Source organism: Polypterus senegalus, chromosome 8, assembly GCF_016835505.1.
Source record: "Polypterus senegalus isolate Bchr_013 chromosome 8, ASM1683550v1, whole genome shotgun sequence".
In the NCBI taxonomy this organism is placed as follows: Eukaryota; Metazoa; Chordata; class Cladistia; order Polypteriformes; family Polypteridae; genus Polypterus; species Polypterus senegalus.
In genome coordinates this window covers 158,866,384-158,973,883 of record NC_053161.1, presented here as the reverse complement: position 1 = coordinate 158,973,883, position 107,500 = coordinate 158,866,384, and the positions used below count along the sequence as shown (strand labels likewise).

The following is a 107,500-nucleotide window of genomic DNA, read 5'->3' as shown; positions in this document are numbered from 1 at the left end:
CTTCGGAAGACGGCGTTAGCTGCAGAGCTCAGCTCAGAGTGAAATGGGATGAATGGGGGGAGATGATGACGTGATTCCCCCACCCGCCTTAACTGTCAATCCCCCACAAACACAGTCTCTCGGAATTTGCATAAGCACACCCTTCACCTACAATTTTAACTTAGTTACAAAGTGATCAAAACTCTCGTTTATATCCTGCGTCCTCTCATTAAACTTGTATCCTGCATTACCTGTGGGCATGTGAAACGCCAGCGGTAGCCTGTCTATGAACTTAATTTAAAGTTTAGGTTTTCACCTTGCTTTCTTTCCGAGGTAGCAGCACTCATGAATATGGTAGTATATGCCACTCGCTCGCTTCTTATTGTTTCGCTGCCATCTCAATTATATAATGCATGTTTTCTTAAGCGCTTTTTGGAGGTCTTCCTGGTTTTCTACGCACTGCGTTGACAGTCAGTTCACGTGATTATGTGGGAGGCGTGATGATGTCACACGAAACTCCGCCCCGTCATTGCAGCTCAACTCCATTACAGTTAATGGAGAAAAATACCTTCCAGTTATGACCATTAGGCATAGAATTTCGAAATGAAACCTGCCCAACTTTTGTAAGCAAGCTGTAAGGAATGAGCCTGCCAAATTTCAGCCTTCTACCTACACGGGAAGTTGGAGAATTAGTGATGAGTGAGTGAGTGAGTGAGGGCTTTGCCTTTTATTAGTATAATATATATATAATATAAAAGCTTGCACTTGCTTCTTGACTATCGGACAGGGCCATTCAAGGATGTCTTTGATTTTTGAACACTGCGGTTTCACCAGCCACCCCTCCCACCAGGTAGCCTAAATACTTCAATCCAAAAAAACATTTCTGGTGATTGATACGTAGCCTGGTTTTCGCTAGTGTCAGGAGGATAGCATAAACCTGCAGCACATGTTCCTCCCAGGTGCCGGAAAAGATGACCACGTCATCGAGGTAGGTGGCACAGTAGGTGAGGTGGGGCCTTAGCACTCTGTCTACCAGACGCTGAAATGTCGCTGGTGCCCCGTGCAGCCCAAATGTAAGGACCTTGTATTGCCAGTGTCCATTAAAGGAATTTGCCAGTATCTCTTAGTCATGTCAAGAGTAGTCATGGAGTCAGGAGTTCATCCACATTGGGCATGGGGTAGGCATCAAACTTGGAAACTTGATTAAGACATTGAAAGTTTATACAAAATCTCCACAAACTATTGGGCTTAGGAACGAGGACAATGGGACTGGAAAATGGACTGTGACTCTCTTCAATGATGTCCATGTCCAACATCTGTTGAACTTCTAGCTCCACCTCAGCACTTTTCACCTCTGGGAGGCAATAGGGTCGTTCCCTGACTACCACCCCCGGGTCTGCCACTATGTCATGCTGAATCAGTGAGGTGCAGCCCAGTGCTTCACTGACCACTTCTGGGACAGACAGGATCGCACTTTCGAGCTCTTGTCACTGGTGGGGAGTCAGATTGTGACTGAGGTTAAGTTCTGCTTTTTTCAAGAAAAGGGAGAGGGTTTGGCTGGCAAGAGGGCAGTCTTCCCTGTCCTTCCAGGGCTTCAGTAAATTTATATGATATACCTACTCACTCAGCCAACGATTTGGTTAACTCACTAAATAGTTAACGAGCCCTTTTCTCTCTTTAATCTCATAAGGGCCCTGCCAATGAACCAGCAGTTTTGAATGGGAAGTGGACACAAGCACCATCACCTGGTCTCCTGGCTGAAACTCTCACAGGGAGGTGTTTCTATTATAGTTCCACACCTGCGCTTCTTGAGCCTTCGACATGTGTTCCTTTATTAGAGGTCGGATTTTAGCCAATCTATTGCGTAATTGCACAAAATATTCTAATGCCTCCCCTTCCCAACCTTCTTTTAGAATGTCCAAAATACCCCGGGGTTGGCGTCTATACAAAAGTTCAAAAGGGGAAAACCCCATGGGGACTTGTGGCACCTTCCGATAGGCGAAAAGTACCAGGGGTAAAAGCTGGTCCCAGTTCCTACCATCTGCATTGACTACCTTGCTGAGCATCTGTTTGAGGGTCTGGTTGAACCTTTCCACCATCCCATCTGTCTGAGGATGATAGACTGATGTTTTTAGATGCTTAATACGGAGTAACTTGGCAACCTTCCTGAACGTATCCGAAGTGAAGGGTGTACCCTGGTCCATAAGGACTTCTTTGGGTATGCCCACTGGGGAAGTCCTACTAATTCCCGTGTGATATTTTTTGTATTAGCGGCTCACAGGGGAAGCGCCTCTGGGTACCGAGTTGTGTAATCAACCATAACTAATATGTATTTATGGCCTTGAACCAAAGGCTCTGGTGACCTACCAGATCGACACCAATCAACAGGTATCTGATGTAGTTGGCAGACCAGGCAAGACTGAGAGAAACGTCAGACCTTCTCGTTGATCCCGGGCCAATAGAAATGGAGTTTCACTTGCTCAAGGGTTTTCTCAGCCCCTAGATGGGTGCCTAAGAGGTGGGCATGAGCTAGTTTGCAGACTTCCTGCTGGTAGGTCCACAGAACTAACAACAACTTCTGCACCTCACCTTCATGTTCTGCTACTCAATACAACAGATCATTTTCCAAAACAAAGTAGGGTCCCGGTGGCGGGGAATCTTCCGGCGACGTGCCGTCAACGGAAATGATGGCATTCCGGGCAAACTTCAGGGAATCATCGTTCCACTGTTCTCTTTTAAAAGAAGCTGGCATAGAGTGGAACTGATAGTCTATGCCGGCGAGCAGATCTTTTGGAATGACCGGGTTTGTGACCATCCAACCCAGATCCTCACCCGTTTGTACTTCCTGGTTGAGGTCCATTACCAAAGAGAGCTCCCCCAGGTCATCCACATCATCTATGGTTGCCAAAGAGCACGGCTTGGGAGCAACTGGGAGGGCCCCTTTTCCATCCATAATCAGGCCCAACCTAGGTTTAGGAGTGGTCCCTGAGCTACCGTGTTTACTTTCTGACCAGTCTTGTCCCAGTAAAACTGGAAAGGGGGGCTCAGGCAATACAGCAAAAAGCAGTTGTTTTGGATTCTCCTTCCAGGTTATGAAGCACTCTGCGGACCTATACGATCTGGTCTCCCCGTGTACACAAGTCACACTCGTTTTTTGAGCTACCCACTGTTACAGTAGGACATAACAGCGACCAACAATGGTGATGTTACTCCGGAAGTCGAATAATGCCACAACCGAGTGTCCATTCACCAACAACACTCCTTTAGTGGAGATATCCAGGAAATTCAACAGAGCACACAGTACCTTTCTCCTGTGGCCCAGGTGCAGTCCATCGGCTCTATACTTAGGGGGCAAGCGGTGAGGATATGCCCCACCTTGCTGCACTTGAAACAGCATGGCAGGGCAGGCACCCTCTCATTCGGTTTCACTGGAGCCTCTGCAGCACGACGGGTGGGCTCAGGGGTTGCGACACGTCCCTGTCGGACCCCGCGAGCTAGCCTCTCCAACCCCCCCGATTTGGGTCACTGCCAGCTAGGACTCCATAATAAATTAATAATAAAAAAAAAAGTTATTTTGGTGAGTGAAAGATCTGATGAGCTGTGCTAATCTAAACAGCCTGTTCTCATCAAAAATACTTTAATCCAATTAAAGGACACTCTTCAGAAAGACCATATCACTGTTTAAAAAGCAAATCACGTTTCCTCTCATTTATCTCTAATTAGCTGCTCTTTTTCTTCTCTTATTCTACATTCAAAAAACCACAGTAGTGTGTCTTTTACATAAAAAAATATGAAATATGCATGGCTTTACAAACTTAACTGTCTCTTGCTATTTTCCTATTATTATATCTTTTGTTACTGTGGAGTTTGTTCCCTAGGTGTGGAGTGGACACAACGGCAGACAACACTGAATGGCATAGTGGTTAAGGTTTTGGACCCTGAGGATGTGCTGCTACTGCCAATGTGTGACCATAAACGAGTTGATTCACCTGCTTGTGCCGGAATTGTAATCAATCATATCTCAAGTGTTGTAAATTGCTGTTCAAAAAAGGCATCACCCAAGTAATACAGAAAATAATAATAATAGTGTTACTTCAGTCTCATACCTACTTGCAAACAACAGCGTAAGTATCTAGAAATGTGTAATGAAAATAATGATGATGACGAGAATGATGAAATTCTAAACCAAAAGAAAGATCCAAATTGTATTAAACACCATGTAACGTACTTCAATACATGCCAACACAAATTTGCAAACCTGATATTATAATTTACTGTTTCTTTGTTTTTTGTTTTTTTTTTTCTATTTGGAAAAAAACAAAAGAAATGCAACCAAACATCTCAAATGTTGTAAGTCGTCGTTGGATAAAGGTGTCAGCCAAGTAATAAGTAAAAAATAATAGTGTTACTTCCGTCTTATAACCACTAGCAAACAACAACGTAAACATCTGGAAATGTGTAATGAAAATCATAATGATGATGACGGGACGCTGGCGCACGCATGTTGTTGCTGCTCCTCCCTGTTAACAACACTTTTCACAAAATTCGCCTTAATTCTACACTTTCTTACGCTTGTTTTATTTCATTTATTGTACGTAGAGTTCGTGGATACAGCTATTTACAGATTTTATGGACTCTACTTTGACTGGGAACAGCTGAGTCTGTGGATCACGGGACGAGACCTACGATGATAAAATCGTAAAAAATAAATTAAAAAGATAAAATTGTATTAACCTCCATGTAACCTATTTAATACATACCAATAAAGTTTAGCAATGCCAGTTGTGTAGTTTAACGCAGATCCTGTGTGAGAACATCTCACTTTAATTAGGGAGGATTTCAACGAAAAGGAAAACCTGCAGCCACGGCGCGGCTCTTCAGATTGAACTGAACTTGAGATTCACTGCTCTCAGCGTGAGTTGCATCATTTCATCCTCCATGCTCGAGATGGCAGTAATGAGCCATCAGGAACAGCAACATGACAGACGCCCTCTCTCGCACAAGACCGAAGAGGAGCGTCGAGCAGCTGCTGTGCAGTGTATTTATTGGAGCTTGTGTTAGGTTCTTGTGTCCGCTAGTTTAGGGGGTGTGTTGTGAACTTGAAACGGGGTCGTCGCGTTACACGAGCGGCTTGAATGGAAACAAGCGAGAGGTACGTGCTCAGACGTTGAGGTCTTGGATTTTATGAATGTGATTTGTCCCGCGAACTGCTTTGAGGCTGATCACACAAGTACAGTGGGCACTAATTTAAATTTCAAGCTTTTACGAAATGTTATATAAAATGTGAAAGTCCACTAATAATGTACACATTATTAAATATCTCCACCATTAAACAAAATAATACAAACAGCAGAAAGGCCAGCCACATAAAAATGTCTAATTAAATGCTTGTCCCTGAGTATATTACGTAGGAAAGTGAAAACGTTGGAGGAAGAGTTTACCAGGCTGCTGGTCCGTCAATGATGAAAGTGTCTTACAATTTTGAAGACATACTTTCAAGAGTTAATCATATGGCGAATACTCAACAAAAGACCAGCATTGATGTTGCTATGATGGAGTGGCGTTCTGTTGCTCCTGCCTTGTGCACCTTGCTGGCTGGGATAGGCTCCATCACCCCCTTGTGACCCTGTTCAAGACTAAACCGGTTACAGATTGCCTGGCTGTTATTAACAGCCCTCGTTTTTTTTTTTTTTTGGGGATTAATTTTTGTTTGGCTTTGCAGATTGAATGTGATGGCTTTGAGTTATTTCACATAGAATGCATTATAGGATTTATTTAGAATCATTCTTGTCACATGTACAGAGTACAGTGACCTTACATGCATGTGGCAATCAAGTACGACACAGTACAAACTTATTGTCTGTGCTTTGCAATAATTTTTTTTATTTTTCCTAATTTTTACTGACCTATAAAAATACAAGTGGAACAAACAAGAGGCATATGGCACATTGCCAGTACCTTCAGTGTCATTTGTGCACAACTCATTTGGTCCCAATAAGTGCAGTTGTTAAATTCTTTTAATCCAGAGAGACAGAGAAAATGTTTGATTGTTTTTTTTTTTGCGTGTTTAATGCAGCAGACGTACATGTGTCGTCATTTTCTAATCTGCTTAATCCAGATCTGGGTTATAGGGGTGCTGGGACCTATCCCAGCTGCATAGGCCACATGGCAGGAACAAACCCTAGACAGGGCACCAGTCTATCGCAGGGTGAACACACACACTCTAATCAATTTAGTGTCACCAGTTTATTTAACCAGCATGTTTTTGGACTGTGGGAGGAAACAGGAGAAACCCACTCAGACACGGGGAGAACATGCAAACTCCATGCAGCAGGATTCGAGACACAAACCCTGGTCTTCTTACTGTGAGGCACTTCTTACAGTGTACCACTGTGCCACTATGCCACCCAATTATGTATGTATTCATTAGATATCTGTTTCAAGTCATTTCACTGGAAAAAAAAATGCTTTATATGGCAGCTGCTTCAAGGGCTATAAAAGACATATTTTCTTTTTTCCAGTATGGTGATCAGCATGTTCTGAAATGCGAGGAAACATGAAAGACAGGGAAAATTTCCCCATATGCCAGCCTGAAGTCAAAAGTGACTGTCTGACTTTCTTTTTATTTCAAAATCAAATGTCTATCCAATAGAATTGTTATAAAACTAATGCATAGCAAGTTTACACTAATTGGTTTAAATTGAATCCTGTTTAAATACACTGATGATTCGGTGTATTATGGGTCTTGGTACGCCTTAACTGGATAGAATAGATCTCCAGTGGTGTACTGTTCTCCTTCACTAGAAGTTCAGTGATAGCACAGTGCTTGATTTTTACATCCATTTCGACCTGGGTCTGAAACAAAAATTCTTGCTCTGTAAACCAAATAAGCCACACACAGGAATTTGTCATTTACAGAATCAGTTCAGTTCAAGCTTTTGTTTGTCACATACACAGTTATACACTTACAAAATGCCATGAAATGTCAACCTGATCAACTTCTCAGATATTGCAAATATCTACTCAACTATATATATGTTCCGGGAATGTATGAAAGGCAGGCATTGTATAGAATGCCTGGCATTTTTGGGCAAAGTATGAAATATCCTATTTTAATATTATATACTGTATACTTTCCCTAGGCATTGCATGTAATACCTAGGCATTATATAGAATGACAAATGGTATTTAGGCAAAGTATTAAAGAGAGTCATGAAAAGGCTTTTTATTGAGCGTATTTCGTCACTTCCGAACAAAGGCTGAAATATAAATTGGGAATTCTCCATCTGAGGAGAGCGTCGAAAGTCACGTGCCTTGCCACGTGACATTAGAAACGTTATTAGCGGGAGTATTTTATACTTTGCTGGTTTGTCTTTTGGCATTGCATAGAATACCTAGGATATGTGTGACATATTAATCGTTTCATATTTTGACGTCCACTTTCTATACAATGCCTGCCTTTCATACATTGCCGGTAACATGTGTAAAATCCTAAGCCCAAAAGTGCAACGATTTTATGTGACGTTTTTATGTCACATTTTTTGTCACGCTTTAAATCGGGCTTATTTTAAAACCTACATATATATGTTTGGTATCATTCTGTACAGAACAGAACTTAGCGAACTTTAATGTTATGTTGTTAGATTTTCAGACTCTTATTTCGTTTTTAAATTCTAAACTAAAATATCAAGAAAGTCGTGGTTTTTAATATCAAGAAAGTTGTGCTTTTTAATATCAAGAAAGTCGTGGTTTTGCAGCCTACATACATATATATATATATATATATATATATATATATATATACATATATATATATATATATATATACACACATATATACATATATATATATATATATATACAGATGTATACATTATATATACACATACATACATATATATATAACTAGCAAAATACCCGCACTTCACAGCGGAGAAGCAGTGTTAAAGAAGTTATGAAAAAGAAAAGGAAACATTTTAAAAATAACGTTGTCAATGTAATTGTTTTGTCGCTGTCATCAAGAATTTGATTATCATTATTTCTTTCAATCAGGTTTGTATTTGGAGGATGTGTTGTGTTCAAGTTACATTCCGTGTTTGTCAACCGTTGTAAAGATAACAGGTTTCATTCATCGAAGTGTTCACTACTCAAATCTCTACTTGTGAATCTAAGATGTTTAACAGGCATTCCCGGTATTAAGTTGTGGATTTGCCTGCGAATGTTTAGCGACAGCGTGTCTATGAACTTAATTTAAACTTAAGCTTTACACCTTGCTTTCCTATTGATATGTCTACAAAGGCTTGTTCAGATTCAGAGGGTTGTTCCTTTCTTACTGCATCAATAAACAGCTCGTCTTCCTCTTTATCTGAGACCTCACACACTGCATGCACGGGTTTACCTTTCCCAGTCCTGCAAACTTTAACAAAGTGGTTCATTTTACCACATTTTTTACACTGTCTTCCTTTAGCTGGACATTGACTTTTTCCACCGTGTGCTGACTCACACTCAGTCCACGTGAGTCGCTCAAAGTACATGCATCGAAGGTTCTCATCTGTGCTTGTGCTATCTCATGTGATCATGCGATGTCCACGGCTTTATTTAATGTTAGCTCAAACCCGGCACTTAAAAGTTTCTCTCGCACTTTCGTTGAGTTTGTGCCAAACACTAGTCTGTCCCTGACCATCCTCGTTTGCATAAGCACAGTCCTTCACCAGCAATTTTAACTCCATTACTAAGTGATCAAAAGTCTCATTTATACCCTGCGTCTTCTCACTAAACTTGTATCTCGCGAATATCTCGTGCGATGTCCATGGCTTTATTTAATGTTAGCTCACACCTGGCACTTAAAAGTTTCTCTCGCACTTTCGCTGAGTTTGTGCCAAACACTTTTCTATCGCTGACCATCTCATCTTCATTTACACTGTCTTCCTTTAGCTGGACATTGACTTTTTCCACCGTGTGCTCTGTTTCCGTAGTAGCTGCACTTATGAATATGCTTGTATGCGACACTGGCTTCATATTCTTTTGCTGCCTTCTCAATTGCGTTTTTTGTTCAGCGCTCTTTGGAGCTTTTGCTTGTTGTCTGCGTACTGCGTTCACAGTCAGTTCACGTGAGTCATTCTCTTGTGCGATCTTGCGATGTCCACGGCTTTACCTGACCATCTCATCTTCTTTTGCATAGGCACAGTCCTTCACCCGCGAATATTTAGCGGCAGTGTGTCTATTGGATAGCTGCTGACGGACGGCCTTATATGGGCAGGCACTCAATTACGTGGGAGGCGTGACGATGAGCGACCAAGCTGCAGGCTATGGCTGTATATATGTACATAAGTAGGTTCCAGTTATGACCGTTACGTGTAGAATTTCGAAATGAAACCTGCCTAACTTTTGTAAGCAAGCTGTAAGGAATGAGCCTGCCAAATTTCAGCCTTCTACCTACACGGGACATTGGAGAATTAGTGATGAGTCAGTGAGTCAGTCAGTCAGTGAGGGCTTTGCCTTTTATTAGTATAGATATATATACTTATTCATATTTTATATATATATATATATATATATATATATATATATATATATATATATATATATATATATTTTATATACACATACATATATATAAACACATACATATATATACACATACATATATATATATACTGTACAGGCCAAAAGTTTGGACACACCTCCTCATTCAATGTGTTTTCTTTATTTTCATGACCATTTACAGCACTCCATTGCACTCCTTCTTGGTCAAATAGCCCTTACACAGCCTGGAGGTGTGTTTGGGGTCATTGTCCTGTTGAAAAATAAATGATCGTCCAACTAACCTGACTTCTGCACAACACAACTGCTGGTCCCAACCCCACTGATAAAGCAAGAAGTTCCACTAAATAACCCTGATAAGGCACACCTGTGAAGTGAAAACCATTTCAGGTGACTACCAGTTGAAGCTCATCGAGAGAATGCCATGAGTGTGCAAAGCAGTAATCGGAGCAAAGGGTGGCTATTTTGAAGAAACTAGAATATAAAACATGTTTTCAGTTATTTCACCTTTTTTTGTTAAGTACATAACTCCACATGTGTTCATTCATAGTTTTGATGCCTTCAGTCATGAAAATAAAGAAAACACATTGAATGAGAAGGTGTGTCCAAACATTTGGCCTGTACTGTATATACATATACATATATATACACATATACGAATATACACAGTGGTACCTCGGTATACATCCTTAATCCGTTCCAGATCCTTTGCCTTTTACCAAACAGGACATATACCAAACATAAGAAATAAAGGGAAAATGATTAATCCGTTCCTTGAAAAAAAGTACTTTTGTTATTGGCATATTATACATTGATGGGGTTGTATAAAATAATTTAAACACTGCTTAATACTAAAATACATAAATACAAAAGCAATTAGTTTAATAAATGAAAATTTAACCTGAATTTACTTTTTAATAATGTCTTTGTTTTTCACAATCGTAGATACCGTTGTTCTCGGCATATGGTATGCAGCAGCCAAGTCCCAGATACACATGCCACCTTCATACTTTTTAACAATCAATTCAAATTTACGTGAAAAAACACAAAATCATGTGAAAATTCACATAGAGTTATAGTGCAGGCTGTTCATTGAATGCTAGCAACTTGCATACTGACGCTCGTGGGCAGTCGTGGCTTTATTTAGAGAGAGATAAACAAGGGTAGAGCGCGGTGTTCTAGCACGCAAGTCATATTCCAAACAGGACGTATACCAAGTTGAACTTATTCCAAAGCAGACGTATACCGAGGTACCACTGTGTGTGTGTGTATAATATATATATATATATATATATATATATATATATATATATATATATATTAGTACACGGTAGCTAATCTTTCGCCGCTTACAAACTTTGCCTCATAGAATACCCATTTCAGGTTCAGGCTCAAAATATTTAGATTTTCTTCATTTTTTTTTTTTCCGCTCACTTACATTTAATATAAATTTTGGAGCCAGACTTGTAACACTTTATTGTAAATGATCAAGTCAGTGCCCATTGATGATTGCTAGTAAAATATTTTTAAGAGATATTCGCCAAGCCTTTTATCGTATGTGCTCTTAAAGTAGTGTTTAATGCCTAGTCATTTAATGTGAAGAATGGTTGCGTACTGAGATTGTGCTTTATGGTTGCCTAAATTGTTTGCTACTTTTTCTTTTTTTTTTATAGAAGAGCTATTTGAAAGTGTGAGTAAAATGTGTTCTGTTTGAAAAGTAGTCTTTTCTTTCTATACAATGGAATGCGCCATTTTCAGTAGTGCTTTGATGGATTTGATGGAAAGGACATGGCACACAGTCTTGGGGCTAAAAGAGGTGGGATATAAATGTGAAGAAGGGCTGACTGAAGAGAGTACAAATGACAAGGAAGAAGAGATTCCCACAATTGCAGAGGGCTTCCTCTGCTTGCATACAGTTGAGGGAAAAACTGTACACATTAAAGAAGAGGACTGTGAATGGGAATGAAATACCACACTCTTCCACCACTCCTCTTTGTCTTGTCTGGATCCCCTTATGGCAAGAAAAGAGATCCCTTGCCGTCTGCACCCCGATAGATGCCTGCGAGACCGACACCGGCAGTCGGGGCAAGGTTGTTTGGCAGCCAGCATTTAACAGCTGCCTCCCTGCACACCCTTCTGATGCGCAATCAGTCATCACAGCTGCGTCGCTTGTAGAAGGTGCATCTTTTCAGCAAGTTGAACTGACGTATACCGATTCCTTTTCGCACTGCCCTCCTATTACTTGCTTTACGGTACAGGCATCACTTACCTGTACTGCCACATCTGTCTGGCCAGAAAATCCAGCGTCGCCCCACTTCAGCCCATAGACATATATAGATAGACGTCGTGTTCACTGTGTTGCCCAGTCGACACGATATGTCAGCGTGTCCGCCATATTGCGAGTGGCAAAAGTGTCATTTAAACTAATATAGGTAGACGTGGAAACCAGGTTTTCTGATGAAAAAACAATAACGTTTTAAACAGTATCGTTTACATACAACAGATTTTGGTGAATCATTTAAATGCAATTATTTATATCCATTTATACACTAATAATGGCAATTGTTAAATAATAATAATAATTATTATTATTAAATAATTCCTTCCATATAAGTAACATTTCTTGGACTGCCTTCTTCCATCACCAAAACATTTCTAGACTTCATCCTGTTCTTACGCAACACAGTACTGAAGTATCAGTTAATGCCCGAGTCACCTCACTTATAGATTACTGTAATGCTATTCTATCTGGCATCCCACAAAAACTTATCGAGCTGACGTATATGAGAGGGAAGAGAATTTCCGAGTTGAGGAGCACTATGAGAGACGCTCGAGCTCCCATAGCACAGAGTTTGATGTGTGGTACAGAAAGTAGAGCTGCAGATGAGGATCTCAGTGAGCGAGAGGAGTGCAAGTCTGTAGGAGATCAGTGAGGTTATGGAGAGCTTTAAATGTTCAGAGCGGTATTTAGTATTGTATTCTGTAGTGAACAAGGAGCCAGTGAAGTTTAGAGAGAATCGGTGTAATATGTTCAGTGGATTTAGAACAGCTGGTTATTATCCTGGCAGCAGAATTTTTAAGAAGTTGTAAGCAATGGATAAGTTTTTGTGGGATGCCAGATAGAATAGCATTACAGTAATCTATACGTGAGGTGACTCGGGCATTAACCGATACTTTAGTACTGTGTTGGGTAAGAAAAGGACAAAGTCTAGAAATGTTTTGGAGATGGAAGAAAGCAGCCCGAGAAATGTTACTTACATGGGAGGAATTATTTAATAATAATTTATTATTATTATTATTATTATTATTTAATAATTGTCACTATTAGTGTATAAATGGATATAAATAATTGCATTTAAACGATTTGCCAAAATCTGTTGTATGTAAACGATACTGTTTTAAACGTTATTGTTTTTTCATCAGAAAACCCGGTTTCCAGGACTACCAGTATACATTTAAATGGCAGCTTTGTCACTTGCAATATGGCGGACGCGCAGATGTATCGTGTTGACTGGGCAACACAATGAATGCGGGGTCTATCTATATATGTCTATGGTCCTCCCGCCGTTGTTTCTCTGCGAGCAGCGGGCCGAGGTCGAAGTCACTCTTGCTCAAGCTCGCCCCGCCATCATCCCAAGGATCGGCGTGCTTAGGTCAGCAATGCAGAAACAATATTTCGACATCTAAGAAGTAGGCATACAGAATGGGTGAAAACCACTCCCAGGGCAAATCATCCCTGGGGCCAGTGCCTACCTCTTTACGGACTCTGTCTCCCAGAGTTTCTGCCTTCCAGATGGCCTCTGTCCATAGCACGTCGATCCGGGCTTAGATCGCGATGGCGGGCATGTTGGTGCCCACTGCCTTAGGAGCCCTCCTGGATCTCTTCTTCCCCACTGATTAGGAGCGGTGTCTTAGTGAGCCTCTTTTGTTTTCCGCAGCTTCCCGACCTTGTGTTTGCACTTGCCTGAGTCTGTGCTGCTGCAAATGTGCGTGTACCTGTTGCACCGGGTCGTTACACGATTTGAAATACAGGTCCCTGCCTTACAGACGGCCAGGAATCAGGGTGTAACAGAATGGCGCTATATTGGCGCCTGAGCCAACACAGACAGACGTGGGAGGCACACTGATAAAACAAATACAGTGGAACCTCGGTTCACAAACGTCTCTGAACACGTATAAATCGGGCTACGACCAAAACGTTCAGCAAACTTTTGCATCTGTTCACGACCATCCCCCTGTAGTTACTACAGTCCTGCACATCCCCCTTATTCTTAAATATCGGCACCAGTACACTTTTTCTAGACATTCTTTCCGACATCCTCTCACTTTCCAAGATTCCATTAAACAATCTGGTTTAAAAACTCCACTGCCATCTCTCCTAAACACCTCCATGCTTCCACAGGTATGTCATCTGGACTAATGGGTTTTCCATTCTTCGTCCTCTTCATAGCTGTCCTTACTTCCTCCTTGCTAATCCGTTGCACTTCGTTGTTCACTATCTCTACATCATCCAACCTCTTCTCTCTCTCATTCTCTTCATTCATCAGCCTCTCAAGGTACGCTTTCCATCTGCTCGACACACTCTTCTCACTTGTTAGTACGATTCCATCTTTACCCTTTATTATCCTAGCCTGCTGCGCAATTTTCCCAGCTCGGTCCCTCTGTCTAGCCAATCAGTACAGGTCTTTTTCTCCCTCCTTGGTGTCCAACCTCTCATACAACTCATCATACACCTTTTCTTTACCCTTCGCCACCTCTCTCTTCACCTTGTACTTTATCTCCTTGTACTCTTGTGTATTTTCTGCATCTCTCTGACTACCCACTTCTTCGCCATCCTCTTCCTCTCCTATATTTCCTCATTCCTCCACCAGGTTTCCTTTTCCTCATTCCTCTGTCCAGATGTCACGCCAAGCACCCTTCTTGCTGTCACTCTTGCTACTTCTGCTGCAGTTGCCCAGCTATTTGGTAACTCTTCACTGCCACCCAGTGCCTGTCTCACCTTCTCCCTAAACTCAACCTTGCAGTCTTCCTTTTTCAACTTCCACCATTTAATCCTTTGCTCAGCCTTCACTCTCTTCCTCTTCTTGATCTCCATCGTCATCCTACAGACCACCATCCTATGCTGCTTAACTACACTTTCCCCTGCCACCACTTTGTAGTCTTCAATCTCCTTCAGATTGACTCTTCTGCATAGGATATAATCCACCTGTGTGCATCTTCCTCCACTCTTGTACGTAACCCTGTGTTCCTCCCTCTTCTTAAAATACATATTCACCACAGCAATGTCCATCATTTTTGCAAAATCCACTGCCCTCTGACTTTCTTCATTTCTGTCCTTGACATCATACCTACCCATCACGTCCTCATCTCCTCTGTTCCCTTCACCAACATATCCATTGAAATCGTCTGCAATCATCACTCTCTGTCCTTTGGGTACACTGTCCATCACCTCATTCAACTCACTTCAGAAATCTTTCTCATCCATCGAACACCCAACTTGTGGGGCATATGCACTAACAACATTCATCATCACACCTTCAGTTTCCAGCTTCATAATCATTACTCTGTGTGACAGACACTCTTTTCAGCTCTAAAACATTCTTGACATACTTCTCCTTTAGAATAATCTCTACCATTTTTCTACTACCATTAACACCATGATAGAACAATTTGAATCCACCTCCGATCCACCTGGCTTTACTCCCCTTCCATTTAGTCTCTTGCACACACAATATATCAACCTTCCTTCTCTCCATCATATCGGCTGACTCTCTTACCTTACCATTCATGCTGCCAACATTCAAAGTTCCTACCCTCAGTTCCACTCTCTTTACTTTCCTCCTCTCCTCCTGCCTTCGGACATGTCTCCCCCCTCTTCTTCTCCTTCTTCTTCTTTGGCCAACAGTAGCCCAGTTTTCTACCAGCAACCTGTTGGCTAAGGGCTCGTTTATACTTCACACTAAGAATGCATACGCGCACGCATCATGGCTTCCACTCATTCCCAGCGTTCATTTGATGCATCATCTTAGCAGGTCCTCAGAAATTAATGCAGCGCATGTGTGACTTGCAGTACCAGGAAAAGTCGGGGGAGTAAAAGTTGGAATGTGACGTCAGACTCTCTTCTTACTATCTACATGTGACAGAAAGCTGCTTTGGGGATCCTACAAGATTGATGTGCGCGCTTCGATCTTTGATAAATGGTTCGATGTGGTGAAGCAAGATGCCAACATACAGATGCATTCGTGGTGCTTTTATATCTAAGCGTCGCATATTCCCGATCGTAATGACATGATTCATTTTAAAAGTCTCACATACCATCTTTTGTGCCGTTTTTTTTTCTTTGACTTCCTCCTGACCTGACAGCAGAGGCAAACAGCAATAAATCGCCACACAGAACACATTAAATGTACGATAATCCAACTCTTTGCACATTTAGAAACCTTAGATGTATACTTGATATCACTTTCATGATGAAATGCATTAAAGTATGTATGTTACTTTTTACAGATAAATCGTTAATTTCGTTTATATAATGAATACTAATAATTAATAATTACACACATGGGGGTGACACGGTGACGGTAGCACTTCTGTCTCACAGGGAGTCACGTCACTGGTGTTCCTTGCCTGGAGTTTGCATGTTTTCCTGATGGGTTTCCACAGAGTGCTCCGGTTTCCTTCCAAAGATATGCAGATTTGGTGACACTAAAATGACACTAGTGCATGCGAGTGCTTGTATTCACCTTGTAATGAGCTGATGCCCTGTTAGGGATTGTTTCTGCCTCATGCCAAATGCTAGCTGGAATGGACACATCCCTGTATTGATGGATTTAAGCATTAAACATCCTTTTCAGACATATTATGGTAAAGTGTCATCTGAATTTAATGGGCGTTCCAAGCAATTCACAACACAGAAAAGCCAAACCTGTTCTCACCACGATATCTCACACTGCCACCTGCTGAATTTCTCCAGATTTATGTAAATTACACGTGCAAGTATAAACAGTAAAATGCTTGCATAGCAGGAGCATCCACTGGAGCATGCGTTGCGTAGCTTGAAGTATAAACCTGACCTAACAGTACTGATGGTGGTTGTTGTTAATTAGGGGCTCGACTGGTCCAGTATGGAAATTTGTATCAATGTGCACAAAATTACTATGACAAAATCCATTACATATGTATTACCTAATAGATATATGAGCTTATTTAGTAAAACATGTTTTCAGAGGAGGCCATTTGCAATATGTCACCCATGATGGTGGCATGGGCGAGCAGCTGGAAACAAAATATGGAAACTCTTGTTTTGAGCACAATTATCATATCCATTTCTGTTCTTAGAAATCTTTGGACACAAAATAGCCAGAATTGGTGAGAGAAAGATGTGGAGGGCTTTGTATGACAATTTCAAAAACATTCAAGTAATAATTTCAGCATTTGTCTGTGCTTGTGGTCTACCTCTTTCGTCCCAAAGCATTTCACTACTGAGCTATACTAGCAATAGGTGTAGAGCAGGGGTTTCCAACCTTTTCCTCCCTGGGAGGTACTTTTACAAAATGAAAATGGCTGAGAGCTACCCATGTGTTCTATCATTTATTCTCATAGTTTATTTCAACCCAAACAAACTGAATACGCTTGTTTTGCTTGAACATTTACAAAATGTTGGTGTCCACAACTCATATTTTGCATTAAAACATCACAAAAAAATATTTAGTTCACCTTCAAGTGCATTTTGCATGTCAATACGCTTAGCAAGCAAATGAGAAAACAATTGAATTCAACTTTGTTTGATATTTAAAATAAAGTGTTACTTATATCTTGATGAGTTTGAGTCTGGATATTCTCTTAAATGTATGCCACATTGAAAAGACAGATTGCAATTCAGATTGTGGATCGCGATATGATTTTTTGGAAAGATCGCACACCCCTAATTTGACTAATCAAATTTTCAAATTTAAGTAGGATTCATTAACCCTTTGGTGAGATACTTGGAAAGGGTTTGTGAGCTACATGTTGGAGACCTCTGGTGTAGTATTACCAAACAATACTGATTCAAGCATTCACACACATGATCACATTCAAGTCACATGTGTTTGTATTGGATTTAGTACTATGTAGGAAAGAAATCTAAATCATGGTGAATCCTATAGTGTGATTCTGACTCAATGTACCTGATATTGCATCATTTTATTACACCAAGTATCTTTTTAAATATGTTTTAACAGTCTGGATTTGCCAGGGGCATTAGGGTCACAATAAATCAAATCCCTGTCACCTCTCTGTAAAGTCACTACCATATTGTGAGCTGGAGCCCAGTGATCTGTCTTTCTCTCTCTGTCTGCCTCTCAACTGATTCACAATATGCATAATGTTTGATTTTTTACCACAAATGTCTGCTTACTTCAAGAAAGCTACTTCCAAATCTTTTCTGCCAAAGTTTAAATTCTCTATTTTAAAAGTGCTTGTGTGCATGCCCATCAGTTGCAAATAGGTCTCCATAATTTCTCAACCATTCTGTTTAATTTTCAACATGCTTGCATACACCCTCAAGCCCACAGACTCCAATTCAGTGTATTCCGGTAGTGCTGGGTGCAAGGCAAAAACTAACCCAGCACCAAGATGTTATGGGAGATAGGTGGAAATGTGACCCGGATTCATGGTGAAACTGCAAACTCCACACAAATAAAAAGAAGCATGGCAATTGAATCCAGTATGCTGGCTTCTGTTAAGCGGGGGTCCTCAATCACGGTCCTGGAGGGCCGCAGTGGCAGCAGGTTTTTGCTCCAACCCAGTTGCTTAATAAGAAGCACTAATTGTTCAAGTAACACTTCTGCTTCACTTTAGTTGTCTTACTCGTTAAGATTTTGAACCCTTATTGCTTATTTTAATCTTAAACAGCCGTATTCTTGGTTTTTATTTGCTCCTAATTAGAAATAACATGCAAATGACAAAAGAGACCAGCATTTCTCCATTTAGCTTGTTACCATTTACACCTCTGTGTCCATTTATCGTGCACTTTTGGGTTTACTTAAATACTTGGAAGGAAAGTGAAGAGAAAAAAGTGAAGGACTGAGAATTACTCATCCATTTTAGCCTTTAAATCATTTGGATGATATCCTTAGAAAGGGGAAGAAAATCCAGGATATGAGAATGACCTGACAAAGCAGAGTTAAACCACCAACAAGCCATGAAATTAAATTATTGGCAAGAATTGCTTTCTAATTAAGCAACCGGGTTAAAACAAAAAACCTGCAGCCACTGCGGCCCTCCAAGACTGTGATTGAGGACCCCTGTGTTAGAGTTAAGACGCTCACCACTGGATTTAGTACAAATCATTTTATTTTAAATGAATGCAAAGTACAATACAGATGATGTAGCCACCAAATTATAAGGCGAGTTCAAGCACAGGTAAAACATGTGCTGAAAGAGATCTCTCATTCCAAAAGTTTATTTTAAAAATATTTAGTGAAAATTAAAAGTAGATAATCCACACAAGAATAAAGAAAGAACTTGTTACACATGTAGAATAAGATGCAAAAAAAGAAAAAATGTATCTTCTCTAAACTTAGCTTTTCTTGAGAAACTTTAGTTACTTCTGTACTTAAAAGGTCTTAACTTCTTCTGTACACTTTAAGCATATGGCGCAGCACTTAAATTAAGTGCTTTGTCTCACATGTTACATAACACACACAAACAGCATGAGAAGCACGGTTTAAAACCATGTGCCCTCTACACCTTACACATGGCAAGGCTGATCATTAACTGAGAGTAATGTTTAGTCAGAGCTGTTAGAAATGGCTAGAATATAACAATTCAATTCTACTTATGGGGGTTATAGGAACCTCCCATAGGTTATGTTTGGTCATTTAGTAAAATATTTATAAATCTTATGTAACTATAAAATGGCTCTTACAGATGTAATTTTGTGAACATTTGCATACAGACACTTTGTGGTTGATGGACAGGAGTCTGTAGAATGAGATAGATTCACAAAGTAGCCACACATTAATTTTGTGTATTATTAAGGAACGCGATTCGTTTTCTGTGACGTGTGATACACTGGAGATTTCTGCTGTAAATCAGCACTGCTTGTCAGTAGCAAACATCCTACAGTTGACTGAAGACCCCAAAAAAATCTAGCTAATTAGAAAAAAATGTCAAGCTAGCATTAGATATGTGAACCTTTAGATTTACATTTTCAAAGTTTTCAAGATCTGTTTATTGTTTTCCTGGTTTTAAACCTTGCCTGTCTCTTACAATTTTTTCTGTTACTTTTAGAGTCTTCATCATCTGATATTTTTCCCCTCCAAAATAATCATTAGGTGCATTTTCTCATGCATGCCATCATAATGAGCGTATACTGGCTAATGAATGTTCCCCTATTTTGAGTTTAAAGGGAATAATTCATCTAGCAGGACTGTAAGGGTAAAGGGATTGGACCATGAAATTAAGTCATGATGACTGAGGCAAAAGAATAGTGAGCGAATAGGCTAAAAAGTTAGATAGCATGTGTCATGATCAGGGCTGAATTCTGCGATGTTATAGCCTTTTCCTGTAGTGGAAGCCGTTTTACCTACCATTGTTAGGGTTGTGTCCTGCATTTTTAGAGTAATGGCCACAAGTTCATTAGCAGATGGGATGAAAGGTCTGTGGTTGGACTAAATTTTATCCAATCTGTGGATAAATCCTTCCAAATCCTTCCAGTAATTCTCTTTGTGAATGATTTTCATGTCTTGCCTGGTTTTCAACTTCTTGCTTGAATTTTGACTGTGATTCTTGCCTCTCATCTGCATTTAGGTCACTTCATTTTATTTTATTTTTTTAGTTTTGCCTACTCAAAAGGAAATGATTCTAAAAAAGTTAGTTACCTGTTTCCTGCTGAGTCCGGACAGCATGATCATCAAATTCCAATGCACATTATTCCAGAGTGGACAATAATGGGATCAGTAAGGACGGGAAGATGAACCTAAACTTTATGGAGCGTGAAGTGAGCAAAGCTTTGCTGCTGGTAGAGATAAATAAATAAAAAAACAACTTTGGTGATCAAATCAACTTATCTGTAGTGACCCCTAACTGTTAACTGTCTGAAGTTGACATTTGGAAGTCACCTTGGGTTTTATTTTTGTCAAACAATCTAATATAAGAATGTATTTTGTATTTGAAAAAGAAAAGAATTGTTATTTGTGGAGAATAATTTGGAAATATTTGTGGTGTCTCAGATTATTACATACAGAAATTGATTAGATTAGATAAACTTTATTAATCCCAAGGTAAATTTCAGAAGCATGCAGCTGCAGAAACATAAAAACCAAGGATGCAGACTCACAGGACAAATAATACAGTCAACCAATCAGTCAATAAATAAATGTATATTGTGCAGGTATTTCAAAGTAAACTTAACAAGTATATTGGGAGGAAGAGACCCCAGATGCACTTCTTAGCTCACTGTGATAGAATAAGCCTGTGGCTGAAAGTAATCCATAAGAGCGCCTCCTGGAGGGAATGGAGGGGATTTTTCTTGTTGTCTCCCAATTTTGCCACCATCCTCTTTTCTCCAACAGCTTCCAGTGTTAACCGCATGGTGGAGTAGACTTTCCTGTTAAGTTTGTTGAGAAATCGTGTGTCTTTTGAGCTCAGGTTGCTTCACCAGGAGACTGTGGTGTTGAACACCACACTGGCTACTATGGAATGACAGAACATTTCCATCAGATTCCTGCACAAAAGACCTGAGTCTCCTTAGGAAGTACAGTCTGCTCTGGCCCTTCTTGTTCAGTGCCACCACATTGTCAGACCAGTCCATCTTGTTGTTCATGTGAACCTCCAGGTAGTGCTACACCACTTCCATGTCCTCCTTCTGAATAATGACTGGTCTCAGAGGCTTTTTGGCATGTGAGAAGTCCACTACCAGCTCTTTTGTCTTGCTGATGTTGAGTTGCAGATGGTTCTTCCTGCACCACAAGACAAAGTCCTCCACAAGTCTCCTGTACTCTGACTCATCTCCATTATTAATTCAGCCTATGCTGAAGGAGTCATCTGAAAATGTATGTAGGTAGCAAGAGCTGGTATTGCGCTGGAAGTCCATTGTGCAGAGGGTGAACAGGAAGGAAGAAGGGACAATTCCCTGAGGCGCTCCAGTATTACACACCACCATTTGTGACAGACAGTCCCTCATCCTCACAAACTGCTGTTTGTTGGTCAGGTAGTCCATGATCCAGGAGATTGTGGGGACATTCACATGCATAACCTTCAGCTTTTCCCATTTGAATAGGCAGAATGATGTGAAAAGCACTGAAAAAGTCAAAAACATGATCCTTATTGTGGTGTCAGCTTTGTCCAAGTGGGAGTAGGCTTTGTGGAACATGCAGATGAGAGCCTCCTCCACATCTATAGGTGTCTGATAGACAAACTGCAGATGTTCTGAAACCAGGTATTTTATGAAAACCTCGCAAAATTGTTCAGGATGTATGAAGTAAGAGCAACTGCTCTGAAATCCTTGGGATCACTGGAATTAATTGATGGTTTCAATATTCTTATTTGTTTAACTTTACATGTTCTTTAATATTTATATGTTCTTCATGGTGTAATAGTTTATTTAATTAAAATATATTAAATGTTTCACTTAACTGTCCATCATGTCACTGTAGTTGGTGCTTAGTCAGGGCCAGAATTGAAAAACAAAATGATTGCTAGAAAATAACAGCAGTGTACTAATAGGTCCTTATAGTAAACACAAATTTGACTATGGAAACTTTGATGCAGTACATTATAAAGACATTAAAAGTGCCCTGGGAGTACTTGCTGCAGGCACAGTTGTTGGAGCATGGCAGTGGAAGGTAATTATTTAATTGAACTCCCCTACATGTTTTTGTTTCTTTTTTGCATTTCGTTGTCCTCACACAATAAAAGGGATGATCCAGTTGGCACCCCAAAATTTCCTTGCTATTTCCTGAACTGTCATTCCAGCACCCAGCCACGGACACATGAACTTGTGTTCTAAAGTGAAAACACCGATTTTTCTAAATTTTAAAAAAATTCCTAGCTTGCTCATTGTTCAGCCTGTAAATAATGCATTGCATAAATTTCACTTCCTAGATTCTGCATGTTAAGAATGCATACTGTATTAGCTTTCCTGCATTTTTACATAGAGCGGTAATGTGAGAACAGAAGGCCAGGATGGTGTGAAAGATAGCATCTTAAATATCTAGTGATTCAGCAACACTTCTAATTCAAAGAACTTCCTACTTTTGTGTACATTCTATCCTGTAGTAAAATAATGCTATGTTTAGTTGTGCTAGAATGCAGTCAAACAACTGAAAAACTGCCAGACTGGTTTCAGGACCACTCCTCCATGGGTTTGCTGAAGGCAGAAAAGAAAATGGCAGTTTTATGTTGACCTGCTGTTTCCTGAATCCAGGTAAGGTTTCTTGTCTTTTATTTCATAGTGTGTGTGGTTTTCTTCATGGTATTCTCCCTTAATAGTTATTGCTGCTTGTGCTATGATCCATGGCAGTGGGCTTGAACATGGACACGGAGACTGATAAAAAGAAAAATTTTCAGTCCTTATGATATATGGATAGATTTTGTTTCTGTTTTAATGTGAAGTCAAGCAAAATGACACCTTTTATTGGTTAACTAAAAATATTACAATATATAAGCTTTCGAGGTAACTTAGGCCCCTTCTTCAGGCAAGAGGTAATCTAACAAATATTACATTTTCACAGTAACATTATGAGTTTGGCATGTTCTAAGTATTAAGTATTCCTAATTATTGAATGTTAAAGTGGGCTTTTAAGTGAAAGTGTGCTCTGTAAAAAATAAAAGCAATTCATTTTAATAACAGTGATAGTTAAACAATCGTCCTAAGAATAAACAATGGAGACCCTGAAGTTTTATGTGGAAACAGCAACACTGAAGTAGAGTGCATGATATTTTTTCATTAAATTATTATTATTGTTTTTTTTTGGCAGAACAAAGAGTACACTTTTATTAAGTGCAGTGCTTTTTCTAAATGTCACTTTAATAATACAGCACTATTAAACAATTTACACACATTCTCTATATACTGTATATTATAATAAAAACATGGGCAGGACCCTCGTGACCCTATAGTTGGGATATAGCGGGTTGAATAATGGATGGATGGATATATGTTTAAATCTCGCGGTTCTCTAAAGCCGCTTTTCCACTGCATAGTACGGCACGACACGGTTCAGTACAGCTCACCTTGGTTCGCTCAGTTCAGCTCGGTTTGCGTTTGACTGCAGTTTAGTACCGCTTTAGAGTGGGCGGATTATTCACGTGTCGTTATAGTTGCGCCGCCTCTACTGCTCGCTCTTCATTTTTTTTAACTTGTCCCTACAGTGTTTGTAAGTCCTATGGTAGCCGTGTGCAGCCAAGAGCTGAGTGACCTCCTGGAAAATTTTTTCATTCCGAATCGCCCCATCCAGCTCTCGCTGGATCCGCTCCTCGGCTACCAACGAGAGGAACGTCTGTACTTCCTCAACAGACCACGGAACAGCCATTTTTGGTTAAAACCAGTTTGAACCTTCGCGGGTCTGTTGTGTCTCTTGTCGCAAGTTCAGTGACGCAGTAATGAGGATTTTCTCCGGCCAATCAGTGACCAGCAGAGTTTACACGTCACATTTTGGTAACGGTTCGGCACGCTTGGAACCTCGGCTGAGGTGGTACTAAAAAATGGACCAGGTACTGTTCCCAGTGGAAAGCCCCGCAAAAGTGAGCTGTACTGAACTGTGTCGTGCCGTACTATGCAGTGGAAAAGCGGCTAAACTTTCATAAATCCCCCCCTTTTCTACCTGGAATAATTCTGCACCCCCTGCATAATATAAGATAGATGAGAATAACCCATGATATAACTAACAAAGGTATGATACTCGTGCGGTCTCGCGGTATCCCATTATTTTTACTTCCATAAGATTTGCATGTGTTCGGCTAACTTCAATGAAATATTTGCAATTTATTTTTTTAAAGTGCTTTAATAACTGTTAAAATGCCTTGTGTGGTTTTTAGTAGTAATTCTAATCTATTATTATTATTTTTTATATATATTTAAATAAAGAGACGATTAAATATATTTTCATTTTTAAAAATCTCGTACACGAGGACACCGATGAAGTCAATCTGCGCGAGACGAACGTATTTTCGTCCGACAAATATTATACAGCTGTTAGTTGTATCATGAAAATAACCCAATACGCAGTAAATTATTTAACTTAATTTGGCAATATTGGCTACGCTGCCAATATGGTGCAGTCGCGCCGCATTATCACCTGATCTACTCTTACTCGAATGTTCGCGACAGATACCGATACGTCTCGAACTTTCTGGATTGAAAATATGCGACTATAAAAGCAGCAGCAGTGGCGCCACTCGTCATAGAAACAAACTTCAAATAGAAAAGGAGCTCAGAGTGTCCATCACGAATATCAAACCAAACCTGGACAGGCTGTGTACTTTAAAGCAGGCACATATTAGTCATTAGATCTATGCCTTAGTAATATTTTATTTTAATTTTAGTTATAATGCATTTGTTGTGATTATATGCTTGAAAATTTAAATGTGAAATAAAAATGTAAAACATTAATTTTGAGGTCTTGTTCATTTATTCGACAACACCCCAACCCCAAACCCCCATTGTACAGCTTCAGTGCGGCCCATAGTTGGAGCACCGTTGGTGTAAATGATATATTTATACATTTTATAAACTTGCATGATTGATTTATCAGTTACTTGTACAATTCAAATTTGTCTTGTTTATGAAACTTATTCACTAAACTGCATGCCTCCCTTAAAGTTCTGAGTTGCAGATAGACTTCATTACTAGTTTGACTGTTTCATTGTTATATGAATTTGCAGGTGTTTTTTTTTCTGTCAAGTCTACACCCGAAAATGCAACATTTGTCTATTCCACAATGATATGAACAAAATGCACATAAATACAATAAGAAAATTTCAGGTTCAAATTTAACTTTATTGCCACATTTTCAGAGTACAGTGGGATGAAACAGAGATTGATGAGTATTCATGTATTCCATGTGAGCTATTTGTAAGGAGAAATGTTTTCTAACTCACACACTGAACTGGCTAACCTCTCACATAAAAAAGCATATGCCTAAATTACCAGTACCAGATCTACTTTATTCTTACTAGAATGGTTTATTTATTGTGATCATTAGGGAGACGCTTCATTCACCAAGCCCCAATCACAGCTAACAACAACTGAGGTTGTAGTCCAAACAGATTTAATTATTTATTTTTTATTCAGCTCATTACCTTATTTACAGCCCACAGGATTCCAAATACTGATGAATACTAACAGACAGCACACCAGTAATAACCCGCAACTCCTTTTAGTTCTCCTCCAATCCCAAGTACAGGCATTGTTCTATCTATCTATCTATCTATCTATCTATCTATCTATCTATCTATCTATCTATCTATCTATCTATCTATCTATCTATCTATCTATCTATCTATCTATCTATCTATCTATCTATCTATCTATCTATCTATCTATCTATCTATCTATCTATCTATCTATCTATCTATCTATCTATCTATCTATCTAAATGGTCCACTAGCAGGTTCCTGTCAATCCAGTGACCTTCAGGTTACAAATACTCACAAGCTTCACATCACACTGAACAACAGCAGAAATCTCCAATTTCCTGAAGACGGGACAGCTTGTAAGTGCGTTTCTATGTGTATATTATCAGGTTGGGCGTTCTTCCAGACTCCTGCTCCATTATGTGCTGCCAGATGGTTCAATTCCTCCTTCCAACTGACGAAATTTAGGTCACACCACCATTAGTTTCAGTCTAAGGATTATCTCTGGATGTCACTCATTTTCGTCCCAGTTCTGACACTGAGATAGACAGATAGATAGATACTTTATTAATCCCAAGGGGAAATTCACATAATCCAGCAGCAGTATACTGATACAAAGAAACAATATTAAATTAAATAGTGATAAAAATGAAAAGAATTAAAATAAAATGAATGTTCGCATTTACTCCCCCGGGTGGAATTGAAGAGTCGCATAGTGTGGGGGAGGAACGATCTCCTCAGTCTGTCAGTGGAGCAGGACAGTGACAAAAGTCTGTCACTGAAGCTACTCCTCTGTCTGGAGATGACACTGTTCAGTGGATGCAGTGGATTATTCATCATTGACAGGAGTTTGCTTAGTGCCCGTCGCTCTGCCACCGATGTTAAACTGTCCAACTTTACTCCTACAATGGAGCCTGCCTTCTTAACAAGTTTGTCCAGGCGTGAGGCGTCTTTCATCTTTATGCTGCCACCCCAGCACACCACCGCGTAGAAGAGGGCACTCGCCACAACTGTCTGGTAGAACATCTGCAGCATCTTACTGCAGATGTTGAAGGATGCCAACCTTCTCAGAAAGTATATTCTGCTCTGAGCTTTCTTACATAGAGCATCAGTATTGGCAGTCCAGTCCACTGTTGGTGATTCTTGGAGACAAATGTGTATATGACCGCTTGATGACTGCATGCCCACACTGCATATTCTTCTAAAAATGAGCTATACAAGATTTGTCTAATGTTGCCTATTTTTTCTTTCCCTATTTTTCCTTTCATTGCTTTGCTTTGACTCCATGGGTCAAGTATTTTGTATCACAGACACACCATAGCTGAACAGTAACTCAAAAATACCAAATTAAGCCACAAAATACTGGCCATTAGCTTAACATTTAACACTGATTTAACTTCTTTGAAGCCAGTACATCATCTCAACAAAAATCTTGGTTACAGCAATATCATGGGTAAGGTCCCTGTCTACAGCACAAGACTTGGCTCTTCTGCTGTGTCCAATAGGCTTAGTAAGGAGAAAAGGCTCAAAGTCTGAACAGTCAGTGAGTTCTAGCCAAAGAGAAATGAGTTGTTAGCCAATGTGACAGACAGATAACTAGCATTTCATTTACCAGTTTATTCAAATATTTTAATGTCAAATAAATTATAACGTTTTATATATGCCTTGTCTCCTCTCTGTATCCAAATTGTTCAAGCAAGTTCTTTGTTATACATGAGCTTTGCTCTGTATTGAAATTGGCCACTTCAAGTTTACAATTCTTTATTAGAAAACTCTTACAGTATCAGATAGTCCTAGTACAAACTGTTTTTTATATGTATGTTTGTATAAATATAGGTTAAATATGTGAAACTAGGTAAGGACAAAAAAAAAAAAAATGATAAAATTCAAACCATTTGCTGCTGCATGAGCCTCTGTCCCTCAGCTATGTCACTGTACCAGTTCTCTCTCACATGTATTTTCTTTCCACAGTCCTTGCCTTATGTAAAATACATTTTGATGAAAAGGAACTTGGGGATATTGAAGCCTTGAGTGCCACTCAGGACAGACGTCTAGTTCTTTCTACATGGCTCAAGATATCCATTCGACAAAAAAGAAACCTGGAGCAGCATCCTCATACAGAAGACGACCTGATAAAGAAGTCGCTGCTCTGTCAGGTGAGAAAAGCTTTAAAATAATCTGAATCTGCTTTTAAAGTACACACTATATAAAATGAGGCACTTAACATTATCTGATCCTAAATTGTCCCTAGTGTGTGCTTGGTGTGTGGGTGTGGGTGAGTGTGTGCGTGCCATGCGGTGGGCTGGTGCCCTGCCCGGGGTTTGTTTCCTGCCTTGCGCACTGTGTTGGCTGGGTTTGGCTCCAGCAGACCCCTGTGACCCTGTAGTTAGGATATAGCAGGTTGGATAATGGATGGATGGATGGATAATGTAGTGTATCCGCTGTATATTTCTATATAATACACTACCATGGCTGCTCGTTTGTCTTTCCAGGATTTTAAATCACCTGTAGCTCGCAAACCGTTTCACCTATTGACCTGAAATTTGGTACACATATACTATGTGATGTCTACTATCCGCTTTCAGGGTAATGATTGACCTCCAATTTTTATTTTATTTTACTGTAGAATCAAATCCCGGCAGCAGTCAACTGTACAGCCGTGTTGTGCATGCATATGGGCGCCATTCTCATTCCTACCACCATCTCCATCACTTCGCCCACCTCTTCATTTCTTAAATCATTCTTGATTCAGATTCAAGACTTAAGTGCCAACTTAAATGAACAATTAAAGAAAACGTACTAAGTAATTGCAACACAAACACTGACTTAATCAGTATAAACGCGACAATATGCCGACAAAAGATCTGCTTTCGGGTGATGATTGACCTCCAAGGTTATTCCTATTCTTATTTTATTTTATTGTAGAATAAACTCTCTGCAGCGGCCAACAAGGCAGACATGCGGCATATGTGTACGGACACCGTTCTCATTCTTACCACCATCGCCATCACTTCCTCTACCTCTTCATATCTTTAGTCATTCTTGAGGCAGATTGAAGACTTAAGTGCCAGCTTAAGGGAACAATTAAAGAAAACGTACTAAGTAATTGCAACACAAACACTGACATGATCAGTTTAAACGTGAAAAGATTCTGACAAAAAAAGAGAAGAAGCAGGCTGCTAGAGTGGAGAAAAGAAGAGCTGCTCAGAAAGCAGCAAGTGCATCAACCTCTGAGTAAACGAATGAGTATGAAAACTATGAAGTGCGCACTCAACATTAATGACAGGCAGAGAGAAAGAGAATTGCTTGAGGAAATGAGAGCAAAGAACAGACCATATAATGAAGATGGGCCAACACTGAGCAAAAGAGAATTGCAAAAACAAATGAGACTGAGGAAGAGGCTAATTGATGTTGGCGATTAGTTGTCAAATGTACCAGAATTGCAAAGGCAAATGAGACAGAGCACGGCGTCATCCAGAGATGACAAAGAGATGCTGACCACATGAGAATAGCTAGAATAAATGAGAGCTATGACCAGGGAGTATATCGTTTAAGACAAAACGTGGCAAGTAGGCACAGCTTACAACAAAATGAGACCGTAATGGATTCTCAAGAAAGATGCCAGAGTAAAAGAATTCTTGAAAATATTAACCGAATGCGTTCAATTCAACAATTTGCTCAATCTGCAGTAGGCAACGAAAATGAGATACTTGAACATTCCTGTGGTGCAATGAATAAAGTTTGTAGTAAATGCGATGCCTTATATTTTCAGACTGAGGCATCTAACTGAAAGGAGTTCTCTACGTGTTGCAAAAAGGGAAAGATTTCGATAGAACACATTGATTTTGGAATTCATGAAATGAGTGAGCAAAAAGTATATGAAAATGTGAGTATTAGTGAACATGCTAAAATATGCTATCCAAAAAAATTGTGTGATCTGATGACAGGAAAAGAAAGAAGTTGTAAAAGTTTTATGGAAAACTAGCAGAATACCCTGTTGTAATTATTGTGCACATTTTATACAAGTAGCCTATGCCTGTCTGTCCCGTTTTGTTTCGTAAGCCCTCTTGGTTGGGGGTCCTTGATTTCAAAGCACTTTTTTTCCTTTCATTATTTAAAACACTCGCGCAGATACCCGCCTCTTCGCCTCGCTCCGTCCCGCCCCGGCTCATTGTACCCGCCTCACTCGCTTCCTCTTTTACCACCCATGACAGATTCTTCGCAAAAGCAGAGTTACCAGAAAGCATTAATCGCAACCACAGTCCCTCCCATTTTTACACCTCATCAGACGCTGGTTTATCATTGGTGGAAAGCCGCCCGGTGATATCTGTTATTCCGTATTGGCAGCATTTTATTAAAGGGCGATCTGCTTCAGCAAGGAACTTAGTCCTGTTTGCTGAAAGGATGTTATGGAGGAAAACACTGGAGTTGCTCTGTGTTGATCAGAGATCAAAATGACCAGAATATTCCCGCATCACAAATAACTGATGTTTAACTGTTTTATAGTAAAACTAACAAAACCACACACAAGCACGTACACGCTCACACACACACTCACACTCACAAATCGTGGGTCGCACGTACTACTGATTAAGCGTATCTGTCAAGGGCAATTCTTTTTTCACCCCATAAAACAGATTCTTCTCAAAAGCCGAGTTACCAGGAAGCATTGATAGCAACCGCAGTACCTCCCATTTTTTCACCTCAACAGACGCTGGTTTATCATTGACCGAAAGCCGCCCGGTGATTTCTGTTATTCCGTATTGGCAGCATTTCATTAAAGGGCGATCTGTTTCAGCAAGGAACTTAGTCCTGTTTGCTGAAATGATGTTATGGAGGAAAACACTGGAATAGCGCTGTTTCTTCTTAATGTTTATCAGTGATCAGGGACCAGAATGATCAGAATATTCCTGCTTCACAAATAACTGATGTCTGTTTTTATTGTAAAACTGAAAAAACCACACACACGTGTACACAACGCAAACACTCAAACTCACAAACCGTGGGTCGCACACACTACTGATTAAGTGTATCTGTCACGGACGATCATTTTTTTCACCCAATAAAACTTTAGTTCGTCAAAGTTAGAAAGCAGCGCGGTGATTTCTATTATTCCTTATTGGCAGCATTTCATTTAAAGATGATTCACGTCAACAAGGTGAAAGAGTCTCTTATTTTGACAGGGCGATCTTTTTTTAGGCTTAAGCATTTTTGATTGACTTACAAAAGAAAATAGTTATTACTTACCCTCTTTGCTTCAAATTGGCTTTTTAAAAAACCTTTTTGATATAATTTATGACAGTATAAAATAAAAAAAAAGTAGTGCTCAAAATTATAATGCGCCTATCTAACAGGAAGAGGTGGTGGTAGGAGTAAGATTGCTGACTCGCAGTTTAATGATCACTGTTTTGTGTCCAGGGGGCTTCCTTTCTCTTATTTTATTTATTTATTTATTTATTTACTTTTACTAATTGCTTTGAGTAGTAAGAAAGGCGCTATAAAAACGTAAGGAATTAATAACATTATTATTATTATTATTATTATTATTATTATTATTATTAAACGTTTGAATGCATGATAAAATTCAGCCGCTGCGTAGTGGGGTATGAATAGCGACAATACCACGAGTTCATTTAAATAATCACACAGCAAGGTGCGCACGTAATACAAACATAATGTGTATATTATTGAAGTAAAGGTTATTATAAATTAATTATATACAACTTTTTAACAAGTTGAGAGATGTCAGCTGGTTAAAATGCACGAAATTATACATGTATTGCCTTACAATCCACACATAGTGTATGTATATTATTAAAATAATGATATAAAATCATATAAAATGGTAAAGAATCTGCGTCGTAGACGTATTTTGTGTCATATTTCTTCAAAGCAATTTATAATTAGATTGGTTTTAAAAAATCTTACGGCAAACATGTGAACCGTTGAAAATCGCTGATCTTAATCGATCTGTTTTAACTCGTGCTCCGTGCAAAATGCTGTCATATCTGTTAGTAAACACGCACGCGCAGCGATGTCCTGATGTCTGCGTTCTAAGGCTGCAGGTTTATTAAACGCTATTGACGTTTTAGCGGGGTGCTCTGTGATTGAGGGCGGACAGTAAACTTTGTTAAAATGATATCGAAAAATACCAGTCGTCAGTTGTGTTTTCAGTCGTCTTGGCGTGTTTACTGTTCTGTTACCAAAAAATTCTTCAACGGGGCTCATCAACAAAGAAACGTGGATAGTAAGATTTAGTAAAATATCAGTAATAATAATACATTGCTCGACACCCAGTAACACTTTACAAAGACATTTAAAAGACAGCTCGTTAAAATAAATGTAGCAATCCATTGTCATGCTATAAGTGACAGCTTGCTTTTAAACATTTACACAGGTGGTTTTTCCTGAGAATAAAAAAGTGGAAAAAAAATCTACGGGAAATGTTTTGTTGTTGAACTCAAATTTTACCTCCGCCATGTGAGTCATTAAAACTATTGGAATGAAATATAGTTCTATATAAATAATTAAATACATTTCCTACCACACCCACCCTTTCACCCCTGTACATTGGACAGGAATCTCATTTTCACAGCAGGTGCAATTATCCTATAAAACACACAGGAGTTCTGTGCACCGTTTTTTATGGGAGATTAAAACTCATCAAATGTATTTTAAAAACTTTTAGTAGCCTGTGGCATTCCTCATCTGCAGTGGTCCATTATAAAATGAACACCAGGCAGTTAAAATTGTGCACAGTTTCTTTAATAAGCCTATCAGACAGTCTTTTATAGTACTTTCATATCGAGTGTGTCTCTTAATCCCTTCTAGCAGAGGAGACACTTATTTCCACAGCTTGGTCTATGCTGTAGAAATGTTTACTAACAGATATGACAGCATTTTGCACGGAGCATGCGTTAAAACAAATCATTAAGATCAGCGATTTTCAACGGTTCACATGTTTGCCGTAAGATTTTTTAAAACCAATCTAATTATAAATTGCTTTGAAGAAATATGACACAAAATACGTCTACGACGCAGATTGTATACCATTTTATATGATTTTTATATCATTATTTTAATAATACACGTACACTATATGTGGACTATAAAGCAATACATGTATAATTTCGTGTATTTTAACCAGTTGACATCTCTCAACTTGTTAAAAATTTGTATATAATCAATTTATATGAACCTTTACTTCAATAATATACACATTGTGTTTGTATTGCATGTGCACCTTGCTGTGTAATTATTTCAATGAACTCGTGGTATTGTCGAGCACATAGTGTCACTATTCATACCCCACTACGCAGCGGCTGAATTTGATCACGCATTCACACGTATAATAATAATAATAATAATAATAATAATAATAATAATAATGTTATTAATTCCTTACGTTTTAATAGCGCCTTTCTTACTACTCAAAGCAATTGTAAAAATAAATAAATAAAATAACAGAAAGGAAGCGCCCCGGACACAAACCAGTGATCATTTAACTGCGAGTCAATAATCTCACTCTTACCACCACCTCTTCCTGGTAGATAGGCGCATTATAATTTTGAGCACTACCTTTATTTTATACTGTCATAAATTATATCAAAAAGGTTTTTTAAAAAGCCAATTTGAAGCAAAGAGGGTAAGTAATAACTATTTTCTTTTGTAAGTCAATCAAAAATGCTTAAGCCTAAAAAAAAGATCGCCCTGTCAAAATAAGAGACCCTTTCACTTTGTTGACGTGAATCATCTTTAAATTAAATGCTGCCAATAAGGAATAATAGAAATCACCGCGCTGCTTTCTAACTTTGACGAACTAAAGTTTTATTGGGTGAAAAAAATGATCGTCCGTGACAGATACACTTAATCAGTAGTGTGTGCGACCCACGGTTTGTGAGTTTGAGTGTTTGTGTTGTGTACGCGCGTGTATGTGGTTTTCTCAAGTTTTACAATAAAAACAGACATCAGTTATTTGTGAAGCAGGAATATTCTGATCATTCTGGTCCCTGATCACTGATAAACATTCAGAAGAAACAGCGCTATTCCAGTGTTTACCTCCATAACATCATTTCAGCAAACAGGACTAAGTTCCTTGCTGAAACAGATCGCCCTTTAATGAAATGCTGCCAATACGGAATAACAGAAATCACCGGGCGGCTTTCGGTCAATAATAAACCAGCATCTGTTGAGGTGAAAAAATGGGAGGTACTGCGGTTGCTATCAATGCTTCCTGGTAACTCAGCTTTTGAGAAGAATCTGTTTTATGGGGTGAAAAAATAATCGTCCTTGACAGATACGCTTAATCAGTAGTACGTGCGACCCACGATTTGTGAGTTTGAGTGTGTGTGTGAGCGTGTACGTGCTTGTGTGTGGTTTTGTTAGTTTTACTATAAAAATAGTTAAACATCAGTTATTTGTGATGCGGGAATATTCTGGTCATTTTGATCTCTGATCAACATTTAAAGAAACAGAGCAACTCCAGTGTTTTCCTCCATAACATCCTTTCAGCAAACAGGACTAAGTTCCTTGCTGAAGCAAATCGCCCTTTAATGAAGTGCTGCCAATACGGAATAACAGATATCACCGGGCGGCTTTCCACCAATGATAAACCAGCGTCTGATGAGGTGAAACAAATGGGACGTACTGTGGTTGCGATTAATGCTTTCTGGTAACTCTGCTTTTGAGAAGAATCTGTCATGGGTGGTAAAAGAGGGAGCGAGTGAGGCGGGTACAATGAGCAGGCGGACGGAGCTTAAGAGGCGGTATCTGCGAGTGTTTTAAATAATGAAAGGAAAAAAAGTGCTTTGAAATCAAGGACCCCCAACCAAGAGGGCTTACGAAACAAAACGGGACAGACAGGCATAGGCTACTTGTATAAAATGTGCACAATAATTACAACAGTGTTGAAGCAATGATGAAGCGAAAGGGAGATGCTAAACATGGGTGGCCATGTTGTGCCTGCCCATAAATCCCAACCAATGTATATATCTGAACGGATCTATTTGAACCAATATATATATCAGAACAGATGTATCTGAACCGATGTATATATCTAAACCAATCTATTTTAACCAATATATATATTTAAACCAATGTATATCAACCAATATATATATATATATATATATATATATATATATATATATATTGTGATGGTTATTCTTCTTTAAAAGAATCTTACACAACACAAAACAAAGTTTTGGGGACCGTCCCCATATATTGTCGTCCAGACAATTAAAGAAAATAACGATTCAAAGTCTCAGAGTAAAACAATGAACAGATTTCTTCAGTCAAAATGGCGACTTTATACAGAGAAGGATTATGGGACAGGAAATGGTTGGCAAGAAGTGACGTTGAAAACAGGAACCGGAAACAACGTCATAATGGTGGGCCGGAAGTGACGTCATCGCCGCCATTTTGTAATCCTGGAAGTGGAGGAATTATTTTTCTTCAAGTTTTCTGTTGAGCAAAAGAGATTCAGGTAAGTACCACGTGACAACCCTCTATCTCGCGATGTTTCACTCACCTTTAGGCTCTTTGACTGCCTCCTAATCGCACATGTGTGACATGACCCCCCTCAGCCCAGACCCCTCGGGTCGGGCGACCTGCACCGAGAGGTCGTGGACACGAGAGAGAGCATCTGCATTGGCCTGCAAGGAACCTTTACGATAAATGACACTGAAACGATAAGGCTGAAGATTCAAAAACCACCTAGTGATGCGAGGGTTAGACTCCCGATGAAGGGACATCCACTGTAAGGCAGCATGATCCGTCACCAGAGTAAACTCACGCCCCAGTAGGTAGTACCTCAAAGACGTGACAGCCCACTTAATCGCCAAGGCTTCTCGCCCACTGCAGCATACTTGGTCTCCGGTCCAGCAGTTTCCGCTTAGGTACATAACAGGGTGTTCAGCACCATCAACGCATTGGCTCAGCACGGCACCCAAACCTGTGGCTGATGCGTCGGTCTGGAGGATGAAAGGAACAGAAAAATCAGGAGATCTTAAAACAGGTGCTGAAGTAAGGGCCAATTTAAGTCACTGAATGCTTTCTCAACCGAAATATCCCATACCACTTTTAAAGGTGCTCGTTTCCTTGTTAAATTAGATAAGGGCGCAGCAACTTCTGAGAAATGCGGTACAAAACGACGATAGTAACCTGCCAATCCCAAAAATGCTTGTACCTGCCGCTTATTCATCGGACAGGGCCAATTAAGAATGGCATCAATTTTGGAACATTGTGGTTTAACAACACCCCCTCCTACTAGGTAGCCCAAATATTTGGCTTCTCTTAATCCAAAAAAACATTTCTTGGATTAATTCAAGACCAGCAGATGCTAGCTTGGAGAGTATTGTTTTAACCTGCCATACATGATCCTTCCACGTGCTGGAATAAATGACCACATCATCTAAGTAGGCAGCACTATATGAATTGTGGGGCCTTAGCAGTGTGTCTACCAGACGTTGGAAGGTAGCTGGTGCCCGTGCAAGCCAAAAGGAAGGACCTGTATTGCCAATGTCCACTGGGTGTACTAAAAGCGTTTTTTTCTTTGGCGGAGTCCGCTAAGGGAATTTGCCAATACCCTTTGTCATGTCAAGAGTAGTTAGGAATTGAGCGTTCCCCAACCGATCAAGTAAATCATCCACCCGCGGCATGGGATACGCATCAAATTTAGAGACCTGGTTGAGTCGAAAGTCATTACAAAACCTCCACGACCCATCAGGTTTAGAAACTAAGACAATTGGACTAGACCAAGGGCTATGACTCTCCTCAATAACCCCTAATTCTAGCATTCGTCCTAATTTCCAACTCTACTTCCGCTTTCTTTGCCTCCGGAGCCTATAAGGTCTCTCTCTGACAATCACTCCAGGGTTAGTAATAATATCGTGAACAATCAACGCAGTACGTCCCGGTATCTCGTCCACAACTTTAGGGACAGACAAGATAGCCGCCTCGAGATCTTGTCGTTGTTTGATGTCAAATCGGGCCAAAATTAAGATGGGCACATGACATAAAAAGAGAACGAGGCTGATTGGACGAGGGATCAAGTTCCCTGTCCTTCCATGGTTTCAGCAAATTAATATGATATACTCGTTCAGTAGGTCGCCGATTAGGTTGTTTAACCAAATAATCAACGAGACCTTTTCTTTCTTTAATTTCATAAGGGCCTTGCCAATGTGCTAACAACTTTGAATGAGAAGTTGGGACGAGTACCATTACACGATCACCGGGACAAATTCCGAATGGTGGTGTTTCGTTATAATAACGGACTGCGCTGCTTGTGCCTTTTCCAAATTTTCTTTTAGAATAGGTTTGATTTTCTCTAATCTATCGCGTAATTGCGATATATTCAAGAATATTTGAAGTTGGGAGGACCTCCTCTTCCCATCCTTCTTTTAACATATCCAAAAGCCCTCTGGGTTGTCTTCCATATAATAATTCAAAGGGAGAGAAACCAGTAGAGGTCTGAGGGACTTCCCGATAAGCAAACAAAACGAGAGGAAGCAACTGATCCCAGTTTCTTCCATCCTCGTTAACTACCTTGCGTAACATCTGTTTCAAAGTTTGATTGAAACGCTCTACCAATCCGTCAGTTTGGGGATGATAGACAGACGTTTTCAGATGTTTTATTCGGAGTAATTTGGCTACTTCCTGAACGTCTCCGATGTGAAAGGAGTCCCTTGGTCCGTTAAAACCTCTTTGGGAATCCCAACACGGCGAATATCCCTACTAATTCCCGTGCGATGTTTTTCGTATTAGCTGAGCGCAATGGAACAGCTTCCGGAAAGCGAGTGGCATAATCTACTAGCACCAAAATATATTTAAATCCTTTTAACGAGGGTTCCAATGGTCCTACGAGATCGATACCGACTCGTTCAAAAGGGATATCAATAAGGGGAAGGGGAACGAGAGGAGCTCGCGTCCTTCTAGGAATCTGGCGAAGTTGACACTCAGGACAGGAAGAGCAAAATCGCCGGACCTCCTCGTTAATTCCCGGCCAATAGAATCGGAGCTTTATTCTCTCTAATGTTTTTTCGGAGCCTAAGTGGGCTCCAAGAAGGTGAGCGTGTGCTAATTCACACACCTTTCGCCGAAAAGTGCGTGGAATTAACAACAACGTTCGCACTTCTCCCTCGTGTTCTGCCACTCTATATAATAATTCGTTTTTAAGTACAAAGAACGGCATCGGTGGCATGGGATCCAGGGTTGTATAACCCTCGGTAGATACTACTGCATTCCTAATATTTTTTAAGGAATCATCGTTCCATTGTTCCCTTTTAAAAGACGATGGTGTTAATAGAAATTGGGCAGTTAAATCTTGTATAGGGTCTTGTGCGACCTTAAGGGTGTGGTTTCTGTCTCCACGCCATCTGCTTAACTGCACTAGTTCCCGAGAGGTCGATGGGACATCAAATTCTTCACATTGGGTACCCGTATGGGTCCGTGTTACTGTGGGACATGGCGTGGAGGCAGTCAGAGCAGTATTCTCCATTACTAAGCCTAAATGTTTCTTAGGTACAGTTACGTTATTACCGCTGGTAATTTTATTCCAGTCTCTACCCAATATAACTGGAAAAGGGGGATCCGGTAATACAGCCATGGCCATGCTCGTTAGGTGATGATTTACTGATACGACACATCTGGCCGTTTTATAATACCGGATATCCCCATGAATACATTTTAGACTAGTTTTTATCCTAGTCCACTGTTGCGGTAAAACGAAACGGGTGGCAACAATGGAAATGTTACTCTTGGAATCAAACATTGCTCTTACCTTCCTGCCATTTATAATAACTGCACCTGTATATGGAAGAGATAAAGGATTAGTCACAGTGGCACAATACCTTTCTCCCTTAATTAATGAGCAATCCATGGGCTCGATGGTACAGTTAGGGGACAGATGTCCAATCTCCCCACACTTGAAACAGCGGGGAAGACTGGCACCTCTGTCCCGTCTACGGACGGCAGGTTCGGGAGTTTGTCGGGTGGGCTCAGGAGTTGCCCCACGTGCCTGTTGGGTTCGGCGGGAGAACCGTTCTGATTTCCCTGATTTGCAAGCCGCTCAGTGATCTGGATTAAGGAGTCCATGTCCTCAAAATTATGCTTCCGTACTTGCTGGGCGATATGGTCAGGGAGGGCATGCACAAAAGTTTCACATGCTAGAAGCTCGGCCATTTTATGTGAATTATTAATGTCGGGCCGTAGACAGCGACATACTTTCCCCCAAGCTTCAAAGCCCTGGGTTCTTATCGGTCTTTCTGGATCGAACTGCCACTCCCTCCATTCTCTCGCCTGCTGTTCCGAGATCGCCGTAGCGCTTGAAGACCTCCTTTTTTAGAGCGTCATAATCAGCTGCCTGCTCCTCAGTTAGATCATAATAGGCTCTCTGCGCCGTTCCCTTCAGGTAGGGAGCCAGTATGTACGCCCATTCCGACCTTGGCCATGCGTTCGCTTAGCGCACGCTCAAAATCAAGTATGTCTCGATGTCGTCCGATTCTGTTAGTGTAGCAATAGCAATAGGTGGTGGCCGAGCGACCTCCGTCCGTACACCTGCAGCAGCAGCAGCAGCACGAGCATTGGCTTCTGCTACCTGGGTCCTTGTCTCACCCATCTGTATCTTCAGGGTTTGCAGATCGCCCATGATGGTGCTCAGAACGGTGTTCAGGTCCTGTTCTTCCGACATCTTTAAATAAACAAAGAACAATCCTGTCGAAGCTACGCCAATTGTGATGGTTATTCTTCTTTAAAAGAATCTTACACAACACAAAACAAAGTTTTGGGGACCGTCCCCATATATTGTCGTCCAGACAATTAAAGAAAATAACGATTCAAAGTCTCAGAGTAAAACAATGAACAGATTTCTTCAGTCAAAATGGCGACTTTATACAGAGAAGGATTATGGGACAGGAAATGGTTGGCAAGAAGTGACGTTGAAAACAGGAACCGGAAACAACGTCATCATGATGGGACGGAAGTGAGGTGGATTGATGGAGCGGAAGTGACGTCATAATGGTGGGCCGGAAGTGACGTCATCGCGGCCATTTTGTAATCCTGGAAGTGGAGGAATTATTTTTCTTCAAGTTTTCTGTTGAGCAAAGAGATTCAGGTAAGTACCACGTGACAACCCTCTATCTCGCGATGTTTCACTCACCTTTAGGCTCTTTGACTGCCTCCTAATCGCACATGTGTGACAATATATATATATATATATATATATCCATCCATCCATTTTCTAACCCGCTGAATCCGAATAGGGTCACGGGGGTCTGCTGGAGCCAATCCCAGCCAACACAGGGCACAAGGCAGGAACCAATCCTGGGCAGGGTGCCAACCCACCGCAGGACACACACAAACACACCCACACACCAAGCACACACTAGGGCCAATTTAGAATCGCCAATCCACCTAACCTGCATGTCTTTGGATTGTGGGAGGAAACCGGAGTGCCGGAGGAAACCCACGCAGACACGGGAGAACATGCAAACTCCACGCAGGGAGGACCCAGGAAGCGAACCCGGTCTCCTAACTGCGAGGCAGCAGCGCTACCACTGCGCCACCGTGCAGCCATATATATATATATATATATATATATATATATATATATATATATATATATATATATATATATATATATATATATATATATATATATATATATATATATATATATATATATATATATATATATATATATATATATATATATATATATATTTCAACCAATGTATATATCTGAATAGATGAATTCAAACCAATGTATATATCTGAATGGATGTATCTCAACCAATGTATATATATCAGAATGGATCTATGCAAACCAATTTATATATATCTCAACCAATGTATCTAAACCAATGTGTATTTCTGACCGGATGTATTCAAACCGATGTATATATCTCAACCAATATATCCTAACCAATGTATATATCTGAACCGAAATATATATCTGAACTTATGTATTAAAACCAATGTATATATTCAAACCAATGTATCTGAACCGATATATATATCTGAACCAATGTATATATTTATGAACCAATCTTTTTTTCCCAATATATATATATTGTCACGCTTGGGTCACAGATTTGCACAGAGACACTCGGGATCGTGGAAATAAGAAGGAATTTTATTCAAACACTGCAAACAAACATTTGTCACTTCAAACTTGCTCCTTGACAAAGATGACAGTTTCGTCTTTCAATTAAGGGTCTCGTAAGTTTCTTCTTCTTCGAATGTAAACGTGTCAGGAGCAGAGGCAGTCTGAGAGAGAGAAAAAGCAAAAGAAATCAATACCAAATCTGACAGGCGCTGCATACGGCTTTTTAAGTCTGCGGAGTACCGCGCGAGGCTTGTATTGCGCGTTATAGTGCAAGGATAAGGAGCAATGTGAGGGTAGTCAGTGTTTCAGGCTTTGTGGTTTTCCCAGGGGCGTCTGTGTCTTTTTGGGGTGCGATCAGCCCTCCAGCTCACAATATATAAAGTCGGCGTCAGAATATATAAAGTTAAAACTTGAATATATAAAGTCATTCCCGAATATATAAAGTCAAAACTTGATTATATAAAGTCAAAAGTTGAATATATAAAGTCAGCGCTGGAATATATAAAGTCATTCCCGAATATATAAAGTGAAAACTTGAATATATAAAGTCAGCGTCGGAATCTATAAAGTCATTCCTGATTATATAAAGTCAACATCGGAGTATATAAACTCATTCCTGAATATATAAAGTCAAAGTCAAAATATATTGATTGAAACAACTCTGAACTGAACTAAGTTAACAAAAACGTATTCAGAAAAATAAATTAAAAAACACTGTTCGGTTAATGTTTTGAAAATGATGCATGTGCCCTGCCCAGGATTGGTTCCTGCCTTGCGCCCAGTGTTGGCTGGGATTGGCTCCAGCAGACCCCCGTGACCCTGTGGTCGGATTCAACAGGTTGGGAAATGGATGGATATTCCAGCGCTTACTTTATATATTCAAGTTTTGACTTTATATATTCCAGCGCTGACTTTATATATTGCAACGCTGACTTTATATATTCCGACGCTGACTTTATATACTCAGGTTTTGACTTTATATATTTGGGAATGACTTTATATATACCGACGCTGACTTTATATATTCAAGTTTTGACTTTATTTATTCCGACAGTAACTTTATATAATCAAGTTTTGACTTTATATATTCAGGAATGACTTTATATATACAAGTTTTGACTTTATATAGTTAAATTTAGTCATCATTGCATACATTTTTCTTCACCATGTAAATATAAAGAGTAAATTCGCCTTACTTTCCAACCAAAGATATTTATTTTTGTTGACTAAATAGAACTTGAAAAGATATATTTTTTCGAATGTGGTTGCGCAATTCAGATCGAGTTGACGCGCACTACATCGAGCCCGCATGCTATTGTGGTTTCGCCAGCGTGCCTCAATAAGTCATCCTCCCCTCACTCTTACTTTTTTACCGTTCATCTAATGAATACACTGAGTATGGCTTTACCAAAACAATCATTGATGGTGAATAAAGTATCCATTATTCATAAAGCTTCAACTGGTGATCTGTCTTTCTGCGTTAACCGCATATTTTTTCATATGTCTCAAACCAAGGGGATGCGAGGGTAAAATGAATCGGGTAGCGTGCGTACATACTCAGTGCACCCCCTCTCGGGAATTGAACCTCGGACGTCGGCGCTAGACCTCTACCATTGCGCCACGGCGTGTGGTTTGTCTATTTGAGAGTATATAGATGGGGTATATATGTACATATATATATATATATATACCCGCGTTTCGCAGCAGAGAAGTAGTGTGTTAAAGAAGTTATGAAAAAGAAAAGGGAACATTTTAATAATAACGTAACATGATTGTCAATATACAGTAATTGTTTTACACTGTCTTCCTTTAGCGGGACATTGACTTTTTCCACCGTGTGCTTTGTTTCCGCAGTAGCTGCACTTATGAATATGCTTGTATGTATCAGACGCTTCATATTTTTTTGCTGCCTTTTCAATTGTGTAATTCGGTTTTTGTTCAGCGCTCTTTGGAACTGTTGCTTTTGTCTGTGCACTCGTCAGTTCACGTGAGCCGCTCGGTGTACATGCATCGAAGTTTCCCAGCTGTGCTGGTGCCATCTCGTGTGATGTCCACGGCTGTATTTAATGTTAGCCCGGCACTTAAAAGTTTCTCTCGCAGTTTCGCCGAGTTTGTGCCAAACACCACCCTGACCATCTCATCTTCCTCTGCATAAGCACAGTCCTTCACCCGTGAATATTTAGCGGCAGTGTTTCTATTGGATTGCTGCTGACGGATGGCCTTATATGGGCAGGCACTAAATTACGTGGGAGGCGTAACTCCGCCTCCCACAGGCATCGAGCAGAAGTCTTTTATAGTCTATAGACGAAAAAATAGGTTCCAGTTATGACCATTACATGTAGAATTTCGAAATGAAATCTGCCTAACTTTTGTAAGGAAGCTGTAAGAAATGAGCCTGCCAAATTTCAGCCTTCTACCTACACGGGAAGTTGGAGAATTAGTGATGAGTGAGTGAGTGAGTGAGTGAGTGAGTGAGTGAGTGAGTGAGTGAGGGCTTTGCTTTTTATTAGTATAGATATACGATCCATTAATAGTTCATCTGCGTTTGTGTCCATGGGTGCCAATATTGCAAAACCATCAGAAATTGGTCCATACTGCTTTAGAATCCATGAACAAATTTATCACAGAACTGGACTATTGCATCCTGCTGAGGGTGAACCAAGGACATATGCACAATTATATATACTGGACACAGAGGAAGCATTAAAACAATGGTTATTGTCATCTGAAAACCTGAACTGTGTTGAAACTGTGATGACTAAATTGGCTAAGATTATGTTGAAAATCCCTATGCAGAGACATATAAAAGGCTCTATGAGGTTAAAAGAGAAGCCAATCGACAGTTCCAAAGAACAGGACAATCCCTGACAAATGTTGTAATTGCAATTAGACAGGGTTGATAGAAAGATCCTCGAAGATATAACAATGCTGCTGCTAATGAAATTGCCATAATATTTGCTAATGAAGGCGGAGAACCGCCATTTGAAAGAGATTTACTGATCTATACTGAGCAACCAAAAATGATCACACTGCAACTTAAAGAATAAATATCCTCAACCCAAATTTAGATCCAATGACCTACCCTTTGCTATTTACAAATGGGGAAGAGGAATGGGGAACAGAGTTAAAGAAGCAAAATCATATGGACAAGAGACAACTCATCACACAAAGAGAATTTTATTGTTACCGGCTTGCTGTAAGAGCTGAAAGGTTTAACCCTATGCTGGAAAACTGACACAGCAATATATAGTGGATGCTTCTGTAAAGACCAAAGCAAATAGCCTGAATTATATCAAAGAATCAGCCAAAATTAAAAGTTCACCAATACAATGTACTTCAAGATTATCTGGCAACCAGAAGAGAAAATGAAAGCTTATTACCAGGTAAGACTTCTATACTTTCTTCAAGTTTTCAAGGTAGTCCAAGGCAGATGGTACAAAGATACCAAGATGCAATGTGCATTATACTAAATACAGAAAGCCAGATCTGTTTATAACAATGACATGTAACCCTAAATGGACAGAAATAAAGGAAAATTTGCAATACGGCAAAAAAAGTTGAACACCAACCTGATTTAGTAGAAAGAGTTTTTAACATAAAATTGAAATGTTTGCTTGATAATTTAATTAAGAATCATGCCTTCGGATTAGTGGATGCATATGTGCATGTTATTGAATTTCAGAAACAAGGACTTCCACATGCACATATTTTACTCATTCTTGGAAAAGACCATAAGCCTAATACAGAAGAAGACATTGACAAAACTGTATGCACTGAAATACCTGATAAAGAAAAAAATCCACAATTATGGAAAGCTGTCACAAGCTACATGGTACATTGACCATGTGGAAAAGAAAATCTGAATAGTCTGTGCATGTTAGATGGAAAATGCACCAAATGATTTCCTAAATCTTTTCAAGAATGCACCTTGGGAAATATTGACGGATATCCTATATATAGAAAACGAGAAGGCACATTGGCTTTAATAAATGGCAGAATAATCGATAACTCACGAATCGTGCCTTATAATCCATTTTTAAGTTTAAAGTATGATTGTCTATAAACATAGAAATATGTTCCTCGATTGTTAGTGTCAAATATCTATTTAAGTACGTTTATAAAGGCCATGACTGTGCGAGTGTGGAAGTAAAGGAGGCACCCACAAACATCTTAATGCACTATGAGACACAGACCTTTGTTGACTCAGGCTACGTGAGAGCCCCAGAAGCTAGCTGGAAACTGTTCGGTATGAAAATGCATGATCAATCTCATACTATAGACTGACTTCCGGTTCATTTGCAACCTGTTTACTTTAATCCAGACAATGCAGAGAATTTGGAAATTGTTGTAACACGTTCTGAAACCAAAAACACTAAACTCATGGCTTGGTTTAAACTCAATAGAGAGGATCTCTCTGCATGAAAATATAACTACATCAATATTCTGAAGCATTAGACATGGAACCAAAAAAACTGTAAGTGGCAGAAAAGGCACAAAGGTGCACATAAAGTAATTGGAAGAATGTATACAGTAAGCATAAGAGAAGCTGAAACATATTTTTGCGTCTTCTGTTATTGCACGCTAAAGGCGCAACAAGTTACAATTATCTGAAGTCGTTTAATGAAGCTATAAGTTCCAGTTTCCGAGAAGCTGCAAAGCACCGTGGGCTTCTCATAGATGACACGGTGTGGGAAAACACAGTAGCCGATGCAGTTGTGTTTAATATGCCATGACATATCAGAGATTTGTTCGCATATATTTGTCTGTTTGGAACATCAATTGAACCAGAGAAGCTGTAGGAAAAGTTTAAGATATGTATGACTGAAGATTTTTGCATGACATTACATAATGGAGATGGTGAATGTACGCAGTGTGAAATGTATGCCCTTAAGGAGCTGCATGATATTTTTCAAAGTGATGGTCAAAATAGTGAATTGAATTTTAATTTGCCCGATCCTCGTCTTCCCACCTTGACTAGGGTTGTATTTAATGGTGCAATTGAACAAACAGCAGAAAAAATGATACAGACTTTAAATGAAGAGCAAAGATTAGCATTCGATGAAATAGTCAGAGCCATGTCTGACAAGAACAATGCAAGTTGCTATTATTTGGATGGTCCTGTGGGAAGTGGTAAGACTTATTCGTATAAGACACTGATGCATTACATTAGGGGAAGAAATGAAATTGTTCTTCCTGCTACTTCAACTGGAATTACAGCTAATTTATTAATTGGAGGGAGTACTTCCTATTTGCAGTATGGACTTGTCCGAATATTGTAGAAAATATAACCGAGAATAGTGTAGCTGCAAATTTATTTAGACAGGCCAAGCTTTTGATTATAAATGAGTGATCAATGATGTCAGGTCTTGCTCTAAATGTGATTGAAAGAATTTTACAGGAAACCGTAATGAAAAATAATATTCCTTTTGGAGGAAAGGTTTTGCTGATGGGAGGCGATTTTCGCCAGTGCCTCACCATAGTTAAACACGGAACAAAACAAGCAATCCTACAAGCAAGTCTGCATGACAATAAGTTTTCCAAGGCTTCAAAAGGCTCACTCTAAAAAATAACATGAGATCAGTTGGTCCACAGTTTACTGAATGGCTAATGAAGCTTAGAAACAGAAGTCTTACCAAGGATTGTGACTTAGATGAAGATATTATAGAAATACCGTATGAGTATTTATGTCATGGTTCGTTAGTAACCGAAATCTTTGGAGATAATATTAATCCACACATGGTTAGGACTATGACTGGAAAGGCAATTTTATGCCCTAAAAATTCAGATGTCGATCAATTAAACAAGGGTGTTCTTAATAACATGTCAGGCAACGTTGTAATATACTTGAATGATGACTCAATACAAACTGATGATGATGATGAAAGAAATAACTTTTCTGTTGAGTTTTTGACTACCCTTTCTCCATCTGGGTTTGCTCCACATAGTCTGAAATTTAAGATCGGAGCTATTATTATGTTAGTGAGAAATTTAAATAGTAAACAAGGTTTGTGCAATGGAACACGACTTATTGTTAGAGATCTTAAACCCAATGTAATTGAGGCGGAGATTATTACTTGCTCAAGTATAGCTGATGTTGTGCTTATACCAAGTATAGATTTGATTAGCAATGATACTGATTTTCCATTTAAGCTGAGAAGAAGACAATTCCCTATAAAAATTGCTTTTGCTATGACAATAAACATAAAGTCCCCGGGACAGACACTCGATATAGTTGGAATTTTTTAGTTTTTGGACATGGACAACTGTATGTTGCCTTTTCAAGAGTAAGACGATCACAAGATTTAAAAGTGAAAGTCCTAGATTCACCATCACAGGGAAAGCTGATTGAGGGAAGTGAGGGAATATTTACTAAAAACATCATTCATCACGAGGTTGTTTTTCATCAAGACACATGAGTGCTTACATTTAACACTGTAGCTCCCAAACCATTTGACCAATATATTGATCTATTTAACTAAAATTTGGTATACAGATTATATTATGTGGCCTCTACTGTCCAGTTTCGGAGTAATTGACCTCCGACGTCAAAGGTCACCCGAGTAAAGTCAAATCAAATGTATTCACTGCACAGTTGTGTGCAATGTGCCTTTACAGTCACCTGCAGCTCCCAAACAATTTGACCAACACACCTAATTTTTCGTAAACATATATGGTCAATGAAGGTCAAGGGTCAACAGAGTATAATCAAATCAAGTGCATTCACAGCATGTTATTGTGCAGTGCGCCATTACTAGTTGACAAATAACAGCTGTAAGTCAGGTTAGGGACATAAGCAGAAAACGTGAAGGACACAAGTAAGTTGTTTTAGGAAGTGCTGATGTCTGCTTAATCAGTATGGTTACAGAGTCCAGTGTGCAATGTACATGAACGTATTAATAACTAGCAGTTCTGACATGAATTCTATGAATATGTAATTATGTGAGTGTTTATAATGCTGAAGATCCTGCATGACATCAGAAGCGTCAATATGCCACCGATTTTCTTGCTGCAGGATGGGACATCTGATTTGTCAGCATTCTCCCATGTGCTGTGATGTCCTAATGCTTCTCTCCATCCTAAATATGTATATATACAGGGTTATGCATTATATTTCTGGGAATGAATGTTACCTGTTAAAGCAAGTTAAATACATATATCTCTTTTTGTACCATATTTCTCTCCTTTGTAATTATTTTCCGCCAGGTACAAATGGTATAATATTTGGGTTCTAGTCAAATCTACTTCAAGAAACACGTTCCAGGGAGAAAGGGTGTCATAAATTCTATCCCTTATTAATTATCCATTCCTTTCGAGGCTATGTCAACCTGTTAACGGCCTTTCATCACAACCCACCCAGTATTCCCATAGGCTAAGTGACCAGTCAGTTTCTGAGATGTTAACAATACTACATATACAGTGCATCCAGAAAGTATTCACAGTGCATCAGTTTTTCCACATTTTGTTATGCTACAGCCTTATTCCAAAAAGGATTAAATTCATTTTTTTCCTCAGAATTCTACACACAACACCCCATTATGACAACGTGAAAAAAGTTTACTTGAGGTTTTTGCAAATTTATTAAAAATAAAAAAAACTGAGAAATCACATGTACATAAGTATTCACAGCCTTTGCTCAATACTTTGTCGATGCACCTTTGGCAGCAATTATAGCCTCAAGTCTTTGTGAATATGATGCCACAAGCTTGGCACACCTATCCTTGGCCAGTTTCGCCTATTCCTCTTTGCAGCACCTCTCAAGCTCCATCAGGTTGGATGGGAAGCGTCAGTGCACAGCCATTTTAAGATCTCTCCAGAGATGTTCAATCAGATTCAAGTCTGGGCTCTGGCTGGGCCTCTCACGGATGTTCACAGAGCTGTCCTGAAGTCACTCCTTTGATATCTTGGCTGTGTGCTTAGGGTCGTTGTCCTGCTGAACGATGAACCGTTGACCCAGTCTGAGGTCAAGAGCGCTCTGGAGCAGGTTTTCATCCAGGATGTCTCTGTACATTGCTGCAGTCATCTTTCTCTTTATCCTGACTAGTCTCCCAGTTCCTGCCGCTGAAAAACATCCCCACAGATGATGCTGCCACCACCATGCTTCACTGTAGGGATGGTATTGGCCTGGTGATGAGCGGTGCCTAGTTTCCTCCAAATGTGACACCTGGCATTCACACCAAAGAGTTCAATCTTTGTCTCATCAGACCTGAGAATTTTGTTTCTCATGGTCTGAGAGTCCTTCAGGTGCCTTTTGGCAAACTCCAGGCGGGCTTCTATGTGCCTTTTACTAAGGAGTGGCTTCTGTCTGGCCACTGTACCATATAGGCCGGATTGGTGGATTGCTGCAGAGATGATTGTCCTTCTGGAAGGTTCTCCTCTCTCCACAGAGGACCTCTGGAGCTCTGACAGAGTGACCATCGGGTTCTTGGTCACCTCACTGACTAAGGCCCTTCTCCCCCGATCGCTCAGTTTAGATGGCCGGCCAGCTCTAGGAAGAGTCCTGGTGGTTTCGAACTTCTTCCACTTACAGATTATGGAGGCCACTGTGCTAATTGGGACCTTCAAAGCAACAGAAATTTTTCTGTAACCTACCCTAGATTTTTGCCTCAAGACAATCCTGTCTCGGAGGTCTACAGACAGTTCCTTTGACTTTATGCTAGGTTTGTGCTCTGACATGAATTGTCAACTGTGGGACCTTTATATAGACAGGTGTGTGCCTTTCCAAATCATGTCCAATCAACTGAACTTACTACAGGTGGACTCCAATTAAGCTGCAGAAACATCTCAAGGATGATCGGGGAAACAGGATGCACCTGAGCTCAATGGCAAAGGCTGTGAATACTTATGTACATGTGATTTCTCAGTTTTTTTATTTTTAATAAATTTGCAAAAATCTCAAGTAAACTTTTTTCACGTTGTCATTATGGGGTGTTGTGTGTACAATTCTGAGGAAAAAATTAATTGAATCCATTTTGGAATACGGCTGTAACATAACAAAATGTGGAAAAACTGATGCACTATGAATACTTTCCGGATGCACTGTAAGTACATATTTTTTATCATAATTTTAGTATATTGTTCTCACAACACTCAGCATTACTATCTTTAACTAGCTAGAATTTCTGTCCTGGACTAACCAGGAGTTTTTCTGACCTTTAATAGAAATTTGTTTTTCTAAGAAAACCTTTTCACAGAGTAGAGTGAAAATGATTCACTGAATAGTGTGGCAAGTCCTTTGAAGCAGAGCTGACACACATAACACTACAGAATTCCATCATTCTCACTAGCTGGAAGTGAGCTGACTTGTGGTCTGCAGGTAATAATAATAATAATTATTATTATTATTATTAATGAATAATAATTCATTGTAGGTCAAATGGATACAATGGACACTAGGTGTCCTGTATCCCTCTGGGGTTAGGCTTTTTGAGTCTGGTTTCACCTGGGATAAAGGAGAACATTCTGTGAGGTATCTGGAATTCCTCATCCCTCTCCTAACTTATAGGAGACAGGGCAGAAAAATGAAAAAACAAAGACATCAATACAGGACTACAGAAATAATAAATAAGAAAACAAAATCAATAAAACTATATGCAAAATAATATTTAAAAGGTAACAAAAACATCAAATAAAAAAAAGAATAAAATAAAAATAACCTGTGACTCCTGTGTCTCTGCACCTCCTCCATTTTATTTAATTTCTATCTTCTTCTCTTTTCCTTCAGGTTTGACGCAGGTATTCTCTGAAGTTATAAAAACATTCTCACATGAAGATCTCCTCAAAATTACTGAGTACTATAAGCCCTACCTGGTCTATGTAATTGAGTATGATATCACTAGTATCCTGCAGAACCTGGTCACCAAGGACATCCTGACTAATGATCAGGCAAAGGTAAGCAAACCTCCCTGTTAATTCCTAGGAAGAACATCAAACATGAGGAAGTGAGCAGAGAGATTGAGCTCAGGAGAACTGTCTCCTACCCCTGGATAAAACAGACTGATCCTGCATGATAAACTATTTGTATGAGGTCATCACACCAGTAATCCTCTCTAAACTAGGCATTTGCTAACTTGTTCATCTTTCAGAAATTCAAACTCAAAGAAGTGTCCAGGGGACAAACAGGTGTGGAGTTTTTTATCAATGATGTGATGAAGATGGACAGAGTAGTGCTGGTCAGCCTGTGGAAGGCACTGGCTGAAGAAATAGTGAGATTTCCATCCCCCAATCTGACAAAAATACTTGAGGAGGTGACAAAGGGAGGTGAGTGAATGGAGTTTTGTGTCAAAATGATGCTGTGAATGTCTAGAAACACTGAGAAGGAACACAAATGGAGGGAAAAAGAAACACAATATAAAATACAAAATGATAAACATGCAATGACATACTAGATTTACCTGTCTAGATACTGTTATTGTCATTATCCTTGGGAAGCCAATACTAACTCCTTTTTTCATTCCTTTAAGGGACCCAAACAGGGAAAGGAAATGGGTGACACCTAAATAATTAATGTCACATTTTGTCATCTTTGATCATTTGCTGCATGTCTCCCCTTCTGCCCCTAAAATCATTCACAGTCACAAGATTACAGAGAGACTGTTTAATTCCTTTTTAATTGTCAGGATCTTAGCATAAAGTCAAACCACACATCAGACAGATTATCTGACATAGTTTAAAAAGAAATGTTTATAGTTTAAATATATATCTCTTAATACATTTCTGGATACATTACAGATACCACAAATAGACGCTTTTATTGCGGAGGAACTTGATAAACCTCTGGCGTTATCAGAATTACTAGATGCTATAAAGTCACTCCAAGGCGGGAAAGCAGCAGGCCCTGATGGCTACCCTGCAGAATTTTACAAGAAATTCTCCGCTCAGCTAGCTCCCCTCTTATTAGCAACATTTACAGAAGCCGGAGATAACCAATCTCTTCCTCAAACCTTTTGTAGCATTTTTTTGCTTTGAAAGATTCAATTTGAAGTCATCTTTGCAACATTATTAAATACTTCTATTGGTGCAGTCTTGTACTGACTCCCTACAAACATGGTGCCTATGTGTTCAACGTTCATATTCAACCTAATCAGTATATTGGTGAACTTAATCCCTATCTATTTCCTTTTATTTGAGGAGCATATGTCAATATGTTCCTCTAGTAGGAAAGAAGAACTTATTGCGCTTTCTAATGTAGGAGACATATAGATTTTGATTTCAAATTTGGGATTGCCCTTTTTCATTAAAATCAGCTGTACCTCACTCCAGGCCCTCTTTCTGTCTTTCACCCTTAAATAAATCTCTGCCACTCAGAACTTACCATAAAGCCTGCTTCATGTTTATGTGAATTTTGAAATGGTCATGACAGTAAAAGGCTAACAGAAACTGGTTCTATTGTCTTTTTCCATTTCTGATCTTAGTGCCATTGCCAGATGTATATCTGTAATTACTAAGCTGGAGAATATTTTATTTAGTGTACTTTGGAGGTAGGCAAACCCACTTAGGAAATGAAATAAAGAACAGTGTAGGTGTATATATATATATATATATATATATATATATATACATTGTGATTTAAATAAAGTTCTTCAGACAAAAATAAAGGTTTGGGGACCATCCCCGTATATTGTCGGCGAGACAATAAGCAAAGATGATGATTCAAAGTCTTGAAATACAGTGAATGAATGATTCAGACAAAATGGTGTTTATATCTCAATGACAAAACATGTGACAGGAAGTGGTTGGCAGAAGGGACGTCATCAGGGTTGGCCGGAAGTAATGTCATCATGGATGGCCGGAAGTGACGTCATCGTGGCCATCTTGAAAACCCGAAAGTTGATTTATTATTTCCCGTCTTGGTTTCTGTTGGCAAAAAGAGTTCAGGTAAGCACCATGTGACAACCCCTTATCTCACGATGTTTCACTCACCTTTAGGCTCTCTGACTGCCTCCTAATCACACATGTGTGACATGACCCCACCCCCTCAGCCCAGACCCCTCAGGTTGGGCGACCTGCACCGCGAGGTCGTGGACACGAGAGAGAGCATCTGCGTTGGCTTGCAAGGAACCCCTACGATAAACGACACTGAAACGATAAGGTTGTAACTCCAAAAACCACCTAGTGATGCGTGAGTTTGTCTCACGATGAAGGGACATCCACCGCAAAGCGGCATGATCCGTCACCAGAGTAAACTCACGTCCCAATAGATAGTATCTCAGAGCCGTAACAGCCCACTTGATCGCCAAGGCTTCCCGCTCCACCGTAGCATACCTGGTCTCTCGTTCCAACAATTTCCGGCTAAGGTACATCACGGGGTGTTCAGCACCATCGACGCATTGACTCAGCACGGCACACAATCCTGTGGCCAAAGCGTCGGTCTGGAGAATAAAAGGAATAGAAAAATCAGAAGATTTTAACATAGGTGCTGACGTTAGGGCCAACTTTAGGTCACAGAATACTTTATCAGCCACATCATCCCATACCACTTTCAAAGGTGCCCGTTTCTTTGTTAAATTAGATAAGGGCGAAGCAATTTCAGAGAAAAGCGGTACAAAACGGCGATAGTATCCCGCTAACCCTAAAAATGTTTGAACCTGCCGCTTATTCATCAGACGGGGCCAATTCATGATGGCATCAATTTTATTACATTGTGGTTTGACAATGTCCCCCCCTACTACATAGCCTAAATATTTGGCCTCTTTTAAACAGAAGAAACATTTCTTAGTATTAATACGAAGCCCGGCTGACGCTAGTGTGGAGAGCACTGCTTTAACCTGCCCTACATGGTCCTTCCATGTGCCAGAATAGATGACAACATCATCCAGGTAGGTGGCACTATAGTAATTGTGGGGCCGTAGCAGTGTGTCTACCAGACGTTGAAAAGTAGCCGGCGCCCCATGCAAACCAAAAGGAAGGACCTTGTATTGCCAATTTTCATTGGGTGTACTAAATGCATTTTTTTCTTTAGCGGAGTCCGCTAAGGGAACTTGCCAATACCCTTTAGTCATGTCAATAGTAGTTAGAAATCGAGCGTTCCCTAGCCGATCAAGTAAATCATCTATTCGCGGCATGGGATATGCATCGAACTTAGAGACCTGATTAAGTTTGCGGAAGTCATTACAAAACCTCCACGAACCATCAAGTTTAGAAGTTAAGACAATTGGACTAGACCAAGGGCTATAGCTAACCCCTAAGTCCAGCATTTGTCTAACTTCTAACTCTACTTCTGCTTTCTTTGCTTCCGGGAGCCTGTAAGGTCTCTCTCTGACAATGACACCAGGGTCTGTTATAATATCATGGACAATCAACGCAGTACGTCCAGGTGCCTCATCCACTACTTTGGGGACAGACAAGATAGCACCCTCGAGATCTTGTCGTTGTTGAAACGTTAACTCGGGACCAAAATTGAAATGTGCACATGACGTGAAGAGAGAACGAGGTTGTCCAGAGACAGGATCAAGATCCCTGTCTTTCCATGGCTTTAATAAATTAATGTGGTAAACTTGTTCACTCGGTCGACGATTAGGTTGTTTCACCAAATAGTCCATGAGTCCTTTTCTTTCTTTTATTTCATACGGGCCCTGCCAATGTGCTAATAATTTTGAGTGGGAGGTTGGAACAAGCACCATGACACGATCACCCGGGATGAACTCCCGGATGGTGGTGTTTTTATTATAATAAAGAGACTGCACTGCTTGTGCTTTAGCCAAATTGTCTTTTAGAATAGGTCTAATTTTCTCTAGCCTATCGCGTAATTGCGCGATATATTCAAGAATATTTGAAGTAGGGAGGACCTCCTCTTCCCATCCTTCTTTTAACATATCCAAAAGGCCTCTGGGTTGTCTTCCATACAATAACTCAAAAGGAGAGAAACCTGTAGAGGTCTGCGGGACTTCCCTGTAAGCAAACAAAACAAGAAAAAGTAACTGATCCCAGTTTCTTCCATCCTCATTAACTACCTTACATAACATCTGTTTTAATGTTTGATTAAAGCGTTCTACCAACCCGTCAGTTTGGGGATGATAGACCGACGTTTTCAGATGTTTTATTTGGAGTAATCTGGCTATTTCCTTGAACGTCTGCAAAGTGAAAGGAGTCCCTTGGTCTGTTAAAACCTCTTTGGGGATCCCAACACGAGCGAATATCCCTACCAATTTCTGTGCGATGTTTTTTGTATTAGCTGAACACAATGGGACAGCTTCTGGGAAGCGAGTGGCATAATCGACTAATATCAAAATATACTTAAATCCTTATAACGAGGGTTCTAATGGTCCTACGAGGTCGATGCCGACTCTTTCAAATGGGATATCAATAAGGGGAAGGGGAACAAGATGAGCTTTTGTCCTTCTAGGAATCTGGCGAAGTTGACACTCTGGACAGGAAGCGCAAAATCGTTGGACCTCCTCATTTATTCCCGGCCAGTAAAATCAGAGCTTTATTCTCTCTAAAGTTTTATCGGAGCCTAAATGGGCTCTCAGATGGTGAGCATGTGCTAATTCACACACTTGTCGCCGATAAGTGCGTGGTATTAGCAACGATGTTCGCACTTCACCCCCTTGCTCTGCCACTCTATATAACAAATCATTTTTGATTACAAAGAATGGCATCAGTGGCATGGGATCTAGAGTTGTATAACCCTCGGTGGATACAATAGCATTCCTAGCAAATTTTAAGGAATCATCATTCCATTGTTATCTTTTAAATGAAGAAGGAGTTAATCTAAATTGCGAAGTTAAGGTTTGAATTGGGTCTGGTGTGCCCTCAAGGGGTGGGGCATCTGCTTCCACGTCCTCCACGTTAGCTTTATCGGCTCCCGCAGAGGACGATGGGACATCGATTTTCTTCGCAATGGGTGCTTGTATCAGTCCGTGATACTAGGGGACATGGCGTGGAGGCAGTCGGAAAAGTATTTTCCATGACTAAGCCTAAATTTCTCACTGGTACAGTTATGTTTTTACCGCTGTTAATTTTATTCCAGTCTCTTCCAAGTATAACTGGAAATGGGGGTTCCGGTAATACAGCCATATTCATATTCGTCATATTTTGATTCACTCACACCACACATCTGGCTGTCTTATAATAAAGGATGTCCCCATGAGTACATTTGAGACTAGTTTTTAGTCTAGTCCACTGTTGCGGTAAAACAAAACGAGCAGCAACAATAGAAATGTTACTCCCGGAATCAAACATTGCTCTTACCTTTCTGCCATTGATAATAACTGTACCTGTGTAAGGTAAAGATAAAGGGTTATTCACGATGGCACTATACCTTTCTCCCTTCACCAATGAACAGTCCATGGGCTGGCAGGGGCAGTTAGGAGACAGATGTCCAACCTCTCCACACTTGTAACAGCGGAGTAGGTTAGCTGGTCTGTCCCTTCTATGGACGGCAGGTTCGGGAGCTTGTCGAGAGGGCTCGGGAGCTGCCCCACGTGCCTGTTGGGTTCAGCGAGAGAACCGTTCTGATCACCCCGATTTGTAAGCCGCCCAATGACGCTCTGCGATCTAGATCAGGGTGTCCATGTCTTCAAAACTATGTTTTCGGACCTGCTGGGCAATATGCTCTGGGAGGGCATGCACAAAGGTCTCACATGCGAGTAATTCGGCCATCTTATGGGAGTTATTAATGTCTGGCCGTAGCCATCGACATACCTTACCCCAAGCTTCAAAGCCCTGGGTTCGTATAGGCCTCTCTGGGTCAAACAGCCACTCCCTCCATTCCCTTGCCTGCTGTTCCGATGATACGCCATAGCGTTTGAAGACCTCGAGTTTTAGAGCATCATAATCAGCAGCCTGCTCCTCGGTTAAATCATAGTAGGCTCTGTGCGCCGTTCCCTTCAGGTAGGGAGCCAGTTGGTATGCCCACTCCGACTTCGGCCATGCATTTCGTTTAGCAGTACGCTCAAAAATCAAAAAATAAGTTTCAATGTCGTCTGATTCAGTAAGGGGGCTCAGTGCAATGGAAGGTGACCGAACGACCTCCATCCGTACTCCCGCTGCAGCACGAGCTTCCGCTTCAGCCAATTGGGTCCTTGTCTCACCCATTTGAATCTTCAGGGTTTGTAGATCCCCCATGATGGTGTTCAAAACCGTGTTTAGGTTCTGTGCTTCAGACATCTTCGAACAGGATCCTGCCGGCTACGGCAATTGTGATTTAAATAAAGTTCTTCAGACAAAAATAAAGGTTTGGGGACCGCCCCCGTATATTGTCGGCGAGACAATAAGCAAAGATGATGATTCAAAGTCTTGAAATACAGTGAATGAATGATTCAGACAAAATGGTGTTTATATCTCAATGATAAAACATGTGACAGGAAGTGGTTGGCAGTCTGGAAGCTTTAACAGAATGGGACGTCATCAGGGTTGGCCGGAAGTGATGTCATCAGGGATGGCCGGAAGTGACGTCATCGCGGCCATCTTGAAAACCCGAAAGTTGATTTACTATTTCCCGTCTTGGTTTCTGTTGGCAAAAAGAGTTCAGGTAAGCACCACGTGACAACCCCTTATCTCGCAATGTTTCACTCACCTTTAGGCTCTCTGACTGCCTCCTAATCGCACATGTGTGACAATATATATATATAATATATATATATATATATATATATATATATATATATATATATTGGAAAGCGTACCCCCAGACACAGATAGACTGACACCAGAATGTCCAAAACACACTTCTTTTATTTTTATTCTTAGCACTTATTCTTGCATGTCTTCACGCACCAACTCTCTTCCTTTATGATCTTCTTCTTCTTCTTCTTTCTCTTTCTTGACCTCCTGTCCCTCCTCACAAGCTTTGTCTCCTTCCTCCCAACTCTAGCTTGTCTACTGGAGAGAGGCTTCCCCTTTTATTATGACCCAGATGAGCCCCAGGTGCTCCCCTTGACGTCATTTCTTGGTGTGGCGGAAGTGTCAGGAAAGCACCTGGAAGCACTCCGGGTGACCTTGGAATTACTTCTGGCAGCACTTCCTGGTGTGGCAGAAGTGCTGCCATCCCGGCTTCTCTACTTGTCCGAGCGCCCCCTGGCGGTGGCCACGTTCTCTCCAAATAAGTATTCTGTCCATTTGGCCCCCAAATATACCCAGGCGGCTGCTCTCTCATGGCCGAGGAGAAGGTTTGCCCAACTCGGGGACTATCGAGGCGTCCCGGCCGTGCAGTGTTCCCGGTCATCTGTGACAATATATATATATATATATATATATATATATATATATATATATATATATATATATATATATATATATATATATATGTTCAAAAAAATTAAGGGAACACTTAATCATCACAGTCTAACACTAAGGACCAGTTTATAATTCACACGATGTGACACGTGTTCCATTGCATACTACTTTACATAAATCTGGAAGATTTCACCAGGTGGTAGTGTGAGATATTGTTTGGCTTCGCTGTGTTGTGAATTGCCTGAAATACCCATTAAATTCTGAGGACACCCTGCCGCAACATCTCTAAAAGGAATGTTTAATGATTACATACATCAGTCCTTGGATTTGCCTGTTCCTGCAAGCATTGGGCACGAGAAAGAATTAAAATCCATGGATGGGTCATCAGCTCATCGCAAGGTGAACACAAGCACTCACATACACTAGCGTCACATTTTAGCGTCACCAAATCCCCACACCTTCATGTCTTTGGAAGGAAACCGGAGCACAATGTAGAAACCCACCAAGAAAACATGCAAACTCCAGGCAGGGGACACCAGGGACATTACTCCCTGTGAGATACCATGCCTCCCCCAACATGTGAAATTATTAATAGTGTTCATTATTTAAATGAAGTTAATGACTTATCTGTAAAATGTAACATCTGTATTTGTAAAAAGTGATATCAAGTATAAATGTGAGGATTCTAAATGTGCAGAGAACTGGAATATCATAAATTTTATGTGTTCTGTGTGTGGCGATTGCTGCTCTCAATGCAGGAGGAAGCCCCAGAAGCATGTAGTGATTAACAACTGGGTCAGTTTTAAGATGACATTCACCATGGTCTACTTTAATGATAGAATAAACTACGAGATTAAAGTGAATATTTCAAGATTAAAACCAAAATTTCCACTTTAATCACAAAATAGACATTTTCACTGTGTCCTTAATTTGTTTCTCTGCGGCTGAAATATACTGCTATACATTCTGATGCTGTTGTGAAGGTGCAAAAAAAAAATAGACGGTTCATAAGATGGTATGTGAGACTTTTAAAATGTATCATGTCATTACGATCGGGAATATGCGACTCTTGAACATAAAAGCACCACAAATGCATCTGTATGTCGGTGTTTTGCTTCACCACATCGAACCATTCATCAAACATCGATCCCGGAGGATCCTCAAAGCGGCTTTCTGTCACATGAAGATAGTAAACAGAGACTCTGACGTCATATTCCAACTTCATCACACTGAGCCCCACCGACTTATTGCTGGTACTGCAAATCTCACATGTGTCGCATTAATTTCTGAGAACTTGCTCAGAGGACACGTCAGATGAATGCTGGGAATGCATGGCAGCCATGATGCGTATGCATACACATTCTGAGCATGAAGTATACAGTAAACCAGCCCTTTGTTAGTGAAACTTCAAGGATTTCAGTCTGTCCAGTTAGGAAGTGTAAGTGATTGCTATCCCTTAACTGAACTAACTTGCTGTTAGAATGTGTTGATTGATTAAGTCTTCCCTTTATATTTTAAGTAGTACTAGGGGGCTTCGCTCACCAACCCCTGTGTTTGGTTAATCGGATATACAATTTAATTTTTCTTTTTCTTTGGAATTGTTTCAATTTCATTATTTGCACTTTTACTTTAATGCTTCATTAAAAACAATATTTTTTGAAGACACATTGTGACAACACAACGTATAACTGCCCGTGAGTGAATATTGTTTCTGTTTCTCTAATAAATAATCCAACTTTTTGTAATGTTTGTCCCTGTGAATTATTGATCGTCATAGCAAAAGCTATTCTCATGGTAAACTGTGAACATTTTAATACGAATGGCATATCAAGATCTCCTTTGGTGTGTAATGTTATTCGCGGAATATATACTACATTACCTTTCTTTTTGCCTGTTAAAATTTGCTTCTCTTCTCCGTGATCATAAATATACACCTGACCGAATTGTGTATTCTTTGAAATTAAAGTTGTCGTTGCTTTAACTGTCTCAGGACCGTAGATTCTCATAGTGTATGGTCCTTCATTATTTAAATCCGCATTTTGTGCATTGAATGATGTGAATGGGAAAAGTCTTTGTTGTCTACTGTCTGCCTTTTATTTCTGACCTCAATTTGTCCTGCTATTTTTTCAATTACACCTGGTTCTGATGATTAATCACCTTTTGTTTGCGATAATGCAATCTTTTCTATCTTTTCTTTGATACTGTAGCGACTGACATAATAAAGCGTCACAAAAGTTTTACTTGAACAATTGCAGATTTCCTAATCCCAACACAACTTTCTGGCACCCTCTCCAACCCCCCATCCCCCGGGTCTCGCCCCCCATTACCGCATCAATCAATACCCCAATATCAGTCTTCCATGCTGTACTCCCTCCTCCCGGACCGAACAGTCACTTAAAACCAAAAAGGCCTCAACCTGGCTGGGATGCTACAATACTTTCTAATTTTACTGCTTTCATATTCTTTACCTTTCTCTGCATGTGAATCGTGCCATCGTTTGTTTGTGCCTTCCGAATTCCACTGCTTTCATAATCTTTTATCTGCCTTTTTTTTTCTCTTCAACGCCTTTGGGTCTCTATTCTCCGTATTGTCCTTATATGCTTTATATGTGCTGAGAGCACAGGGTCTGTGTGTGCTACGTGCTTTTACACGACGAGTGTTTTTTGATGGGTGTGCTGTTATATGATATCTTTTGTAAGTAGGGCGTGTCTTGCAAGAATCTTATGTTCCACGGCCCTGGGACAATCTCTTGGCACCAAGTCTCATGTTTATGGTCTTTTAAATGTCTTCTGAGAACTTCTGAGAAGATCGCGTATCGTTGCCCTGCTTTTCCTTTCCTGGATTTTTTTTTTATAATATATATATACAAAAGGGTGAGTCAAAAATTATCCACACTCTGGCTGTAGAATTTATTTTAATCAACTTTCAGAAAAGAGAAATGCATAATTTTTTGACATAATCTCCCTGCTTTTCAATACACTTTGCCCATCTGTCAACAAGCATTCATATTCCTTCATTAAAAACAGTTTTAGGCTGAGTTGCGGGCCATGAATGCACCACTGTCTTCACCTCTTCATCAGATGGGAATCTTCATTCTCATAGGTCCAAATTTTGTTTGCAGATATCCAAACAGTTCTGTTTGTCCTCTTCTGTGAGTTGCTTCGGTACCCATCTCACACAAACTTTTTGAAACCCAAGTGTGTTGTGGATTATTTCATAGGCAGAACCATGGCTGATTTGCAAATGATTTGCCACTTTATCAACTGTCATTGATCTGTTCAACAGAATCATTTCATGTGCACTCTCGATGTTGTCATCAGCGTAGACATGGACGGGCATCCAGCTCCTTCTTCATGGCTGACACTTGTGTGACCTTCCTTGAACTTCTCTATCAATTCATATACACTTATTCGTGACAAAACGCTTTCTTCATACTGTGCAAAAAGTCTTCAATAAAAATCAGCACCAGGCACACCCTCAGACCATAAAAAATGAATCACTGCATGTTGCTCTTCTTTCATGTAAGTCACAAGTGGGGCAGCCATTATTTCTTGCACCACAGTTACAAATGATTTTATGTAACATTTGCTGCCAACATAATTTTAAAATAACTGGGGTGTTAATAATTTTTTACTCACCCTCATATGTATAGTACATACACACATAGTGGATTCAGAAAGTATTTAGACCCCTTCAATTTCTGCACATTTTATTGTCTTATACAGTAGAATTAATTGTAAATTAATTATTTTGCTATTTTTCCCATCGGTTTACATTTATTGGGACACGCAATGGAGGGGTTTGCATGTCCCAATGATCCTAGGAGCTATGCTGTCCGGGGCTTTATGCTCCTGGTAAAACTGGTCCTAGGTGAGGGATTAGACAAAGAGCGGTTCAACAAACCTCTGATGAAGAATAAAAACCTTGGATGATGTTTTCCCTTGCCGGACGCGGGTCACCGGGGCCCGCTCTGGAGCCAGGCCTGGAGGTGGGGCTCGATGGCTAAAGCCTGGTGGCCGGGCCTGCACCCATGGGGCTCAGCCGGGCACAGCCTGAAGAGGTAATGTCGGTCCTCCTCCCCATGGGCTCACCACCTATGGGAGGGGCCAAGGAGGTCGGGTGCAGTGTGAGTTGGGTGGTGGCGAGGCGGGACCTTGGCGGTCTGATCCTCGGCTACAGAAACTGGCTCTTGGGGCGTGGAATGTCACCTCTCTGAAGGGAAGGAGCCTGAGCTAGTGCTTGAGGTCGATAGGTTCCGGCTAGATATAGTCGGACTCACCTCGACGCACAGCTTGGACTCTGGAACCAATCTCCTTGAGAGGGGCTGGACTCTCTACCACTCTGGAGTTGCCCCTGGTGAGGCGCCGAGCAGGTGTGGGCATACTTATTGCCCCGACTGGAGCCTGTGCATTGGGGTTTACCCGGTGGGCGAGAGGGTGGCCTCCCTCCGCCTTCGGGTGGGGGGAAGGGTCCTGACTGTTGTTTGTGCGTATGCACCGAACAGCAGTTTGGAGTATCCACCCTTTTTGGAGTCTCTGGAGGGGGTGCTAGAGGGCATACCTTCTGGGGATTCCCTCGTTTTGCTGGGATACTTCAATGCTCACGTGGGCAATGACAGTTAGACCTGGAAGTGCGTGATTGGGAGGAATGGCCCCCCCGATCTGAACCCGGCGGTGTTTTGTTATTGGACTTCTGTGCTCGTCACGGATTGTCCATAACGAACACCATGTTCAAGCATAAGGGTGTTCATATGTGCACTTGGCACCAGGACACCCTAGGCCTCAGGTCGATGATCGACTTTGTGGTGGTGTCGCCGGACTTGCGGCCATATGTCTTGGACACTTTCGGGTGAAGAGAGGGCGGAGCTGTCAACTGATCACCACCTGGTGGTGAGTTGGCTTCGATGGTGGGGAAGATGCGGTCAGACCTGGTAGGCCCAAGCGTGTTGTGAGGGTCTGCTGGGAGCGGCTGGCAGAGTCCCCTGTCAGAAGTAGCTTCAACTCCCACCTCCGGCAGAACTTCAACCCGTCCCGAGGGAGGTGGGGACATTGAGTCGAATGGGCCATGTTCCGTGCCTCTATTGTTGAGGCGGCTGACGGAGCTGTGGCCGCAAGGTGGTGGTGCCTGTCGTGGCGGCAATCCCGAACCCGTTGGTGGACACGGCGGTGAGGATGCCGTCAAGCTGAAGAAGTCCTATAGGACTTTTTGTCCTGTGGGTCTCTGGAGGCAGCTGATAGGTACCGGCAGGCCAAGCGAAGCGGCTTCGGTTGTTGCTGAGGCAAAACTTCGGGCATGGGAGGAGTTTGGAGGCCATGGAGAGCGACTTTGGACGGCCGAGGAGATTCTGGTCCACCGTCCGGCGTCTCAGGAGGGAAGCAGTGCAGTGTCAACACCGTATATGGTGGGGATGGTGCGCTGCTGACCTCGACTTGGGGCGTTGTGGGTCGGTGGGAGGAGTACTTCGAAGACCTCCTCAATCCCACTAACATGCCTTCCAATGAGGAAGCAGAGCCTGGGGACTCTGAGGTGGGCTCTCCCATCTCTGGGACTGAAGTCACCGAGGTGGTCAAAAACTCCTTGGTGGCAGGGCCCGGGGTGGATGAGATCGCCGGAGTTCCTTAAGGCTCTGGATGTTGTAGGACTGTCTTGGTTGACACGTCTCTGCAACATCGCATGGACATCGGGACAGTGCCTCTGGATTGGCAGACCGGGGTGGTGGTCCCCTCTTTAAAAGGGGACGGAGGGTGTGTTCCAACTATAGAGGGATCACACTCCTCAGCCTCCCTGGAAAAGTCTATTCGGGGTTCTGGAGAGGAGGGTCCGTCGGATAGTCAACCTCGGATTCAGGAGGAACAGTGTGGTTTTATCCTGGTCGCGAACAGTGGACCAGCTCTTCACCCTTAGCAGAGTCCTGGAGGGTGCATGGGAGTTTGCCCGACCGGTCTACATGTGTTTTGTGGACTTGGAAAGGCATTGACCGTGTCCCTCGGGAATCCTGTGGGGGTGCTCGGGAGTATGGGGTACGGACCCCTGATAAGAGCTGTTCGGTCTCTGTACAACGGTGTCAGAGCTTGGTCCGCATTGCGGCAGTAAGTCGAGCCCGTTTCCAGTGAGAGTTGGACTCCGCCAGGGCTGCCCTTTGTCACCGATTCTGTTCATAACTTTTATGGACAGAATTTCTAAGCGCAACCAGGGTGTTGAAGGGGTCGGTTTGGTGGACTCAGGATTGGGTCACTGCTTTTGCAGATGATGTTGTCCTGTTTGCTTCATCAGGCCGTGATCTTCAGCTCTCTCTGGATCGGTTGCAGCTGAGTGTGAAGCGGCTGGGATGAGAATCAGCACCTCCAAATCCAAGAGCATGGTCCTCAGCAGGAAAAGGGTGGAGTGCCCTCTCAGGGTTGGGGGAGAGATCCTGCCCCAAGTGGAGGAGTTCAAGTATCTCGGGGTCTTGTTCACGAGTGAGGGAAAAATGGAGCGTGAGATCAACAGGCGGATCGGTGCGGCATCCGCAGTGATGCGGGCTCTGCATCGGTCTGTCGTGGTGAAAAGGAGCTGAGCCGTAAGGCAAAGCTCTCAATTTACCAGTCGATCTACGTTCCTACCCTCACCTATGGTCATGAGCTAAAGAAAGAACGAGATCGCGAATACAAGCGGCTGAAATGAGTTTCCTCCGCAGGGTGTCTGGGCTTTCCCTTAAAGATAGGGTGAGAAGTTCAGTCATCCGGGAGGGGCTCAGAGTAGAGTCGCTGCTCCTCCGCATCGAGAGGAGTCAGATGAGGTGGCTCGGGCATCTGATCAGGATGCCTCCTGGACGCCTCCCTGGTGAGGTGTTCGGGCACGTCCAACGGGAGGAGGCCCGGGGAAGACCCAGGACACGCTGGAGGGACTATGTCTCCGGCTGGCCTGGGAGCATTGGGATTCTCCGGAAGAGCTGGAAGAAGTGGCCGGGGAGAGGGAAGTCTGCGCCTCTCTGCTTAAGCTGCTGCCCCCGCGACCCAATCTCGGATAAGCAGAAGAGGACGGATGGATGGATGGATGGAGGGTTTAAATTCAATAGCCCATAATGACAAAGTGAAAACATGGTTTCAGAAAATTTTGCTAATTTGTTTTAAAAAGAAATCATTGCTATGACACTCCAGATTGTGGTCAGGTTCATCCTGTTTGCCTTATTTCTAATTGAGATGTGTCTAGAACTTGCTTGAAGGTCAATCTGTGGTAAATTCAATTGATTGGACATTGTTTAGAAAGATACATACCTGTGTACAAGGTGAGACACAAAAATAACTGGACTGGTCTTGGGGCTTTCCTGGAAAACCGTCTAGAGGTCGGCTGGGCGTGAATCATAGAACTATATCCCCTCCTACATGCCCTCTGAAACTGCTGACTGGGTAGGTATATCCTGTGAATAGCCCAGTCAGTATTTGCATAACAATCGCTACACTAGTTGCCCTGATAATGTTGGGTGAAAAATTCAAAAAGCGAATAAACATCAAATTTCTCGCAAATTTTCTCTTTTTCCCTCAAGCAGTTTTTGACTGACAAAAACATTCCTGTACTCGATCATCCTCCAAATTCCCAATTTAGCTCCGTGTGATTTTTACTTGTTCCTGAAAATCAAAAGTGACCTAAGGGAACACAATTTTTTTCAGTGGATGAAGTATAGACAAAAATAGCAAGTCTGTTGAAGAGCCTCAAGTAGAAGACTTCCAGCACTGTTTCAACTGATGGAAGATACGTATGGAGCGGTGTAGAGATCGGGAGGGGGAATATATAGAACGTGACAATGTTTAAAATGCTGTAATTCATCAATAAATATATATATATATATATATATTTTTACCAATCCGGTTAGTTTTGTGTCTCACCTCAAATATAAGGTAATGCTAGTCACACTGCATGTCAGGACAAAAATGAAGCCACACAGTCCAAGGAACTTTCTGCAGATCTCTGCGATCAAACTATTGTGATGCATAAACCAGTGTATAGAAATATACTGGAAAATAGTGGCCTCAGTCATTGTGAAATGGAAGAAATTTGAAACCACCAGGATTCTTCCTTGATTTGGTTGTCTGACCAAACTTAAATACTCCGTCAATCAGTAGTTTATGGTAGAGGGGCTAGACAGAAGCCGCTCTTGAGTAAAAAGCACATGACAGTTTCAAAGATACTGAACACATTAGGGAAATTATTCTCTGGTCTGATTAAAATTGAACTTTTTGGGCAGCACTACAAGTACTATGCCTGGCAAAGACCAAGCACTGCTTATCACTTGCCTAATGCCATATGTTTGGTAAACCTGGGTGGTGACAGCATCCTACTATAGTGGAATGCTTCTAATCAGCAAGGACAGGGATGCTGCCCAGAATTGAAGAATGACAATTGCAGCTAGATACAGAAAGGTCTTTGAAGAAAATCTGCCCTGGAGTGGATGCAACCTCAGACTGGAGTGACAGTTCACCTTTCATCATGACAATGACCCAAAGCATACAGCTATGACAATGCTAGACTGGCTTCAGGACAGATCTCTAACTGTGTGACTTAAACCCCATTAAAATCTGTGCGGAGCTCTAAAGATTACATTTTGTCAACACTTTCCAGTTCCAGTGGAGTTTGCCAAAATCTGTGAAGAGCAATGGGATAAACTGATTAAATGCAGTTGTGCAAAACTTGTAGAAACTTACCCAAGAAGACTCAAAGCAGTAATCGCTACCACAGGGCTTCTATAAGGTACTGAATTCAGGGTCTGAATACTTATATAAATATGAGATTTCAGTTTTTGATTTTTAAGAAGTTTGCAAATCATTGTCATTATGGGTTTTTGAGTGTAGATTGATGGGTAAAAATGGCAATTTGCCCATTTAAAATTAAATCTACAACACAATAATGTGGGCAGAAACTGAAGGAGTCTGAATACTTCCTAAGTCCACTGCATGATGGAAGTCTATGCTTAAGCAAGCGAAGAAAGACACAATATGTGAGGTACTTGGAATAGAAGTTAACATTCTAGACACTGCTACCATATTATTTTCTACTCATCATAAAAAAATGCATATGTGAATATATATATGTAAATTTTCTCCTTTTAATGATCTGAATTCATATGTAACTGTGTCATTTCTGTAAATTATAGAAATATTATGGAAATTTACATGATTTTTCTACTAGTTCTTACATTAAAAAATAACTAATTAAAAACATTTGCTGTGCCCCTAAAACCTTAATATCTTAAATCCATTCTAGAAATTCTTAAATGCAATATGGGGTGTGTGAAGAAATGTCAATGTTAGTTTTGCCTAGTAAGAGTTCAACATTTAAGAATTTGCAAATTAACAAATGGTGATACTTGTAAAAATTAAACTGCTGGAGGTGGAACAAGCATGAAATTGCCATCTAATTGTCCCCTTTCAAGTTTAATATTTGTGATAATCTCCTCCCTTGCTCCTGTGATTGTGTCTTCTGTCTCTATTCCTGTCTCTCTAGGTCCATTTCTCTTGCAAGAGATTCAGGCCAGTCTCCAGCCCCTTTCAATTAAGACTCACATTAAAGGTAACCCATTTCTCTCATGTCCCAGATTAGCAGCTCCTCCAATTGTGTGCTACTCACCTGTTCCCATTGTAATTTTCAGGCCTCCATGAGACACACAGAGGTGCTGTGTCTGAATCAACAGAAACACTGGAGAATCAGACATCTCCTGGAGATCCATGCACCAGATCTGTTGTTTTTGAGACTCGGTACACAGAGCTGATGGTTATTAATCAGTACAAAAGAACCTACAATGAAACTCAGCATGAACTTCTGAAGACTGGGCAGACTCATGCAGAGCTAGTGGAGAAGCGAACAAAGGAGAAATGTGAGCGAATCTGGACAGAGCAACTTTTCAGAAGGAGTCCTGGAAGTGAGACTTCTCCTCATGTTGTAGTGGTCAGTGGAGTGGCTGGAATTGGGAAGACCACCATGGTTCAGAAAATCATGTTTGACTGGGCCAGAGGCATCCAGTACCACAGATTTGCATTTGTGTTCCTATTTAAATTCAGGGATCTAAATCTTTTAGATACAGAGAATGAGCCACAAATGCCTCTGACCAGGCTCATTGTGAGACATTATAAATATCTTAATGACCCAAGACTGATAAACATCCTGCAGAAACCTGAATCGCTCCTCTTTATACTTGATGGCCTAGATGAATATAAACACAAACTGGACTTTAATCAAACACGTCTGTGTACAAAACTCGATGACTATGTTCCTGTTCACACCCTTCTCGTCAGTTTGGTGTGTGGAAAGTTACTGAAGGGCTGTTCTATCCTGATCACAACCAGGCCAACAGCTCTGGAGTCCTTAGACATGGAGAGAGTTGATCGATATGCAGAGATCCTGGGTTTCTTCCCCGAACAAAGGCTGATGTACTTTAAGAAGTTCTTTGGTGACTCAGCTTTAGGCACTGAAGCTTTTCAGTATGTGGAAGAGAATGCCATCCTGTACACCATGTGTTTCAATCCTTCGTATTGTTGGATTATCTGTTCTGTGCTGAAAAGCCACTTCATGACACCTGAAGAAAAGCGAGGAGCTGCTCCCAGAACTGTAACTGAGCTCTTTGTGCTGTTCCTTAAAAATATCCTCACCAATCACAAGCGGGAAGCGGATGACCAACAAGGGATTCTTGTTAAACTTGGAAAGATGGCTTATTATGGGGTAGCTAACAAGGTTCTTGTATTTTATGACAAGTTTGAGATGTTTACCTTTGGCCTCCGTCCAGTCCTGTCCACTCCATTTCTTTCTGGGTTTCTCAAAGAAATCCTGCAGCGAGAAAGCACTCTGGAGTACACAACATACACGTTCTTCCACCTCACCCTGCAGGAATTCATGGCAGCCTGCTACTTTTACCTTGATCCATCAGAGGGCAATAAGGAGATGCTTGTGAAACTGGACTCCTGTGAAGATGGCCGATTTGAGATCTTCATTCGATTCCTGGCAGGACTCGCTAGGTATTCTGTGTTTAAAACACTGGATGGAATTCTGGGGAAGTTTGAGATAAAGACAGCCAAGAGCATTCTGGAATGGGCGAAGCAGAAAGCTGAACGCAGCGCTACGGGGCCAAGATAAAAATGAAGCACTACGAGTGTGTCAGTGGCTGTATGAGACCCAGAATAACAAACTAATCAGAGACGCCATTGGAACAGATTTAAAGATGGACTTTAGTGAATCAACTGTATCACCTCTGGACTGTGCTGTGCTGGGCTCTGTCATCAGCTGCTGTGGTGAACTTCAGGAGCTTATATTGTCACAATCTCATCTCACTGCAGAAGGCATTAGGAGACTACTGCCAGGTCTCATTTTCTGTGAACAAGCCAGGTGAGTTTGTTTATTTATTTATTTATTCATTTATTTATTTATTTTAACATTTTATTGAATTTATTGAAATGAAACAGCATTCTATACAACCAATTTAAATTTTACAAAACTAGGTTCAAATCAAGTCAACCCCCACCCATGAGAAAGAGAACTAGGCCAACATAGTGAAACTTTAATAGCAGAAAAGATAAGTAAGTAAATAAATAGAATAAAAATGCGGAAGAGAATACTCTTCCTCAATTTAAATACTTATTCTAAAATGTTATTAATTAGATCCTATCAGGTTTTTAAAAAAACCTTTGCACAGATCCTCTAAGTGAGTACTTAGTCACTTAGAAGTCAGGCGAGTTTAAATCCTGCATGAGCTTAGTTTTAATTTCAAGGAAGTTTTGTTAGATTCTCTCAACTGTTTTCTTTACTTATAAGATCTTCTAATAAGTCCTTTCCTCACACTGCAGGATGTGATGTCATTAATGTGACACAATATTTGAGTATCCCACCCTGTTAACTTCTGTTCAGTTTACTTCACAGGAAAGAGGTTAAGTCCCAGTTCATACTGCACTCTTTATTGATGGGGATGCATAAAAGACCTCATGAGTACTCTCCTTAATGACATTTTCCCTTATCCTAGTGAATTTACAATCTGGTGTTGTCTCTTCTTCTGTTGTCATTTAGTCACCAGAAATGTGACGTGTAACATTACGACATTACACATATAACAGATGATGATGTCTTCTTCTTTTTTGTTTCCTTTTTTCTGAATAAACTCTAAATGACTTGCATGCAAGTAGTTTTTCATTTGAATCAGAGTATTAGTAATTTTTGTTTGTTTTAAGACTTTGATTTGTGGTCTTTGGAATTTTGGTGACACATGATTTTGACCTTAGCCTGTTTGGCATTCTGATTTTTTCTGTCTTATCCATCATTCATTTTCCTGTTTTTACAAAGTTTCCACATGTGAATAAATCAGTAACCTCCTATTAGTTACTTAACTATTTAGGAGGTCATTAGTGATTTGGAAATTGTAGAGACAGAGAGAGAATTGTTGCATAGATTGGAAAGGATGAAGTCAAAACAACCTGCCAGGACCAGATTTATCCTACACAGGTTAAACAAACATCATCACAAGGGGAAGATTGCTACAGAAACTTGGAAATGTTGTATCAGTATACAAAAAAAATGGAAGTTATTGAGCAGATTCCAGTAAGTGTAACAATTAATGAAAGCAATTATTACAGAAAAGATTGAGTAATACATGGCAAGAACAACTCTATAATAGAACAGTCAATATAGCTTTAGACAAGGAGATCATGTTTAAGTAATATGCTGGAAATTATGAGGAAGCAAAAGAAGGATACAATCAGAGAGTTGCATGTGATAGTATTTATTGTGATTTTCAGAAGGCTTTTCATAAGATCACAGAAGAGAAGCTAGTGACTAAAAGACGTGTGAGCTTTAGGCGCAGTGTGAGGGGGATACACATTAGATTAAAATGTGGCATGTTACTTCTTCCAATTTAGTTGACATTAAAAGTGGTGCTTTTAGGGATCTGGGCTGGGGATGCTGCTCTTTTTAAAATATATAAACAATCTGGATAGGAATATGAATAACAAACTCGTCAAGTTTGCTGAAGATACCAAACTAAGTAAAAAGGCAGAATCAGACAAATTACTACAGATGGATTTAAAAAAAAATAGATTTTGCTGGGCCACAAGAATATTTTGTGTTGTGTTGGATCTTGCACATGTTGTGGAATAATGTCTAATTGGAAGTTACAAAAAGGCATAAATCTTTATTACTAATTTTACAGAAAAATTTCAAATGTATTAAAATTAAAGTGAAAAAATACCACTATGCTGTATGCAAAATACAAATGATTTACACTAACATTTGAACCACAGGTATGTGGAGTATGATGTCCTTATGCTTAAAGACCCAACCGTTTTAATGATAAAATACCTCATGGAGCTAGAAAAGGCATGCACTAACTGGAAATTATAAGGCATGCATTGTCTCTGCCATAACCTGAGAGCTGCCTGCAAAATAGAAAGTATTGTCTATTATATTATATTACTAGCAAAATACCCGCGCTTCGCAGCGGAGAAGTAGTGTGTTAAAGAAGCAATGAAAAGAAAAGGAAACATTTTGAAAATAACGTAACCTGATTGTCAATGTAATTGTTTTGTCACTGTTGTGAGTGATGAGTGTTGTTGTCATATATATATATATATATATATATATATATATATATATATATATATATATATATATATATATTTACACACACACACATAAACATATATATATATATACATATCTATACATATACACATATATACATACATATATATCTACATATATACACACATATACATACATATACATATCTACATATATACACACACAGCTATTTCGTATCAGTGCAATACGCTGTTTGTTAAAACGTTGACTCCCGCTCTTACGTGCAATAACAAATCAAATCATTCAGTTGTCTTTGCTCATATGTCATTTTAGAGCTGGACGCCTGGCATCTTTTTTTGGCCACAAGTTCGTTTCTGTTTGATGTGAGGTTCTGTGTTGTGGAGATTCTCAGGATGGATTGCAGGTGCTCATCAGTGAGGCGACTCCTGTGTGCTGTTTTGTTAGTCTTTATCACTGAGAAGAGCTTCTCACACAGATATGTGCTACCAAACATGCACAAGGTTCGAGCCACATGTAGACGGACTTTTTTTGTTCTTCAAAGTCACCAAAGCGCCGTGCAAACTCAGTGCGCAATAACTCTAGTAAGCGGTAAGTGTTCGGCAAGGCAGCTGTAGCGCTGCATTATGGGATCTGTAGTTTATTGTGTTACCAGCGCTTCATGTACCGGGCTTTAATAACAATAATACAGTATATAAAATGATCTCGGGCGGATATAATTACGCCGGGCGGATGTGGCCCGCGGCCCTTGAGTTTGACACATATGGACTAAATAGAACTTGAAAAGATATATTTTTTCAAATGTGATCGCGCAATTCAGATAGAGTTGACGCGCACTACTGCCTGCATGCCTCAATGAGTCATCCTCTCCTCGCTCTTACTTTTTTACCGTTCATCTAATGAATACACTGAGTATGGCTTTACCAAAACAATCATTGATGCCGAATAAAGTATCCATTATTCGAGTATGTAGAGCGGGATATATATATATACATATATATATATACCAGCGTATCATAGCGGAGAAGTAGTGTGTTAAAAAGGTAGAAAAGAAAAGGGAACATTTTAAAATAACGTAACATGACTGTCAATATACAGTATTTGTTTGTGAGTGTTACTGAGTGTTGCTGTCATCAAGGATTTGATTATCATTATTTCTTTCAATCAGGTTAGTATTTGTAGGATGTGTTGTGTTCAAGTTACATTCCGTGTTTGTCAATCGTTGTAAAGATGACAGGTTTCATTCATCGATTCGTTTCTTACTGCATCAATAAACAGCTCGTCTTCTTCTTTATCTGAGACCTGACACACTGCATGCACGGGTTTTTACACTGTCTTCCTTTAGCGGGACATTGAGTTTTTCCACCGTGTGCTTTGTTTCCACAGTAGCTGCATTTATGAATATGCTTATCAGGCGCTTCAAATTTTTGCTGCCTTTTCAATTGTGTAATTGGTTTTGTTCAGCGCTCTTTGGAACTGTTGCTTTTTATCTGTGCACTGAGTCAGTTCACGTGAGCCGCTCGGTGTACTTGCATCGAAGGTTCCCAGCTGTGCTGGTGCCATCTCCTGCTATGTCCATGGCTGTATTGAATGTTACCTTAGTCCTGGCACTTAAAACTTTCTCTCGCAGTTTAGCTGAGTTTGTGTCAAACACCACCCTGACCATCTCATCTTCCTCTCCATAAGCACAGTCCTTCACCCGTGAATATTTACCCGTGGCAGTTTGCTATTGGATTGCGCTGACGGACGGCCTTATATGGGCAGGCACTAAATTACAAACGCCAGCGGCAGCCTGTCTATGAACTTAATTTAAAGTGTAGGTTTACATCGTGCTTTGTTTCCGAAGTAGCAGCACTCATTAATATGGTATTATATGTCACTCGCTCGCTTCTTATTGTTTCGCTGCCTTCTCAATTATATAATGCATGTTTTCTTGAGCGCTTTTTTGAGGTCTTCCTGGTTTTCTATGTACTGCGTGATTACGTGGGAGGCGTGATGATGTCACACGAAACTCCGCCCCCACGGCGTTGAAGCTCATCTCCATTACAGTAAATGGAGAAAAACTGCTTCCAGTTATGACCATTACGCGTAGAATTTCGATATAAAACCTGCCCAACTTTTGTAAGGAAGCTGTAAGGAATGAACCTGCCAAATTTCAGCCTTCCACCCACACGGGAAGTTGGAGAATTAGTGATGAGTCAGTGAGTGAGTGAGTGAGTGAGTGAGTGAGTGAGTGAGGGCTTTGCCTTTTATTAGTATAGATTATATCCAAATTTCTCCCAGGAACAAGTAAAGTTCTACCTATATAACTATCTATATAGGAGAAGTAGCAATGTTAAGTTTGAAACTTGAAAATACCCCTTATGAGAAAGTCCTGGGAGTCATAGTGGACTTGTCATGGTCCACATCCAGACAGTGTACAGAAGTGATGAAGAAGGGTAATAGGCTATAAAGTTATGTATCATGGTATGTGGAGTACAAGGTAAGGGAGATTTTGCTTATAAAATGCACCAATTAGATCTTGTCTAGGAAACTTTGCATAGTTTTGATCTCCACACTACAAAAAAGACACACCATTGCTAAAAAAACTCCAAAAGAGAGTGACAAGGCTGATTCCTATATAGCGGGTTGAAGAATGAGTGACTGAAAGAAGTGTGTGAAATGTCACGGAAATCAGTTAACTCTATCCCTAACCCTAATTTCTGGACAAACAGATTAACAGACAGACATGATGATGATAATAGATGCTTGGCATTACATGTGAGCACACCTAAAAATTAGTGAGTTGAGTGAAATGAGATGTTTGCTTAGTTAGAAGAGCTGGTTTCCTTCATGTGCAAATAGTAAAAGAGTAAAGGAGGGACAAATAGATACTGTACAATTGGAGTGGCCGTAGGATGCCCTAGTCAAAGTATATAAACTTCAGCGAAGGGGCTGCTATATTTTTGAAATTTTTTCTTCTGGTGGCTGTCTTGTGTGCATTCAGTGCACCACAGCTTGTTCCAGTATCAAAAGGTTATTGGGGGGCATGGTGTCTGGGTTCATCATCCACTGGTAATTGTAGTGGTGAATTTAAATAGCCACCCAGTTTTTCATGTCTTCATCCAAGCTGCAAATAAGAAACCTTTGCTACACCTTTTGTGAATATTTCTTGTTTTCTGAATTAATCTCTTGAGTGCCTGACTTTCATTTTGTCCTTCTGATCTCAATTTTTATCTTGTTGTTTGGTTTTCTTGTCAAAGCACTTTTCAGTCACCTGATTTTAACCCTTCTGGTTTCACTTCTCTCTCCTGGTTTGCCCTTTGAAAATCTTGTCGGTTTCCCAACATTTTATGGGCATTATGTCCAAATGTAGTAACTGCTTAGATGTAAGTCACTCCTTGAGCACAAAACAATCCTCGGAGAAGTGTTAACCTCCTCCCCTAGACAGGTGGCTATAGAGAGGTCTAAAAGTATATTTATAGATTTCTGCCACCTCATGTGATCAACATGTTCCTGGCCTTTCAAGTAGATGTTGGCAACCAGACCTGAGGAACTCTTTGGTCTGCAATGGAACTCTAGACAAGGGATCTCAGGAATACCCTAGAGCACTCCTAAACCCACAAGTGGTCCACAAACTCTAACTTTCTGATCACCTGCCAGATGAGCTTGCAGCCGAATGTGAAGTAAAGACTCATCTTTCCAGGAACAGGATGAGGAAGAATAGAAGAAAAAGCCAGGGGTACAAAAGGGATCAGGAAGGTGAAAAGAGATTATTTATGTGGGAAGTGAGCATCGCTTTATGCACCCCACACAGTAAACAGAGGGAGGATCAGTTTAGATGGGACCAGCGTAGCAGTATGTTTATTATTTTCTTTATTTTGTAACTTTGTGCTCTTCAAATGTGTAAACCCTCCATTGAATTTGTATTTAATTAATAAAGTACCCTCCTCTAGTACTTCAGAGTCCCTTTTGCTTGTATTGGATTCATGGTCTGCTCTGCCATGTTCCCAAAGGACAACAAGAAGTAGCAATAGAAAAGAGGAATATAAGAAAAATGTATTTTATGAGAAGAAAAATCTATTCTTTAGAATTAACTAACATCCAATATAATGTGTGTTTCACTGAGGATTTCTCAGACAATTATAATAACTAGCTATGACAGGTTCCTAATTGTTGACGACTTTAATTTTCATTTCGATAATAAGTGTGACTCGAAAGAAAAAGAATTTATGAACCTTCTGCACTCTTTTGATCTGAGCCAGCACATTAGTAAGTCCACACATAAGAGGCGTCACATTCTGGATTCAGTGATTACTAAAGGATTAAAAGTTGATGTGAGGCAAATCGTGCATATTGGTTTATCTGATCATTTTTTCATATTATTTAATGTTGAAATGCTGATAGCTGCAACTAGTGAGATGCGTATTGTTAAATAATTCTATTTTGATATGCCTGAAGCTTTAAAGTTTGCTAACACTCTATAGAACCAGTCCATTTGTAATGCTTACTACAATAGATGATAATAATGTAAATTATAAGGTGGAAAATTTTAATGCTACGCATTTGTGCATTTGTGAGGCTTTTGCTATATTTTTAAACACAACATTAATAATATTAGAAATAATATAATACACATCCCCCAAAGCTGATCCTATTAAATTCTCATATTCCATTTTCAGTGAATTAAGTTCTTTCACCAGGATAGATTTATTCAACTTATGTAGAATAATTTCTCAACTGAAGCCCTCCATATGCATCCTTAACCCAATACCATCAAGCTTTTTCAAAGAAGTATCCGATGTGCTAATTGATAGTGTGCTTGACATAAAATTCATCATTAAAGTCATCATTACATATGGGGTTCTTCCCAGACTTTATTAAAACTGCTGTTATTAAACCCTTTGATGTAGCAGGTCAGTGGCTCTGTTTGAAAGGCCAATTTTTAAATAATCCATTTGGCCCTGTCAGTCTCCATGGGAGCGATTGTGCAGCCACCGGGTGTTAATATGGTAATTGGGGCAAGTTGCACCTGTATATGATGGTGTGATCATTCTCAATTGCTTAATTGGCTAACTGCACTGCATGATTGAGCCACTGCACCCACAGAGCTGAATAAGTATGGGCTGGCACAGAGGGAGGAAAAGAGGATGAAAAAGAAAAAGGGATTCAAATCTTGGAGAGCGAGAGCGAGGCATTGGGAAAGTGAAAGTGAGTGTGAGTGGATGAGCCTGCTAGCTGATGAGAGAGGTCAACACGGTCAGGGGTACCGTGTGGCGTGAAGGATCAATGCTCAAGAGCCGGATCGCGCCCCCTGACTGTGTGGAAGAGTGGTCTTATTCGAGGTAGAGTCCTCCCTAGGGATCTAAGGGATGACTGAAAATGCGAGAAGGACGACGGGATGACAACTGACTCCGAGCAGTCTAGCAGATGCCGGCAGAGGCAGCCAAGACGGGGGTTGGTACAGTGAGGACTGCGGTGGCTGAATCGTAACTCGCCTCTATTAAGTCAGTGGGTAACTGATGTTATAAACTTCTTGAAATTGGAAAAAATCTAATTCTCACTTAGAGAATCTGTGCAAAACCTTTTTAAAAACCTGGTAGGATCTAATCAATAACATTTTAGAATAAGCATTTAAATTGAGGAAGCAGATTCTCTCCTCTCTCTCTTGTCCTATCTTTTTAATTATTTAATTAATTTATTTATTTATCTATGTACTTATTTTTACTAGTTTAAAGTTTTACTCTACTGGCCTTGCTCTCTTTCTCAGGGGTGAGAGTTGATTTGTTATTGTTAAGATTGACTTGCTTGTATGGAATGTTGTTTGATTTTAATAAAATCAATAAAATGCAAAAAAAAACTAGATGATGTAAACACTGAGGACAATTCTCTTAATCTTTTCCACCAAATGTAGTGAACACCTTGGAAGGAAAGAGCTGTACAAGTATAATTTTGTAAAACTGATTTTTTTTTTTTCCTCTTCTCTGTAGTCTTTTCTCATGTAGCCTCACTTCTAGATGTTGTGAGGTTCTCTCTTCTGCTCTCTCTGCTGAACAATCTCGTCTGACTAGCCTGGATTTGGGCTGCAATAACCTGAAGGATGCAGGAATGTGTCTGCTGTGTGAGGGGCTGAGGAGTGCAAACTGTAAATTAGAGACACTGGGGTGAGTAATCATGTGTGGCAATGCATGTGTTGGCTTGACCTTTAATTTGTTTAATGTGACATTAATGTGAGCAATGAAGATGCAAATCATAAAATGCTGTGTTTTAAATACGAAGAGTCCAGACCAGACTGCACTGTCCCATAAGTAGTAAGATTTGTTGAATTAACGTTTTATGTGCCATTTGTCATGTAAACTTCAGAACTGTTACTCCCAGTCACCTTCAGTTACTTCTCTGTATGTTCACTTCCTCATTTTTTTATAGGTTGCAGGCATGTGGCCTCACCTCTGGATGTTGTGACGCTCTCTCATTGGCTTTCTGTGCTGACAACACACACCTTAAAGAGCTGGATCTGGGAGAAAATAAACTGGAGGATTCAGGAATGCACCTGCTATGTGAGGGACTGAGGAATCCAAATTGTACATTAAAGGAACTGAGGTAGAGGAACCACAATGTGAATGTGAATGTATGTCTGTATGTTTGTGTGTCTATCACTCTGTCTCCTCTTATTCCTCAATTCTCATCTTTATAGGCTCTACTCATGTGGTCTCACCTCCGGATGTTGTGAGGCTCTTGCATCAGTTCTCTCTAGTAAAGACTCACACTTGGTTTATCTGGAACTGAGAAAAAATAATCTGGAGGATTTAGGAGTGATTAAACTCTGTGAGGGGATAAGAAGCCCAAACTCAAAATTAGACTCAGTGTGGTGAGCAAGCACATCATATCTCTTTTTCATTGTCTGGCTGTAATATGCTCTGTTCTCATTTACTCTCTCTTTTTAACTAAAGGCTAATGTCAACTGGTCTCACATCTAAATGTTGTGAGGCCCTTTCCTTGGCTCTCTCAGTGGAACACTCACAACTAATGGAGCTGTTTCTGGAGGACAATAACCTGGGAGATTCAGGAGTGCATCTGCTGTGTGAGGGGCTGAAGAGTCCAAACTGTAAAGTGGAGATGCTAAGGTGAAAAAATACTGGACGTGTCTATGCATGTGCTTGTGTCTGTATTTAACCCGTTGTGATTTCAGTTCCTCTCTTCTCATCCTCACAGGCTGTCATCATGTGGTCTCACCTCTGGATGTTGTGAAGCTCTGTCCTCGGCTATCTCTGTTGAATACTCGCAACTGACCGAGTTGGAGCTGAATGACAATCAGCTAGAGGATTCAGGAGTGCATCATCTGTGTGACGGGCTAAGGAACAAAAACTGTAAATTAGAGACATTGTGGTGAGGAAATATTGAGCAAGTAATGGTTTTATAAATTTACTTCTGGTAGATTTAAGGCTGGCAGGGTGGCACAGTGGGTAGCACTGCTGCCTCGCAGTTAGGAGACCCGGGTTCGCTTACCGGGTCCTCCCTGCGTGGAGTTTGCATGTTCTCCCCGTGTCTGCGTGGGTTTCCTCCCACAGTCCAAAGACATGCAGGTTAGGTGGATTGGCGATTCTACATTGGCCATAGTTTGTGCTTGGTGTGTTTGTTTGTGTGTGTGTCCTGCGGTCGGTTGGCACCCTGCCCGGGATTGGATTCCTGCCTTGTGCCCTGTGTTGGCTGGGATTGGCTCCAGCAGACCCCCGTGACCCTGTGTTCGGATTCAGCGGGTTGGAAAATGGATGGATGGATAGATTTATGGACTTAAGTGTCATAGGACTTGCTAAATAAATCACTGTGTTTAAATCACAAGGGATCAGTCGAGTCCAAACAATAGCATCACAGAAGAAACTGTGGACATGAACAGCAAAATAAAAAAGCACCTACTTACCAGTGCATATTAGTAGCTGGAGTTCTTTAATTACCAAGAACAAAAAATATATGTATATACTATTTGTCCCTAACCCCCAAGAGATTTTATTTTAATTACTTTTAACTTTCGCTGTTCCTGATCACTTCATGCATTTTAAGGCTCAGTTTCGTTGACTGTAAGTCCTTTAAATTCATTAACTGTAATGTGGTTATCTCCTACAAAAGAAACTCTGATCTGTCAAGTGTGTCTTTAATTACTTTGACCTGTCAAACAATTTATCTTTTTTTTTATATTTTTCTGAAATCTATGCATTTGCTCTCCTAATGAAATCTTTTCCACCTCAGTTTATCTCATCACTACTACAAGACTAGATTTTATTTTTCCAAAGTGCGATGAATAGGACTTCGAGACTCTATTAAGCTGAACTCTTGTTAAAACTCTTTTTAGATTCCTTGTGTTTTTCTTGAGCAGAAAGAAACAGGATAACAGCACCGCTGGAGCCACAAAAGTTAAACTTTCCACCTCGTAAATCCTTTGCATCTGCCAATCCCACTTCAGAAGCACACCGTGTGTCATTGTCACAGAATATAAATAAAGTACAGTGCAAGAAATGCTTTAGACAAATATTCATATCAATTGTTGGGGTCCCAAATGAGAAAATCCTGTTTAATTTCCCTTTCACAAGTCTGTTGGAAAAATGTTCATTTTATCATGGTGTTAGATCACCAAATAAGAAAGGTACCAACTACCCTCCTAGGTCCTTTTCTTAATAAGGGATAGTAGTAGGGTGTTGTACCATGTTAGCCAATATGGATGTAAAGACAAGCAAAATGACACCTTTTATTGGCTAACTAAAAAGATTACAATATTCAAGCTTTCGAGGCAACTCGGGCTCCTCCTTCAGGTCTCTGCAGTGTCTTCCATTCCTCCAATTTAGTGTCATCTGTGAATTTCACAGGTTTACTACACTTGTCAATAATAAATCAATAAAACTAAAGATCCCAGGACCTCACTTCATGTAGACCATTCTATTCTTATCTGTACTCTTTGTCTCCTGTTGGTTTAATCTCTTACCCATCCTACTGTCCGTGGTCTACTCTGTGTATTCAACCCTAGAGACCTGTAATGCAAGCTGCTCACTGAGTGGGACTGTCTTTTTTTTTTTTCTAAACCTGTACCTCAACCCAGTTTTCACACCAACAGAGAAATTCACTTGAGTATCCATAAGTGCCCACAGCTAAAGGAAGAATAGACAATCTATCTGTCGGCTCATTAATAATAAGTAGACAAAGGCATTGATTTTTAAGCATCTACTTGTAAATTATATTTATTTCCATTAAAGTAACTGTTATTTGCACTTCATGATCCACAACCCCTATTTATAGTTAAGACTTTTGGGAGTGTATATTTAGTCTTGGGGAGGGATTTGGGGGAATATGTTTTACATATGGTTACTTTTTGTTGTGTTTGTAAATAGTTGTATATTTGTTGTGCAATGTATCAAATTTATCTTGACATTTGTCTGGTGTGTTTTTTTTTAATATTCACATGGTGGGGACAATACAGTAGGGCTTAGTTGTAGGCCTAACTCCATCCATCCCTCATTTTACAAGCATAGCGGCACAATTGCTATGAAAATCTTTTTGCATCCTTTCTACAAGCTGAAAAAGGAGTGCAGGTTTTGGAAGTGGATTTGCTATCAATGCTGTATTAACACAGCGACTTTTTATTTTACTGTGAGGAACACAGTTAGGCAGGTTCCTTAAGGATTATTACTTTAGGACCAAAGATTTCTAAAGGAAGCTGGATGTCCACCCAAAATTTAAAACATACACAATAAATGACTGGGGAGATCAATCCCCTGTTCCATCAGACAGATTTGTCTGCCCAGTTCATTTTGTCCTTATTGTTCATCCCCTTTACCTCTAATTTAACTGGTCTGTGTTTTGCTTATCTTTGTTTTGATTGCTTTTTTTAATTTTTCAAATTTGGCCATTGCACCTATTTCACTTTTCTTTATATTAATTGTTGTTTTGATTTGGGTGGCTACGTTACAAAGGTGTTCTTTAGTTTTTATCATTCGCTGCATTGATTCATTAATCTACTTATTTTGTGCTATACATCTTTCATTCAATTTAAATTGATCTTTTGTCTCATTTTATACTTTGTCTAACAATATATATGCTGGGAATGAATGTAATGTAGTGGTTCATTCTGCCCTGAAAATCTTTTCTGCCTTTACTCAGTTACAGAATAATGAAGTGGAGCAGCATATCCATTGAGTGGAAAAAATAGGAGATATGAGGCTGTTTGTCATGCAAGAACATTATTTGTAGATAGCAGAGTTCTCATTTTTATCTCAGCTGGCAGTAAAGCCTGTGTTGTAATCTACCAGCCTAGGTTTGCATCCCATTGCTGTCACCTCATTGAGGATAACAGTCGACTATCCCTGACTAAATTCCTAAGGAGAGACAGGAGTAATTTTTCTTCCTTTTACCATATAGTGTTTTAATTTAATTTTTAGAGTAGTTGCAGGAAAAGGACATCAGCATGCATGAAAATGGCCATATGAGGACCTGTTAGCCTAAATCCACTGTGTCACTGTCCGAGTGTATTTAAAGGTCAGGAGTGTTGTGTCTGTTGTAGTTAGTGTATCTCAAAGATCTATGTGGGCGAGAGGAATAGAAAAATGATGGCAACCTTCCTGGCTGTATTGTCTAAATGGCTTCTCACCACAGAGACTGCTTGATAAACCAGTGTGAGGACTTGTTATAGTAGGAGTAGAGAGCTTTACTGAATTTTTATTAAATTGAAACTCCTGTACTAGAACAGAAAATATTGTTTCGCTCATGTAAGACTGAGTTTTTCATTAACTAGTGAGACTGATTAAAGGTGTTCAGACACAGAGTGTGCTCTGTTTATCCTTACGTTACTGTGTCTTCACTTTATCTTCCTCAACTCCACAGGTTACAGTCATGTGGTCTCACTGCTCAGTGCTGTGAAGCTCTCTCCTCAGCTTTCTCATCTGAACACTCACATCTGACTGACTTGTGGCTAGAAAACAATAACCTGGAGGATTCAGGAATGCATCTGCTGTGTGAGGGGCTAAGGAACAAAATCTGTACATTAAAAACACTGGGGTGAGTTAACACTATAACCTTCATTTATGACGAGATTATTGCTATTTTTGTGTATTTTTTTTCAATGAAAGCTGCCTATGTTCAATGGATGCTAGCTTCACCAAAGCTGAATAAGCCACAGAGATAGACCCAGCCTTTTCCAATGCTTCTGGCACTGTTTTCTTCAAGGTGAGCATTTCCACTGGACTTAAAATTAAGTGCATGAATGCATGTGAATTTATCTAGATACAGATCATTTTTCCTAGTACATCAGATATTATCATCATCATCATCATCAAGAGAACATCATCATAATCCACAAAGAGCAGAGATGCAAACCCTTAGATTCCCAATTCTGCAAACTACAAAAAAATGAATGATTACGACCTATAGAACTCAGTTGGGATAAACCCATAGATGCACTTATAGGATCAGAAACCCTGGAAATTGATTTGAATGAGCAATGGCGAAAAAAGTGAGCACAGTACAATTAAAATGAAACAGACATTTAAATGTGGAAATAACTTGTCCACATTACTCCCCAGAGAGATGAGTTACAAAAATGGTTCATTCTGTACTAGTATCTCAGTGAATCACATTCTGAATGGTGGTGACTTCAAACAAGGAAATCAACATCTACCTGCTTGTTCCATTTATGAACACTGCAAAGTAGACCTAGTCTGTCCAGTTATTGCAGCTCTCTGTTATCCAAGCCAGAAGTTCATTTGCATGTTGGGAGGAGGACAGTTGTTGTTTTTTTCCAATTATATTTATTTATCTATCTATACATGTATGGAAAAAAAAATATATACACACACACATATATATAGAGACAGCCAACGAAGGTCCCCAACTAGGACACTCCTATGACGGAAGGTCTGGGGGAAAGGTCATATTGGGAACAATATCTCCCCTGGAATACGAGAGGGAGACCTCTCTTGGAAGCTCGGCCCTTCTGAGGCCCGTGGTCACTTCCAGGGGGCGCCTGGACACTTGTGGAGCCCTGGATGGCAGCATTTGCATCACACCCGTGGGCACCTGGTGCACTTCCGGGTGCTCTTGCAGCACTTCTGCCACCACCGGGAGTGCTTCTGGAAGCCAGTTTGAGAGCACCTGGAGCACTTCTGGGTGTGGTATAAAAGAGGGCATCTCAATCCATTCAGGGAGCCTAAGTCAGGATGTGGAGGACAGAGCTTCCAAGGAAAGGAGTGGAGGCAGCAGAAGAATAGAAAAAAAGAAGGAAGAAAGAAAGAGAAAGAAGGCACAGAGCATTTGTGGGGATTTGTGCACTGTGTGCGGTGCTGAAAATAAGAAAAAGAAAATAAAACAGTGTGTGCTAAGACTTGTGTCACTGTGCTGGGGCTGATTTCCACTATATGGTTACCCACCAGGTAACACTTGTGCAGACTTTCAACTTTAATTCAGTGGGTTGAACAAAAAGACTGCATAGAAATGTAAGGCAACTAAAGCATTTTTTTAACACAATCCCTTCATTACAGGGGCTCAAAAGTAATTGGACAATTGACTCAAATGCTATTTCATGGGCAGGTGTGTTCAAGTCCGTTGTTATGTTATTATCAGTTAAGCAGATAAAAGGCCTGGAGTTGATTTGAGGTGTGGTGCTTGCATGTGGAAGATTTTGCTGTGAACAGACAACATGCGGTCAAAAGAGCTCTCCATGCAGGTGAAAGAAGCCATCCTTAAGCTGCGAAAACAGAAAAAACACATCCGAGAAATTGCTACAATATTACGAGTGGCAAAATCTACATTTTGGTACATCCTGAGAAAGAAAGCAAGCACTGGTGAACTCAGCAACGCAAAAAGACCTGGACGTCCATGGAAGACAACAGTGGTGGATGATCGCAGAATCATTTCCATGGTGAAGAGAAACCCCTTCACAACAGCCAACCAAGTGAACAACACTCTCCAGGGGAAGGTGTATCGATATCCAAGTCTACCATAAAGAGAAGACTGCATGAAAGTAAATACAGGGGGTACACTGCAAGGTGCAAGCCACTCATAAGTCTCAAGAATAGAAAGGCTAGATTGGACTTGGCTAAAGAACATCTAAAAAAGTCAGCACAGTTCTGGAAAAACATTCTTTGGACAGATGAAACCAAGATCAACCTCTACCAGAATGATGGCAAGAAAAAAGTATGGAGGAGGCGTGGAACAGCTCATTATCCAAAGCATACCACATCATCTGTAAAACACGGTGGAGGCAGTGTGATGGCTTGGGCGTGCATGGCTGCCAGTGGCACTGGGACACTAGTGTTTACTGATGATGTGACACAGGACAGAAGCAGCCGAATGTATTCTGAGGTGTTCAGAGACATACTGTCTGCTCAAATCCAGCTAAATGCAATCAAATTGAGGCGGTGTTTCATGATACAGATGGACAATGACCCAAAACATACAGCCAAAGCAACCCAGGAGTTTATTAAAGCAAAGAAGTGGAAAATTCTTGAATGGCCAAGTCAGTCACCTGATCTTAACCCAATTGAGCGTGCATTTCACTCGTTGAAGACTAAACTCCGGAACATATGCTGCAGGGGTGTCCTGAACGGGAATGGGACCCGGACGCCTGCCACAATATATATACTAGGAGGCTTTGCCCCATGCCTGATTTGCTCTCCCTCCCCCACCCTCCACGCCAGTACTACGCGCCATTGTGAAGAGGGGGGCTGAACGTACCCCAAGGAGACCTCCTCCGAAACCCCTCTTAAACGGTGATACAATGGGAAACAAATGCATTTTTTTTTACCTCCTCTTTGCTCGATCAGCTGCTGGCTTGCTGCTGCTGCCATGCCGTGTGATCTCCATCTCGTGCAGCGCTTCAAACTTTTAAAACCCTGTACAGCAGCTGTTCTTTTGGCTCACTGCCTTGTCTCTCTTCTCCCTTCAAACACTATTTGATCTCTTTTCGCTGTTCCGTTATTTCACCGAGTAATATTTTCCGATGCGATCTTTACTATCATTTTTTGAGACTTTTGAATTTTCCTACTTCCATTATCTCTAACCTGCTCTGCATGTGTATCATGCCAATGTTTTGAATTCTTTACGACATTCTACTTTGGAGAGTGGTTAAATCTCTCAGAATTTGCACATAGATTATTTTTTGTTCTTTTTTGCTTTTTTTTATTTTGCATTCTTTTCTCTCCAACGCTTTCTCTTTTCGACGCGCTGCTTTCTTCTTTGCTTAGTCTGAGCTGAGAGCACAGTAAGTGTGCCTGCCAAAAGCATTCCAACAACTGAGAGATTAGATGACTGTGGTCTTGTTTGAAAATGGTTAAGTATGACGTGACTCCCATCTCGCAGGACTTGAAAGTGTCTCTCTGTCTCTCTTCAAAAGATCACGTCTCATTGCAGAAAAAAAAAGTCTTGTCTCGTCCCAAGATTTTTTTTCTAATATATATATATATATATATATATATATATATATATATATATATATATATATATATATATATATAGACTCTTCTGTCTCATCTGTACTGACCCTGTCTCATCTGTATTGTAAATCCACCCCCCAGCACCATTATTTCATGTTTACTTACAACATGTAGATTTTGCTTTATTGTACTTTATCAGTTATTGAATGATTACAAATTTACTTAGTTTACTTTGAACCATGATTTTGTTTGTTTTTTTGTTTTTGTAAGGTTCCGCTCTGTAAAGTGCACTTTGTAAACACAAGCTGATAGGCCCATACTCTCATTAAGATTAACGCTTCTGTCTCGTCCACAGGATCAGTAACACTGGCATCAGTGAGGATGAGAAAAGGAACATGAAGACACTAGAGGAGGAGCTGAACAGAGCTGGACGGCAGATGGAAATAAAAACATGAGACCACCAGCTTTGGCACTTCTCCTCAGCTCGCTGTAGTTGTTGTTGAAAATCACACTTAAAATATTTCTCTATTCAAAATTGTGGTTTTACTTAACATTTTTTAAAAATAAACATTACATTTCATTGATTTTGAAAACTAAACATATGCGTATTCCATCCATCTATTATCCAACCCGCTATATCCGAACTACAGGGTCACGGGGGTCTGCTGGAGCCAATCCCAACCAACACAGGGTGCAAGGCAGGAAACAAATCCCGGGCAGGGTGCCAATCCACCGCAGGGTACGCACAGACACACACCAAGCACACACACACCTGGGACAATTTAGGATCGCCAATGCACCTAATCTGCATGTCTTTGGACTGTGGGAGGAAACCCACGCAGACATGGGGAGAACATGCAAACTCCACGCAGGGAGGACCCAGGAAGGAGGACCACTGCGCCACCGTGCCGCCCCATGAGAATTAATAAAGGTATTAAATATTTTGATTAACTTATTATATTTCTGGAAGTCCAAAAGCTACAAATGATAATTTGCAACTTAAGCATTAATTTGAGTTAAATCTATTTAGCTAATTTATTAAAATAAATTTATTTAGATCAATGGTTCCCAACTCAGTCCTGGGACCCCCTGAGACTGCAGGTTTTTGTTCCAACCAAATTCTGTTTTCCATTGGACTCCTGGCCTAATTAAATGAACTGTTATTTCCTAGTTTCTGTATTTTGTGGTCAATGTAGAAATTAAAAAACTAACTTTGGTAAATTTTTATTAAAATGTACAGTTATATGGGCATAATGAAGGTTTTGTTTCACTTTTTAAATGGTATTTTTATTCTGCTTTCTGCATTCTACTTGTTCTGGTTATTTAATCTATTATTTTCTAATTGATGAGTATGACGATGAAGTAGTTGCAGCTTTTCATTGTTTAGTGAGTTGTTTGTCTAGATATCTGCTCTACTGATTGTTAATTTGCCATTAATAGGATACAATGAAGGGAGCAAACCACACAGGAAAGGGCAAACAACAAAGCAGAGTTAAACAATTGAGCTGTGACAAAAATGACAATATTTATAAATGTCTTATAAATGTAACAACCATATTGTTGTGCTTTTCATAATGCAGAATATGAGAAGAGAACAAAAAAGACCAGCTAATAAATTAGATGAACTATTATCATACTTTATCACTAACTAGGCTGACCCACCTTTTAAGGCGACCAACTTTTAAGTTGACCACTTCTTAAGGCAATTCAATATGTAGATCAATTTGATATTTTATACAAACTCATTCCTTTGGTTATATTGCATTTGAGCGGTATTACTTTAATACTCGTAGTTTCTGTTATTTTTGTGATGAAATTTAAACTTTTTTTCTATATTGAGGTCGCCCTATTGAACCCCCCTGATATTTACTACGCAGTGAGGCATTTGTACTCCATCAACATTAATTATTTCCAGAGACATCATTTTGTCTATTTTTCCAGCGCATCGCGCACAAAAGCAAGGGAACGATGGGAGCACCAGAACTCTGCTCACATCATGTCGCTTCGTACCACAAGCTGCAAGTAGTAAGTCTGTGATAAGCGGAATACCGCTACGCTTTCCACTCACGGGACGGAAGGACAATCCTGACCGCTTTTATATAGTAAGAAAGAAGAAGAAGATATCGCAGAGTCTGGAGTAGAAAATCATGTTTTACCTGGAAAAACGAAACTACAAATCCCATCGTGCATTACAAAATGGACGGGGCGTGTGTGAAACTCCGCGCCTGCATAGCACTCACGGGACGGAAGGACAATCCCGACGGCTTTTATATAGAAGGATTATTAATCTGGTTGGAATAAAAACCCACCGTCACAGGGGGTCACCAAGACCGAGTTTGGGAACCACTGATTTAGAGTGATACTTGTCTCATTAATGTTGGAAAACCTAAAGGTGTTGTTACTCAGGGCACTCCTAAATGCTTTAGAAAGAGTTGAATGTGTGTACAACACTGTATAAGTTCAGGTTTGGACCAAAAGTTACCTGTTTACCTGTTTAAGTATTAAGCATTATGTTAACAATAGCAATAGGCATTTTGATTCTAATAGTGAATGAATTAATTTGATTCATCAATAAGATCCGTAGCTGGCAGCAGAAAAAAAAAACTCCCCTTGTTCCCCCATGAATGAATAGAAAATATACAATAAGATATTACATTATATATTAAACATCTTAATAATATCCTACACTACTGTATATTCTCTTTAAAAACATGACAGCATAATGAAAATGCATAAATACAATAAGATAATCAGTTCAAGAATCATAAGTGGATAGGAATTGTTCCCAAGTAATAGTGCAGAATGAGAATCCTGTGACTCATTTGTGTGTAATGATTCAGTGTGAAGAACGATTGAATGAAACACTCTTTGTCCATTCAAAGAGAGATAAAAAACTGTGGACTAAAATAAAATAAAGTTGAAAGCAAAAATTTTTAGAAATTCTAACAAATAAGGTTCAGTTTCCATCCCTCCATCCATTTTCCAACCTGCTGAATCCGAACACAGGGTCACGGGGGTCTGCTGGAGCCAATCCCAGCCAACACAGGGTGCAAGGCAGGAACCAATCCCGGGCAGGGCGCCAACCCACCGCAGAGGTTCAGTTTAGTGTGACAAATTTGTAAAGCGTATAAAGTGCTCATACATGTATTTGTTTAACATTATGCTTATATATTCTATGTAAAACCATTCTAATAACAAATTGCACAAAACAAACAATATATTCCAATATAAATGTGCTATTACTGTATTGCATCTGTCTGATGACCGAGAGGTTCATCAGTGACATTGTTTTTGTTCACCAGTAATTATTAGTTTAAATTTGAAACAACCTGATGTGAAGTGAACGAGGGTCATGAATTTGATGGGTGGTACTTTAAACACCTACCTGTGAAACAAAAGGCAATAGCGACATCACACACACGTGCGCTACAGCACTCCTGTTGCACTCCGCTGAATCGATTTGTTTGTACTCATGAATCGATTTGTATGACTTACTGAAAAGTGTCACTGGAAATCCCCAATCACTATGTAACAGGTTGAAGCATTAGATGCTGCAGTCAGACTTTATGTGTCTGTAGAATCTCCTATTTGTTTCTGACCTTTTTCAAGAATAATTTTATTTCCTTAGCACCCCACCAAACCGAGAAAGGCTTGGATCTGCCTCTTGGTTTTTGGACTTGGCCAACTTAGGATGGCTTCAACTTTGGAACACTGTGGTCGCACTGTACCCCTGCCCACTTGGTAACCTAAATATTTGGCTTTGTTAAATCCAAAAAAATATTTCTTGGGATTGATTTGAAGGCCGGCGTTACCAAGTGTTCGAAGCACAGCTTAAATGTGCTCTTAGTGTTGCTTCCTTGTGCCGGAACAAATAACAACGTCATCAAGGTAGGTGGAGCTATAAGAATTGTGGGGCCGTAGGACTTTATCTACCAGACATTGGAAGGTGGCTGGTGCCCCATGCAATCCAAATGGAAGAACACAACATTGCCAGTTTCCGCTATGGGTACTAAACACCATTCTGGGCTTTGCGGATTCCGCTAAAGGAATTTGCCAATACCCTTTGGTCATGTCAAGTTTGGTCAGATATTTCACACCCCCTAGCCTCTCAAGGAGGTCGTCCATGCAGGGCATAGGATAGGCGTCAAATTGGGATACTTGATTAAGCAGATCATGTCATTGCAGAACCTCCAACTCCCATCTGGCTTACCGATCGAGACTATCAAGCTGGACCTGGGACTATGGCTTTCCTCAATCACACCTAGTTCCAACATTCTCTTGATCTCAAGTTGCACTTTTGCTTTTTTCACTTTTGGGAGGTGATAGGGGCATTCCCTGACTATCACTCCAGGTTCAGTGATAATATTGTGTGCAATCAGCTAGGGCCAGCTAGGTCGTTTACTGACTACCTCCGAAATTGGCAGGATTACTGATTCCAGCTCCTGTTTCTGAGCAGGCATCAATTGAGACTGAAATTAAGTGACAGTTTGTGAGCTTAATAAGAGTGGGGCGGAGAGGGAACAGGGTCAACCTCCCTGTCCCTCGAAGGTTTCAGCAAATTGACATGATAAATCCCCTCAGTTGGACGTCGATTAGGTTGTTTAACCAAATAGTCGACCAAGCCTTTATGCTCCTTAACTTCGTTAGGCCCTTGCCAATGGGCCAGTAATTTGTAGTGGGAGGTAGGGACTAAGACCATGACACAGGGGACGGAACTCCCAAAGGGACATTCTCCAGTTATAACACGCAGCCTGGGCTGCTTGCACTTTCTACATATTTTCTTTTAGTATAGATCGAATTTTTTCCAATCTATCGCATAATTGACTGATATATTCTAAAATATTAGTGGTTGGGAGGGCCTCTTCTTCCCAGCTTTCTTTTAAGATATCCAAAAGTCCTTGGGGTTGACGATCATATAATAATTCAAAAGGGGAAAACCCCTTAGAAGCTTGAGGAACCTCCCAATAAGCGAAAAGAACTAAAGGAAGTAAGTAATCCCAGTTCCTTCCATCTGTATTGACCACCTTACATAGCATTTGTATGAGGGTCTGGTTAAACCGCTCAAACGAATGGTCTCATGGAGCGTCAGTATATCATTCTCAAACTGACGGTCTCAAAGTGACCGGGCCAATAAAATGGGAGCTTAATTCTCTCCAAGATTTTGTCGACTCCCAAGTGGGTTCCCAGGAGGTGGGTGTAAGCTAGTTCACAGATCTGCCACCAGAAGGTCTGTGGTACTAGCAACAGTGACCTCACCTCCACCTTGTGCTCAGCTACTCTATATAATTATTCTTAATGACAAAGTGAGGTCCATTAGGTATGGGAAGGTTAGTGCGCTACTGCAATTCTAGCAAATTTCATTGAGTCATCACTCCACTGATCCCGTTTGAAGGAAGCTGGTGTTTGTCTAAACTAAAAAAGTTAGGTGATCAGCGGTGCCCTCAATGGGCAGAGTTTCTGGCCGAGACGGGTCGCCGCCAGAAGATGATGTGTTTGCCTGTTTCCACTCTGTCACATTGAATTCCTACGTGATCCCTTAATGCTGGTGGATTACACAGCCTGGAGACGGTTTGGGACAGTTAATCTCTGTCCATAATTAGACCCAAATTTACTCCTGGAGTAATGGTTGTGTTACCGTTTTTTCTGTTAAACCAGTCTCTTCCTAATATCATGAGATAAGGTGGATTTTGAAGGACCACCACCTGTATTGTCTGAATATCACCTTCATAACTGATGACACAAGAGGCAGACCTATACCACCGAGTTTTCCCGTGTATGCAGGTTAGACTGGTCTTCCCTTTAAGCCATTGTTGCGGTAGCACGTACCAGCGAGCTACAATGGAAATATTGTTGCCGGAGTCTATTAATGCTGTAAGTTTAAACCCAGTAACCACCACTCCTGTACAAGGACACGATGAAGAGTTAGCAACTGCACAATACCTTTCTTCTCTCACCCAGCTGCAGTCCATCGGTTCCAGGTTTAGTGGCCATTGAAGTAGCAGATGTCCAGGCTCTCGGCACTTGTAACAGCGTAGGACTGGGGTTCGTTTTTCTTTCTGCTTGACCACGGGTTCTATGTCGCGACGAGCAGGCTCAGACATACCATGCGCCCCATCCGGGTTTGGTAAGTGGGCCATTCCGATGACATTCAATGATCCAGACCAGTTCGTCCATGTCTTTAAAAGGCTGCCAATGGACCAGCTAGGCAAGAAAATCCCACAATGCATTTATTAAAAGGTCGCACACTACTTCCTCCACGATTTTACAGGCATCATTGACATCTGGCCTTAGCCAGTGCCCAGCCATCCCCCAGATCTCATATGTTTGGGGCCAGATGGAGCAAGCCGGATCAAAACACCACTCATGGCATAACCTTGCCTGCTGGTCTGCCAATATGCCATAGCATTTATGGACTTCAGCCTTTAGAACATCGTTGTTGGTGGCCTCCTCCACGCTAAGGTCATAATAAGTCTGCTGCACTTCCCCCTTTAGGAATAGAGCCTATATGTTACCTCACTTGCTGCATTCCCAGCGCTGGCGAACTGCTGTTCATTCAAAGACAAGAAAATGGGTTTCAGTGTTATCGTTTTCCTGTAATGGCAAGAGTACCTGTGAGGGAGCCCACGCTCCAAGCTCCTCCTTGATAGCTGCTCTAGCTTGCGCTCTGGCTTCAGATACAGCAAGCCTGGTTTGCATTTCCCCTAATTGCAGCTTCACCATCTGGAGTTCAGTGGCCATATTGGTCAGCACCACATTCAGGTCCTGTTCTTCTATCATAAGAACAATATTCTGCCGACTACACCACTGTAACTTAAGCACAAGAACACCATCAAAGATTTGGCGGGATCTCCCATGTACTGTCACACAGAAAAAAGTTCAAAATGGAACAAAAGAAAATGAGGGTAGTATATATAGGTGGATCTGCAGGAAGTGATGTTATGAAGAGGCATGATCTTGAGGGTTGAAATTGGAAGTGATGTTATGAAAAGGTGTAATCGTGATGGTTGGAACCAGAAGTGATGTTATTAGGTGGTTTCTTCAGTTGTTCTGCCGGGAGAGAGGAAAGAAGAGTTAGAGGGCAGTGCCAACCCCTGGTTCGGTGGGTAACTGTATCTATTTGAGCCCATAAACTGTCTCCCAAGTGCACGTGTGTTACAATATATATATATATATATATATATATATATATATATATACTGTACAAATCACATTAGAATGATGTGGCAGCCTTGGCTACACCTTCTAGGCTTTGAATTTTATAGAGTGGACCATATAACAGAGTCATCAGGTAAAAGAAAGGAAGGCAGAATCTGCTTTTAAATCAACATTCACCAATGTCACAGTATTAAGTAAAATGTATAGCTGTAATATATGGCAAAGAGTATTCAGTTTTAACAAAGCAAAAAAATCAGGGCTTTCTTGAACATAGTAACATTTTATAAACGATTTTCTGACAATAGCAGTCTTTGGAAACATACAAGAGTTCACACAAAAACCATATTCCTGTTCAGAATGTAGCAATCGATTCACTGATAGTAGCAGTTTTTGAAAACACCTAAAACTTCACACTGGAGTGAAACCTCATTGCTGTTCTAAGTGTGGTAAACGGTTCTCGCAAATAAGCCATCTTCAAAGGCATGCAAGTGTTCACACTGTTGAGAAGAAACAATCTACTTATAGATGTAAGATGAAAAGCAAACAGACATGCACCATTTAGCAGAATCATATTTAAACTTCCGACAGGAAACAAAATGAGTTTGAACATACAAGAAAATTAGACACTTCCAAGACATCCAGAGTCACAGAAAATGTCCTGGTGGTCACTGAGGGCAACAAAGAATGGTAGAGCACTTTTCAGAATGTAGATGTGAGTGTTATTATTAGGACATACAATTTGTAAAATTGAAATTTAAAAAGTTATAACAGCTGTGAAGTAGGAAAGTGCCAAGATCTAAACACCATAACATGAATGTCTGATCCAATAGTGTGAAAAAAAAATCATAAAAGCATAAAACATTGAAATTCTACCAAATTTTGGGGAGAGACGTGTTAAAATAACCACCATACGAGGCAAAAAGGAAATTTAAAAGATACTGGAGGATAATATACATGGATTTTCAAGAGCATGTTGAGAGGCCAACCTTGAAAAAATTGAGATTATCATCAGTACAAGATGACAAATTTAACAACAGTCTATATTCTGTCACACACAATTGCTGTGTCTGTCTGTTTTAAACGAGGCTCCAAGCATGGAAATGATTTTATTCTTTTCTCTACAGCTGCTGTGTAATGTGCATGGATTTCATTTATTTTAATTTAATTTTACATTTCTGTTATTATCTGTGTGAAACAAAACATTTTACTGCAGAGTGAATGTAGACTAAATGTGACTTGCTTCTGATCCTTTATATTATGTTGACTATTTAATTCTGTGAATGATGTTAATCTTATGTGCAAATTCCTTGTCATTGTCAAATGTTCCCATCAAATGCAAAATTAATAAAACCAAACAAGTTACACAACTTTGACCTAACAGACTACCATGGTCACCATCAGTGTGCTGCCTGCTTCTCTACTTGACATTGTTTTCAGTACAGGGTGTCCCTCAGCTTTGTCAGTTCATGATGGCAAGGAAGAGAAATCAAAAGCAAAAAGATAGGAGCTGTTACTTTGGGCACAGTTGTCACGACCGCTGTGTCTGTATTTAAAAACGTGTTAAGTCTACAGAGATAATGACCAAGGTCACGTAAAAGTTGATGTAAAAATTAATTGGGGAACACAGATTTCCAGAAAATTCTGTTTCCATCATTCAAATGCAAACGTCACATTTCTGTATCAGATACACTACATATAAAAGTGGTCACAATCCCACTTGAAAAGTTTTGATTCAATGTGTTTCTTTTGTTTTGTTTTTTTCTACTTCACAATTCTCTAGAAAGATTGGTTATACAGTATGTCACACATGAGTAAAAACATTAGAATTGCACTGCATCAGGAACTTAGTTTCTTTGTGTTCTCCCTGTACTGCATCTTTTGAGAGATGCCTTAATGATTAATTCAACATGAAGGGTATTGATGGGACTCCCAAAAATGTGTGTGTTGTTAAAATTTCTGGACATATGCACAATCTAAAGCTTCTTTCTCCATCTTGTTCTGTAGTCGAAAAACAGTGCTCTGGGTTGAAAATAATTGCATTATGCGATAGCCATGTGTCACAAGAAAAACAATGATCAATGTTCTAAGATGAACTGCTGGATTAACCAATGGCATGTTTACAAACTTAACATTCATACTTGTCCTCTACAATGATGCGGCTATGTGCAAATATCACCAGGGCACTGTTGTTTTAATTCTTTCTTGTAACCTAATAATCCTGCTCAGATTATGTCTCTTTGTTAAACAGCAGATTCACTCAAGAATAATGGGCTCTTTAGACCTCAACAAGATCTCAAGGAGGCTCTTTGATAGAGATGGGTCCATCAGCAGACCTCTGCAGCTCTGTGATTCAGTAGCTCTGCTGGACAGCCAATTGCATTTCAGGTTTTTCTCACTTAGTTTACTTGACTTGAATCAGATAACCCTTTCCCTACCCTAACCTTAAACACCTTGTAACTTGATGTTATCACTAATGTATAATATACAGTGACAATCTCCTCATTGGAGTGGAGCTTTGGAGGTCCACGGCAAGAGTCTATTGCTTTAATGACTGTTCAGTTTAAAGGAAAGCATGAAGCACGGGTTCCAAATGTGAATCATTTCTTTCAGTAATAAAATTGGCATTTCTGAATTGCAATTATGGACTACATACACTGCATATGTAGGTATTTGGTTAGAAGGCAAACACAGGACTAGAATCTAAAAATGTGTCTTCTATGGGTTATAATCAAGGGGAAGTTCTTTTGCCATCTGTATTTTGATGTCTTGGGATTTCAGATCTCTCATTTCTGTCACTGGTTTGATTTCAGAAGTTTTCGTGCTACTCCTGTGTTCGATTTCTAGGACCATGGCTCTTCTCTAACATGTTCTGTACTCACCTTGTCACACTGTTTTTTTCTGGATCAGGATTTCCCAAGCAACTTGTGTTTATTGAGTGTCCAAGTGTCTTACTCTTTGACTCATTGTAAAACATTTATCTAGACCCAAGCATTCTTGTTTCATTTTTCTTGCCCATATTTTTGATTACTTTTACCCCTTCTCATCTTTTTGGAGGCCCATCTATCATTTGAATCATTATTGATTTTAGTTAGGTATGCTGCCCAGTCCAGATCCACTCAACTGACACAGAGACTCTTGATTAAATAAAACATGTGTAGTGACCTAGTCCAGGTTAGTGGCTGAACCTTCTAAAAATGAGTTTTGGAAGAACTCAAAAAAAGGAAATAGACCATTAAATATATAAATAACATAATACACAATAAATCAGCATGACATATTCTCCATACTCATTTTGGTTTTGAAAGTTAAGATAATTTACTTTGGTTGCAGACGGTTAGAGATTTAGGGAAGATAAAGATGAGTCAGAAAGTTGATTGACCAGAGTAAATGCAGTAGGAGAGAAATGATGGTGATATGCTTAGTGGTTTGTGCTTTGAGTGACCGGTAGTGTTCTTCTGATGGTAATAACTAAAAGAGAAACAACTGAAATGTCTTCTTGCATAATTGTGATCTTTGATTTTATGATCTGATTGTTTTCTTACCCTAGATATATACTGATCTTACATACTCTCATCTTTTAAACTTCGCATAGGAAAAATATTCACTGTTGAAGTACTTTTGTGAAAGAAGTTTTGTTTTCACTGCAGGTGAGTAATATTTATGTTCAAGAATTTCCACTCTGTATTAACCATTTAAAATGAGTGTGGGAGGAGGGGGTATCTTCTAAAATTCAGTCCTATTTCCACAGTTTTTAGAGTATTTTGGTGCATTTTTGCTGAGGGTGTAGCAGTTCACCAACCGATCCACCTCCATACAAAATGACATTTGGTCTGTTTATGGTCATATTAATTATGTGTGGTGTCATTGTTTAATTGTACAGGCAAGTCACTGGAAGTGCAGTGGTGTTAGATGGAGAAGAGGAGAGGAGAAGGTGCTAAGGGCCTGAAGCTCCTGACTGACATTTTTTTATTACTTCAGAGGTCAGTGCCATTGCTCAGTAATCATTAGTTGAGATAATGGTGATACTTTAAAATCCTGTACTTTAAAACTGAGACCAATTGTGCATTGAAGTTAAAATGGCTTCTAAAATATCAGTAAGCACCTGTACCACATTTGTGTTGTTGAATGAGCAGGTTTACTTCATGCTAGAATTAGAACAATCTAGACGAGAACAGGCCATTCAGCCCAACAAAGCTCGCCAGTCCTATCCACTTGTTTCCTCCAAGAAAACATCAAGTCGAGTTTTGAAAGTCCCTAATGTCTTACTGTGTACCACACTACTTGGTCACTTATTCCAAGTGTCTATCGTTCTTTGTGTAAAGAAAAACTTCCTAATGTTTGTGCGAAATTTACCCTTAACAAGTTTCCAACTGTGTCCCCATTTTCTTGTTGAACTCATTTTAAAATACAAGTCTCGATCCACTGTACTAATTCCCTTCATAATTTTAAACACTTCAATCATGTAACCTCTTAATCTTCTTTTGCTTAAAATGTAAAGGCTCAGCTCTTTTAATCTTTCCTCATAATTCAACCCCTGTAGACCTGGAATCAGCCTAGTCGCTCTTCTCTGGACCTTTTCTAGTGCTGCTATGTCCTTTTTGTAGCCTGGAGACCAAAACTGCACACAGTACTCAAGATGAGGCCTCACCAGTGCATTATAAAGGTTGAGCATAACCTCCTTGGACTTGTACTCCACACATCAAGGCGCTATATAAAATAACATTCTGTTAGCCTTCTTAATGGCTTCTGAACACTGTTGGGAAGTTGATAGCTTGGAGTCCACTATGACTCCTAAATCCTTCTCATAAGGTGTACTCTCGATTTTCCGACCGCCCATTGTGTATTCAAACCTAATATTTTTACTCCCTATGTGTAATACTTTACATTTACTGACATAAAATTTCATCTGCCGCAAATCTGCCCAAGCCTGTATGCTATCCAAGTTCTTCTGTAAAAAGCTAAATGCTAAATCAATGCACTCTGTAGTTTTGGCAAAAATTTCTTCAATGGTTTTCCAGACAACAATTTGGCTACAATCATACTGTATCTGAATATTTGGTTCATATCCAATTTTATTTGTCTGACTGTTCCAAAGTAAATATTGAAGGTGACTTCAATATGTTATGAATTTGTAGAGTTCTTGAATGTATCGATGTGCACAAAAGTAGTATGATGAAATCCATCACACAGGTATTACCTAATAGACTACCATATATGAGCTTATTTAGTAAAAAATGTTTTCAGCGAAGGCCATCTGCAAAATGCCACTGATCATGGTGGCATGGGAGAGCAGCTGGAAACAAAATATGGAAGCTGTTGCTTTGAGCACAATTATCACTGCCATCTCGGTTCTTAGATGGCTTTGGACACAAAATGGAAACAGAATCTTGATAATAAAAAACCCAAAAAGGGACCAAAATAAAAGCATAAAACAGGTTAGAATTGGACACTGGGGCTCCGTGTTTTAAGTCTTTCAGAAGGTGCTCTTGACTGGGGCTTAAAAGAAGTTTATTGGGGCTATGAACCTCTCTTTCATTCTACATGAAATGACAGAGGCAGGACTCAGACTTGGGGGCTTTGGATTACAAAGCAGTCGTGTTATCCCATAAAACTTCTTCATCCCCAACAGGCAATCATGCTTTTATCTGCAAGGGTATCTTTAACAAAACAACACAGCTACCAATTATCTGTTGAACAAGTTCAGCTAGTAGTAAGGATTATAGAGTGTGATCAGTAAGGGGCGTTGAAGCACCCCAAACCCCAGGCACAGCCTCACAAACACAAATCCCATGTGTAAATACACATTTTATTTACACAAATACCTTACAAAAAGGGTTCTTATAGTAGTGGCAAAACACAATTCTTTTTCTCTCTTTCTTCACTTCCACTTCTCGAAGGTGAGCTTTACCCTCTTCCAGCTGACTCCAACTTACCTGGGTGAAGTAGAGGATGTTCCTTTATAGCAGACCTGGGAGTACTTCCAGTGCTATCTCATTCTATCCAGGAAGCACTTCTGGGTCAGGCAGAAACTCCCTGTGACAGTAGCTCCCCCTAGTGGTACCCAAGGACTCTAACAGGGCTGCCCACCAAAACTACAACTCTCATGGAGCCCTACAGGATGTTGCCACCCGGTTTACTGGGAGAAGCTCATGGCCTGGGTAATGGTCCAAAAACCAAGTACCATCTATCCATTAAATCAGCCTCCAATACCTAGGAAAGGTAAAACTAACCAAACCAGTTGGGATGCCCATCCACCCACAACCTTTCATTACAAAGGCCTTCTGGCCAGATAAGAAACCATCCACTCTGGCTGGGATGCTAGCCAACCCATGTTGTCTATTATAAGAGGAAGATACAAGACACAGTGAATGGAAATGGAGTGCTTTGGGTCATAATTAAAGTCACTTCACATTTTCCTTGCAAATAAATCGGTACCCAAGTTTGCAGATACATACAGGTGACACTGAGATATTACCTTTTTTCTCCAAATACATTGCCCTCTAGTGCTATCTTCCCATCTAAGGCATGTTCCTTTTTTAATTTATAAATGTTTATGTAGTGTGGACGCGGCCCGGACACAGACAGGCAGACATGTTGTTCATCAAACCACCACACATTTATTTACACAAATATATACAATAAATGGTCACTCAGACCCAGTCCAAAGTAGTGCACAAACCCCAAACACAGTCCTGGCCACAAATGCCTTCTTCTCGGGCCGCCTCCACTCTCCTCTCTTGCCTCGTCCTTCTTCCACCCGACTCTAGCCCTGAATGAATGGAGATGGCCCCTTTTAAACATTCCCCGGATAAGCCCCAGGTGTTCCCAGCATTCCTCCTCTGGCCACGCGGAAGTGCCGGCTGTCCTCCTGGCAGCTCTCCGGGTGCCGTCCTAAATCTTCCCCCCAGCACTTCCTTGTGTGGCGGAAGTGCTTTGGTAACAAGTCCCCAAGGCATTGGGGCGCCTCCTGGCGGTGACCACGGGCCCCTACAGGGTGGAGCTTTCATGCCCTGTACCCGTGGCCCCCAGAGCAACCAGGAAGGCGGCCCCCACGTGGTCCAGGGTGGGCTCTGACCCTCTTCCGGTCCCTCACAGCGTCCCGGTCGGGTCGTTGCCCCTGGCATCCCTGACAGTAGGTTTATAAGGTCCTACAAGGATATTATTGTGATTGTCACGTGTGCTGAGTACAGAGGAATACTTAATTGCATATGCCAATCAAAATGTAATAAGTTGCCACTGTATTTTTTTTTTGTTTTTGTGGTTATCAGTTCCAAGTTGTGTTTCTTGTTTCTTTTGCCCATTTTTGTGCTATTCTATGTTAATATTACTTTTTGTTCATTATCTGTATTGTTTCCAACACCTGTGTTATGTTCCTTTGTTCATTTTGTCGGTGTTCATTTTGTCCTCTGCTGATTTGAATTCCCACATTTAGGACGCATGCTTACAGACATTGTTCTCTTTGTTTCTTTTTTTCGTTTCACTGTCCTCTGGCAATAAAAGGGATGACCCAGTTGGCACTCCAAAATTTCCTTGCTGTTTCCTGAATTATTATTCCTGAACTCAGCCATAGACATAAGAACTTGTGTTCTACAGTGAACCACTGATTTTTCTACATTTTGATACATGCCTAGCCTACTCTTGGTTCAGCCTACAAATAATGCATTGCATAAATTTCACTCCCAAGATTCTGCATATTAAGAATGCAGCTTATCTTTCTTGCATTTTTATAAGGAAAAATCAGTTTTTACATAGAGCAGTAATGTGAGTGCTGAAGGTCAGGATGATATGAAAGATAACATCTTAAATATCTAGTGATTTGGTAAAACTTCTTGTTCCTACTTGCGTGTCCTCCAATTTAAAGAATTTCATACTTTTCTATATTTAAGCCAACGGATATCGATCTAAAATTCTTGTCTAGATTTATCTGTACCCAAACAATACCTTTTTTTAATGTACATTCTATCCTGTAGTAAAAAGCTGTGTTTAGGTGTGCTAGAATGCAGACAAACAACTGAAAAACATCTAGACTGGTTTGAGGACCCCTCAATTTAGTGGGACTTTGCTGTAGACAGAAAAGAAAATGGCAGTTTTATGTTGGCCTGCTGTTTCCTGAATCCAGGTAAGGTTACTTGTCTCTTATATCATAGTGCATCATGGTATTCTCTCTTAATATACTATTGTTGCTCGTGCTGTTATCCATGGCAGTGGGCTGATGGCATGAAAAGTTAAAACTGATTAAAAAAAATACATTTCGGTCCTTATAATATGGATAGATTTTGTATTTATTTTAACAAATATTGCATTTTCACAGTAACATTATGAGTTTGTCATATTCTAACTGTTCGGTATTCATAATTCAATCAATCAATCAATCAACATTTATTTATATAGCACATATTCATACAAAAAAATGTAGCTCAAAGTGCTTTACAAAATGAATAGAAAAATAGAAGACACAATAAAAAATAAACATAAGTCAACATTAATTAACATAGAATTGTTGTATGCTAAAGTGGGATTTTAAGTGAAAGTGTGTTCTATAAAAATAAATGCAATTAATTTTAATAAAAGTGATAGTTAAACAATCAGCCAAAGAATAAACAATGCAGACCCTTAAGTTTTACGAGGAAACAGCAACAATGAATTAGAGTGCATGATATTTTTTCATTCAACATTTAAATTTTTTGTTGTTGTTGTTGTTGCAGAACAAAGAATCCCCTTTTATTAAGTGCACTGTTTTTCTAAATTGAATATCACTTTACTAATAAAGCACTACTGCACAATTTACACACATTCTCTACATGCTGTATATTACAAAGCATGGGCAGGAATCGAAATGGAAACCTTGTGCTTTAAAGTTTCATGCCTTAACAGCTAATTCTAATGAAATATAGTAAAATATGTGTCTAAAAATGTTTTAGAAAATTAAACCTGCTCTTTAATGAAAGAACTTGCAACTGAAATTTGCCTGAATTTAGAAATCATTACCTAAATGTGTGCTTTCTGTTACTAAACTGCACAAAACTGAAGTTTAGAAATGGGATCACATTAACCAGGGTTGTATATATTTGTATATTTATATATTATACAGTATATTTACTAGGGGGCTTCGCTCACCAACCCCTGGCCTCGCCAGCCACTTTACGTCTCTGCTGCTCGTATGTGGATTTCACTTTCACCAAACAACAAATCTTTTATTTCTCGTGGATACGCCTCTTCATTGGGAAGTAACACTACTTTTTCCTGATGGCAACACAAATTAGATGATTTGGCTTAAAATCTCTTCAAATCTCTGACTTAAAGTTTAAAGCCAAACAATCTCTTTTACGCTGTTCTGTTATTTCACCGAGTAATAATTTCCGTTTGTTTGCACTAATGTGATCTTTACTATCATTTTTTTGAGACAATCGAATTTTATTACTTTTATTATCTCTAACCTGCTCTGCATGTGTATCGTGCTAACTTTTTTGTATTCTTTACAATGTTCTACTTTGTCATCTACTCTTTGTCTTTTATTTCCGGCCCAGTAGTTAAATCTCTTGGCACAAAGTTTCATCTCACGGGACTTGAAAGTATCTCTCTGAAAAAGTCATGTCTCGTCCCAGGATTTTTTTTATATAATAGAGATACATTTTATAAACTTACTTTGTTGATTTATCATTCACTTGTACTACTAAAATTTGTCTTGTTTATGAAACCTATTGACTAAACTGCATGGCTCCCTTAAAGGTTGCAGATGGACTCCGATATAAGTTTTACTGGTTTATTATCCTATGAATTTACTTTTTTTTGTGTGTCTAGTCTACACCAGAAAATGCAACATTTGTCTACTCCACAATGATTAGAACATTAGAACACTCTAGACGAGAACAGGCCATTCAGCCCAACAAAGCTCGCCAGTCCTATCCACTTGTTTCCTCCAAGAAAACATCAAGTCGAGTTTTGAAAGTCCCTAACGTCTTACTGTCTACCACACTACTTGGTAGCTTATTCTAAGTGTCTATCGTTCTTTGTGTAAAGAAAAACTTCCTAATGTTTGTGCGAAATTTACCCTTAACAAGTTTCCAACTGTGTCCCTGTGTTCTTGATGAACTCATTTTAAAATACAAGTCTTGATCCACTGTACTAATTCCCTTCATAATTTTAAACACTTCAGTCATGTCAACTCTTAATCTTCTTTTGCTTAAACTCTAAAGGCTCAGCTCTTTTAATCTTTCCTCATAATTCAACCCCTGTAGACCTGGAATCAGCCTTGTCACTCTTCTCTGGACCTTTTCTAGTGCTGCTATGTCCTTTTTGTAGCCTGGAGACCAAAACTGCACACAGGACTCCAGATGAGGCCTCACCAGTGCATTATAAAGGTTGAGCATAACCTCCTTGGACTTGTACTCCACAGATCAAGGCGCTATATAAAATAACATTCTGTTAGGCTTCTTAATGTCTTCTGAACACAGTCGGGAAGTTGATAGCTTAGAGTCCACTATGACTCCTAAATCCTTCTCATAAGGTGTACTCTCGATTTTCCAACCGCCCATTGTGTATTCAAACCTAATATTTTTACTTCCTATGTGTAATACTTTACATTTACTGACATAAAATTTCATCTGCATAAATCTGCCCAAGCCTGTATGCTATCCCAGTCCTACTGTAATGATATAACGGATTCCAAATTATCTGCTAATCCACCTAGCAGCGGCCCTAGCACTGACCCCTGTGGAACGCCACTCTTAACATCGGCCAGTTCTGATGAGGTTCCTCGCACCATCACCCTCTGCTTCCTGTGTCTGAGCCAATTCTGCACCCATCTAAAAACATCACCCTGAACTCCCACTTCTTTTAACTTGATGCCCAACCTCTCATGTGGCACCTTATCAAATGCTTTCTGAAAGTCCAGATAAATAATATCATAAGCTCCACTTTGATCGTATGCTTTTTTTGCAACCTCATAGAATTCCAACATGTTAGTAAAACACGACCTCCCTCTTCTGATCCCATGCTGACTGTTCAAAATAACTCCTGTCCTTGCCATGTGTTGCTCAATCTTATCCTTAATAATTCCTTCCATTAATTTTCCTGTGATGCATGTTAAGCTTACTGGCCTATAGTTGCTTGGATCTGCCCTGTCACCCTTTTTATATAATGGGATGATATTTGCCATTTTCCAGTCCTTCGGAATCTTTCCAGTGCTCAGTGACTTCCTAAAAATATGTGTCAAGGGTTTATATCTGTACTCACTAGCCTCCTTAAGAACACGAGGATAAATATTATCTGGGCCTGGTCATTTGTTTGATTTCATCTTATTTAATCTGAGCAGCACTTCTCCCTCTACAATTTCCAAATCCTTCAGTACCTTCTTAGTAGTTGTGTTTACCCCTGGCAGGTTATCCACTTGCTCACTTGTAAACACCTCAGAAAAATGTAAGTTTAGGGCATCTGCTATTTCATTGTCTGTATCTTTGAATTCCCTTTACTATTCCTGATGAACTTGACCTCCTCCTTGACTGTTCTTTTACTACTAAAATACTGAAAGAATCTCTTGGGGTCTTCTTTCGCCTTATCTGCTATATTCCTCTCCAACTGTCTTTTAGCCTCTCTCATATCCTTCTTAATGGTTGCCCTCATGTTCTCATATGCGCTACGATTCACTTTGCAGTCATTAGTCTTATATGCCTTATACAGCAGTTTTTTCCTTTGCAACTTCTTTTTTAAATCTTTATTAATCCATCGTGGAGTTTTTGTACTTTCCTATTACTTCCAAATTTAGGTATGTATCTGTCCTGCATTACATGTAAAACATTTTTAAACCTGTTCCACTGCTCCTTGACTGTCTCCACATTTAAAAGCTTATCCCAGTCTATCCTACTTAGACTTTGTCGTATCTGCTCAAAATTAGCCCTACTAAAGTTCAACTTAACAATTTTAGTCTTTGCATCTGCACTCTTACAAAATACTGAGAATTGTATTACATTATGGTCACTTGACCCTAGTGGATCAATCACCTCTACACCCTCAATTCTATCCTGATTATTACAGAATACTAAATCCAGACAGGCTTCACCCCATGTTGGTGCTTTAACATGCTGTGTTAAAAAACAGTCGCTGATTACTTCTAAAACCTCCTGCTCTTGTGCTCCTCCATCTGCAAGGTTATCCCAGTTAATATTTGATTAATTAAAGTCCCCAATGACTATAGTATCCCCCTGTAAACTTGCCTTTTTGATATTACTTAAAAGATGTGTGTTGAAATTACTGTCTGAATTGGGTGGTCTATAACACACTCACTAAAATAAGACCTCTTTCCCTAATATTTTCCAGGCGAAGCCACATGTCCTCACTAAGATGGGGCTCATCAGCCAACTGAAGATGACTTACATTTAAACCCTGTTTGACATAAACAGCAACCCCACCTCCTTTTCTGTTCTGTCTATCCTTCCTAAAAAATGTGTATCCCTCTATGTTACACTCATCCCCATCTTTGTTATTTAGCCAGGTTTCCGTTATTGCTATAATATGATGGGAACAAAAGGCACATAAACACAATTACCATGGCTGCCACATTGTCAGAGTACAGTGGGATGAAACAGAGCTTTGACGTGTATTCATTTAGTCCATGTGAGCTATTTGTCAGGGGATTTTTATTTCTCCCAAGGAACCCAACAGAACTGTCTCCCAGAAATTCCATCTATGTAAATGGAACCCATGCTGGATGAAGGCTGTCACCCAACAAACTAGGGGCACAAAGTCTTCCTATGTCCCTTAATTATACCGACCTCCCAGCTGAGAAAGTGAACAGCAACAATCCTGGTTAGCATGCCATTCCATCCCTGCTGTTCATCCTAAATCACAGCGCCTGGCAGAAAATGAGAAGCGAGTGCATTATGTTACTGCAAGCATTTTTAAAGCACATCTGTTTAGTGTTGGCACCTACCTACCACATTGCATAATTGTTTGGTTCATGTCAGGTCACCGTATGAATTTACAAGCTGGTCCACATGACCCACTTTCAAAAATATAGTGCAATGAGCACCAGGACCACTCTCTCAAACTCTTCTTCCTTCACCTTTATCTGAAGCTTTTGTCATTCTGAATCCTTGCCCAACTTACAGTACCCCTCACCTCTGAGCTAAATGATCCACTATCAAACGTATATGAAAACCAGTGACTTTCAGATTACAAAGACACACTCACAAGTTTCATATCACACTGAACAACAGCAGAAATCCCCAACTGCCTGAGGACGGGAGAGCTTGTAAGCTGCCAGCAGTGTGTTTCTATGTGTGTATTACAGGGTTGGCCGTACTTCCAGACTCCTGCTCCAATGTGGGCTGCCAGATGAGATGGTTCAATTCCTTCCTTCAACTGACGGAATTTGGATCACACCACCATTGGTTTCCATCTAAAAATTTTCTCTCTGGATGTCACTCATTTGTGTCTCAGTTCAGATGCTGTTGATTATTCTTGGACTAAGATGTGCATACGGTCACTTGATGGCTACATGCCCATATTGCATATTCATCTAAAAATGAGCTATACAAGATTTGTCTACTGTTGCCTAATTTTTTCATCCTCTACTTTTCCTTTTTACTGCTTTGCTTTGATTCCACGGGTCAAGCATCACAGACACCACCACAGCTGACTAATAACTCAAAAACACCCAAATAAGCCAGAAAACACTGGCCTTAAACTTAATATTTAACACTGAGGCAATTTCTTTGAAGAGAGTACACTATCTCAACAAAAATCTTGGTTACAGCAATATCATGGGTAAGGTCCCTGTCTACGGCACAGGACTTGGCTCTTCAGCTGTGTTCGAGTGGCTTGGTAAGGAGAAAAGGCTCAAAGTCTGGACAGTCAGTGAGTTCTAGCCAAAGAGATATGAGATGTTAGCCAATGTGACAGACAGATAACTAGCGTTTCTTTTACCAGTTTATTCAAATATTTTATTGTCAAATAAATGATAAAAGTTTTATATATGCCTTGTCTCCTTTCTATAACCAAAATATTCTAATAAGTTCTTTGTTATACTATACAGTATAAAGATAATTTTCTTGATCATGAGCTTTGCTCTATATTGAAATCAGCCGTCTTCAGGTTTATATTTCAAAAGGTCTTTATTGGAAAACTCTTACAGCAGCTGATAGTCCTAGTACAAAGTATTTTTTGTATATATGTATACATACAGCTTAAATATATGCAAATAGGTAAGGACAAAAAGAAAATCACATATTTGTCTGAATAATCATTAAAGCAAAAATCACAGTGA

At 40.1% G+C, this 107,500-nt stretch overlaps 2 protein-coding genes across 2 annotated transcripts in view; one reads left to right on the top strand and one right to left on the bottom strand.

Moving 5' to 3' along the window:
- Window positions 1–26,956: 26,956 nt before the first annotated feature.
- On the top strand, window positions 26,957–86,675 carry LOC120533237 (NACHT, LRR and PYD domains-containing protein 3-like). Its single transcript, XM_039760018.1, is given in 13 exon segments — window positions 26,957–28,019; window positions 50,688–50,854; window positions 51,049–51,223; window positions 67,622–67,687; window positions 67,767–69,237; window positions 69,239–69,493; window positions 77,662–77,835; window positions 78,098–78,271; window positions 78,366–78,539; window positions 78,622–78,795; window positions 78,884–79,057; window positions 82,538–82,711; window positions 86,438–86,675. Coding segments are annotated over 13 exon segments (3,369 nt in total). The 5' UTR covers window positions 26,957–27,928; the 3' UTR covers window positions 86,538–86,675.
- Window positions 86,676–92,570: 5,895 nt separating this feature from the next.
- LOC120534645 (NACHT, LRR and PYD domains-containing protein 3-like) overlaps window positions 92,571–107,500 on the bottom strand; it is a 41,350-nt gene continuing 26,420 nt past the window's right edge. The window contains exons 10-11 of the mRNA XM_039762236.1: window positions 92,692–92,939; window positions 92,571–92,627 (exon numbers count right to left, since the gene is read on the bottom strand). Of these exons, the coding sequence (XP_039618170.1) occupies window positions 92,571–92,627; window positions 92,692–92,939 (305 nt within the window). The remainder of the gene's footprint in view (window positions 92,628–92,691; window positions 92,940–107,500) is intronic.